At 43.0% G+C, this 128,155-nt stretch overlaps 2 protein-coding genes, 1 non-coding gene and 1 pseudogene across 3 annotated transcripts; 2 read left to right on the forward strand and 2 right to left on the reverse strand.

Annotated features, from left to right (window-relative positions):
• Nucleotides 1-4,423: 4,423 nt before the first annotated feature.
• LOC130029998 (U6 spliceosomal RNA) lies at nucleotides 4,424-4,530 on the reverse strand. The gene has a single exon (XR_008793430.1). It is a non-coding gene; the product is annotated as a U6 spliceosomal RNA (small nuclear RNA).
• Nucleotides 4,531-15,398: 10,868 nt separating this feature from the next.
• MAPK1 (mitogen-activated protein kinase 1) lies at nucleotides 15,399-106,206 on the forward strand. The gene is made up of 9 exons (XM_056120790.1): nucleotides 15,399-15,742; nucleotides 63,102-63,284; nucleotides 65,338-65,527; nucleotides 79,464-79,580; nucleotides 80,556-80,670; nucleotides 80,977-81,108; nucleotides 93,820-93,929; nucleotides 96,980-97,105; nucleotides 104,538-106,206. The coding sequence occupies exons 1-8, from the start codon at nucleotides 15,633-15,635 to the stop codon at nucleotides 97,094-97,096; spliced, it is 1,074 nt and encodes a 357-aa protein (XP_055976765.1). The 5' UTR covers nucleotides 15,399-15,632; the 3' UTR covers nucleotides 97,097-97,105; nucleotides 104,538-106,206.
• Nucleotides 71,093-71,204, reverse strand: LOC130029979 (uncharacterized; annotated as a pseudogene).
• An 8,141-nt stretch (nucleotides 106,207-114,347) lies between the features above and the next one.
• Nucleotides 114,348-115,946, forward strand: LOC130029779 (ATP synthase membrane subunit K, mitochondrial-like). The gene is made up of 2 exons (XM_056120806.1): nucleotides 114,348-114,358; nucleotides 115,685-115,946. Exons 1-2 carry the CDS (start codon nucleotides 114,348-114,350, stop codon nucleotides 115,902-115,904), a joined length of 231 nt encoding a protein of 76 aa, XP_055976781.1. The 3' UTR covers nucleotides 115,905-115,946.
• The last annotated feature ends 12,209 nt before the right edge of the window (nucleotides 115,947-128,155 follow it).

The following is a 128,155-nucleotide window of genomic DNA, read 5'->3' on the forward strand; positions in this document are numbered from 1 at the left end:
CATATAGCCTTAGGCTGAAAAATGCTATTTTATCCTATCAATAATATATAAGTTCCCAAATCTCTGCATCTTGCCAACAATTGTTATTATCTTTTTTTCTCCCCTTATTTTGCAGGAAGGAGCCTCTCAAAGCAGCACTTAGGGAATTTGGGGACTTCAGTGGTGATTCTCAGTCAATTGAGCCGCAATTTTGTCCAAGAGCCTCACATTGTGGTGCTGCTGGACCATCCCAGTGGTGCCAGGGAAACGTGGACAATTCTGGTCGTGCTGAGGCCTCCAGGGCTGCGCCCAGCAATAATTGGGGGTGGGGGGGACCATGTGTTGCAGGCAGTTGAGCAGCTGTATTCTCTCCTAGCTCCTCCTTCACTCCGCTTAATTATTTATTTTTGCTGGAGATCTGATCCAGGGCAGCAGACATGCAAATTGTGCGCTCGATCATCACAGCCCCAGTCCCTGTTTCTGTTAGTATTAGGTGGGAGATGCTATTTGATTGTGGCTTTGATTTGCATTTCCCTGTGATTCATTTTCAGAAATATCTATCAACCATGTGTATCCCTTTGAATAACTATCTCTCTGGTCTTTTGCCCATGTTTCAATAGAGTTTGGCTTTTTGCTGCTCAGTTGTATATACGGGATCCAGGTTCATCTTATACACCAACATCCTCATATCACAAAGGCCATCAGGGTAAGCTGCAGGTGCTGGCTTCCCTGTACTGAGCGAGATGCTCAGGTCAGGCTTGTGATTGTGTCTTAATTGTGCCTGTCATAGATGGAGGGGCATCATGTCCAGGGTTGGTTCCTGATTGACCCTGACCTACTAGGTTCGACTCTGGCCACCCATAGAACAAGCAGGTAGGAAAATGAATATGTACCAGTTACTGTTTAATGTAGTTAGAAGTTTTGTGACCAAAAATAAGCAGTAAGCAATAGTGGGGGCGGGAGAGATGGTACAGGGGTTAAAGCCCCTGCCTTGTACATAGCTGACTCAGGCTTAGTTCCTGAGCGCTGCCAGGAGTGATCCCTGAGCACAGAGCCAGGAGTAAGCCCTGAGCACCACCAGGTGTGACCAAGCACAACAGCAACAAAAATATGCTCTTAGCAACTTGTTATTTGTATTAATTAGCCTATGCTGACATTTTCTTCTCTCTGTTATTCTTAACGTTGCCATTTCCAAGGACTTGTCAATAATGTTAAGTCTGGAGAAAGGGATGGGGGAAGGGAAAAAAGGAGAGAGAGGCACTTTTTTTCTTTTTTAAATCTTCTTTTCTCCCCTTCCTGTACCTTGTTGGTGACTGTTGTTATGACCAGGACTTGCCCAGTCGGTTGTGTGTTGACACACTTGATTGTGCTGCACAGAGACTGCACTCTTTGTTGTGGGGATAAAGATCACAAATGACAGCACCCCAAGATCACACTCAGATTGGAGGTGGCTATTGAACTTTTGGCTTCACACCTGCAAGGCAGGAACTTTACCACGGAGCTGGCCCTGCCTCCCGGTCCATTATGGATGTTCCTATACTGCTCCTGCAACTTATTTTGGGGAGGGGGCCCTCCCAAGTCGAGTTCAGGGGCCCCAGGGCCACTCGTAGAGATTCAGCCCACCGGGTTCAGTGTGAGGGCAAAGGTTGTGGTGCTACTCAGGCCCTGCGGTGTCGGCCACTATATGGGCCCCCCCCGGGCCCTGCTTAGGGTCCTCTAGGGTTACACCTGGGGATGCTGCTCAGGGTACCAAGTGGAGCTGGGCATCAGACTGATTCAGTTGCATGCAACGCATGTGCCTTAGTCCCTGTGCTGTCTCCATGTTCTTCTTTTTTTTTTTCTTTTTGGGTCACACTCAGCAATGTTCAGGGATTACTCCTGCCTCTTCACTCAGGAGTCACTCCTGGCCATGCTCAAGGGATCATACGGGATGCTGGGAATTGAACCTGGGTCAGCCGTGTGCAAGGCACGCCCTACCTGCTGTATTATCCGCTCCAGACCCTCCATGTTCTTCTTACAAGGCTGATGTTATTTCAAAATCATTTAAAAATGTTAAAATTTCAAAATCACGTATAAAAACAAAATTAAAAATAAATATGCAAAAATTGAAAATAATTTTTCTGATACATTATCTGAAGAAGGTCTAACATGACTTCCCACTCTGTAAGTCAAAACCTAGAAACTGTACATAGTGACTTTCTGCCAAAGACTGTAATGTGCAAAGGGGTAAGAAGAATAATTTTTGTGTTTTGTTTTTTTGGGCCACACTTGGTTGTGCTTGGGGCTTACTTCTGGTTCTGTGCTCAAGGATCACTGCTGGCTGGGCTCAGGGGCTCATATGTGCTGTCAGGGATCAAACCTGGGCTGGCTGCATCTAAGGCAAACAGTCAACCAACAGTACTCTCTCTCCAGCCTCCAGTAGAAAAATTTTTAATGGAGGACCATGTGGTGGAAGGGATCAAAGGGGGTGGGCTCCATATGCAATTACCCCTACATTTAAAATTTTATTTCCTGTAATAATTTTTGGTGACATAAAGACTTTCACATTGAAAAATATATATGAAATGATACCATTTTTTTTCCTTTTTGGGTCACACCCAGCAATGCACAGGGGTTAGTCCTGGCTCTGTACTCAGGAATTACCCCTGGTGGTGCTCAGGGGACCTTATGGGATGCTGAGGATCAAACCTGGGTCGGCTGCATGCAAGGAAAGCACCCCACCCACTGTGCTATTGCTCCAGCCCCAAAATGATACCACTTTGAAAACTGAACTTTCTCCTTGTTAATCTAAAATAAGGACTTAGATCCTTGCTTTTTTCCATCATCTATTCTTCTATATTTTTGTTTGTTTAGGGGCCACACCTGGTGATGCTCAGGGGTTATTCCTGGCTCTGAATTCAAAAATCTCTCCTGGAGGGCTCTGGGGACTATCTGGGATGTTGGGGATCGAATCTGGGTTGGCCGCGTGCTAGGCAAATACTGTACCTTCTGTACTATCACTCTGGTCCCTCGTCTATGGTTTTCATTATATCAGTCTGAGGCCCAAATCCCTGGTTTAAAAATTCTTTTTCTACTTTTCTCTTTTGAATTTGTTGCCATAGCAAAGCAAGAACAATTATTTCAACTTAGCAGCATCAGTTTCAAGTGCTGTGTTTTATTGTAATCTCTCTATCTTTAGTTTCAAGGCTCTTTGCCAGTTCTTTTCTCTAATTTCATCATTCCTGGGTTTCTGATTCATTTCTTAATTATTTATTGTACAATTCTGAGCAATTTCTACAGAAAAGAGAGCTAACTAGAGGGAGGATACTAGTCAGAAACTCTTGTGGTTTCAAGTGACAGAAACCCAACCCAAATTGACTTCAGGAAACCAAAGATAGTGGCTCATCAAGCAGGAAAGTCCAGGCTTCAATTAATATGGTCTCAGACTATGTCATCAGGAAATTCTCTCCGTCTCTGAACTCGGCTTTCTGCCCCATCATTGTTTTCAGAAGACATTTTCTCACTTCATGGCATGTTTGGCCTTAGACTCATATTCATTGTCCTTATTCCAGCAGAATGGAAGGCACCCCAGCATCACATGGTCTCCCAGAATTTGTGGAATGTGGCTTGGAGGTCCCCTACTGACTGGTGTGGCCCTATCTTTCCCAGTTGTTTGTGCAGAAATTTGAACTGCCATTGGCCTGGATCACATTGCACACCCAACCTCTGAGCCAACACCGGAGACTCTGCAGACCCTACGGTCACAATCTTACTCTTGATTTAAGGGTGAGAGCAACACTCTAAACCACATCAGTGTGCAGAAGTTTTAGTTCGTGAAAGGAAAATTGGGTTGTAGCTAATAGGCAGAAGAGGTGATGTTGTGGGGGTGGGGGTGAGGCGGGGTGGTGTAACCATATGCAAAGCATGCAATCCATCACCAGATTACATTGTTTTCTAAGATTCTACAAGATGTCCCTTATTCTCTAAGAGTCTGAAGACATGTGAATTGTCACCACTTTCTTTTCTTTTTTTTTAATCTTTTTTTTTTCCATTTTTTTTTATTAGTGAAACACCAGAGGTACAGTTGTAGATTTACTATTTTTTGTGCTTGAGTTTCGATTATACAATGATCAGATACCCATCCCTCCACCAGTGCCCATTTTCCACCACCATGGATAATATCCCCCCCACCCCCATCCCCCCATCCTCCCCTGCCTCTGTGGCAGGGCAATCCCCTGTGTTCTCTCTCTCGTTTTGGGTGTTGTGGTCTGCAAAAGAGGCATTGAGTAGCAAACATGTTCAGTCCATAGTCTACTTTCGACATGCATCTCCCCTCCTGGGAGGATCCTCCAAACACCCTTTATTTTTTGCTCCCTTCTCTTTCCCCTAGAATACCCGGCTGGCCTCTAAATTATGGAGTAATCCTCCTGGTGCTGATCTCAGCTATTCTTGGGTATTAATCTCAAAAAATATGGAACGCTTCACGAATTTGCGTGTCATCCTTGCGCAGGGGCCATGCTAATCTTCTCTGTATCGTTCCAATTTTAGTATATGTGCTGCCGAAGCGAGCACGAATTGTCACCACTTTAGACAAGAAAAACCCAAGGACTGGAGAAACAGTGGAATAGCTAAGGCACTTTCCTTGCATACAGCTGACCCAGGTTCAATTCTCAGCACCACATATGGTTCCCTGAGCACCACCAGGTCTGAACCCTGAATACTGAGTCAGGAGTAAGTCCTGAACACCCTCAAAAAAGCAGAAAAATAGAAGAGGAGGACGAAGAAGAGGAGGAGAAGGAGGAAGGTGAAGAGGAGGAGGAGGAGGAGGAGGAGGAGGAGGAGGAGGAGGAGGAGGAGGAGGAGGAGGAAGAAAAATCCAGAATCTACCTGGCCATTCAAGGAGAGCTTTTTGACAGTGGTTTAAAATGGCCTCACTGTGTTCCTAGAGCCTAGTTCTCAGCTTTGTGCTTCTAAAAATTAGTTGTTATCAGTAGGCATAAATGATTATTCCCCCTGGGCCTGGCTTATGCTGACCTGTCTCAGCAGAGACTGATATATAACTTAAACCCATCTTTAAATAAGCCTTAATTGCCACAGGAACTGAATAGGGTTTATTGTCTAGTTAGTGTACTTTTCCTGTAAGGAAACAAGTGAAACCAACTCTAACCATACTACTTGGTGCCCACAAAAGGATTTTTCTCTCTGGAGAAAAGTCATGTTCTGATGTAGCATGCCACAGTTTTCAAATGTCCACATGTGCCGGAAGAATAGAGAAAGATTAGTATGTGCTGAGACAGAAAGAAGAAAGAATCAAGAGTAGTCTAGTGTGTCCAGAGTGTGGAAGAGCAGTGTAGGAGGAGTTGGGGTGGCAGGGGGTCAGTAAAGACCTCTGAGTGAAATGGGGAGCCCCTGACTTGCTTTAAAAAGAAGAGTGCCAGGGGGCCAGAGATTTAGGATTTAAGGTGCTGGTCTGGAGACACTTCCAATAGCAAAAATTTTAGAAATATTAAGGAATAGAATGTAAAGGAGTTTGTGATTGTTTTGATGTGGAGAGGGCTGGGGTGAGACAAAATGAGTTAAGGATCATACTCAAATTTCCAGCTTGAGTATTGAGGTGAAGGTGATGTTAGCCACAGATACATGGTGAGGAACAGGTTTGGGTGGGGTTGATAGTAATGACAGATAACATTTAGGACACTTACCATGTGCCAGGATCCTTATGTACATCATCTTATTTACTCCATACAGAAAACCTATGAGGTAAATTCTACTGTAATTTCTTCATTTTAAGGATGATGAAACTAAGGCCAAGGTCTTACATGACTGGAGCAGTCAAAATGCTAAACCTTCAGTAGTCTGAATGCAGATCTTGTGCAGCTAACCATTGGCCATGTGGCTATGTGGAAACACCTGTGATAGAGCATGTGGCACTCTCCAGCTTGACATGCTAACTTGGAGTTTGTTTTAGCCAAAGTTAAAAATGTAAGAGGAGGGGCTGGAGAGATAGTGTAGTGGGTAGGGTGTTTGTCTTGCACAAGCCTGACCCGAATTTGATTCCCCGAATCTCAAATGGTTCTTTGAGCACTGCCAGGTGTGCTTCCTGAGTGCAGAGCAAGGAGAAAACCCTGAGTACTGCAGAGTATGACCTTCCCTCCCAAAAAAAATGTAGGAGAAATTCAGCATCTGAGGGAATAAAGCTATTTAAGAAGGGCTGCATCCTTAGAGTACTGTCAGTCTTGCTTTTATTTTTTGGAGGAGTATAATCACCACAAAGCATGAATATAAAGAAAACAAGCTTAAGACTCTTTAATAATTCTTTTCTTGATTGGAAATTGTTAATGTTCATTCTTTTTTTTTTTTTCGCTTTTTGGGTCACACCTGGCGATGCACAGGGGTTACTCCTGGCTCTGCACTCAGGAATCATTCCTGGCGGTGCTCAGGGGACCATATGGGATGCTGGGAATCGAACCCGGGTCGGCCGCGTGCAAGGCAAACGCCCTACCCTCTGTGCTATCTCTCCAGCCCAGTGTTCATTCTTTATCCCAGAAATTTAAGAATCTTTCAGGATTATGCTTGAAAATGGGTTTTTAATTCTTTTTTTATTGTTGGGGGTTGGGGTTTAGACCACACTTAGATGTGTCCAGAGTTTACTACTGACCATGTTCAGGAGACCATATGCAGTGCCAGAGATTATACAGCAGACAGCTGTATGCAAAGCAAGTGCCTTAATCACTGCAATTCTCCAGCCTGCTTTCTCCTTTTCAGTTTTTCTGGATCCCAATGAGCTCATTCAATTTTTTACTATAGTTCATATTTCATATTTTTTCAGAGCACCGCAGAAGTAATTCCTAAGTATGCTAGGTGTGGCCCCAAAACAAAAAAAGAAAAAGAAAAAAAATCAAATGAGAAAAGAAGCTAAACTATCATTCACAAATTATATAATAATACATAAATGATGCTAAACACTCTGTCAAGACATTCTTACATACAATAAACCAACAGAGTTAAATTCAATAGCATTTCTCTATGCAAACAATGAACTAGAAGTTAAAGAAATGAAAAGGAAAGATCCATTTAACGTAGTTTTCAGGATGGTTAGAGGGATCGCTCGGGATGGGAGATGTCTGCTGAAAGTAGATAAAGGACCAAACAGGAGGGCCTCTCAGCATCTGTATTGCAAAGCATAAGACCCAAAAGTAGAGAGAAAGAATAAGAAGGAAATTGTCTGCCATAGAGGCAGGGGATGGGATGGCATGGGAGTGGTGGAAGGGATACTGGGGACATTGGTGGTGGAAAATCTACGCTGGTGGAGGGATGGGTTTTCTATCATTGTAAGACTGAAACTCAATCACAAAAGCTTTGTAACTGTATCTCATGGTGATTAAATTGAAAAATAAATAAAGTAGTTTTCAGGGTCCAGAGATAGTAAAGGGGTTAAAGTGCCTGCCTTGCATGTGACTGACCCAGTTTGACTCCTGGCACTACATGTGGACCCCCAAACATTTCCAGGAGTTATCCCTGAGCACAGCATCAGGAATAGTCCCTGAGTATCAGTGAGTATAGCCCCATACCTGTTTCAAACAATAAAATTAAGTAAAATAGGGTCCATAGAACATCAAGTACTTAGGACTCAACAAAGGAGATGAAAGAGTTATACACTGAAAACTGCAAGTCACTTTTGAAAGAAAACAGAAGAGAATAGCAGGAAATAGGAAAATATTCCACGTTCATGGATTGCAAGAGTTAACATTATTGGGGGTGGAGCCATAGAACAGCAGGTAGGGTGGTTGCCTTAGATGCAGCCAAACCCAGGATGATCCCCAGTACCCTATATGGTCCCATGAGCTGCCAGAAGTAATCCTTGAACACTGCTGGTTGTGCTTGAAAAACAAAACAGAAACAAAAACCTTTAACATTGTCAATATATTGTACTCATTGTCAAGAGCGATAGCACAGCGGGTAGGGCGTTCGCCTTACAAGCGGCCAACATGGCCGACCCGAGTTCGATTCCTCCGCCCCTCTCGGAGAGCCCGGCAAGCTACCGAGAGTATTCGATATGCCAGACACAGTAACAACAAAGTCTCCAATGGAGACGTTACTGGGCCCGCTCGAGCAAATCGACGATCAACGGGAGGGCCTTTACCTTTATCATTGTCAATATTGTACTCAAATTATTATGCAGATTTAATGCAATCCCCATCAAAAACACTGGTGGCATTTTTCAAGGACTTAGAATAAACACTACTAAAACTTGAATGAAATTATAAGACTCCCCAAATAATCAAAGCAATTCTTAGAAAAAAAGATAAGCAGTATTGCATTTCTTGAATTTAAGTCATTCTATAAATCTATGGTAATCAAAACTGCACGGTACTTGAATAAAAACAACCGAATAAAATTGAGAGCCCAGTTTAATTCCGTAGACATATGGACAATTAATCTATGACAAAGGAGCTGAGTACCTGAAATGGAGCGAATAAATCCTCTTCACCAAATGTTGCTATCCGGTTTTGGATAGCCACACGTCAAAAAAAAAAAAGAAGAAATAAAAAGAAAAAAAAAACTGGGTTCATCTCTCACACCGAAAAGTTCGTTCTTTTTATTGTTTTGTTGTTTTTTATTTCTGGATTTTGGACCACACTTGGCTATATTCTGGACTCATTCCCGGTGGTGTTCAGGGGACCATGTGAGGAATCAAACTCGGGTTAGCTGCTGTGTGCAAAGCAAGTGCCTTACCTGCTGGACTATCTCTCCTGCTCCCAGGAAAGTTTATCCAGGGGCCAGAGTGATAGCACAGCAGGCAGGGTATTTGCCTTGCACACATTTGACCTGGGTTCGATCCCTGGCATTGAACACAGATTTAGGAGTAATCCCTGACCATTGCCAGGTGTGACCTGAAAAAGCAAAAAAGAAAAGAAAAGCTCATCTAAAGTGGTTTAAAGATCTTGAGATTAGACCAATCCCAGGAACACAAAGCATTAATTTGAGAAGATATATGCATGCCTATACTGCCGTGCTACATATACTAGCCAAGATATGGAAACAATACAAATGCCCAACAACAGATAGCTGGTGTATATAAATGACAAAATGCTCTGTAACCATAAGGAAAGATGAAGTCTTGCAGGTTTTTGCAACTTGGATGGAACTAGAGGGCATCATGTTAAGTAAAATAAGTCAGAGGAAGGACAGATACCAGAAGGTCTCGCTTATCTGTGGTATATAAAGAAATAAAACAGGAGCTGACGACATAGTACAGTGGGTAGGGCACTTACCTTGCACAATCCTCCCATCCCATATGATCACCCGAAAAGTGCCAGGAGTGATTCCTGAGCACAAAGTCAGGAGTAACCCCTGAGCACTTCCAGGTATGGCCCCCAAACCAAACCAAACCAAAACAAGACATAAAAGGGAAGTGACCATATCGAATGAGCACAAACTCTTGGCCTTGATGATAAAACCTGGATTACCAAGCAGTGGGGTTTGGAAGAGGGGAGGAAGAAAGAGGTGAACTGGATGGGACATAAGGACAGAGATAGAGGGTCTGGGGCATTTTGGTGGTGGTAAAGGTGCAGGAACTTTGTTTATCAGAGCCATACAAGTTACAATAAATTGATAAGATCAAAAAATGAATTTGATTGGAAGCCCCCTATTTTCATTAAAGCATACAAAAAATGTACATTGCAACATTTCCTCTCCAGTCTGTCATGTTGTAAGGCAGAAGAATAATCAGTAAATATTCTAAGTGGGTGTGGAGTCAGAACATTGTATGCCTGAAATTATTATTAACAGTATTGTAAATTTGCCTAAAAAGATTGGAAAGAGGAGCTGGAGAGATAAGGTGCTTGCCTTGCACAGGGCAGATCCCAGTTCACTCCCCAGCACTGCTTATAATCTCCTGAGCACTGCCAAAACTGATGGCTGAGCACAAAGCCAGGAATAAGCCCTGAACATTTCTGGGTGTGCTCCCCCTCACTGTAGCACTGTCCTCTTGTTGTTCATTGATTTGCTCGAGCGGGCACCAGTAATATCTCACAACAAATTGTGAGACTTGTTACTGTTTTTGGCATATCGAATATGTCACGGGCCGCTTGCCAGGCTTTGCAGTGCGGGCGAGATACTCTCGTTAGCTTGCTGGGCTCTCTGAGAGGGGCAGAAGAATTGAACCTGGGTCGGCCATGTCGGCCGCGTGCAAGGCAAACGCCCTACCTGCTGTGCTATCACTCCAGCCTGCTCCCCATCAAACAAATGAACATTTTTTTGGTGGGGGGGTACACCTGGCAATGGTCACAGGTTACCCCTGGCTCAGTGTTCAGGGATCACTTCTAGCAGTGCTCGGGGGACCATGTGGGATGCCGGGGATTGAACTCGAGTGGGCTATGTGCAAAGCAAATACCTCACCTATTGTCCTATTGCTCCAACATTTTTAAACATTGGAAAGAAAAGGTAAACAAACATTTTGCTTCTAAGAGTTCAGGAGGAAGCAATGGCCGCTATCCTAGAGCTCCAGGTCTCCAATAATAGTAGTTGTTCTCCTCCTTCCCTTCCAGCTGCTATTGTTTCACTGTGATATCTGGGGGTGTTGCACTCACTTGGTTGCTATGTGACACAGAATGCTTGCTGAAGGTCCTCACACCTTGGCTGCAGTATTTCCTATAAGTAGAATTTGCACGAAGGAGACAGTGGTCAGATCCCGTTTGGAATTTTGGGACAACAGCAACATCAGTGAGGCAAGACCGTTGACTGAATATGATGTGGTCAATTTCATTGTGGAACCGTCCACTGGGAGATTCCCATGTCCAACGTTTAGATTTGGCCTTCTGGAACTGTGAGTTACCATGGATGGTCTTGGTCGACATGATGAACTCAGATAGTCTCTCACCCTGTTTGTTCCATTCTAGGCCATGGGTCCCAATGTAGAGTTCTTTGGCTTATCTTCTCAGTCCTATGTTGGCATTAAAATCACTGACAATGATCTTGTAGAAGGTGTGGTCGAGAAGTCAACATGACGAATGACCTGGCACCTGAGTTGCGCAGGAGGAAGAGAGCAGCTTGGAACGCCTTCAAGAGCATCGAAGAAATAGCTAAGAGGATGAAGAACCTCCAGCTCAGCTTCAATTCCACTGTTCTTCCTGCATTAACATATGCCTCAGAGACCTGGACCCAATGAAAACAGGATGAGAACGCTATTCGGGTCTCCCAAAGAGGAATTGAAAGAGCTATGCTTGGAGTATCACGCTTCACTCAAATGAGAGGAAGAATCTGGAGTTCTGACCTTCGTTGACAGTGAAGAATCAGGGACGCTGTCTCGTTTGCCAAAGTGTAGAAAATCAGATGGGCTGGACACATTATGAGATTTAGAGACGACCGCTGGACTAGAGCCATTACTGACTGGATTCCATGGGACGTCAAAAGATCACGTGGCTGCCCAGCTATGAGACGGTCAGACTTCTTCTTCAAGACCCTGAACAATCGGTTTGAGGCTCTTCGTGTTCCTAGAATGAACAGATGCCATTGGGCCACATTAGCACGCAACAAGGGATGAACGGAGACATTACTGGAACCCGCTTGAGCAAATTGATGAGTAATGGGATGTCAAGTGATCAAGTGATTTCCTAGAAGATGGCATCTTTTTTGCAGTACTCCAGAGTATTTTGTATTTATTTGGTTCATAGTTATTTTGGTCAATTTTTTTTTTGCTTTTTTTTGGGTCACACCCAGTGATACACAGGGGTTACTCCTAACTCTGCACTCAGCAATTACTCCTGGTGGTGCTTAGGGGACCATATGGGATGCTGGGAATCGAACCTGAGTTGGCCAGGTGCAAGGCAAATGCCCTACGTGCTGTGCTATCACTCCAGCCCCTAATTTTTTTAGTTGGGCCACACCCACTGGTGCTCAGGAATCACTCCTGGCAGTGCTTGGGAGGTCATATGTGGTGTCAGGGATCAGATCCAGGTCACATGTGTGCAAGGCAAGCACCTTTACTCCTGTACTATCTCTCCAGCCTCTAAATAAATTTTTATTGAGGTAACGTCGAGTTGTGATATTATTTTTATGGGCACCACACCCAGCAGTGCACATCCCAGTAGTGAAAGCCTGACAGTTTGTGCTCAGAGGTCAGGACAATCACCCTGGCAGTGCTCAGGGAATCTTTTTCTCTCTTTCTCGCTTTCCTATTGTTGTAGTGGTTGGGGATCACACAAGCGTGGTTGTATTGTTCACCTAAGGATCACACACGTTAGCCATAGTGTTTGCATCTGTGCTCCCCGGGGATACACTTATTTAGGTGTGATGCTCATGGGGGTTGCACATCTTTTGACTGTGGTGTTCTCCAGGGGTTACACACATGTTGCTTGCAGTTCTGGCACACACTAGGCTGTGTGCTAAGATAACACTCTGTTGGAGCATCCAGACTATACTTGGTGCATGAAGGTGAGACTGGGGACCCAAGTGGGGACCCAACTCATTTTCTTTGGTTTGTTTTTGGGCTATACCTGTGAGACTAAAGGGTTACTCCTGGCCCTGCACTCAGGAATTACTTCTGGTGATGCTCAAGAGATCATCCAGGATGCTGGGGATTGACCCCACATCAGCCGTTTGCAAAGCAAGCACCCTACCTTCTGTACTACCTCTCCAGTCCCCCAACTCACTTTCAAGGCACTTTACTTTTTGCCACGGTCACTCCTAGACTCCTGGTTTGTAACATTATCTACATTGCAGGTGATAGCATTCCAATTCCTCATCTGTATACTGCATAGCATGATCTGTTTTGGTTCTTTTGTTTGGCAGAGAGGTTGGGCCACACCTGGCAGTACTTTGGGGACCTGTACTATCTCTCTAGTCCCAACATGATCTGTCTTTTTTGTTTTATGGGTGGGTCTTTTTTTTTCCTTTTTGGTTCACACCTACGATTCTGCTCAGGGGTAACTCCTGGCTCTGCACTCAGGAAATACTCCTGGCAGTGCTCAGGGGACCATAAAGGGTGCTGGGGATCGAACTTGAAGTCGGCCATGTGCAAGGCAACTGCCCTACCTGCTGTACTATCGCTCCGGCTCCCATCACGATAGGCTTCATCTCTTTTTGGAGATGCTTTTAATTTATGTCTCCATGATATTCTTCTTTATTTTCTCTTAAGAACTCTATCACTGGGACCAGGGAGAAAGTTCCAAAGACATCCGGAACACATGCCTTGCATGCTCTAGCTCAGAACTTCCCAAACTTACTTAACCTATCATCACCTTTTCAGAAAAAAATCTTAACTCTGTGCTCCGTGGAGCCCTGGAAATCTACCTTCTTAACACATACAGAAATAATCTCCAACTACAACTAAATTTACTGCCTCCCCAACCCTGACCCCCACTTGGGCAGTCCCACTTTCCTCCACCAGGGGACAGTATTGTTCTTTTGGGAAATACTGCTATAGGCCCTGAGTTTGATCCCTTCAAGTGCATGGCCCCAGGGCATTGTTGTGCCAGGGAAGCACCACTTTGTTAACTCAAACACTGAATTAAGCCCACACAGTCAGGCCAGTAATCTTGGGGAGTGGCCTTCTGAGCCCCTAAATACTGATTGGGAAGGTCCCTCTGCAAAAACGTTACATCATCTCAAATTCTTCTTATATTTATGTTCTGTATTGCTGATTTACTCTCTCACATCATCAACTCTGCTTTTTATTGCTCTGGTCATTGCTTCTACTTTGGTTATTATGGTTTTAATGCTATTGATGCTATCCATTTATCTTGACCACTTTATTTTCAACCGGGGGGTGCTCTGGGTCCTACCTGGAGGTACTTAGGATTCACTCCCAGCAGTACTCAGGGAACCATGCAGTGCTTAGAATCAAACCTGTGTCTCCTGAATGAAAAGTAGGGCTCAGCCCTTTGAGTTATCTTTCCAACCCTTTTCACTTTTTTTTGCTGGGTATATTTTGAGTTAAGCCCAGCATGCTGAGGGGTTACTCCTGGTTCTGCGCACAGAAATTACTCCTGGTGGTGCTTCGGGAATCATAATGGAATGCCAGGGATTAAAACTGGGTTGGCCTTGTGCAGGCAAGCACTTTACCTGCTATACTACATTTCCTGTAATGTCCTTTTATTGATAGAATAACTAATGGTCCTAGTGGTTAGACCCATGACCATAATGTCTTTAAAATCTGGAACTAGGGGCCAGAGTGATAGTACAGTGGATAGGTTGCCTAGCATGTGAAGACCTGGGTTCAATCCCTTGTATCCCATATGGTTCCCTGAGCCTGTCAGGAGCTACCCCTGAGCTCAGAGTCAGAAGTAAACCCTGAGCACTACTGGTGTGGCCCTAGGTATACCATGTGCCCTGTCCACTATATCTCTAGCCCTATTTTTCCAGGATTAAAATAAAAGACTTTTGTTTACTTCCCCTTAAGACTGCCTGTGTTTGGGCATCTAGGATGGAAAGGTAAAGGTAAAGGCCCTTCCGTTGATCCTCGATTTGCTCGAGCGGGCCCAGTAATGTCTCCATTGGAGACTTTGTTGTTACTGTGTCTGGCATATCGAATACTCTTGGTAGCTTGCCAGGCTCTCCGAGAAGGGCGGAGGAATCGAACTCGGGTCGGCCATGTTGGCTGCGTGCAAGGCAAACGCCCTACCGCTGTGCTATCGCTCCAGCCCTCAGAATACTTGATATACACGTGTAAATATCCCACCATCTCCTACCCTAGAATGCAGCTTCGAGGAAATACTTGTTCAAGAAACCTCGACCCCATGGAGGTCACTCCTGGGGAACCATGAGTCCCTGGAAGGAAAAGCGGCCAACTGGGGTCACCTGCATGCCTGAGAATTGCCCGAACCCGGTAATCTCTCTCCTCTCCTCCCCCAGTTTGGTTTTAAGGGTCACGCCCCGCGGGGCTGGGAGACAGTGCTACTTAATGGGGATGGAACCTGGGCCTCTCTCGTGCAAAGCAAGCCTTGACCCGTTGAACTGTGGCTCTGAGTCCTCTTCCTGGTTTTCCGCTTTCTCAGTATGCAAATGTCTTTCGAGGGTTCGGGCAAGCCGGTGGTTTTCAGGTCGTTTGGGGGGTTAACTCTGCGTTGTGGGGCGCGGTACGTCGGGGAAGCGGCCTGTGTGCGGGACACTGCCGCTCTTCACACGCAGTCCCCCTCTGGCTGAATCGGCTCCGTGTTCCGCCCGCTCCCGACAGCCTCCCAGGCCCACTCGGGAGGGTTCTGCCCAAACGCCGCCTCCGTGTCCCTCGGCGTCTCCACCGCCGCCTCCCGCGCCGCCTCCTCCGCAAGCGCACGTGACCGCGCAGGGCGCCGCCTCGGCCGCCCGCCGCAGTGCTCCGCCCCGAGCGGGCCGCTTCCGCCGGCCCGAGGCCCCGCCCACAAGTAGCGGCGAGCCAATCCGCGCGCACGCTGCTCGGCCCCGCCCCGGCGCCTTCCTAAGCCGCGCCCCTCCCTCCGCCAGCCGGCCCGCCCGCCCGCCCGTCAGTCAGTCAGTCAGTCCGGCGGGCGGTCGGTCCAGGCGACGCGGGTTGCTCCTGCTCTCCGAAGCGGCGTTTTCCTGGCGCCTTGCTGGTCCCCGGCCGCGGCGGCAGCAGCGGCGGCGCGGCCCCTGCGGGAGGCGCGGGGTGGGCCGAGCAGCGGCCGCGGAGCGCCGAGCTCGGCGGCGGCGGAGGCGGCGGCGGCCCGTCAGCCAACATGGCGTCGGCGGGCGCGGGCCCCGAGATGGTCCGTGGGCAGGTGTTCGATGTGGGCCCGCGCTACACCAACCTCTCGTACATCGGCGAGGGCGCCTACGGCATGGTGTGGTGAGTGTCGTCCGCCCCGGCCCGCGCGCCGGGCCGCGCCTCCCTGCCCCGGGGCCGCCGCGGGCGCTGCCTCCCGCGCGGCGCCGGCCGGGACCCCGACCCCGAGAGGGGGTGGGGGAGGGGGCGGGGAGTCGGCGCGGGGCCTGTGGCGACCCGGCCGGAGGTGGCGCGAGTCGCTCCCGGGCTCGGCGCTGGCGGGCGGGGTGGAGGCGGAGGCCGAGGCGGGGACCCTCCCTGCCCCCCGCACGCCGGGCCCGCGCGAGCGGTCGGCCTCGGGCCACCGGGAGGCGGCGGGGGCCTCCCCACCCCCACCCCGCCGGGTGCCGGTGTCGCGTCCCCCCTTTGACGTCTGGGTCGGAGCCCGGCGGCGTCGCCCGGGGCCTGCCCTCCTCGCGGACCCCCCGCCCCCCGCGCCGGCAGCGCCGCCCTTTGCTCCCCGCGCCCGAGTCTTGACGCCAGCGGCTTCCACGCAGCGGCGTCGGCCGTGGCGTGAACGGGGCCGCTCCCGCGCAGGCTTTGTGGGACGCATCCGGGACCCCGGTGCGCGCCGCGGGCGCTTCGCGTCTCGAGGTGGCTCCCGGCCGCGCGCTTGGGGTGCCGGGCCGTCGGCCTTCCCGGAAGGACAGGCCAGCGCGGCCGACGGGGGCCGTTACCGAGCCGGCGGCGGCGGCGGTCGGGCCCGAGAGGCGTTCCTCGGCGCGCGTCGCCACGGGGCGCGCGGTCGCTGTCAGCGGGCCGCCGGGCTCCCGCCCCCCGCCCCTCCCCCGCGCGGCCATCCGGGCCCCTGGGAAAGTCGCGGAGCCCCGGATCGCGCTCTTGGGAGGGACTGGCCCCGGGTGTGCAGCGCGCGCTCACACCGGCCTCGCCCGGGTCTTCTGCGAGGAAGACGGCTGAGGACTTCCTGGACACCCGTGACAGGCATCACCTTGCTTGATTCGGGCAACGGCCCTGCAGGAGGAAAAATGCCGCCTTCCTTCTTCTGAGAAGAGTGTTGCTGAGTGAAACCAGTTCCTGAAGTCTCACTCCGGAAGGGTCAGGCTGGAGATTGTAGACTGATACGATCTCCAGTCTTGCAGCTCTTTCCACTTAACGCTCTTCTTCTCGAGGGGGAGGGGGAGGGGGAGGGCCACACCCCGCGGTGCCCGGGGCTTACTCCTGTCAGTTCTCAGGAGACCGGCTGCCGTGTCGGGGGATCTCACCCGTGTCAGCCGTGTGCAAGCCAGGCGCCTTCACTTCTGTACTGGTCTCGCCAGCCCTCTGCTTTTAAGGACGGTGACTGATCATTTTAGAATTGTACTTTACTTTATGATCACTAGCAAATTATTTCAAAAGCGTTCAGAACTTGAATGATCATAATTTTAGAAATGCCAGTAGAAAGCATGTTTTATTATGTATTTTAGGTAGAAATACTAGTTAAAATAATAAAATAAATACTGCTCGAATGTTGATTGCTTTCGTTTTCTTTCTTTTTTTTTTTTTAATCGCTCAGGCCCTGCTTTCCTTTTCTTTAGGAGCAAAATGTTTCACAATATACAGCTTTAGATTCACAGGCTTAGGAGTATAAATTAAGTAAATTAGGTCAGGTTTAAAAGAAGTAAGACTCTACAAAATATCAGAGTACTTCCCCCAGCATTATTTCTGTTACACCTGTGATTGTTGTTGCACCTGCTGGTAAGTCAACAATTGCCTATCACATTCTTTAGCATTAAATTAAAAAAAGAACTTTTAAAATTCGTTCTGAGAAAATCTTTTTTTTTTCCCTTTCTTTTTCTTTGCTTTTTGGGTAACACCTGGCAAAGCACAGGAGTTACTCCTGGCTCTGCACTTGGGAATGACTCCTGTGGTGCTCAGGGGACCATATGGGATGCTGGGAATCGAACCCAGGTTGGCCATGTGCAAGGCAAACGCCCTACCCGCTGTGCTGTCACTCCAGCCCTGAGAAAATCTTTAGATTTAAGGATACATCAAGTCAAAGGATTTCTTGCCCCCAAAGATTTTTACTAGTTTGAAGAAAGGATAATTATTTCTATCACTGTGGTAGACTTGTCAGTATTAGACCTAAGTTTCTCAGATGAAATGCTGAGTCCTTTTATATGTTTTTTTCTTTTCTAAGTAAAATACAAGTATGATCGAATTGAAGTTGTGGGTTCAGGTGATAACTTTTGTCAGTTGGCTGGCGTACTTACTCTCCATAGTGCATTATTAGCATTTAACAAATAATGAAGAATAATGCTGGTTCTATGGGGGGCTTCTTTAGTTGAAATATTAATATTTGGGTGTTGACATTAAAAGCTTAATATTTTTACCTTTCCAGAAGTTTTTAAGACCTTCCAGACACTAAACTTTTTTTTTTTTCCCTGAATCAAATCATTAGGAATTTTGGCTTTTTTTTTTAACATTTTAATTTTAGGGATCATGGTTTAAAATACTGTTAATAGGGTTTCATAAATGAAACTTTCCAGCACCACACCCTCAATTAGAGTGTACCCTTCCCTCCACCATTGTCTGAATAACCCTCCTTTTAGCCTCTCGTCCCTGTGGTAAGCTTCCTACAAGAAACTAGTTATCAGTTTCTGTTGCCTTTGGGCATTTGTTATTACCTTAGTATGCTTCTTTATATCCCACATATGAGAGAGATCTTTCTGTATCTGTCTCTCTCCTTTTGAAGAACTTTACTCAGCATGATACTTCTCCAGATCCAGATCCATCCACATAGCAGCAAATTATAGAATTTAATTTTCTCTCAGATCTGATTATTTCGTTGTTGTACCATAGTTTCTTTATCTGGTCATCTGTTCTTGGACACTGGGTTGTGTCCAGGGTAGAGTTTTGGGACCTTCAGGGTAGATGCCAACAAATGAAATTGCAAGGACATATGGAAGCTCAATTCTTAGCTTTCTGAGGAGTGTCCATACTGTTTTCCAAAAAAGTTGGACCAGTGACATTCCCACCAGCAGTGCATGACCATCCCTTCCCCCTCCTCCCCCCATCCACTCCGTTAGTTGTTTTTATTCTTTTTGATTTGTGCTTGGGTAGATGCAAGTGTTCTCATCCAAGAGAAGCAATATTGTAGGTAGAACAGGTTTGTTAGGAAGTAGTCGTGTGTTCTGGTTTGGACTGGTTAAGTTTGTTATGTTCATTTAGGCTATATCTAGTGGTCATTTTGAAATTTATAAGTGAAATAGAAGCTGGAGATAAAAATTAATGTAAATGATGTCTTGCTGGATGAATATTCAGATTCTTTTTTGTTCATTTTTTTCTTTATTTTTATTTAATTTATTTTTTTGGGTCACACCTGGCGATGATCAGGAGTTACTCCTGGCTCTGCACTCAGGAATTACTCCTGGCGGTGCTCGGGGGACCGTATGGGATTCTGGGAATTGAACCTGGATCGGTCACTTGCAAGGCAAACGCCCTACCGCCTGTACTACCGCTACAGCCCCTGTTCATTTGTTTTTTTTTGTGTCACACCTGGTGATGGTCAGGGGTTAGTTACTCCTGGCTCTGCTCTCAGGTGCTTGGGGGACCATATGGGATGCTGGGGTTTGAACCCAGGTCAGCTGTGTGCAAGGCAAGTGCCCTACCTACTGGACTATCGCTCCAACCCCAATGTACAGATTCTTTTTTTAAATTTTATTTCATTTTTATAAAGTTGTTATAGTATTTGATTACATTTAATATTCAAACACCAATCCCACCACCATTACACCTTCTTACCACCATATTTTAGATGTTTCCATCCCTAACCTCAACCCCTGCCCCCAAAGCAGAACCGAAATAATTATTTTGTACTGCTTGTTATGAATAATCAGCTAAAAATGATCCAAAAAAGGTTTCTTGGAAGAAAGTGTGTGAAGGTTGTATTTCACCCAAGAGCCATTAAGGCCTTCTATAAGAGATTACTAATATGTTGTTGATAGTTGAGCCTTGTATGCATCTATGTGTGTGTGTGTGTGTATATATATATAAACCAAATATATATAAAAACCAAAATGCCCATTTCTAATGATATAAATCATTAGAAATTTATTGATTGTGGGGAACCTTTAGTGATTGTGGCAAACTAGTAGAATTGCCATTCTCCATTTTGTTTTCCTTGATTTAGATATATCAATTAATCCTAATCACCACATTATAAAGATGGTTGGTTATCTTGTGAGGAAACTTCACGACCATCCTGTTGTTTGTCGATTGCCTCGAGCAGGCCCCAGTAATGTCTCCTTCGTCCTAGCCCTGAGATTTTTTAAAAAGTGCCATGTTCAAGGCTCTTTCAGGGTTAGAAGAATGAGACCCATCATTGTTACTGGTATTTGGCATATTGGGTACGCCACAGGGAGTTTGCCAGATGTGGGCAGGTTACATTCGGTAGCCTGCCAGTTTGTCCAAAGGAATGAGCTAATAAGGAGCTGGGTTTTATAGTCTCTGAGTCTTGGCCGTTGATGGGATTACAGGGCGACAGGGGGCCAGTTGGTGGGTGTGACCCCTGCCTACTGGAATTTGGAGGATCTGGGTGGAGGAAACTTAAGATAGGTAAATTGCCTAAGGACAGTAACTAGAGGTGTCATATAGGAAGTGATAGAATATTAGTTTTGTTTGGTTCTTAAGTAGTACTTAATGGAGAAATCTGAATTGAGAAAAATATGTTTTCAATAACAAAATACATTATCTTCTGCTTATCACGTTTTAGTTATTTTGCAGGGGTGTGGCAGAAGGGGTATCATATACTTAGATTGGTGCTCACGGACTGCTTCCAACTTTGTGTTCAGGGTGTTTGGATATGCCATGACCACCTGATTAACATTAGTTGTAAACTTGCCTTGTTTTAGGTGCTTTGGTTTTGTAATTTATTATCTTCTTTGGGGTACTGTTTTCACTTTACTGATAAGGAAAACAGGTCTTAGATAACTTATATAGAACAACTGAGATTGTCTAGATACCAAAACTGGTTATTTTAAAAACTATTCTAGGCTCTCTTCTCCACAAGTACACTTTTGTCACTGTCACTGGCCTCCCGTTGTTCATTGATTTGCTCGAGCGGGCCTAGTAGCATCTCCATTGTGACACTTGTTATTGTGTTTGGCATATCGTCACAGGTAGCTTGCCAGGCTTTGCTGTACTTTTGTACTACATAAAATAATCACTTTTAGTTCATGACCTGTTGAGATAGCAGGAGGAAAAATGGGCTACTTGGGCGGGGTGTGGTGAGGGATGTAGGGTCAAAATAACTCATTTTTTATCAGGAAGATACCAGTGGTAATTTGATCGATATTGATTGATTTCCCCCCCCCTCCAATTTCTGTGGTTTATTCATTTAAGAAATTTAGTGTATTCTTGATCTGTGTTCTAGAATGTAGACTCAGAGTCATAAAATACATGGTTTATACTTTCTGGTGTTTATAGCCTAGTAGGAAGATAATATTTACTGAGCATGATGAGGTGCAAAGTGCTACCAGAAGTTCTTAAATGTGGAAATAAAATAGTTTGGGAAAGTGTACAGGAGGATTTCATAGAGCGGTATATAAACTGATACTTAAAAAGAAGTGAAAGGGAGCATGGGATTCAGATTATAGAAATTAAGAAGTTCATAATTAAGATCCAAGATCCAGTCCTTCTCAGAGATACCATAGGGACAGGAAATAGTTAAAGCGTTAGATATTGTTGGAACTAGGAACTAGAAAATAGACCAAGGCAACTACTTTCCTCCAACTTTACATTTACAAAATCATCTTGCATCTTTGTCTTTGCACAACTCCCCCCCACCCCACTTTTACCACTTCCTCATGTACTTTGCAGAAGAGAACTGTTGTTAGCTTCCAGAAAGTATGTTTCTGTTCATTGACAGAGACTGAGAACACTCTATAACAATTTCTGGGGAAGAAAATAGGATTTTACCTAGGGTACTGTCCACCTGTGGTACAGCTGAAATTCAGGTGGAGCCATTTATTGTTGTTTTTGCTGTTTGAGTCACACGGGGCAATACTCAGGTGTTACTCTGGGTCTGCACTCAGGAATTACTCCAGGTGGTGCTTGGGGTACCAAATGGGATGCCAGGAATCAAACCTGGGTCGGCTATGTGGCAAGGCAAACATCTTAATTGCTGTACTATTGCTCCAGCCCCTGGGGGCCATTTATTAAGGTTGGACTACTCTCAGGTGTTTAGAGCCAGGCAGAGATGATCAGAATATTTCCTGTTGACAGTTGATTTGCCAGTTTATTATTTGGGCTGCTTCTCTTTGTCAGGTTGATATTGGAGCATATAAGGAAGGGAGGGCAGGAAAAGAGAGGGAAAGAAGTATTTATTTTTTGTATTTTGTTTATTTTGCTCCACTATGCTCAGGACTTACGACTGGCTTTACACTTAGAGGTCGGTCATTCCTGGCAGGGCTTGGAGGACCATATATGGTGCTGATGAGTAAACCAGGTCAGCTTTGTGCAAGGCAAGTGTTATACCCAGTGTACTATCTTTATGATCCTATACATTTTATTTTAACATTTATGTGGATGAAATGTTATGTTACCTAACAAATTAAGTACTATTCAGTGAGTGATTTTTTTGACCAGTTTGTCTGGGAGCATGTTCTGCTCCCTGGTTACAACCTTTAGCCCCAGACTTTATTTTTCTTAGCGTCTATATGATGGAGTTGGTCATGTGCATTAACTGTGACTGTAGTAGCTTGCCCAACGTACTTGGTTTCCTTGCCCTTTTTCCCTCATGTGTAGAAAGGGAATTTTGAGGTACACGAGTGTTGTGAGAATTAAATGAATTATGTAGATGAAATGCTGAGCATTCACTATCTGATTAAATGGTCTAATGTTTGTTAGTTTCTGGAAACACAATTCTCCACATCTCTCAGAATATTCTTTACAGGTATATGCAGAAATAAAAAATTTCATTATTGGGATCATACAAGTTGTTTAATTTCTAGTTATATAATTTGGGGCAATTTGCTCTTCCATTCTTTATATCAGAGAATATCTTTTGAGCCATATCCTTACCCTCCCTCCAAAGTGTTGAAGGAGTCAAACAATAGTTTAGGGTACATATAGTATGCTCTTGCCTGGGTACAGCTCTTGGCACCACCAGGCAATATTGCATCCTTGGACTGTTGCATTAAACCACTGTTGGGATTGGCCAGGAACCACTGGTGGTTCCCCCGGGTGTCCTTTAGCACTGCTTGGGAGATCTTTCCTTATCTCCCAGCCCCCGCAAGAGTTTGTAGTGTTGGGGACAGATAAATAAACTACTGTGTAACCAAATAGTGTGTAATCACTATTCTGACCTCACTTAGGACTGAACAGCAAACTCCATCCGGGCATCCCAGTTAGAATTCAATACCAATGCTGTATTGGGTATGTTCTAGTTCTGCAGGTACATTACTGGCTATCTAATTCTCTTGGAGTTTACCAGGGATGCCTGACTGAGTTAGAGAGAAGAGAAGGGCATGGCCCTGTTAGGATGTATTCAGCAGCAAAACTCATTCCTTGCAAGTATGAGACCTGGGTTTCCTCCTTCTTGACACTACCATCAAAAATTAAGAAAAGGTCTTCTAATGAGTTTCTTCATTTCTTTTTATAGCGCTTTATTACAAATGCAGGTCTAAAACACTCGTTTTTTCAAATGTCTGTTGATTTTAATTTTAAAGCACCCTCCCTGTATTTCTGCATTATTGTATTACTGCATCTGGGAACCTGATCAAAGGTGACTTTTGAAAAATTTAAGGATTTTTTGGGGTTTTGATCCTTTTGGGTCACACCCGGTGGTGCTCAGGGGTTATTCCTGGCTCTGCACTCAGGAATTACTCCTAGTGGTGCTTGGGGTACCATATGGGAATGCCTGGGATCGAACTCGGGTCGGCTACATGCAAGGCAGATACACTACCCACTGTACTGTCTATCGCTCCAGCCCCCCAATTTAAGGATTTTATTCTTTCCGTTTCTAAATGAACAGAAAGCGCCTTTGAACAGTCCATAGTATGCACATACTTTAAAAGGAAAAAAGCGCTCCTATTTTTTTTTAGAATTTGAAGCTATAATTATCCTCTCCAAGTTAAGAATAATAATAATCTAATGTGAAAAATAAAACTGGTTGATTAAAAAATTGGTGACACATTCTAAGAAAGTGAATACTTTTGAATGCTAGAGAGGTAGTACATAAGGTGCATGTCGTGTGTGCAACTGACCCAGGTTTGATCCTGGGCCCCTAACATAACTAGGCATGAATCCTGAATGTAGAGGCAGGAGTAAGCCCTGAGCCTGGTAAGCTGTGATTCCAATATCGCCCCCCCCCATAAGGTTAAAAAAAAAAAAGACCTTTTCTTCAGCCACTTATGATTCTCTGTACAAATCAGACTTTGTTACTCTACTTTGTGTAGTTATTTTGCTTTTCAGTATTTATGACAACTATCCCACATCCTTGAGCCTCCCTATCATATGTTCAATATGTGAATGACCCCTTAGATCTAGTAGGTTTTATTATTATTCATTATTGTTCCTGTGATGGCTAAACCACCAATGGCTAAACCCATTCCTGATTGTGGAGCTCACCCATTTTCAGTTGTGCTTGACAGGTCACATATCACATTGTCCTTACACAAATGCTCCCTGGGGATCACTCTCTTTGTTGAGGCATACAAGTTATGGTTGTGATGCTTACCAGGGGTCACACTTGCTCTTGACTATGGCACTAGCACGTACTAAATCAGGGATTGCCAACAACAGAGCTACCAGGGGTGTGATTTGTACATATGGGACTCTGAGGATTTGAATTCATGATTGTATATACGCTTGCAAGGTAGGTGCTCTATGCTACTTCACTATTCCTCCAGACCCTTAGGTTTTTAGCTTATGATTGAAATTGTTTGGCTAGTTATATCTTTTGTCGATTAAAAAAAAATCCTCGGGGATTCAAGATATAACTCAAGTAGTAGAGCATACACTTTGCATATATGAGATCCTGAACTTGATCCCTAGCATTGCTTGAACACCACCAGTAGTGACCCCCACGACAATTGAAAAGTGGACAAACCTCCTTTGTTTTTATTTCTGTAGAGTTGGAATGATTGATTTCTTTCACACTTGCTATAAAATTATGTGTCTTTTTTTTTTTTGTTTGTTTCTGATTTTGGTGCCACACCCTGAGATGCCCTAGCTCTGCGCTCAATTCCTGACTCCTGCCATTTGGGATACCAGATCTTTCTGGGTTTGATTGAGAACTTGTTATAATACTGATTCAAATTTCATTTTTTTCCCCTCAGTTAGTTGCCTAGGGTGGGTACCCAAGAAATTCTCATGGGGCCTGGAGATTTACTCTTGAAATTAATTGTCCAGTTATGCTGGTCACGCTAATGCTCAGGTCTGGTAATGTGTTGCTGATCAGGTCTAGCAGTGCTAGGGGCCACCAGAGTTATACCCGCATTGTTCAGAGAACCACGGTATGCTAAGGTTTGAACTACGGGCCTCTATATGCCAGAAATGTGCTCTTTACCTTTAAAAAATTTTTAAAACCTGTGTAAAACATGTACTATTTGAAGATTCACTGTATCACTGTCATCCGTTGTTTGTAGATTTACTTAGCGGGTGCCAGTAGCGTCTCAATTCGTCCCAGCTCTGAGATTTTAGCAGCCTCTCCTTACTCGTCTTTCCCAACGATTGGAGGCTCTTTCAGGGTTAGGGGAATGAGACCTGTTATAGTTACTGGTTTTGGCATATCGAATACGCCACGAGGAGATTCCCAGACTCTGCCTGTACAGGCAGGATACTCTCAGTAGCTTGCCAGGCTCTTCGAGAGGCATATATGTGTGTGTGTGTGTGTATGTGTGTATGTGTATATTTCTCTCTATGATTTGTTGCTTACTGTCTGAACACCATCAAACATGGTGTGGTAATTATTGAAAATGGGTAGGAAGTGTGGCCAGGCTGTCGGGAAAGCTGCCTGTAGCATGGCAGCGGTTGGGTAGTGGAGATTGGGTCGTGGAGGTCGGCTGCCAGGGCTGGGTCCCTTGGGGTGGGGAGGGCTCTCTCCTGCCCCCCTCTGGAGCGCCCTGAGTGAAAACAGCCTGGTGTGGAGTCCGGTGGCATGGTTATGGGGGCCTCATTTTATATTCCCGTCTGGGAGGAGTAGCCTTGAGTTCTGGAGGGTGGTCAATGAGTAGATTGTCTGGTGCTGGTAGGGTGTGGCTTATGGGTGTGACCCCTGGGTCACTGGAGAGTGGGGGAAGCAGGCAGAGGAGCTGGAACTCCACACCCGGCTGTTTTCAGGGTGCCCTAGAGGGGGGCGGGCGAGAGCCCTCCCTTGCACCGAGGGACCCAGCCCCGGCAGCCAACCTCCACTACCCAATCACCACCATGCTGCAGGCCGCTTTCCAGACACTTGAGCCTCACCTCATATATGAGTGAAGTCCCACAGAACCCAGGTAATGCGGAACTTTGTGACCTTGGACTCTGGATTTGAAGATTTAAGTTAAATATTGTGATTTTAACTTAAAGATTTAAGTTAAATATCATTGATCATTGTGCAAATTACAAAACAGAACAATGACACCATGTACCTAACTAGTGTTTAGAAGAATAATCAAAACTTGTATTAATTCAGAAGCTCTCCTCCCAATTTTTCAACTTCTCAAGGTCATCTTTATAGTGATATATATCACAGAATAGATCTTTACTTCATATGAATATAATCATAAATATATTTGTGCCCTCTTGTATCTGGCTTTTTGTTTTTGTTATTTACTTATTTTGTATTCAGCTTTTTAAATTCAGTATCATGTTTATGTGATGGAAAATTGTTTCTTTTCATTGTAGTATTTTTTAAAAATATAGCAGATAGGGGCTGGAGTGATAGCACAGCGGGTGGGCATTTGCCTTGAATGCGGCCAACCCGGATTTGATTCCCAGCATCCCGTATGGTCCCCTGAGCACCGCCAGGAGTAATTCCTGAGTGCAGAGCCAGGAGTAACCCCCAGAGCATTGCCAGGTGTGACCCAAAAAGCAAAAATAAATAAATAAAAAAAATATATAGCAGGTAAAAGACAGAACCTATTTTTGTTTGTTTGTTTGTTTGTTTTTGCTTTTTGGGTGATACTCAGCAATGCTCAGGAGTTATTCCTGGCTCTGCACTCAGGAATTACTCCTAGCTGTGCTTGGGGGCCCATATGGGATGCTGGGGAATTGAACCCGGGTTGGCTGGGTGCAAGGCAGACACCCTACCCACTGTACTATCGCTCCAGTCCTAAAGTTGATTCTTTTTTTTTTTTCTTTTTTGGGTCACACCCGGGCGTTGCACAGGGGTTACTCCTGGCTCTGCACTCAGGAGTTACTCCTGGCGGTGCTCGGGGTATGCTATTGGATGCTGGGAATTGAACTCTGGTTGGCCGCGTGCAAGGCAAATGCCCTACCTGCTGTGCTATTGCTCCAGCCCCTATTTTTTGGTTTTGGGGCCATACCCAGCAATGCTCAGGGATTCCTCCTAGTTTTGCAGTCAGGAATTACTCCTGGTGGTGCTTAGGGCACCATATGGTTGCATGAGATTGAACCTGGGTCATCTGTATGCAAGACAACATGCCCTACCTGCTGTACTATCTCTCGGAGGAGTGGAGGGGGCGGGCATTGTAGCATTTGTATCCCATGTCATGACTAGTCTACTGTCTGTCCATGCTACTGTTACTATGTGTTTGGAAGAAAAATGTATTTGGATTATTCCCAATTTATGATCATTAATAATCTAATACTGTGATGAACATTCTCATTCATGTCTTAGACAACATGCATGCACATTTCTATTAGGTATATATACCTATAAACACAAACATCATGGGGTATGTACTGGGTTCTACTTTACTGCATGTTGTTTTGGTTTACAAAGTGATTACTTCATATTCATGCTCACTTGCAGTATATTTGTTAGTGTTCAGACTGCTCTATAGGGGCAGAGAGGTAGTACAGGGAGTAATCTGCATGGAGCAGATCCTGGTTCGACCCTCAGCACTGAAAAACCTATGGGCTCCTGACCACTGCCAGGTGTGGCCGTGCCCAAAACCAAACAACCCAACAAGCTGCTCTATATCTTCAATAACATTCTATGTCCTCAACACTGTATCTTCAACATTCTCTACCTTAGTTTGGCAATTCTGGTGAATATGAAGTGGTATGCATTGAGGGCTTTGCTTTTACTTGTCAGTTTTAGCTCTTTATCATATCCTTATGAAAGACAGGTTTTGGCTCTCATTTATGCAGTGTTTAGTTTGGTAAATTTTAATATTGATATTTCTTTTTTTAAATTGATTGTAGATCCTGGTACATATGAGTCTTGTTAGATTAATTATTATAAATCTTGTTATATTGCAAGGCCTTTTGCACTTTTCATGGTCTCCTTGATTTGCTTTGCAAATTTTGGCTCTCTGCTACTGTTCATCTTATTTATTTATTTGCTTTTTTGGGTCACACCCGGCAACGCACAGAGGTTACTCCTGGGTCATGCACTCAGGAATTACTCCTGGCAGTGTTTGGGGGACCATATGGGATGCTGGAAATCAAACCCGGGTTGGCCGCATGTAAGGCAAACACCCTACCCACTATGCTATCACTCCAGCCCCTCATCTTATTTTCTAATGATTAGATTGGCAATATTAGAGGGGTATTTGTGGGAGGAAGGCCCCAGGGCAAGAAGAAGGAACATGCTTTGGGTCTGTATTGAACCTTGATTGTCTCTGGGACAGTTGTACATATCCTGAGATCACAGATGGGAAGAATAGAGAAGGTCTTCTGTCTTAATTCAAGAGCAGAAAATACAAGGGTACTATAGGAACAGTCATTATTATAAAACCATGACAAACTGAGGGTTTTTTTTTTCTTTTTGGATTACACCTGGCTGGCAATGCACAGGGGTTATTCCTGGCTCTGCACTCAGAAATTACCCCTGGTGGTGCTCAGGGGACCATATGGGATGCTGGGAATCAAACCTGGGTCGGCCGCGTGCAAGGCAAACGCCCTACCCGCTGTGCTATCTCTCCAGCCCCGACAAACTGAGTTTTTGTAGGGAATTTTTGCCAAGTGGCTTTGGCTTCTAAGTTAAGTAGGAGATAAGGTCAGACTTCTGCCAAGAATGCATTGCATGAAGAATCAGAAACTTTGTAAGTGTTAATAAAGTCTGAAACAGCTGTTACATGTTTGGAAGTCAAGTAAAAATGAGTCAAAGGATAGATCTCATTCCTTTTTTTTGGCTAGTGGGGCCAGTAGCGGAGGCAGGAGAACATGCGTGGTAGTGCTCAGGGCTTACTCCTGGCTCTGCACTCAGGGATCACTCAGGTGCTCAGGGGACCATATGTTGTACTGGGGGGTTCTATGTAGGCTTGCTGTTTGCAAAGCAAGCACCCTACTTACTATACTATTGCTCCTACTCCCTGGTACTCTTTCAGTATTTGTTAAATCAGTACACTATTGACTGAGAGTGTATTAGAACAAAAATATGAATAAGATACAACCCTTACCTAGAAGCAGACTTTAAGCAATTGAGTGCTTACAGCTCAGAAGCCACTGTATTTTGTGTATGTGTTTTCTCAAGTATGTGCTTTTGTTCCCAGATAATTATAAGTGTTTGGTTTTTGGGACCCACACCTGGCAATGCTCAGGGACCACTCTTGGCTCTGCACTGAGAAATCATTCCTGGCAGTGCTCAAGGGTCCATATAGGATGCCAGGGATTGAACCTTGGTCATCTAAATGCAAGGCAAGAGCCTTACCTGCTATACTCTGTCCAACCCCCATAAGTGTACTTCTTAAACAGATGATCATATCGCATTATCCTGTCCTGTCCTCCCGTTGTTCATCGATTTGCTCGAGCGGGCCCAGTAACGTCTCCATTGGAGACTTTGTTGTTACTGTGTTTGGCATATCGAATACGTCACGGGGAGCTTGCCAGGCTCTGCCGTGCGGGCGAGATACTCTCGGTAGCTTGCCGGGTTCTCCGAGAGGGGCGGAGGAATCGAACTCGGGTCGGCCATGTTGGCTGCATGCAAAGCAAACGCCCTACCACTGTGCTATCGCTCCAGCCATCACATTATCAGAAATCACTCCTGGCAGTGTTTAGAGGGCCATATAGGATGCCAGAGATTGAACTCAAGTTGGCTACAAGCAAGACAAGCACCCTACCCTCTATTATTGTTCTGGCTCCATTATTCTCTAGTTTTTTAACAGAATTTTGAAAGTCCTCATGATAAATTTTACCATTTCTCAGGCTAGACTTCATAGATATTCTTGATACTCATACTCCAATATGTGAGTTTGGGAGAGTATCAGCATAGTGATGGTGCTCTCTAATAGTTCTAATCTCACGTATAAGCATCACAGATGACAGGGTTCGCATCTTCTTAAGGGTAGGGGAAGGTGGACATTGCATTTAAGTTTTACACTCAATGGAGCGGAGGGAAAGAATATAATATACAAAAGTAGTTTCTACTGAAAGGATAGGGGAAAGTCCAATCTGCTTTATTTTTGAAAGGATGAAAGGTGAAGAGTCACTTGCATTAGGAATCTCGAAATTTTCTGCATAGAAGCATTCATTCCAGGCTGGAGTGATAGTACGGTGGCTAGGGCATTTGCCTTGCACTCAGCTGACCCAGGTTCAATCCCTGGCATCCCATATGGTCCCCAAGCACTCCCAGGAGTAATTCCTGATCACAGAGCCAGGAGTAATCCCTGAGCATCGCTGGGTGTGACTCAAAGAGCAAATTAAAAAAAAAAAAAGCATTCATTCCTGGAATTAGTAGGAACTTGGTCATTTAAAAAATCCTTTAAGTGAATATAATAGAACTATCAACTTGCTTTATGATTTATTTTTATGGTAGCTGAAGAAAAGCATTAATTATGGTTCAGTTTTCAGTTACTATTTTTTGCTTTTGGTTTTGGGCTACATCCTGTTGTGCCCAGGGCTTACTCCTAGTTCTGTGCTCAGGAGTCATTCCAGTTAGTGGTCAGGGGTCATATATAGTGCTAGGATTGAACCCTTGGTCAGCTGTATTTACTGTCTCTCTTACTCCTCATTTTTTTTTTCCCACAGAGCTTTTGGGTTTACGTCTCGGTCACACAATCATGAAACACCTGTCCTTTCATCAGTGCCCATTTTCCACTACCAAAAACCCCAGTATACCCCCCATCCCACACCCTCCCCCTACCTGTGGGGCAGATGATTTCCACATTACTCTCGACACCAGACCCACCCTTATTATTTGGGATTTTACTCCAACACTCAGATCTGCCGAAAAGGCAACCGTAGACAATTTGTTTTCTGTTGCTGGTTCAGAAAAACATGTCGCAAGGCTGCAGTAGTAGCCACACGATTTTGGAATTCCGAAATTTTAACAACTAAGTCTGGAAGGATTTCTGCCAAAACCTGCTGGATTCTGAGATTTGTTCCTGAGTCTCTAGGATCTTGGCCATTAAGCAGCTTGATCAGGAACCAGAGAGTCCGTTCATGGGTGGCGACCTGGGTCTCATTGGGGCAGGGAAGGAAAGGGCTGGCTCCAACCCTATCCTGTGAGACCCCGAGTGTCTCTCACTGTGGGCCCAAACCTGACTGTCCAGTGGCCTCTGGAGGATGGCGGCCACTGAGCTGCCAGAGGGAACAGGCCAAGGCATGAGCCGCTGGATTCCGAGATTTGTTTCTGAGTTTCTTGGATCATGGCTGTTAAGCAGCTTGATCAAGAGCCAGAGAGGCCGTTAGTGGCAGCAACTTGGGGTCTCATTGGGGTGGGGAGGAAAGGGCCGGCTCTACCCCCATCCCATGAGACCCTGCGTGTCTCCTGACTGTGAGCCCAAACCTGACTGTCCAATGGTCTCTGGAGGATGGTAGCCAAGGAGCCGCCAGGGGGAACAGGCCAAGGCACAAAACCTATTCCCACCTGGGGTGGCCTGGTGCCGGTAACCTACTGCGGGGACCAGATGTATTTCTGCCAAAAGCCACTGGGTTCCGTCGCTCCTCAGTTATTGTTCTTAATAGTAATACTAAAATATTGTATGTTAAAATGTTTTGGGGCCAGAGAGATGGTACAGTGGATAAGGCGTTTGCCGTGCATGTGGCCCACCTTGGCACCCCATGTGGTCCCTTGGGCCCATTAAGAGAAACCCCCAAGCACTGCCGGGTGTGTCCCACCCTAAAATAAAATGTTTCATTAAAATATAAGTAAGTACAAGTGCACTTTTTTTTTTGCCTTTTTGGATCACACCCGGCAATGCACAGGGGTTACTCCTGGTTCTGCACTCAGGAATTAGCCCTGGCAGTGCTCAGGGGACCATATGGGATGCTGGGAATCGAATCCGGGTCAGCCGGGTGCAAGGCAAACGCCCTACCCACTATGCTATTGCTCCAGCCCCAAGTGCACATTTCTTAATCGTTCAGCCTAATGTTTTTGCATACTGAACACACCTGGGTGATATACCCAGATCAAGAAACAGAACATGTTTTGTTTTATAAAAGCCTGCCTCTGGTTTCCTTTCCATTACCCTACCCCAGTATATTGTCTTGATTTCTAGCATGCAGGTGAGTTTTTTTGTGGTTTTAGACTTATATATGGATGGAATTGTACAGTATTTTGTATCTAAATCTTTTATTTAGCATTTTGGTAATCATCCTTAGTGTGTATATTTGTAGTTTAAACATTTTGTTATGACTTTCGGGCCACATCCGGTAGTGCAGGCTCTGTACTCAGGAGTGGTCCATGGTGGTGCTTGGAGGATCGTAGGCATGCCCTGGGATCAAAACAAGATCTGTCTGCCACATGCAGAGCAAGAAAGTGTCTTGCCCCTAAAATTCAATCACAATCACAAATCATCCTGTTATTCGTCGATTGCCTCGAGCAGGCCCCAGTAACGTCTCTTTCATCCTAGCCCTGAGATTATATTCAAGGCTCTTTAGGAGAATGAGACCCATCATTGTTACTGGTATTTGGCATATTGGGTATGCCATGGGGAGTTTCCCAGACTCTGCCGTGTGGGCAGGCTACATTCGATAGCCTGCCAGTTTGTCCAAAGTAGGAATGAGATAATAAGATGTTATAATAAGATGTCGCACGGCCGCGAATGCAGCCCTAAAATTAAAATTTGACCCTAAAATTACTTTTCAAAACATTCAAGTAACAACTTAGGAAGACTTTTCTTAATTTTTCTGTAAATGGTTTTAGGGTTTGCATTTTAATAGTAATGCAAGCCTTTTCTTAATTTTTCTGTAAATGGTTTTAGGTTTGCATGTGTGCACATGTGTGTGTGTGTGTGTGTGTGTGTGTGTGTGTGTTTATGTGTGTGTGTTGGGGAACCCACTCCCAGCCGTACTCAGAGAACTTACTTCTGACTCTGCTCTAACTCCTAGCAGGCTCAAGGGATCATATGGGCTGCCAGGGATCAAACCAGGGTTGGCCTCAAGGCAAGTGCCCTACTCCCTGTACTATTGCTCCAGCCCCTGCAGTGCTGTGTTAGAAGAAAGAATTTTTAGGTAGTCTCTGCAGTCTGTCTTTCCCAGACTTAAGTGACATGTACATTTTTTTTCCATTATCTTGATTTTCTTCAGTTTCACTGCTTTATTACAAATTTTTTTTTTCTTTTTGGGTCACACCGATGCACAGGGGTTACTCCTGGCTCTTCACTCAGGAATCACTCCTGGTGGTGCTTGGGTGACCATATGGGATGCTGGGAACCGAACCCAGGTCGACCTCATGCAAGGCAAACGCCCTACTCACTGTGCTATCACTCCAGCCCCAATTACAAAATTTTTGCTGCATAATTATGATTTCAGTTGCAACTTCAAACAATATACATTGTTATTTCACATTTTCTATGGGTCAGAAGTTGAAGAGTAGCCTGTCTAGGCAGTTCTGACTAAGGATCTCAAGATTTACACTAGAAGAACTGGAGTTATGGTGAAGTGGGTCAGGCATTTACTTTGCACATGGTTGATCCGGGCTTGGATCCTGGCACCTCATATAGTCCCCTGAGCTTGTCAGGAGTTCCTGAGCACCACCAGGTGTGGTCCAAAAAGAAAGAAAGAAAAAAAGATTTCCACCAGAGCCAAGACATTTGAAAGCTTTATTGGGACTGGAGGATCTGCCTCTAAGGCAGCTCTGACTTGACTGGCAGGTTGGTGCTGGTTGCTGATGGTAGGAAAATGAATGTGGAGATCTTTCCATAGACTGTTGGACTGTTGCTGGGGGGTGGGGGGGGGAGTTTTTTTATGACCTAGTTTTACAAGAAATATAGCATTACTTATGTCCATTTTATTTGTTAGAAGCAAAGCAAGTGGTCTTCTCTTCCAGGGGGAGGGGAAGTGGTGTATCTTTTTGGTTTGGTCCCACACTTGATCATGCTCAGGGCTTATTCCTAGGTCTGCACTCAGGGATTGCTTCCAGTGGGCACCAGGGACCATATAGGGTGCCAGGAATCAAACTTGAGTCAGCCATATGCAAGGCAAATGTCCTACCTGCTGTGCTATCACTCTGGCCCCTCTTATCAAATATTGTCAGCAGAGTTTAACACTGTTGATGTTAACCTCACTTAACTGAGTTAAGAGTTTATCCAGTGTTTTTGATATATGTAATTTATGTAATTTCCCCCTCTTTCCATAATATATACTCACGGGAAGCAAGTCACTAAGTGCATTCCATACCTAATGGGGAGTATCTAAAGAAATTGTTTGGAATTATACTTGGGACATTTGTCTTTCCATTTATGTACATTTTAGTATGGACTCATTCATGGAAATTAGCTTTACCATTTAGATTACACTACTTTATTTTGCTCACAAATTATTGCAGATTCAATTTGAAATCTGTTGAAATTGGAGCTTTTTAAGTTGTTTGTATTTCTTTCACATGCATCTCTTTTAAAGCACTTAAAAGTTTGCAGCTATTAGATGCTGCAGAGCCATCTAGTAGAGATTTGATTTAAGAAATAACTGAGATCAGTATTACAAACCACAATGGGGAGGGAGAGAGGGAGAGGGAGAGGGAGAGAGGAGAGGCTTGCTATAGAGGCTGGCAGGGGGTGGGGCTTGGGGGTGATGGGAGGGAACCAGGGGACACTGGTGCTGGGAAATGTTCACTGGTAGAGGGATGGGTATTGGAATACTGGATGACTGAAATCCAATCATGAATAGCTTTGTAATGGTCTGTCTCTCACAGTGATTCAATAAAATAAGTAAATAGCTGAGAAATAATTGGCATACTGTACAATTTTCCTAACCCATTCTAGGTTATAATTAGAATGTTTAAAGTATTCACAGTTATGTACAATTATCAAAGTGAAATCTAGAGCATTTTAAAATTACCACAAAAAGAACTATACCTTTGAACTATCATCTGTCTCTAGGCCCCTTGCCCCAGACCTAAGCAATTACTAATCTGTCTTCCATCTCTAAATTTACCTATTCTGTAGGTTTCATATAAATGGCATCATATAATATGTGGACTTTTCTGATTGGTTTCTTTTCACTTGTCATGTTTCAGGATTCGTATTGTAGCATTTTTCAGTACTTTATTCCATTTCAGTTTACATAATATTCCATTATATGACATTTTGCTTATGCATTTGTAAGTTAATGGATAATGGAATTGTTCCTACATTTTGGCTATCATGCATACTGCTGCAGTGAACATTTGTGTACAAGTTTTATTTAGATAACATTTTCATTGGATGAGTTGTATGGTAACACCATATTTAACCATCTGGCAGGTCATATGGAACTGCCAGACTGTTTTCTAAGTGACTGAACCATTTTGCATTCTCACCAGCAGTAGTATAGCAATGTGTATGTAGGGTTCCAATAGTGCCATATCCTCCCTAACACTTGGCATTTTCCTTTAACTTTAAAAAAAAATAGTCGTATAGTCATTCTAGTAAAGTGTTTTATCTTTCCCTAATGACTAAGGGTGTTTAGCACTTTTTCACTTTCTATCAGCCATTCATTTCCCCTATTTTGTAGGAATTTCTTTTCAGATTTTTTTGGGGGAGAGCTGCGAGGGGGTGGGGATTTGGGTCATACCTGAATGTAATCAGGGTCTACTCCTGGTTCTGTGCTCAGGAATCACTACTGGCTGTGATCAGGAGATCATATGCAGTACTGGTTATCGAACCTGGGTCATAGCATGCAAGGCAAGTGCCTTACCTGCTATACTCTCTTTACAATCCCTCTTGCTGGCCTGGTACCATTTGTTGATAACTCTCCTTCTGCAAATTATGAAAGTAATATCCAAAGACAGTAGAAATGAGGGTCAGGAGGACTGGCCCATCATAGGCTTGCCACATAAGTAAGGGTGCTGGGGAGTACAGTTAGGACAGAGAAGGGACCACTCTGACAGTGATAGTTGGAAATGATCACTGTAGACAAGAACTGAGTGCTGAAAGGAGGTAAAGTAACATACATGATACCCTGTCAGTAACAGTATTGCAAACCATAGTGCCTAAAAGGAAAAGTAGGCTCAGGGAGGGGGGAAAGAAGAAAAGTTTCTGCGGTAGAAGCTGTTCAGCACAGGAGGGCAGGAGGGAAACTGGGGTCATTGGTAGCAGGAAATGTACACTGGTGAAGGGATAGTTGTTGGAACTAAAACCCAATCATGAACAACTTTGTAACTGTATCTCACCATGATTTCATTCAAATAAATAACAAATGAGATTGAACCACTCCCCTCCCCCCAAGAAAAAGAAAGAAAAGAAAACTCTCCCTGTGAAGTGAACTCTCCGCTTTGTTGAAAATTAGTTTGACCTGGGGCTGGAGAGAGAGAGCAGGGCAAGGGCCCTTGCCTTGTTCCACCAACCTGTTCAATCCCAGCCTCCTACCTAGTCTCCCAGCACTGCCAGGAGTAATTCCTGAGTGCAGTGCTAGGAGTAATCCCTGAGCATTGCTGGATATGGTCCAGAAACCAAAAAGAAGAAAATTAGTTGACTTTGAGTGTAGTTTTGTCTGAATGTTCTCTTCCTTTTGTTTCATTCTTTATATCTTCATCTTTGTATCAGTATCACACTAGTTTTTGCAGTGTCTTTTAATTGACAGTATAAATTCCGCAATTTTATACTTCTTGAGGCAAGATTTGATTATTCGAATACACTTGTTTCTATATTAATTTTAGGATCAGTTCCTCAACTTATACAGGAAGCTAGCTGAGATTCTGACCATAATTATATCTACATTGGCTTCTGTATTACTATCCTAATATTGTCTTCTGAGATATGAGTATATTTTTTCCTTAAAATGATCTTTAGGGGCTGGAATGATAGCACAGCGGGTAGGGCATTTGCCTTGTACGCGGCCGACCCGGGTTTGATTCCCAGCATTCCATATGGTCCCCTGAGCACCACCAGGAGTAATTCCTGAGTGGGTTGCATGAGCCAGGAGTAACCCCTGTGCATTGCCAGGTGTGACCCAAAAAGCAAAAAAAAATAAAAATCTTTAATTCTTTTGGCAATTTTTTGTGCTTTGTTAAATTTTATCCTTTAATACTTTATTTATTATGATTGGTTTGGTTTCTTAATTTTGTTTTTGGATTGTTCATTGCAAATGTACACAATTAAATTTTGTAGTTTGTATATATTTTGAACCAATCTTGCATTCTATAAACTTGCTTAATTTTGGTCACATCCAGCAGTGCTTAGGGATTACTCCTGGCTCAGCACTCTGGCAGTGCTCAGGGAATGCCAGGGATTAAATCTGTGTTGGTTTCGTGCGAGGCAAATGCCCTTCGTGCAGTACTGTCGCTCCAGCCCCTCAGTTTGTTAATTGTAATAGTTCCTTGATTGGATACCTTAGGATTTTTTGTATACAAGATTGTGTTGTCTACAAATGGAGATAATTTTGCTTCTTTTCACTGTGTGTTTTTTTTCTTTTCTAATTGTTCTGACTAGAATCTCAAGTGTAATGTTGAAAAATGATGAGATAAGAAATTTATAAATTTATAAACTCATTCTTTCACTAATAAGTGTGCTAATTGTTTTTTTTTAAAAATTTTTATTAAAAACATTGTGATTTACAAAGTTGTTCATTATACAGTTGTTTGAAGCATTTAGTGTTCCAGTACCACCAGTATGACCTTCCCTCCCAATTCCAACCTGCCGTCCTAGGCACATAACAAATTTACTTTATTTTGCTTTATTTTATTTATTTAGGGCTGGAGCGATAGCACAGCGGGTTGGGCGTCTGCCTTGCACGCAGCCAACATGGCCGACCCGAGTTCGATTCCTCCGCCCCTCTCGGAGAGCCCGGCAAGCTACCGAGAGTATTCGATATGCCAGACACAGTAACAACAAAGTCTCCAATGGAGACGTTACTGGGCCCGCTCGAGCAAATCGATGATCAACGGGAGGGCCTTTCCTTCCTTTCCTTTACTTTGCTTATTTCAGCAAAACTAGGAAATGACAAATGGATTGGAAAATAAGTCAGTAAGAGCCAATTTTTGATTACTATATGGTTTGACCTATGTAAATAAGAAAATTAAAACCATTTAATACAATATGATAAAATGTCCGTTCTCATTTACACATATGTTTTCAACTCTGGAATCTAAAATATGTTACATTCTATTTTATACTTAGATTTCATTATGGTAATAATCATGTCTTACCTGTCATTAATAAAACTTTAAAACAATTTTAAATTAATATATTTTGGAATATACGTATAATAGGTAAAGCCTACATATGTAAAATTTCCCCCTACACTTTATATAAACACTGTGGTTTTACAAAGTAGTATTCCAACACAGATCTCACCATAATACCTTCCCTCTCCTTTGTCTCCAATTTTCCCAACTGCCCCTTAAGACTGCCCCCATAGCAGGCCCTCAATAATTTATTTTATATTGCTTGTTAACAATTTTGCAGGCAGAATAATTTATAAAAAAAGTTTCCTTAGAATAAAATTGGTGTAAATTGTTTTATCTCACCATGGAGGCATTAAATTTTTGAAAGAGATTGTAAAGATGTTGTTACAGGTTAAGCCTTTGGTGTTTTATGTTTTGTTAATCAAGATTGGTTGGTTGTCTTCTACTTCACATCCAATCTGGTGTGCTACTACTGGTTTATTAGTGTTGTAGAGATTGAGATGTTGCGCAATGTGCACTTCAGGAAGTCCAGAATTTTTATAGGGGGTGGTACATCTGGATTTAAATTTATAGCTGGGTGATGGCTTTGGGGTGTGGGCATGACTGCCAGAGATTCCAGAAGTCTGGGAAGTGGGGGCAGTTAGCCTATCCTGATTCGGACATTTCAGTCACGAAACCCTCATACCTGACTTTTTTCAAAGGATTAATTAATTAAAGAGCCTTGAATATAATCTCAGGGCTAGGATGAAGGAGACATTACTGGGGCCTCCTCGAGGCAATCAAGGAATAACAGGATGATTTGTGATTTGTGAATTTCTGGGTGGGGCTTGCTCCCAGACAGTGGAGTCTGGCGGGGGTCAGGGCAATGCTGTTTTTTTTTTTTTTTAATGCTTTTTCCTTGCCTCTTGACATGATCTGGGATTAGCTGACAGATGGCTCCTAAATTAGTAGGAATTTGTATTTTTTTATTTTAATTTTGCTTCGAGGCCACACCCGGCATTGATCAGGGCTTATTCCTGGCTCTGCACTTAGGGATCACTCCTGGCATGGCTCAGGGACCGTATGGGGTGCTGAGGATTGAACCTGATTAGCTCATGCTGCTATGCTATTGCTCTGACCCTTGTACTTTTTTAAAATTTAATTACTAGGGCTAGAGAGATAATATAGGAATTAAGGCATAGGCCTTGAATTCAAAGAGTTCCATCCCTGGCATTGCATGCTCCCAAGCACCTCTACTGTTGACCCTGGGCTCAGTGGCTCAGTGCTTGGAGATTGTTCCCAGCAGTGTTTGGGGAAGTAGAAGGAGGGGGACCACATGTTGCTAGGATCACATCTGGTGGCCTGTAATTATAGCATTTAGTCCAGTCCTTTGAGCTATCTCCCCACTTTTGAAGTTGTTATATAGTGGAAGATTTTAAATTTCAACTAAACAGGCTCTTCTTTATTAAATACGTATTGTGATAACACCTGTTTTTGTTTATTCAGAAGGGCTTTATTTATTTATTTATTTATTTTGCTTTTTGGGTCACTCTGGCGATGCACAGGGGTTACTCCTGGTTCACATACTCAGGTATTGCTCCTGGCAGTGCTTGGAGGACCATATGGGATGCTGGGAATCAACCCAGGTTGGCCACGTGCAAGGCAAACGCCCTACCCACTGTTATCACTCCAGCCCCTGTTCAGAAGGTTTTTTTTTTTTTTTTGGCTTTTTTTGGGCGGGGGATCACACTTGGCAGTGCATAGGGGTTACTCCTGGCTCTGCACTCAGGAATTACCCCTGGTGATGCTAAGGGGACCATATGGGATGCTGGGGGCCATGTGCAAGGCAAATGCCCTACCCTGCCCGCTGTGCTATTGCTCCAGCCCCTGTTCAGAAGTTTTTTGTTGCTGCTTTTGTTCCCGGGATTTCATCTGTGCAAAATCACACACTCTAGTATTGAGCTACAATCACTAGCCTGCTTTTCTGTGGCTTAGTCTAGCCCTGAACTTTCTTATGCTCTGGTAGAATCTGAAAGAGGTAGCAATAGAACCTTTTGCTCTGTACTGCTCACTCACCTTTCTGATGCTCCTGAGCTTGCCGCTTGCCTCCTGTGCTCACTGCAACCACACTTTACGCCTAATATTTACTCAAACTAATTAATATGCCTAGTCTTTCTCCAGTTTTATTTCTCTAAAATGGAGACATTTTCCTGAAGGCTTCCAGCTTCTCTCCTTCTATCAAAGATTTTGATCTCTCTGGAATACTGGAAATCTGGTTTTCCCAAGTTTGTTTGGCCTTCTGAATAGTTCTAGATCTAGAACTAGGAATAGTTCTTGGGCTTGCTCATCTTGCTTACAATCTCTTTTGGTATCATCATCCAATTCTCTCCTCTCCTTTAAAAAAATAAATTTGGGGCAAGAGACATAGTACACTGGGTAGGGCATTTTCCTATATAGCCGACTCAGGATTAGATCCCTGGTGTCCCATATGGTCCCCCAAGCATTACTGGGTGTGTCTCGTTTCTGCCCCCCCCCCAAAAAAAAAGGGGGAAAAGCCATCTTCCCAATTACCTTCCAGGCACTTCCAGATTCTGTTCACTCCTCCACGCCCTTACTTGCTGAGCTTTGACCTCCCCTTCACAGGCTTCAGCTGAACTATTGCTCTGTATACCTGTTCTCAGCAAAATCTACCCCCACCTTTTTTGGATCTACTTAATACTTATACTCTATTATTATGTCCTGTTTTTTCCCTTTCTTGTATCTGAATTCAGCATGGAATAGCAACATGAAATTGGTTTTATTAAAAAGTTTATATAACTTCCATTTGTTGGGCGTTTGGATTCCGTCAGTTTAACACCAGGCTTTTTTTTTTTTTTTTTTAGTGAAGCACCATGGGGTACAGTTGTAGATTTACAAATCTTTGTGCTTGGGTTTCGGTCATACAATGATCAAATACCCATACCTCCACCAGTGCCCATTTTCCACCACCGTGGATAATATCCCCCCCATTCCTCCCCACCCTCCCGCCTCTATGGCAGGACATTCCCTTTTGTTCTCTTTCCTTTTGGGTGTTGTGGTCTGCAAAAGAGGCATTGAGTGGCAAACATGTTCAGTCCATAGTCTACTTTCAACATGCATCTCCCCTCCTGGGAGGATCCTCCAAACACCCTTTATTTGGTGCTCCCTTCTCTATCTGAACTGCCTTTTCCCCTAGAATACCCGGCTGGCCTCTAAGCTATGGAGTAATCCTCCTGGATTAACACCAGTTTAAATGATGCAGCTAAAAATGTTTTTACCACAGACTCCTCCCACTCACTTTGAGTAATTTTCCTGAAACTTATGAAAATTTTCCTGAAAATGAGATGACCATATCAAAAATAACCACTTTTGTAGTAAAATGGTTGATTACTCTCCAGAAACAGCATTTAAACTTATGCTGCTATTATTAATTTTTCAAAGTGCTCTTCATATTGCACACTCTATTCTGTGACAATATAGTATTATTTCATTTTCCCCCCATTAGGCAAGACTTGTTTATTTACATTTCCCATGATAATGCAATATTTCCTTCTTTGAACAAATTTCATTTCATTTCATCATCCTGTTATTCGTCAATTGCCTCGAGCAGGCCCCAGTAACGTCTCTTTCATCCTTGCCCTGAGATTATATTCAAGGCTCTTTAGGAGAATGAGACCCATCATTGTTACTGGTATTTGGCATATTTGGTACGCCACAGGGAGTTTGCCAGACTCTGCCCTGTGGGCAGGCTACATTCGATAGCCTGCAAGTTTGTCCAAAGTAGGAATGATATAATAAGATGTCATAAAAAGATGTCCTGATAAGATGCGGCCGCGCGGTTCCGGGAGCTCCAGCTTTGAACAAAACTAGGTACTATTGTAACCATCCTTGGAGGAAGTATTTAATAAGCATATTATTTGAACAAACTCTTCAGTAGGAAAGGTAGAACTCATTGCTTTTATGTATTGGTGCAGCTCAGCAACTTTATAGTTTGCAAAATTTGGACTTTTAGGGTTTCCTACAACCAGGGTTTTGTCTTGACCAGAATAAAATTGATAGTTTTAATGTCAGTTGTTCAAGTAAATGCCACTCTGTCACATAAGTAGGGTTTCCTGAATGAATAAAGTTAGGAGTCTCAGACTTACTCTAGAGGTAATTTTTACCAGAAATTGTCATGGAATGGGCCAGAGCAATATTACAGCGGGTAGGTCATTTGCCTTGCACTTGGCCAAACCAGGTTTGAACCCCGTCATCCCCTATGGTCCCCTGAGTACTGCTAAGAGTAATGCCTGAGCGCAAAGTTAGAAGTAACCCCTAAGCATGGCCAGGTGTAACCCAAAAAGACACAAAAAAAGTTGTCGTGGATTATTAGTATGGTGAGTTACCTGAAAACAGTTACCTGTCCCTGACTATATTTCTCTTTGTCTAGGTCTTTGATTGTGTTTGGGAATAGATGTATTTCCACTTGCTGGCTAAAGTGAGGAAATGACATGGAGAGAAAGGTTTCAGAAGTTACTTCTACAGTTGTGTTTATACTTTTGATTTTGTAAATACCCATTCTTTTTTATTAGTATTGCCTGACCCTTGATTTTGTAGTCCCCATCAATTGTTGCACAGTTGCTTGTATGCCAAGTGTCAGAGGTCACATATATATTATTTTAATATATCTTCTGTCCCTCTCGGAGAGCCCGGCAAGCTACCGAGAATATCTTGACCACACGGCAGAGCCTGGCAAGCTACCTGTGACGTATTTGATATGCCAAAAACAGTAAAACAAGTCTCACAGTTTGTTGTGAGATGTTACTGGTGTCGGCTCGAGCAAAATTGATGAACAATGGGAGGACAGTCAGAGTTGATGAGGTAACAGCGCAAGTGGAATTCATTCAAAGAATGGATTATATACATTAGTTATATATTATATAAAGATAAAAACATATGTATTTAGTGTATGTATTCCACTGATTATGGGGTTAAGTTCTGATAAACACATACACCTATCTGAAGTTGAAAGTCAGAAATGCATTTAGTGTTATATTCTTTTACTGCTTATAAAAACAAAACCTTTATTAATAGTGGTTGTTGATCAGTGTTCCCATAATGAGTGATGTTATCATCATTACTTCCCCCCATTCCCATTCCATCCCCCAGGAGTGCTAAAATGGTATAGAGGGTAGTGGTGGTAGCCTTGAGTGCATTTAAGAGGCAATTTTTGTTCTACAAAAGATTTCAGAAGATGAAGAGATAATGTAGCAAGTAGTACCTATTATTTTCTAGATACAGGTCTTCGTCCCCAACCACTGTTTTCCTACTGTCTTTTTTGCCCCCGAAGTATTCCATATTGCAGTTAATTGAAGTCTCCATACTTCCTACATGTTGCAGTCAATTGAAGTCTCCATACTTCCAACTGTATTTCTCCTAATTCTTTCTGTTTTTCTTGATTATGATGCTTTAGAAGAGTACTGGATTATTATTTTGTAGACTTCTTCAATTCGTGTTAGTCATTTTCTTTCTTTCTTTCTTTTTTTTTTTACAGTACACAACAATGGTCTTTATTGGCTGCCATGCTAGGCACGGCGGGGATGGGGTGGGGGAAGGACACACAACAGCTCTGGCTCCTGGGGCCAAGCAGCCGCTCCGGAAAGCTGTGTTAGTCAGTTTCTTATGAAAGAAATCAATATACATTTTTGACAGGACTTTCACAGAAATCATCCTATGCTTTTTTTGGTGCATAATCTCAGTATTTGTGATGCATTTGTTACATTATTTGTTGCATTACAAATATGTAAGGCATATTTCCAGAGGAAATGTTAATTGGTTAAATGTTAAATGTTAATTGGTTAAACTTGGTTTTGGTTTTTTTTTTTTGCTTTTTGCTTTTTGCTTTTTGGGTCACACGCAGCAATGCACAGGGTCTTACTCCTGGCTCTGTACTCAGGAATTACTACAGGTGGTGTTTGGGGGAGCATATGGGATACTGGGAAATTGAACCCATGTTGACCGTGTGCAAGGTAAATGCCCTACCCACTGTGCTACCACTCCAGCCCCCTCCATCTATTTATTCTTTTGTATAAATAGGTATCTTGGAGGATATACCTGGAGATTGTGCAGATAACTTCAGGTTTTCACTCTCTAGTATCCATTCATAGATCTTGTCTGAAAAAAATTCTTGTATTTTCTCATGACAATTTTTTATTACTTTTATTCTGTATTGTTTGGAGTACATCTACAGGAAGGCACTTCTTTCCAATCCAGTTATTTATATCACTATGAATACATGAATATTTGTGTTATGAACAGCTATTTTTATTAAAATCATTAGAACTTCAGACTTTGCCTCTTCACATTGACTGCAATGTACCCTCAAAAAACCTCACCTGGGCCGAAGTGATAGTACAGTGGGTAGGAGTTTTGTCTTGCCCTCAGCCAACCCTGGTTTGATCTTCATCATCCCATATGGTCCCCTGAGCACTGCTAAGAGTAGTTCCTGAAAACAGCCTGGTATAACCCTTGAGAATCCCAAGCTTTTTTTTTTTTTCTGGGAACGGGGTGTTAATAGCATCTTCCAGGCATTGTTCAGAATACCCAGAGGCCACTCCCAGTAGTACTCAATTGATAGGGCCAGGTGGTTCAGTGCCTAGGCCTGAGATGTGGAGCTACTCAAGCCCTGAAATGTGAGGGCTTTCCAAGATTACACTAGGGATACTCAGAAACCTAAGTGGTGCTCAAGTTTGAACTGCTGAGCTATTTCTTTTGTCCCAAACCCTACTTTTTTTTTTTTTTAATCTTTTTAGGTGCAAATTGTATTTATTGCTTGCTACTGGAGTGTTCTTGCTTTTAGGTCTTATTGGCTGAAAAAAATAGATCTGTGAACACCAATCAACAATTTTATACATACCCATGTTTATTTCTGTGTCTGAAAATATGTCAGAAACTAGGAGTTAATGCTGCTATCTCAGCTTTTCTGTAGTACCGTGTGGTTTATTTTAGCTTCCTCTTAGAATTCTTTAATCAACTTGACTTTCACTATCTTTCATTTGTAAATTTAGTTGTTATTCTGTTTAAGCAATTGGAATACTTTCAAAATTGCTAACCCATGTATTTGTGAGAAACAAATTTTGTAAATTCTGACAGAATTTGTATGTTTCTGCTTGATTTTAACTTTGCACTATTCAGTTAAAATAGTTTCCTAAAGCTTCTTTGGAAACTGTAGTTTCTTCTTTGTGCCATTCATTGTGTTTTGTTAGCCATTTGTAATAGGTTCGTTTGCCCTTTTTTTTTTTTCATTTGCATTCTGGATTTTTGTTTGCTTATTTGGGGGGTCACACACAATAATGCTTAGGGCTTACTCCCGGCACTGTGTTTAGAGATCACTGATCACTCCTATGCTCAGGGACCATATGGAGTTCTGGGAACTGAACCTGTCTCAGTTGCATGCAAGGAAAACACCCTTGCCTTTGTACTATCTCTCTGATCCCATATATTTGATTTTTTCCCTAGAGTTTTATACAATAGTATTAATCAGTTGAGATGTCACTCTCCTCACCTGTACCATGCTATATACCCTTTCTTCTTCACACCTTCCCAATCACTTCTGTAATTGCCCAAACCCTTTAGTTTCTTGTTTATCCCATAAATATGTGGATTTTTGAAATTAATTTTTTCCCCTTTCCTGTTGTAGTGACTGGGGTTGTGTACACACTTGGATGTGGTCCTTGCTAGGAATCACACACTTGCTTTTGATGTTCATTCACTTCACAGTGGTTTGTGGGAGGAGAGAATTGAATATTTAATTATGATACTCCCCCACTTAGGGATGCTTGCACACATTTGTGGTGTACCAGGGATGATATATGTTGTTGTGGCACCAGTGATCACAATGTCAGTACTACCAGGATAGCACTTGGCATGTAGGGTTGTAACAGTATCAAACTCACAGCCTCAGATGTTTGCCTTGCACGTGGCCAACCTGGGTTTGATTCCCAGCATTCTTTATGGTCCCCCCCCCCCGCACCACCAGGAGTAATTCCTGAGTGCAGAGACAGGAATAACCCCTGAGCATTGCTGGATGTGACCCAGAAAGCAAAAACAAACTCACAGCCTCAAACTTTCTTTTTTTTTTTTTTTTTATAATTTATTTATTTATTGAATCACTGTGGGAAAAGTTACAGAGCTTTCGGGTTTAGGTCTCAGTCATGTAGATACCGAACACATTTCCCTTTACCAATACTCATTTTTAACCCCGAATCCCAATAGACCCCCACCTCCCACCCCTCCCAATTCTTGTGAGGCAGATGAGTTCTAGTTAATACTCTATCTACTTTGACTAGATAGATTATTTCGATAGAAGATGCACAATTATTGTTTAGAGTTTATGACCCCCCCCCAATCAGACATGCTGAAACAGCGTTGTGAAATGATTTGCTTTCTACAACTTGGTTTAAGAATAAAATGATGTCGCGCGGCCGCTATTGCGGCCGCGCGGTTTTGAATTTCTGCTATTTTACTTATTGACCCTGGAAGAATTTCTATTAAAAGTTAGCTAGTTAAGAGATTGATTTCTGTGCCCTGGAGTCGTGGCCGTGCCGGAGAGCCGCTCGTGGGGGGCAGCTGGCGACCTCGGTGGGGCGTGGGGGACGGCCCACAAAGCCCCCCTTCCCATGAGGTCCCCGCCGCTCCCCCGAGCCCGGCTCAAACCCGCTTTCCACAAGGCTCCCGTGCGGCCGCCATCTTTCTTTCCAGAGAGGAGCGGGCGGACAGCCTCAAACTTTCAAAGCTGCTTACCACTAGCAGCTCAACTATAACTACTCATCTCCGTTTATATTTTGTTACTTTTTTCTTATATGAAAGATAGCATAATTTTTTAAAAAATTTTTACCTAAAAGTATATATTTGAAATCATTCTGAATCAGTTCTTAGTTATCTTATTTATTTTTATGACTGCATAGTACTCCATCATGGGAATGCATTATGATTTATTCAACCTCTCTCAAATGTATGGACATAAAGGTGTTCCAGTGTTTTGTAGTTAAAAGTAATGTTACTGGGGCAGGAGAGATGTCCAGGAAGTAAGGCGTTTGCCTTGCATATGACTGACCCCATTTTGATCCTGGCACCAAATCTGGTTTTTGTTATCATTGTCAGGAGTGTGCCTCAGCACAGAGCCAGAATTAATCCCTAAGCACCACTGGTATGGCTCCAAAACCCTCACCCCACCCCTAGAAAATAATCATGGTCACGGTCCTCCCATTATTCATCCATTTGCTCTAGCGGACCCAGTAGCATTTCCATCGTGAGACTTGTTGTTACTGTGTTTGGCACATTGAATATGTCACGGGGAGCTTGCCAGGCTTTGCCTTGCTGGGAGATACTCTCCGTAGCTTGCCGGGCTCTCTGAGAGGGGGCGGAGGAATCGAACTCGGGTCAGCCATATTGGCCGCTTGCAAGGCAAACGCCTTACCCGCTGTGCTATCGCTCCAGCCCAGAAAATAGTAATGCCGCAGTGAATAACCTTTTACTTTTGTTGAAGGAGTCTCTTCCGGGTAGTTTTAAGAGTGGGATTGCTGGATCAGAAGATAGACCAGAGGCCAGAGAAATTGCTCAGTAGTCAGAGGTGCGTTACTGACATGCACAGGGGCCCATTTTTCAACTCTGGCACCACATATCCCCTCTACCCCAAGCACCTTCTGGTATAGCCCTGGAGGCCTTCTGTGCAGCACAGGCCTGAGCATTGAACTGCCCAGTCTAATTGACTAGTCAAAACTTTTTTTATGTGTGGGGAACATCTAGCACTGCTCAGGGATTAAACCACATACAGAGCATGCTCTCCAGCCCTTTGAGCTATCTTCCAGGCCCTAGCACCAGAAACTTTAAATGGAAAGAACTAAAATTAGTTTCACAGACCTTACTGGAGAGTTTTTTGATGGCATTTCAGAGTTATAATCATATGTTGTATTTTTCTACTTTACCTAGTTTAGCATGTGTTATATAACATCTCACCACCTGCTTAGTAGTGCAGACAGCTCTTTTCAGTTTCAGATAATAATATTCTGCATTACATGTTTAAACATTTTCCCCAGCTTAAAAAGTCACTTTTCACATATCTGAGTAGGTGGGTTTTTTTTTGTTGTTGTTGTTTCTTGGTTTTGGGCCACACCCCCGCGCCCCCCCCCCCCCAACTCTGTGCTCAGAGATCTCTCCTGTGGGGCTTGAGGGACCGTATGGGATACAGAGGATCAAACCCAGGTCAGCTATATGCAAGGCAAACATTCTACCCACTGTACTATCCATCCCTGAATAGGTGTTTTAGTATTTCTGACAATGAGGCAGTTCATAAGACATTTGTGTTTTTCATTACTTTATGTTTCTGTATTGGGAAAAATATCTGCGTATCTTGTGTTCTCCCATCCCTACTCTCTTTGGCTGATGTTAGAAATACAGCTTATAAAGGTGTGCCGTGATTGCCATTATAAAGTAGGTCATCCTGTTTTCAGTCTGTAACTCCCTTTCTCCTCTTTTCCCTGTGATTTGAGACTAGTGATAATGTTCCTGTGTAGCCTCCATCTGGATTGTCTTTACTGACCTCTGACCAGATCTCAATTATTTTTGTGTTTGCTCCCACTTTTTATTATGTACCCAGCAGTTTTTTTAATTGATTCACTGTGAGTTACAGTAACAAAGCTTTCATGTTTGAGCTTTGATCATACAGTCATCAAACACCCATCCCTTCACCAGTGCACATTTTCCACCACCAAAATCCCCAGGATCCCCCCCCACCCACCCATTCCATACCTCCCCCTGCCTGTGTGACAGACAATTTGCACAATACTCTCTTTCTTTACTTTAGTTACTTTCGATATTTCGAGACCAGTCTTACCACCACTCATACCTGCCAAAAAGGCATTGCTAGACAATGTGTTTTGTATTGCTTGTTATGGATACAATATAATGTTGCATGGTCGCTCTGCACCCTAGAAATTCTAAAATTTTAATAATTAGGGTCTGAACAGATTGCTGCAGCAAGTTGATTGGGTCCGAGGTTCATTTGTGTGTCTGGATCATGGCTGTGTGGGAGCTTAAGTGGATGGTGGCCAGATGTGGCGTCATCTCAGAGTCCCATGGGGGCGGGGGGCAGAATTTTGTTAAGTTTTTCTTTGTTTTTCAGCTTTGGGCCACACCTGCTATGCTCACTGCTTACTCCCGACTCTACTCCGGGATCACTCCTGTAAGGGCTAGGCTACTGGGGGTTGAACCCAGGCCTTCAAATCTTTTGTACTCCCACAACCCAGCTGTATATAAGGCAAAGCGCCTTACCTGTTTTACTATCTCTCCCATTCCCAACTTAATTACTTTATTGGCACCACTAAAAGTTGTATTCTGAGGCTGAAGCAATAGTACAACGGGTACGGCATTTGCCTTGCACGCGGCCGACCCAGTTTTGTTCCCCAGAATCCCATATGGTCTCCCAGCACCACCAGGAGTAATTCCTGAGTACAGAGCCAGGAGGAATCCCTGAGCACTGCTGGATGTGACCAAAAAAGAAAAAAAAAATGTATTCTAAATTTCCCTGTGGTCTTCAACTTGATCTTTTCATTTATCCTACTTCAGGAACAGAGATAGATAGCTTAACAGGTTGAGCATATGCTTTGTATGCTGAAGGTTTGGATTCCATCCTCATCATCACATGGTCTCCTAAGCACAATCAGAAGTTACTCTCAAGTACTCTGCCAAGAATAACCTGTTAGCTTCTCTGGGGTTGGCTGTAAAAATAAAAACAAAAAGCTAACAGACATACTTTGTTTTTAAATCATTTTTAAGGCCTGTCTCACTCCTCTCCATACCCCCATCACCTTTTTCTCTTTGGCCTTCAAATCTTTTGTACTCCCACAACTCATTTATAACACATATTTGCCTCTTGCTTCAGAGGAGACAGGTTTTGGGCTCATCATGAGGAAGATCTAAATAGCCAGAATTTTCAAAACAGGAAGACTGCATTGGGAAGCAGAACATTTTCTGTATCATGCATGATCCTTACAGTTATATTTTTATCGTTATTGTGTTTCTTCAGTATCTTTTCAGTTAAACTATCAGGATCTGGCTCCATTGATCTTGGTTTTATTACTACTAAGATGGTATGACCTGTGGAGGATCACTGGCCCTTCTATAGTTCAGTGACTAAGAACATGGGTTGTGGAGACTGCATGCCTGAGTTTGAATCCTAGGTCTGTTAGCTAGTAGTTACATAATCTTAAATGAGTGAATTAAGAACCCATCTCCGCTTGAATTTTTTCTGTTGTAAAACTGGCGTTGTATTTCATAAGAAGCCAGTGAAAGACAACATTTAAGAAATTTATCCGTACATTTAATTGTTACTTCTTATTTTCATACTTTGTTTCTGAATAAGAAAGATCCAGGGCTGGAGAGCTATAATACAGCAGTAGGACTCTTGCCTTGCACTCGGCCAATCTGGGTTCGATCTCTGGCATCCCATTCGGTTTCCTGAGCACTGCCAGGAATAATTCCAGAGCATAGATCCAGGAGTAACCTCTTGAGCATCACCAGGTATCACCCAAAAGCCATACACACACACACACACACACACACACACACACACGTACACACACGTGCACCACAAAAAAAGATACCAAGGCACTTGAAATTAAATTTTATTTCCCTTTATTTAAACATTATGATTTACAAAGTTGTTCATGATGCATTTGTTAGTCATTCCCTATTCCAGCATCAATCCCACCACCAATGTGGGCTTCCTCCACCATTTGTTCTCATTTTCCCAACCATACCCAGCCTGCCTCTTTCACTGTCAGAAAATAATAATTTTTGTTAATGCTTATTACAATGAGAGACATTTGGAATTGCTCTGGAGGAGATTTGATGCTCTAATCTTTGTTGATCACTTTTTTGTTTGTTTTTGAGCCACGCTCAACTATGTTGGGGCTGGAGCGATAGCACAGCGGTAGGGCGTTCGCCTTACAAGCGGCCAACATGGCCGACCCAAGTTCGATTCCTCCGCCCCTCTCGGAGAGCCCGGCAAGCTACTGAGAGTATTCGCTATGCCAAACACAGTAACAACAAAGTCTCCAATGAAGACGTTACTGGGCCCGCTCGAGCAAATCGACGATCAACGGGAGGGCCTTTACCTTTACCTTTACCTCAACTGTGTTAAGAGCTTACTCCTGGCTTTGCACTAAGAACCATTCCCGATTGCTAGGAGAACCATATTTGTGGTGTTGGGGACCAAGCCTGGATCTGCTATATGCAAGGCAAACAAACACGTACTAGTCAGTCTATCCTAGACCATTATAGTCTTTGCTCCATACAAAAAAAGTAAGAAAAATTAAGAAGGAACAAATTAAAACAATTTTGCTCAGTAAAGGTATAAGGGAATAACTAAGAAAGGATGAATGATCAAAAAGTAAGTAGCCACTTGGGGTTGAGGATATGAGAGAATGTATGTCTCACATGTGAAACTGTGGGTTTGGTCCCTGGCACTACCAGAAAGTCAGTAATCCTGGTATTAGAGTACTTGCCTAGTCCTGCAAGTACTATGATCTCAGTACTATCCCTGTATGGGATTCGAATTCCTGAATTCAATCCCCAGCACTGTATAAATGTCTATGTACATTAACCACATAATTGAATATTTTTCTCATTTTCTTGTGTGTATGTGTACTATATATACACGTATACACATGTATGTGTAGGTATACATGTACATATATACATATACACTGATGCATATGTGTATATATATAATTTTGCACTTCTATTTGGAAAAAATCTGAACAGAATAATGGAATCTTTCTGTTCCAGCACAAGCAGAACGATATGTGGGTTTAGCCCTCTGACTTAGTTAAATTCTGGTGATCTTTTCTGATATTTCTTTTGAGGGGTCTTAAGCAATAAATGGAAGAATAATAAGGCAGTGAAAGACTACTAAGACCCTGTATTATGATTTTTTTTTATCCTCATGTCGTTCATGTTTTGTATTTGCTATTTCTTCTCAGGCTCCTGTTTTATGACTGAGGAGATTCAAGAATGCATAGTTAGAGCTAGAAAGATCGTACTATGCTCAGGGCTTACTCTTGGCTCTGTGCTCAGGAATTACTCCTGTTGGTCTTGGGGAATCATATGCAGTTCCTAGGATCAAACCAAGGTCAGCTGCATGCCGGACAAGAATGTTAACCCCTATTCTTATATCTCTGAGATAATTACACCAGATATTAAGCTGTGATACTACTGAATACTGGAGCAGTGATTTATTACGCAGATTTTTATAGTTAAAAAATGACTATGACTTTAATTCTTTTTTGCTCATTTTATGGTTAGTACTTTGCAAAGAGAAACATTTGCACTGACTTTCTTAGTTGGTAAATTATGAGAGTATAAGCTAAAGTCCGGAATACATTCTCTTTTAAAGCAGTCACTTGTATTATGTACCTACTTATTTTTGGAGCACTAATTTGGATCAGTCTAACTTACTTAGCATCTGAAGACAAGATAATTTTTATCTGTGAAGCAAAGTACTGTAGTTTTGTGTTCAGATAATTAAAGTTCACCAAAATGGGTAGCTTAGAGAACAACTTAATAGCTTTCTCTAAAAATAACCCATTCACAGTTGATAGGTAGCATTTTAGTTGCTTAACAATGTGTACAGTATATGGTGCTTGTGCATAAGATATATACTTTATTACCCACAAATATTATTTAGCCTTTGCTATGAAAATGTAATGACAGGACTGGGGTAGATGAGAAGAGAACCTAAATATACCAGGTTTTTTTTTTTTTTTTTTTGCTTTTTGGATCACACCTGGCGATGCACAGGGGTTACTCTTGGCTCCTGCACTCAGGAATTACTCCTGGTGGTGCTCAGAGGACCAGATGGGGTGCTGGGAATCGAACCCGGGTTGGCTGCGTGCAAGGTTTTGCCACTCTGTGTCCCTCAATTAGACATTATGCATTTAGACCATTGACATTGAGAGAGATTATCGTCATGGAGTTTTGTGCCATCTTTCTCTAAGGGTTTGTTGTGCTTGTAGGGTTTTTCTTATTTTACAGTAGCCCCTTTGGTCCTTCTTTTAGGGTTGGTTTTGAGTCTGTGAAGTTCCTGAGCTGTTGTTTATCCATAAAAGTGTATCGTTTCTTTGAGTTTGAATGAGAGTTTAGCTGGATAAAGTATTCTCGGTTAAGCGTTCATTTCATTGAGGTGTTTTTTGTTTTTTGTTTTTTTTACTATATCTCACCATTGTCTTCCTCCAGTAGGTTTGCTGTAAATCTAAGGGGTACTCCTTGTATGTGATATTCTTCTTTGACCTTGCTGCTTGCAGTATTGTGTCTCTATCTGTGACATCCATCATTCTGACTATGATATGCCTTCTTATTAGGGTCTCTTTTAGATGGCACCCTTCAGGCTCCTTGAATCTGAATGCCTGCGTTCTCTAGCTCTGGGAACTTTTCAGTTAATGATTAATCCACAGTTAATGATTTCTTTAACTGTGGCTTTTTCATTGGGGTTTTCTCACTGTCCTTCTGGTACTCGATGATTCTAATGTTGTTCCTCTTGAAATCATCCCCAAGGACTCTGATTCGCCTTAGAGCTATTTTGAGGTCTTTTCCCATTGTATGCTGTTGCCTGTAAGCTTCCGGAAGCTCATCTTCAAGCTCACTGATTCTGTCTTCGGCTGTAGTCATTCTACTGTTGAGGGCACCCGCTGGGTTTTTTTATTTCATCTACCGAATCCTTTATTTGTGACATTTCTATGCGTAGCTTTCCAATTTCTGCTCTCATTTCTTCCTGTATGTTCTTGGCTGTCCATTCCATCGTTTCTTCCATGTCCTCCTTTAATTTACTGCATGTCTGTTCCACTGTTTCTTTGAGTTCATTGAACAACATCAGCATTTCATCTCTGAATTCTTTGTTGGAAAGCTCATATTTGTGGGTAACGCCTATTGAGGCTTCTGGACTCTTTTTGTCATCCTCTCCTCGTGGTGGGGTTTTGTGCTGTTTCTTCATATTGTTGTGGTTGTATGGAGGTGTGACCTTTCAGTTCACTATCACTGTTCCCTCTTGTAGCAAGAAAGGAGTCTGGATGAGCTCAATCAATAGTGGTTGCCTTTATTTTTTTTCCCTCTATGTTCCTCTGTGGAGCCTCTAATGAAGCTTTCAGAGGATATGATCTTTTATATTCGGCTTGTACAGTCTTTTGTGTACACTAGTATTTTCGTGCAATTGTAATAGACTAGTGGACTATTGGCCTGTTGTGTTTGAGATAGCTTGGTAGTTACTTACAGATTTAGGTGATGAAGATTGAAAAGTGATTCCAGATTGCTGGGAATGGGGAAAATAACTCTGACCCAGCTGAGGCTACGCTCATTACTGTAGAAGCCACGCCCCTGCTGTGGAGACTCGCCCCCTGCCTGCTGTAATGGGGGGGTCACAGACCTGTCGTGGGGGAGGCTAGGCAGCGGCGTTGGTGAACAGCTGTGCATGCCAGTGGGCAGGATGGTGGTCTGGGTGGTCTGAGGGGCGCAAGAGGGCAATACTCATGATTTTATTTTGCATTCCTTTAAATATTTTGGTCTGTGTATCCTTGAATGCATTTATGTCAACTAGAATAGTTTGATTCTTTTCAGATTTGCTTTTAAGCATTTTAAAGCAGTTCCAGAATAGCCTTTAGTTAAATATTAATTTGGTCTATCATTTTGAGGATTCAACTTGATGTCGATCGTAAATCTTTCTACTCCTAATGATGAGCTAGGAACTAATTTGACCTTGGAGTTTCATTATGTAGTGTTCTTATTACTCAGCTGAAGATTAAAAGAGAAACCTTTTCAGATCTCTCCAACCTTCTCTGAAATTTTCTCTCCTTTAGTAAGTAATTTGCCTCTCAATTTCTAACTCACCTGGACTCTCCAAACCGCAGTTCTGTCTTCAGCCCAGGGAGACTACCATATTACATTTGATTTTCCTTTGCTTTGCACTGCTGTCTGGAACATCCTGGCATCAATGAGTTGGGGCAGTCATAGGACCTATCTTATTGTGCTAGTGTATTGTTGGAGGTGAGTTAACTCTAGTTTTATATATTTCATCTGGTTAATTTTAGTTGTTTAAGTAGGAGAGTGAATCAGTTCCTTTTCTTTTATCATGACTGGAAGCAAAAAAACCTGTCATGGTATTTAGAACTTTAGGAACTCATTAAAAAAACCTTGAGTTATTCCCTTATTTTAAGTAGTCTTACATTATGTAACCTACACTTTATTCATCCCCTCACCCCCACCCCCCTACCAGTGGAATAGGCAGGAATGGTTAGACAAAAGACAGCTTAATCTTTGGTTTGATTTGGTTTTGGGCCTATACCCAGCAGTGCTCAGAGATTACTCAGTGCTGGAGGTGGGGGTTGGGGGTGGTTCTGTAAGTGCTTAGGGAACTGTGTTGAGCTGGCAATCTAATAACCCAGACCTGCTTGCAAAGCATGCACTCCATCCTGTTGAACTATCTGGCCCTGAAATTATAGGTAAAATCACTCATGATTCCATCATCATGACCTGTTTATAAATTGCTTTCTGGGTTTATTTTGAAACCTACATGTAGTTATTGTAATGTTCATACTAGTTGAATGGCTGCACAATAGCCTGTTACAGTAATATTCCATTAGTTATTTTGTTTGCCAGCATAGGATTTGTTCTTTTAGGTAGTGTAAACTTTTGTAATTGCATATTGATTAAATATAGTTCAGTATCAGAGTAGGGTTGACAGCCCCAGCTGGTCTCTGTTGTACCTTTTTTGGCTTTGAAAATGAGTTCAAGACTATATATTAAAAAATTGCTTGAACTACTAGTAGGAAGGATGTGTAGTCTGTACTTTTGGCATTTGAAGTATTTTAGAGTTAAGAGATTAAGATGGATTGGATCTAAGTTGCCAAGTTATGATTGGAAGATGGCTCAGTGACTTAAGACACTTGGTCAGCGAATACAATATCGTGATTCAGACCCCAATGCCCCCAGTGAGCTGAAGTGATCAGGACAGACCTACTGTTGGTAATCCCTGCTAGGAGGCTCAGAAAATGAGTCAGTGGTTTAAAGCACTTTCCCAGTAAGTGCAAGGCCTCTGCCTTAAGCCAGATGCCATTCAGTCAAGCTATGGCATTGACTGTATTGCCATTTATGATCCTCAGTGAAAATGGGCCCAGAATATAGATCAGTGGCTTAGTTCCCAGGACATGTATGAGATTGTGCACTTAAGAGCCCATGAATCCTAAACTTCAGATCCCAACCTGTTTTTGCATTGAGGTGATTTCTGACCATCCAATGTTCTGCGCTCTCCTCTGCAGTTTTTGATGGGGAGATCTGAAGTACTGTAGCTAAAAGCTGTATCACAATTTCCAGCTGTAATTCATGGATTGTGTTTTATTTATCTACAGAATTTGTTAGCTGAGGCAGGAGTGATAGTACAGTGGCTAGGGTGTTTGCCTTGTACGTAACTGACCTGAGTTCTATTCCTGGCGTCCCATATGGTCCCCGGTCCCCTGAGCACTGCCAGGAGTAATTCCTGAGTACAGAGCCAGGGGTAACCTCTGAGCATTGCTTGGTATTACCCAAAAAGAAAAAAAAAATCTGTTAGCAGGTCTTCTAACTTGATAAAACTAAGAGATATCAGGTAGACCTAATATTTTTTCCCTTGACATTTTTATTGTCTATTATCTTGCTTTTTTTCCATTCTATATATGAGTGAGATTATCTGATATTTGTCTTTCTTCTTATGATTTTCTTTACATAACCCCCTCTAGTTCATCCAATTTATAGTGAAGTGCAAGATTTCATCTTATGATTGAGTGGTATTTCATTGTATACATATGTATATACTACAGTTACTACAGTTTTTAATCCATTCATCTGTTGTGTGACCCAAAACTTTTGATCTGTATTTATGTATAATGTCATCTACAGACAGTAACAAGAAGTTTCACAGCTAGTGATAGTTTTGAGTTCTTTCCCATCATGATTTTTTGGATTACTTCTTTTTTCTTATGTGGCTGGGATTTCCAATACTATGTTGAATATAACAGTGATGTGTGTGGAAATCCTTGTGTCATGTCTGATCTTGAACTTTTCATTTTTCACCATTGTGTATGTTGGCTGTGGATATAGGCTTCATCTTTTTTTTTTTTAGTGTTTTTTTTTTTAAGGAGTTTAGGCCACACCCACTGATCCTCAAGGGTTACTCCTGGCTCTTAGCTCAGGATTCACTCCTGGCAGCGCTAGGGGAACTGTATGGGATGCCAGGGATCAAACCTGGGTCACCTGCATGCAAGGCAAATGTCCTATCTGCTGTAATTCTGCTCTGGCCCCTTATCTTTTTTGGCACCAGAGCAATAGCACAGCAGTAGGACGTTTGCCTTCCCTGCAGCCCTCCCGGTTGAGCCAGGTTCAATTCTTACTCCCCTCTCCGAGAGCCCCGCAAGCTACCGAGAGTATCTCGCCCACACGGCAAAGCCTGGCAAGCTCCCTGTGGCTTATTCAATATGCCAAACACAGTAACAAGTCTCAAAATGGAGACATTACCAGGCCTGCTCGAGTAAATAGATGAACAACAGGAGAACAGTGCTACAGTGCTACACTCTGTTCTATAGCTTCAGGCCATAGACTTCATCTTTTAATCATCTCCTTATACTCTTTTTTAGTCTTAATCTACTCTGGTCGTCCTTGTGTTTTGAAAGTGCTTTACAATAATAGAGGCATTTTATGTTATTTTTTTCCTCCTTCCCTTTTTAAGTTTCAGGCTTTGTAAGAGCAAGATCATTATTTGATTTTACCACCAATTCTAACAAGAAGCCTCCAAATGGGAAGTGCTTATTAACAAATGCAGCCTGAAGCCACTACAATTCTGGCGGCAACTCTTACTCTCAGGTTGTTTTGGTAACTATCAAAACAGGAAATGAAGTCAATTTAGCATGACTTGTTCATAATTGACTCATGTTAGTTCCCGTTCCTTCCCCTAAGTGATTCAAAACATTTTTTCAGTCATCTACTCCAAGATTTTGTGGATTTCTAATATCACATTTCTTGATAAAATGTTTTTGAAATTTATTCCTACCCAGACAGTCCTGGCATCAGTCATGTAGACAAGGAGCACTGTTCCCTTTTTGTTTTGTTTTTAAACTGCCTTTGTATTTGCACATGTGCACACCAGGACTCGAACCAGGACTACATGCATATAAAACATGTGGTCTGTCACTGAGTTTCATCCCATCCCAGCCGCTTAACTGCTTCTTGAGAAAAAATTAATATGCATATAGTGCACAGTTTGGACAGTTTTGACGTATACACAGAGAATAGGGCACTTGCCTTTGCATGTGGCTGCCCTGGAACTCTGAGTGCAGATCCAGAAGTAAGCCCTGAGTACTGCCAGGTGTGGCCCAACCTGCACCCTCTCTGACCTCCCCCAATAGAAAAAAGAATGCAAATTGTAGAGAGTATAAAGAAAATTAGATGCTTCACAATTCAACTTAATCAACTTATATAGGTAACCCAGCTATCCTGTTTTGCTATGTGATTGATAATGAAGAAATGAAAGAACTTTTATTGCCTTGACTTACCTAAAAGGATCATTAGTTCAGAAATATTTATTACTCTTGATACATATTTTTCAAACACAAGACTTAGACTGGGTCAAATAGGAGTGTGTGTATGTAGGATGCTTCGCACGTGACTGTGTATTGCTCAGGACTAATTGCATAAATAAAAGGATATTACACCCACAAGTCTTGTCCACTCTATGATCTGTCCAGAGCACGTAGCTACAAAGAAGCTTTTTACTGAACTAATTAATTAATGAATGATGTGGTGAAGTTCATTAATGAAATTCATAGTTGAGTATTAAACTCTAAGCTGTTCACAACACTGTGAAAATATGTACTCACACCACCATCTCTTTCTCCATGCAGAAGTGAGGTGGGTAATAAGAGGAGGGGCTCTTGTACATCTTTACAAAATGAGGAAAGAAAGAAAGCAGTTTCTGTTAGAATGAAAATCTGACCTAGTAGCACCTTTCACCAAGGAGTAGGTATTAAGCTAGTTTACAGGGCAGACATATTGAACCTTCTTAATGAACTTGCTATTTCTCTTCAAGGATCTTGTACAAATAGATTTATACTGAGAAGATAGATGTATTTAAAAAGAAACTGTTTGGAATAATCACAGATAGGAGGAAGATACAGAAATGTTTTCACAAATTTGGAGAATTTTTTATTGTTGCTTAAAACCAGAAAGTCACATTCAACATAATCAGTTTTTAGAGACAGCTGAGAACTTTAATAATTTGGTGTAGATAAGGATACTCATAAAGGTAACCTCTAGATTAATAATCCCTTCTTGGAAGGTATAAAATCATATGTACTTGATTCTAAAGAAAAAGAAAAACTAGGGACCAGATAGTAGAGAAATTAAGAGACTTGCCTTGTATGCTTCACCCAGAAAAGAATATCTCTCAGTGATAAAGCTATCAAATAGTAGGTCATTTTTTGATTATTTGTGCGAAAACACATTCATTTCAGTAATTTTAAAAAAGAAAAATCAGGGCTGGAGTGATAGTACAGCGGATAGGGCGTTTGCCTTGTACGCGGCCGACCTGGGTTCAATTCCCAGCATCCCTTATGGTCCCCTGAGCACTGCCAGGAGTGATTCCTGAGTGCAGAGCCAGGAATAACCCCTGTGCATTGCCGGGTGTGACCGAAAAAGCAAAATAATAATAATAGTAATAAATAAAAATAAAAAAGAAATCAAATGGGTATTATTGCTGCACCTTTATCTCAGAAACACTTTCAGCCATATATATCAAATTTTCTGGTCTCTAAATAGCAGATGGTGTGCTAGCTACAAATTGTAATTTTATAACATTGGATTTAATAGAAATACTGTCTACATTAGTCTTTTTCTGTCTTAGCAATCAGCTGGTCCATGAAATATTTCCCCAGTTCACTGGGATAAAAAGGTAGAGGAATTCTGATTTTTCAAAGCTGGGATGTTTGCTTTGTAATTGAGGCACTTGTTTTGATCCCCTCTACCACATTGTTTCCTAAGCACTGTGCTAAGAGTAGTCCCTGAGCATCTTCAGGTGCTTTTTCCCCCATAAAAGAGAAAAAGTGGAAAAACCAAGATGAGTAATGCCATAGTCCCTGTGTTGTTGTTGTTGTTTTTAAACACCAAAAGGTCCAAGAAGAAAGGTATATTAATAAAATATGTTTGCTTATAAAATATGAGAAGTTCAAGGAGAAATGGAACAAATGTAGGTGTAGGGGGTGAGGGATCATCATATTCAGCAGTGCTCAGGGCTTACTGCTGGTTCTGTGCTCAGAATCACTCCTGGCAGACTCAAGGTACCATGTAGATGCTGGGAATCGAACCCAGGGTGGCCACATGCAAGGCAAGTGCCCTACCCAATGTGCTATCACCTTGGCCCTTAAAAATATTTATTTTTAATATTAAACACATTTACTCACACTGTAAAACAGTAGGGGGGGGGGCCCTGGTAGATAATACAGTGAAGAGGATGCTTGCCTTGCATGTAACCAATGCAGATTTGATCACTGGCACTGATATGGTTCCCCAAGCCCAACAGGAGAGATCCCTGAGTTCAGTCAGCCAGTAGTAAGCCCTGAGCACTGCCAGCTCTTGGGGTCCCCCACTCACAAAAGAAAGAAAGAAAGAAAAGAAAGAAAGAAAGAAAGAAAGAAAGAAAGAAAGAAAGAAAGAAAGAAAGAAAGAAAGATTTAGGCTTTTATACAGAAAATGGCTGGAGCAATAGCACAGTGGATAGGGCGTTTGCCTTGCTTGTGGCCGATATGGCCGAACCAATTACTCCTTCCCTCTCAGAGAGCCCAGCAAGCTACCAAGAGTATCTTGCCCGCACAGCAAAGCCTGGCAAGCTACCCATGACGTATTTGATATGCCAAACACAGTAACAAGTCTCACAATGTTAGTGGGCCCACTCGAGCAAATCGATGAACCAATGGGAGGACAGTGACAGCCCAGAGCAAAATGAGATTTGAGGTGTAATTCTTTGATTTCAAAGAATATATTCTGTTTGAAAGTACAGCATGTTTCAACATCATTTAATTAAATTAGTTTTATTATAACACTGATGAAGGAAAAAAATTGAGTTTGGGCCAGGGCCACTGACTGTGTGGAGTTTGCCTGTTCTCATTGTTTGCTTGGATTTTTTCTTAATTTTTTTCAACATCATAAATGTTTGTGCATGTAATCCCTGGCATGTGCCTTAGTTATCCCAGTCAGAGTGTGAGAGAGTTGGAGTGGGCCCTAGAGTGAAAAAGGAGTTCTGCCCACAATTAAGTTCCACCTTGTATCCTGAGTTGTCAGGATAGTCTGTGACCACCTGCAACCCTGAACTAGGATAAGTGGGATGGAAAAAATAGCTAAATGAAAAATGAGTAGTGAGTGAATGAATATAAGTGAATGTTTAATATGAAAAATCCTTTTGGTGGGCTGGAGAGATAATACAGTGGGTAGGGCATAAGTGCCCTACCCACAGCAGACCCAGGTTCAATCCCTGGCATCCCATATAGTTTCCCGAGTTCCACCAGGAATAATTCCTGACTGCAGAACCAGGTGTGGCCCCAAAACAAACAACATTTAAATATTAGGGGCAGGAATTGGTAGTATGCACACCGCCAACCTGGATTCAGTCCCTGGCATTCTAGATGGTCTCCTGAGCACTTTCCAATGTAGCCTAAAACCAAATTAACAATGTCCCACCAAAAGAAAAAAAGAAATAAAAATGGTCTTGGGTCTTTAAAAGTTTGGTGATGTTTTTGTGACCAAAAATATGCTATTGGACTTTAAAGTTTTGTTATGGTCAATTAGTCTGTGGTAGAATTTGTTTCATTATACTTTGTTTTGCTTATACTCATACTTTATAAGAACCTGTTGATGGTGAGTGATGCCTCGCTATTTTGTGAGCACCTGTGTACAAAATATTTATTGTGACAAAATTGAAACTGATTGAAGACAAGGATTGTGTCAGAAAGATGAGTTAGTCATTGTCAGAGTAAGTAGACTGATGAATTAGGTAAAGTCTCCCAAACCTGAGAATAAACTTATTTTAGTATTTTATATTTTTAGCAATTTTCTTCAGGAAATAAAAAATAACCTATGTTTTTCATTGCTTTAGCCATTGCTGATATTTATTATGAGCTCATAAAAAAGAATGAATATTGGTCATAAAGATATAATTGTTGCTTTTGCTTGGAAATCTCTAAAAACAATACTTAAAAGAAGAACTGGATCATCTGTTACTACTATAAACATTCTTATTTTGATTTTTAAGTAGGTGATTTTACAGATTTTGTTCTAAGACTGCCAAAACATCTTCGTTAAATTTAAGTAAAGGATCATTTTTGCAAGTAGAACAAGTTAACTTGAGCAATCAAGGTGTCTGTCTGCTTTGGTCTATTTTTTGTTAAAGATGAAGATGTGTCTGGTGGTCATTTGAATATTTCACCTGAGTTCAACAGTAAAAGTTTTGTGAAGTTACCAGGTTAGGCCTTTGTTACTTTTGGTGTTCAATATAGTATATATTGTACTAGCTATAGTCTCTTTAGTTTTAGGGCCTTTTTGTTGAAAATATGCATGTAGCTTTCATTTGTGTTAAACAACTATTTACCCAGTGTGCTAAATATTAAATGCTTCACCAATGTGTATTCTATTCATTTTGTTCCAGGACCTGTTCTTAATGCAATGTCTCCCGCCCTTTTTTTTTAGCTCTGCTTATGACAATGTCAACAAAGTTCGAGTAGCTATCAAGAAAATAAGTCCTTTTGAGCACCAGACCTACTGCCAGAGAACCCTGAGGGAAATCAAAATTTTACTGCGCTTCAGACATGAGAACATCATTGGAATCAATGATATTATTCGAGCACCAACCATTGAGCAAATGAAAGATGTGTATCCTTTTCAGGCCACTTACATTACTGATGGTAACCTTATTGAGCAAATGTAACTTGAAATTTCCTGTACTCTAGAGTAAAGGAAAAGTATATAAAGTATATTTAAGGAGAAATTATGACGTGCTTACCAGTACTATAATACTTTTTCGCAGGTTTATCAGTTGTCAGTAACTATATTTAGTGTCTTTCTGGCAAATCCAACATCCTCTGTCAGGATCAGTAAAGACTTTTTTTCCCTTGTCCCTTTGTTATTATTGTGGCTCTGCCAAGGGTGATACACACTTGGTTGCAAAGCTCTGGCAGCAGGGCACACATTTGATTTCAGTACTCTTGAGTGTAGCACACTGGTTTGATTGCTTTGGTCACATTTGGAGGTGATGTGGGGGTGGTACAAGAGACTGAATTCACACCCCACACACAAGGCTGATACTTTACAATTTATTCATATCCCCAAGCCCAGTGTGCTATGGAAAAATCTTGGTTAACATCATTTGTGTTAAGAAGTAGGATTTATTGTGATAGGAAAAAGGAAAGAGCATAGACTGAAAGGGCCACTGAATAATAATACCTAGTCGGATCAATACTGAGGGAACTCGTATGGCCTTTTAAATGTTTTCTCATCATTTAAATTAGGCATAGTCCCTCATGACTTAACCCTGAAATTGTATGTCATCATTAACTATGACAACATTGCAGATAAGATGATGCTACATGGGTAAAGATAGATATAGGCATTTGAAAGATATGGGCAGTAAGTTATAGAAGAGAATGTCATCAGAAGAAAGTCTAGTTAATATAGCACTCCAACCATAAGAATTTTTTATCTTTCCAGAGAAAAGCAGCTCACTGTCTCTAGGTAGCCCTTTCCATTTTAAATTAGTTGTTACTAAGTTGTAGTGTTACTTTCATATTTGTTTGGGGATCACACTAAGCAGTGCTTAGAGAGTACGCCTGGCATTGTGCTTGGGGGAAGAGGGTATGGGGGGCCAGGCTCTTGCATATTTCTTTTGTCGAGAATAAAGTCTTTCAAATGTCATGTTTTCTTTTAATCCCATACTTGGATGAATCTAAAGGAGAAATGCAGTATTTTTGCAGAAGTGAATAAAGGAAATGCAAAACCACTGCTAATGAAGTATTATAGTAGTAAGGTTAAAAGCTAAAATTTTTATAATTTAATTTAAGAAGTTTAATTTAAACTTCTATATAGTTACATTAGCATATAGGTAAGAAAGGAAGAAGAGAAAAACTAGTATAAGCCCTCCTTAACACAACTTCCCAGTAGTCTTACTTTCTCAGGATCTTTACATTAACTGAAGAGTCAAAAAAATACTTAGAGGATTGAATTTCTAAGCATGTGTTCTAGGCTGTATTTCCAGTTTCGGAGGGAAATGGGGGGTAAGGGGGTTAAAGACAAGAAGGAAGTAAAAAAAAAGTTCACTGATACTACACTTTGTTGTTACACCAAGTAGGAGAAAAAGGTTTTTCTGCCATTCTCTCCTATTCCCTTCTAACAAGCCTTGGAGCAACTTTGTTAATGGTGGAGTGCTTAGAGGCCAAGGAAGTTGAGATTTAAGATTGACCAGATCTATAACAATATTTATTTTAGGTCTCAGTCATAACTCCTAATCAACACAAGACAGGTACATTACCTATTGTCTCACAATTGTAAGAGTTAACTACTTCAGAATCTTCCTAAGGCCTGAGAGATAGTATAGGGTAGGGCACTTGCCTTGCATGTGGCCAGACCAGGTTCAATCCCCAGCATCCCGTGTGGTCTCCCAAGCACCACCAGGAGTAATTCATGAGTTCAGAGCCAGGAGTAACTCCTGAGCTGATCAGATGTGGCCCTCAAAACAAAACAGAACAGTAGAACAGTATGCAAATTTTCATCATTCCCCGTCCCGTCCCGTCCCGTCCCGTCCCGTCCCCCCCCCCATTCGCCTCTTTAGTAATGGACTATTTGGAAGTTATGGACGCAAGTTTCATTTGATTTTCAGTGTTTTGCCAAAATGAACAACTTTTTGTTTGTTAACCTTAACCTGTCTAACCAGATATATAGTACAGGACCTCATGGAAACAGATCTCTACAAGCTCTTGAAGACACAACACCTCAGCAATGACCATATCTGCTATTTTCTTTACCAGATCCTCAGAGGATTAAAATATATTCATTCAGCTAATGTTCTGCACCGTGACCTCAAACCTTCAAATCTGCTGCTCAACACCACTTGCGATCTCAAGGTTAGCCGGTTTTTTACTCTCTGGGATATATCAAAACTCCCTCAATGTTTGTTTGTTTGTTGGTTTGTTTTTTTAACTGAATCACTGTGAGATAGACCCTTACAAAGCTGTTCATGATTAGATTTCACTCATGCGGTATTCCAACACCCATCCCTCCACCAGTGTACATTTCCTAGCACCCAATATCCCCAGGTTCCCTCCCATCACTCCCACCCACTGCCTGCCTCTATGGCAGGCAATTTTCTTCTCTCTCTTTCCCACTCTCCCTCCCTCTTACCATCCCTTCCTCCCCCCACCACCCCACCCCTGTCTTTTGGGCATTGTGGTTTGCAATATTGATGTTGAAAGGTTATGAAAAATATCTCTTTACCTACTTTTAGCACTCAGATCTTGTCCAGTGTGATCATTTCCTGCTCTTATTGTTATACTGGTCTCTTCTCTGTCTTACCTATCCTCAGCCCCACACACACTTGTGGTTAGTTCCAGCCATTGACCAGTCCTCCTAGATCCCCCTGTTTTCCCTGGCCATGGATATTGCTACTATATATATATATATTTTATATACCACATATGAATGCAGTCATTCTATATCTGTTCCTCTCCTTTTGACTCATTTCACTTATCCTGATACTCTTCGTATCCATCCATTTATAGGCAAATTTCATGACTTCATTTTTCCTAACAGCTGCATAATATTGTAAAGATGTGCCATAGTTTCTTTATCCATTCTTCTGTTCTTGAGCTCTCAGGTTGTTTCTAGACTCTGCCTATGGTGAATAGTGCTGCAGTGAACGCAGGAGCGCAAATAGTGTTTCTGATGTGTGTTTTTGGGCCTCCAGGGTATATTCCTAGAAGTAGTATTGCTAGGTCAAATGTAATCTCAATTTCTATTTTTTTGAGAACTGTTCTCAATGGTATTTTTTAAATGAGGCATTCACAATGAGGAAAAAATTCTGCTGGGGCATTTTTGTATTTACTATTACTTGTATTTTAAACCACATAAGGCTGGAGAGATAGCTCAAGGACTGAGTACTTTGCATGTGAAAGGCCCACATTTGATTCCTGGCACTGCATGTTCCCTTGAGCACCTTTAGGAGCTACCCCCAAATATAGAGCCAAGAATGTTCCCCCAGGCACCTCTGAGTGTAAATGAATACATGATAGCCCGAAAATAAATGATACTCTGACAGAAACACATGAAACATTTTTATGGGAAAAAAAAAAGAACTAGTAAATAGTCCTAGGCCTAAAAAGATAGCTCAAAGGATTAGAGCACATGCTTTGCATTCAGGAGACCCAGGTTTGATCCCTGGCACTCTATGGTTCCCTACAGGCTGGGTGTAACATAAAAAATATAATTCTAGTGTTCCTCGTCCATCCTGTTGCTACTATTTCTCCAGAGGTAATCACTAAAATAAATTGGTATCATTTCTTTCAAACGTTTGTCTCTGCTCTTACATGCATGTGTAGTTTTGTACCTTTTCATATGTGTGGTCTCAAGGGTCAAACCCAGGACCTCACACTACATGGCGTGTGCTCAATAACTGGGCCATACCACTGACCATATGTATGTATGTATGTTTATATATTAACACCAGTGACTTTATTTTTTAATTTCTTAATTTTTGTTTTGTTTTGAGGGCCATATCCAGCAGTGTGCAGTGTATACTCCCAGCTTAATACTTAGAGATCCAGATGGTACCAAGGATCCAGGTGGTACCAGCAATCCTGGACCTCCCTCATGCAAAGCATGTGCTCAGCCTGTTTTGAGTTAGCTCTCTGACCTTCAGCAATTTTTAATTTATTTTTTCAGAGGTTTAGGAGGATTTGTGGCACACCCAGTATTACTCCAGGGCTATTTCTGGAGCTCTGATTAGGGTGTTTGTTGTTTTTAATTTTTTATTTATTTAATTTTTGGGGGGAGGGGGTTACACCTGTCGATGCTCAGGAGTTACACCTCCTACCTCAGCACTCAATCATTCCTGGCGGTGCTTAGAGAACCATATGGGATGCTGGGGATCAAACCGGGGTTGGCTGTGTGCAAGGCAAACATCTACTGTACTATCACTCCAGCCCTCTGATCCGGATTGCCCTCTGGGAAAGCTTGGGGACTATATGCAATGTCAGGGATTGAACTCAGGCCAGCTGCATTATGGGCAAGTGCCTTCTTTACCTCCGTACTATCTCTCCGACCTCCCTCAATAGTATGTTTAAAATAAAGCATTCACATTAGAGAACCCTTAAGTCCCTTATATGCTAGAGATCTCTTTAAAACAGACAACATTTTTATATAATTTTATATTAGTAGAAAGTAGAGCTAAATACAGAAGTCTGTAAATATCTTAAAGAACTCCATAGATTAGAAGACTTAATGTTAAAATGAAAATATTTTACAAGTTGATATATTGATTCAGTGCAATCCCTATCAGAACCTTATATGACATTTTGATGAACTGATACTTACAATGCTCATAGAAATTCAAGAGACCCAAATAAATCAACCCCAAGAAAAACAAAACTGAAAGATCTATACTTTATTGATTTTAAATGTACTACAAAGCTATGACAATTTAAAAAACCAACCAGTGTTAACTGGCATAAATATAAACATAAAGATCTGTAATCAGTGTTTCCTAAAGTGCATGATACTGCCTCCTAGGGAACTCTGTAATGATCCAGGGGGATAGTAGTAGTAGCTCAAATACAATAGCAGGATGCTTTCTGTTTGTTTGCGTAAAAAAGGTAGATTTCTTAGGGGATACTGAATGATTTTATTCCTGAAAAGGGGGCAGTAGTCCAAATAACTTTGAGAACCTCTGACTCTCAATGAATAGACTGGAGGACAGAATGTAAGTTAGAGGTTGATTGGGTCTAATGGGATCAGGGAGGAAAGTGAAGTGGGTACTAAGGGACACAGGTTTCTTTTTTGCAATTAGAAAGTGTTGTAAAATTAATTAATAATAATAACAACACAGGTTTCTTTTTTGCAATTATAAAGTGTTGTAAAATTAAATAGTAATAATGATTATATAATCTGTGACTCTAAAACTATTGCATTATATATATTTAAAACTTATAATATAGGGTACATGTTTACAATAGTATTAAACATTTATGGTTTCAATATATTTACCTCACCTCTCAGTTACCTCATGAACCTTCACCATAAACCTCTAACAATTACTTAACCTACCTCATCATTCTACCCACCCACTCCCCGTTATGTGGTATCATGTAGTATATTTTAAGCAGGTAAGTTATATTGGCATGTAAATTATATCAGTAAAATCTGACTCAAAAGTACATATATATGTATAGTGGTGATCGTTTCTTGAATTTCGGTTCAACAGACATTCCTGTGAAAAGCCCGTTTAGGTATATGTGGCAAAGATGAATGACCATGAAATCTGAAAAGAGGCAGTCAGAAATCTGTTAAAAGACTATTTCATCTGGGGCCAAAGCAATAATACAGTGGGTAGGGCCTTTGCCATGCACCAGGAGTAATCCCTGAGCACAGAGCCAGGAGTAGGCTCTGAGTACCACCAGGTGTGGGTTCCCCCCCACCCTCCTCTAGAAAAGAGAATTATATCTGCTGTAACTGATACTAAGAAAGAACAGTACACATGCAAAGGAGAGTGGTAGATTCTGGTTGCAACTTTGAGAGGCATCAAGAAAAGATTGAATCTGTGCTCGCCCTCCTAAGGATAGGATTTCAGTGGACATGGCCCCTCCCGTTGATCATCGATTTGCTCGAGCGGGCCCAGTAACGTCTCCATTGGAGACTTTGTTGTTACTGTGTTTGGCATATCGAATACGTCACAGGGAGCTTGCCAGGCTCTGCGAGATACTCTTGGTAGCTTGGTAGCTTGGTAGCTCTGCGAGATACTCTTGGTAGCTTGCCGGGCTCTCCGAGAGGGGCGGAGGAATCGAACTCGGGTCGGCCATGTTGGCTGCGTGCAAGACAAACGCCCTACCGCTGTGCTATCGCTCCAGCCCTACAGTGGACAAGTAGTGATCATGATATAGGACCCAGTAGGCAGACAGAACAACAAATGAGTTAAAAGTAAAGAACAAATGCACAAACCCTGAGGCCTACTTTAGTGCCTAAAGATTTGGGTAAGTAAGTCATTGACTTTGAGGTGGAGAGGTTGATTGGAAGTAGATCAAGAAAAACCTTCTAGGACTATCTTTAAAAGATATTAGGTTCTGTCATCAGGTTATTAAATTATCTGGTGTCATTGTTTATTTGAAACAGGTTGGTGGCAAAAGTCTTGTGAAGTTTTGTGGAGGACAGATCCCTGCATCAGATGTAGCTGGGTTGAGCTCTGTTCTTTTGAGTCATATGACATGGATACTTTCCCATAAATCTGTGCAGCCCAGATCTGGCCTACCATTCCCTTTTAGAGAAAAAAAATTTACTCAGCAACTCCCAGTAATACCCTGGAGTATTTTTATTATTACCTTCCCCCTGGATTATTCGAACACTTGGCGGGAAAGTGCAGCAGTGTGCAGTGTTACTCATTTTAGAAAACACTGGTATAACCAAAAGTCTGGGGTGGGGAGGGGGGCACCAAAGGAATGAAGCTGCTCTTAGGAATGACTGACTACTCTTCTTAGGCATTTAGTGATTTTCTTGAAAAATCACATTCATATATTTGCATCACCTAGTACTTTTTTTATTCCATTGTTTTTTGAGCCACAGCTGATTGCTCAGGGCTTACTCCTGGCTCTGTGTTCCGAGACTTCTTCTGGCAGGGATCAGAAACCATATGGGATGCTGGGGATCAAATCCAGGGTAGCTGTGTATGACAAGTATATTACCTGTTGTATTGTCTTTCCAACTCCTCCTGGTGCTTGTCTTTTTTTCATGTTTCTTACCATTGTGATTCTATAATGACAGATTGCTTTTGCTTGTCTTTGGAGAAACAGTTTTATTAAATTTGTCAATTTGTTTGATTTTGGGGCCACATCAGTTGGTTGGTGCTCAGGGCTTAGGGATTATTCCTGGTTGTGCTTGGGGGACCATATGTGTTACCAAAGATTTAACCAGGTCGGCCACATTCAAAGCAAACTTCCTACTCTCTGTGCCCAAGAGAAACAATATTTTGAAGTGCTTAATATTTATGAGAAAGATTGATTCTTACTGTTGTTTGGAAAAAAAAGATAACCATATTTTATTGTCATTTCTGTTTGTGAATTTTATTTTACCTATTCACTCACCAAAAGGTACACCCACAGAGGTAGATGTGTATTGTTAGTCATCTGCATATGGATAACTCAAGCATATGATACTTTAGTTTTTACAGCCACATAGTTTCCCACATTTAACAATGTACATATGGGATGCATGTAACTTACATGTATGTAAATATTGAGATAATCTGATTCTAAAGATGAGGATATCATAAGTCACTGATTAGTCATGGATTTGCACTGATTGAGCATGTCTGAAAGACAAGACAGTATGGTGGTAGCCTAGGTACATACATGTAGCATAAAAGAGTGACAGTGAGGCTTAAGTTTTGCTTTAGTTCTAGAGTCATTGTTACCCATCACATTTTTTCATGTCACATGGGTAATGTGCCAAATATGCACAAGATTGAAGGGTGGCACATATCACACAAATGTGTGAAGACCCAATCTTTTTTTTTTTTCTTTTTGTGTCACACCCAGCGATGCACAGGGGTTACTCCTGGTTCATGCACTCGGGTTACTCCTGGCCGTGCTCAGGGGACCATATGCCATGTTGGGAATCGAACCTGGGTCAGCCGCTTGCAAGGCAAACGCCCTACCCGCTGTGCTATCACTCCAGCCCCATCAATCATCATGTTTATGAACCAGAGAAGGATCCTCACATTTTCAGTACCTGGGGTGATGTGATACAGAAATGATGGTGAAAAAAGATTTAGATCAGGAGGGTAGATAGGCAACAGTTTATGAATGTTCTTGAAGATCATACTTAAAGAATTTGTTCTTATGTAAGCAGAGGGAATTATTAAAAGTTTGGTTGGTTTTTGTTTTTCTAATTTTAGACCATGTGGTTTAGTGTTTTTGGGTTTTGTGGGTTTTTTGGTTTTGTTTGTTTGTTTTTGCTTTTTGGGTCACATCCAGCGATGATCAGGGGTTACTCCTACTTCGCACTCAGGAATTACTCCTAGCAGAGCTCAGGGGACTATATAGGATTCTGGGAATCAAACCCAGGTTGGCCATGTGCAAGGCAAATGCCCTACCCGCTGTGCTGTAGCTCCGGTCCCATGTGGTTTAGTTTTGAGCCAGAGAAATTACTTATGTTTTAGAAATAACACCTGGAAATTTAAATTAGATTTTAGGCATGTAAAAGATAATTTTCTTAATCTGTAAGGATTAAAAATACTAAATCAGTAATTTAATAAACTAAACTAAGTCTAAACTTGCCAGTGGCTGATGAATTGTAGAAGCAGCTAATTCTAAAGCTTTTGGGGAAGTTTCAGCCATTGTGTTTCATCTGCCTCTTACCAACACCCAGCTACTTTCTCTAGATTATTACTCTTGACTTTCCAGGTTCTTTTCATATTTCTGTCTCTTTAATGTTCAGGTACCTCTTCAAATAGATTCTCCACAGAGAAGACCTATCTCATCATAAGCGCTCTGTCTATTACCACTGTATCGGTGTCTCTTGCTCTGTAACAAGTCACCTGAGAGTGTGGTAGCCAAGAACAACAAACATTAGAGCATGTTAGATCACAATTTCAGTCAGAAATTCAGTCCAGGTGCAGCAAGATGACTGGTCCCAGCTACAGTTTCTGATCCTTGCCTCAAAGACATGAAGGGGAAATACTGAAATCATGCCTTACACGCCTGCAGTTGTTTCTGTCAGTTGAAACATCTTTATGTAATTCATGTATACTGGGCTTCCACAAACATGCCTGATGGTTCCAAATACCCTAGAAGACAGAGCCAGGTGGAACTGGCAGCTTCATGAAAGGAATATAGTTACACAGCCTCATTTCTACTACTTCCTGTTGGGTTAGTTATAGGAGTAACGATACCAGTTCTGCCTTCCAGCTGCAACTCGAACCAAAATATTTGTAAGAAGAGCATGGGGAATGGGTTATATTGGTGAGTTCCTTTTTAAAAAATAGTCTTTCCACAGCTGTGTTTAAAATGATTTATAGGGGCTGGAGTGATAGCACAGCGAGTAGGGCGTTTGCCTTGCATGCGACTGACCCGGTTTGATTCCCAGCATCCCCCGAGCACTGCCAGGAGTAATTCCTGAGTGCATAAGCCAGGAGTAACCCCTGAGCATCGCTGGGTGTGACCCAAAAAGCAGAAATAAATAAAAATAAAATTATTTATAACTTTTATCTCTGTCTTTTTAGATATTTAAGTTTCTAATCAAGCTTTTTATAATGTAGTTCCCATTTTTTTGTCCACTCTTCCAGAGGAATGTAGAAATGAAGTCCTAGTATTTGGCCTAATTGACCTGTGAATTTCATATGTTGTGTTTTTTGCTTGCTTTTTTTTGTGTGTGTGTGTGTTTGTTGTTGTTGTTTTTAGTTTGAGGTTTGTTGCTCAAACTCTGACCCAGAGGAGCTTTTGTATCAAAACTGGACCGGTACAGTTTATGTAAATTCTGGGCATAGAAGGCTGTGAGAATCTGTGATCAGGGATGAACCTGGGTGAAGGGATAAGGGACTAATGAGATCATGGTGGAGGAATGTTGAAACACTGTTTGAGGGATTGGTGTAGTAGTTCTACAACTATAAAATAATGACTTCAGTAATTGTAAACTATGATACCTCAAAAGATTTTAAAAATCAATATTGAAATGAAAAAGGCTCTAATCATGAATATGTATCCTTCCCTAACAATGGAGACGTTACTGGGCCCGCTCGAGCAAATTGATGGACCATGGGAGGACAGTGACAGTGACAGACAAGATGCATATTCTCTAATTGCACAATTAAAAATACGACTTTTTGTGTCCATTTACACTACAGAAGGCTGACTGAGTAATAAGATTTGATTGAACTTAAATCAGAAGGAGAAGTGTTAAATCTCAAGAGAAGAAACTGTGGGTCATGGATATATTGAAACGGTGTGGTGGAGTCCAACATGGTAAATTTTGGCTGAGAATGGTTGAGAGCATTGTTTCCTAATGTCGGGAATATTTCATCCTGGGTAGTGGGTCTGGAGTGAAGTAGGGGCAGCAGTAACCCTGGGTACAGCTGGGAAGTACTTGGTATTTGTTTACTTTTGCTCGAGCAGGCCCAGTAACGTCTCCATTGGAGATTTTGTTGTTACTGTGTTTGGCATATCGAATACGTCACGGGTGGCTTGCCAGGCTCTGCCGTGTAGGCGAGATACTCTCGGTAGCTTGCTGGACTCTGCGAGAGGGGTGGAGGAATCGAACTCGGGTCGACCATGTTGGCTGCGTGCAAGGCAAACGCCCTACCGCTGTGCTATCGCATTTGTTTACTTAAAGAAGGTAAATTCCCAGGAGGAGGTGGTGAGTTTTTTTCCCCCTGAAAAGGGGGTAGTAGCCACATGGGTGGAAGCCTCTGGCTGATTTGTCTTCTTCAGATATAAGAAGAAATCTGTTATTTATTGCTACCTGAGTAGAAATCATGTGAGATAAGATTGTGTTGCTGATCTCTTGGGCATGAGTATTAGGAGATCTTTTCGCAGTTTTCTTCACAAAAATTGGTAGAAAGGGCTCCTAAGAAACAAGGTACATACTGGTACATTGATAGATCAGTCAAGCTAAAGTTAACATTACGATCCTTAGTAAAAGTTGATGGACACAAAAAAGGCAGAGGAATGAATGTATGTAGCTCAGTAATAGAACACTTGGATGTTTGATACCCAGAGTTCAATCCCCAGCATCAGGCACACAAAATGAAAAGTTTAGGGGCAGGAAAAGGCACTTGATTTGCACATGACTGATTTGGATTTAATTCCTGACACTGCCTTTATTACCCTGAACACAACAATGAGGTGTGATTCCTGAGTACAGAGCTAAGAATAAGCCCTGAGCACTGCCAGTGTGGCCCCAAAACAAAAAATTTACAGCCACATATCAGTACCAGTTGATAGGCTAACAGAACCATAATCACAACAGAGTTGCAGTGGCATTGACAAGCCAACTTTCTTTTGGAGGGAAGTCCAGAGGACATTAGGCCTATACCTATTGGTACTCAGGACTTAATCTTGACTCTGTGTTCAAGGATCACTCCTGCCCTGGCTCAGGGAACTATATGCAGTACCAGGAATGGAATTAGGGTAGGCTGTGTGCAAGGAAAGCACCTAAACCACTATACTAAATCTCTGGCCAACAATAAAGGTGAGGCCTGATATATATGGTGAAGCTTATGTAGACAGGAAAGTAAGCTGTCAGAACTATGAAGTAGAATCCAGAATTTTTCTCACTATGTAACTCTGAGAGTAAGTAAAGAAAAAACATTGAAATTATCTCCTTTTGAAAATTAGTGACTGCATCAGAATATGGAAATTGCAGAACCCCAGTATGTAACTTTGAGGGGGAGGCACACCTGACTATGCTTATAGATGTTACCAGCTCTGTGTACTGGGACCATGCAGTGCTGGGGGTTAAACCAGGACTCCCTCATGAAAATATCCATTGCATGTAGATAGCCCTTTGAGCTATCTACAGATAGTAGCCTTTTTTTGTCTGTTTATTTTTGTTTTGGGGTCACACCTGTCAATGCTTAGGTATTATTCCTGGCTCTGCACTCATGAATTACTACTGGCAGTGCTGGGGCACTATTTAGGATGCAGGGCTGGGGTGGGGGGACAGATCATCAAACCTGGGTTAGCTGTTAGCTGTACAATGCAAACACTATGCTCTGGCCTCTAGGTATGGAACTTTTTTACTTTTTGGGGGGAGGGGTCACTCCCAGTGATGCACAGGGTTTACTCCTGGCTCTGCACTCAGGAATTATTCCTGGCGGTGTTCAGGGGACCATATGGGATACTGGGAATCAAACCGGGGTTGGCCGCGTGTGAAGCAAGCGCCTTACCTGCTGTGCTGTCGCTCCAGCCCCATGTGTAACTTTTTTTCAATAATTTTATTTATTTATTCTTCTTATATTTATTGAATCACTGTGGGAAAAGTTACAAAGCTTTCAGGTTTAAGTCTCAGTCATATAATGATCAAACACCTTTCCCTTCACCAGTACTCATTTTTCACCACCAAGAACCCCAATATACCCCACTCCCAATGCCTGTGAGGCAGATTATTTCTACTTAACTCTTCTTTACATTGATTACATTCATTATTTCGACAAAAGGTGCGCCATTATTGCCCCCCCCCCCAAACAATCAGAATTACTGAAAAGGCATTGTGAAATACTTTGTTTTCTATAGCTGGTTATGAGAATCATATAATGATTTTGGAGCAACACCCTTTTCCTCCCAGGGAGGCATGGCGCCGTAGATTAGTAGTTTAACGCATGGTCCATTCACTTTTCTGCTGCAAGCTGCCGGGCTATGGATTAAATAATCTTGCTTCTGGAGCCATGGCTGTGCCAGAGAGCCGCTCCGTGGGGGCAGCTCGTGACCTCGGTAGGGCGTGAAGGATGAGCCGGTACCGTCCCCCTTCCAATGAGACTGCAGTTGCCCCATCACCGCCGGCTCATATCTGGCTTTCCAATAAGGTCTGAGGTGGCGACCACCTTGTATGCAGTCTGGATGCATTTCTGCCAAAAGCCGCTGGGTTTTGAGGCCGTTAATCAGCTTGATCAGGAGCCAGAGAGGCCGTTTGTAGGCGGCGACTCAGGGTCTCGTTGGGATGGGGAGGAAGGGGCTGGTTCCACCTCCATCTGGTGAGGCCCCGCGTGTCTCGTCACTGCAGACCCAAACCTGACTGTCCAGTGGCCTCTGGAGGATGGCGGTTACCAGGCCGCCAAGGGGAACAGGCAAAGGCACGAAACCTATCCCCACCTGGAGTGGCCCAGCCCGAGTAACCTACTGCAGGAACAGGACGCATTTCTGCTAAAAGCCTTTGAGTTCCAAGATTTGTTTCTGAGTCTCTAGGATAATGGCCGTTAAGCAGTTCGATCAGGAACCAGAGAGGCCATGCCTCCAATTATATAGCTGAGCCGGAGGTGATTTGTGGGTGTGTCTCCCACATACCTAACTTTTGACCGTTTACTTTCTTGGAAAACTTTGCCCCAAGTTTTTGGGGTCTGGCCAGAGGCACAGCAGCAATTTTGGGGTATCTGGAAGTCTGAAGGCGCCATCAGGCTGCTGATGCACTGGCTTCACAGGTACAGATTGACCTACTGGCGGCACCATACCCCCCCACCCCCCAATATGTAACTTTTTTAAATGCTACAGTTTCAACAAGTGGCATGGTGATTGTAATCAAGACTAGAGGAAGACATTTGTGAATGGATAGGAATTTTCTAAGTTCTGTGGCACCAAATAGGGGGCGTTTAAACAGCTGCTGTTACCTGTTTTAAGCCCTATAAATATCTTAAGCATTTTCCCTCCTTCTTGGCTTATCTCTTAGCTAGTTTTATGTCTTATCTCTTAGCTAAATTAAAACAGTAGGATCCAAAAGAAACTATTAAAGCCTGGCTTATGCCATTATCTGGCCTGTCTTGGTTAACATTATCTTTCTTTCAGACAGCCCCTATCCCCTGCAAAAGCATTAAAATGACTGATACGAAAAAGAATTACTGCTAAGTTATCCCCACCACCATGAGGGTATGTTCACATATTGGGACTATCCTGTCAAGTGATATCTGTCCCTGTTGTGCAGTTTCAGTTGGGATCGGGAAAAATAAACTCTTGCTTGGTGCAAAAATAAGTATTAAAATGTTCACAATTGGGAGCCAGAGAGAGAGAGTACAGTGAGGGCACTTGTGTTGCCTTGCATGTGGCTGACTCTGGTTCGATCCCTGATGTCCCAACCTGCAGGGAATAATCCCTGAGTGCAGAGCCAGGAGTAAGCCCTAAGCACTGCTGGATGTGGCCAAAAAAACATTTTCATCATCATCTGCCCTGCAATTATTTGAGACTAAAGATTTTGTTAGATTTTATATACATTGGAGACTGAATTACTACTATAGTATTGAATAGCCAGATGATGAAAGGCCAGCAGATATTTCTGTCACAGAAAAAAATTAGAAATTAGACTTTGCAGCACTATTCACAAGCCAAAGTCTGAAAACAACTTAAGTGTCCAAGAACAAGTGACTGGATAAAGAAATTATAGTGCATGTGCACAGTGAAATATTACTCAGCTTTAAGAAAATAGGAAATCATGTAATTCACTGCTACATGAAAAGATCTAGAGAGTATCCTGTTGAGTGAAGTTAATCAGAAGGACACATGCAGAATGATTTCTCCCATATGAAGGATATTAAGAAATATAGTAGGAGAATAACAAATGTCTAAAAAGTCAGAAACTATTACTGGTTTTCAGTAGGAAGATTACCACTGGGGGAACATTGTGGGCAGGAGAGTCATTGGGATAATAGTGGAGGGAAGCAGACAATCTTGTGAGGGTGTGGTGCTAAGAGTGTTTTGTGCATGAAAACCTATCATTGACAGATTTTTAAACCATGGTGCCTAGAATGAAACTGAAAATAATCACGACGATCACGACCATCCTGTTGTTCGTCGATTGCCTCGAGCAGGCCCCAGTAACGTCTCCTTCGTCCTAGCCCTGAGATTTTTTTTTTAAAGTGCTATATTCAAGGCTCTTTCAGGGTTAGGAGAATGAGACCCATCATTGTTACTGGTATTTGGCATATTGGGTACGTCACAGGGAGTTTGCCAGACTCTGCCGTGTGGGCAGGTTACATTCGGTAGCCTGCCAGTTTGTCCAAAGTAGGAATGAGATGATAAGATATCATCTATATATACCTGCCAGTAGCTAGACAGTTACACCCACCAACTGCCGTGTAACCCCAACAAGGGCCAGAATCCAGAGATTATCACACTCAGCTCCCGGAAGCGCGCGGCTTATATATCTATATATATAACTTATAAGTTATATATCTATATAACTGAAAATAATAGATAACAAAAAATTAAAAACTAGGATTCTTGGGGCTGGAGCGATAGCATAGCGGGTAAGGCCTTTGCCTTGAACGCAGCTGACCTCAGTTCGATTCCCAGCATCCCATTAGGTCCACTGAGCACTGCCAGGAGTAATTCCTGAGTGAAGAACCAGGAGTAGATCCTGTGCATCACCGGGTGTGACCCAAAAAGAAAAAAAAACCCCTAGGGTTCTTAAAAAGTCTTTAATATAGAAGCATCTTCAGAAAGTTTGGGAGTACATTTTATTCACAGAAGATGGAGGAAGGGGAAGAATCTTTTGAAATTACTATATTCATGGCACATGTGGAAGAATAACAACAGGAAGTCTGAGGATTAGATGGCAAATGTAGGTTGCATAGCTGACCCTAGGAGTGATGATGCTTGGAACATCAGCTGACAGCCTGAGAAATGAGTTTGATGGCTTTTGGTGGCTTTATTTTAACACAGATCAGTTTTTACAAGTGATGTGAGATTGCTGTAGTAAGCTAAGCAGATAATGAAATATGTCCTGTTAAGCACCAGAAAGATTGCCCAGTCAATTGAGTGCATGCTTTCCACACAGGGGGTCCGGTTCAATCCCTAAAACTTCATGGACCCAGAGCACTACAAGGGATAGCCCCTGAGCATCAAAGACCATGGCTCCAAAACAAAATAAAATAGGTATCCTATTGAAGACTTCTCAAAGCCTTTTTTTTTTTTTGGTTGACATCATTAGATTATTTGAAAGATTAAATAATAATTTGTAAAATTTCCAGCAAAGTATCCACCACATAGCCGTGGTAGCAGCTACTTATTAACATCATTACTGCTGTTGTCTTTTTAACTTTTATGTTTTGATATTAAATTAGCAACTTGATTAAAAAGTGTATTCTTTTTTCTCTCTCAGATCTGTGACTTTGGTTTGGCTCGTGTTGCAGATCCGGACCATGATCACACAGGATTTCTGACAGAGTATGTAGCCACACGTTGGTACAGGGCTCCAGAAATTATGTTGAATTCCAAGGTAAGGATTAAGGTTGCATGAAAAGAAAAACCAGGAGTTCAAAAATGTGATCATAAGTGGCAATAGGCATGTCTCTCAAGTCTGTGGTCAGCCCATATCTAGTCATACTAAGTAGCTACTTTAATCTCCTATTTACCATTGATCCTTTGGGTTCTGGGTTTTGGTCTTTTATTCTCAGCTGGCGTAGTGCTGAGTTGAAGGGCATGCTTTTCTAATTACTATGAAATAAATGATGTATAAAAAATAAATGATTGTTTCCCACCTATTGATTGAACCCTCTGAAGTCCTACCTAGAGTAGCTTTTACTCCTACTTCAGCCACTGAAGTTGGCTTGGACTGATATTATATTGTATATTTGTGTGTATATTTATGAGTATGTCCCAGAGTTTGTCAGAAAGGTCAGAATTTACCTAAAAATTTACCATGTACGAAATTATATTTGAAGAAAATAAGCGGTCTTGCAGAAGGTTTACGTTCTGGAATTACCATACTAGTTTCTCATGGTAAAGTTTTTGTTGTATTTTTCTGGCACTTAGAAATTAGTCCTGATGGTGCTGAGAGAACCATGTGAGATCCTGCAGATTAAACCCAGGTTGGCCATGTGCAAGGCAAACTCCCTACCGACTGCACTGTCTCTCAGGTCCCCTCCAGCCCATTTGTAAAAATTTTTATTTGGAGCAGCTCGGCAATGCTCAGGGACTAGTCCTGGCTCTGTGCAGGGATGCAGGGATCACACCCAGATCTCCATCATGTAAAGAATGTACTCCACCCTACTGAGCTACTTCTTTAGCCTCTCAATATCTTAGTTAAAAGCCAAATAATTGTTTCTTCATTTTCTTTCTTTATTTCAGAATTATATAGCCGTGAGGGCTAGGGGGACTACTGAAACTCCTGTTAAACATGCACCTGTGATACAGGAAGATCTGTTGTTATATCACACAAAATAACATTCATCTTTTTCCTTTTCTATGACAGGGCTATACCAAGTCCATTGATATTTGGTCTGTAGGCTGCATTCTGGCAGAGATGCTGTCCAACAGACCCATCTTCCCAGGAAAGCATTATCTTGACCAACTGAATCACATTCTGGGTAAGGTTCCCAAGCATTCTGGGAGCTAGATTTACTCAGTTTACTGTCTCAGTTTACATCAGAGACTCTTGGATAATAAGAATTCTGACAATTCTTTAACCTATATTAGATGTGTTTTTATCTTCCTTGATTTAAAACATTAAGGACCCTTGTATACCCTTGTATAAACTTCTTTATACAAAGATAAACATTGGGAGGTGATGGAAAAAGTATTTTTTACTAGGGTCCTTTCTGCTTCACTGCTAATAATATGTGGCTGGTTTACCCTGATGATGGCTATTAATAGCTGATTATTTTATCTGATAGGTATTCTTGGATCTCCATCACAGGAAGACCTGAATTGTATAATAAATTTAAAAGCTAGAAACTATTTGCTTTCTCTTCCACACAAAAATAAGGTGCCATGGAACAGGCTGTTCCCAAATGCTGACTCCAAAGGTAAATAATATTTCATTGATTGTTTTTCTTTAACTTAGCTTTATGTTGATTTGTTTTGCTTGTTAGGTTAACTTTTCAGGTTGCTATGGCTATAGGATAGTGCCTTTATTTAATGTTCACTTTATTGCTCCTGTCCCTTTTTATTTGGGAGCAGTGATGGTAGTGTCAGAGAGTTGGGGTCTATAATTCTTACCTTTTTTTTTAAATATTGTCATCTCTTTGTTTCTTCTATTTGATTGATTTTGGGGCCACACCTGGCTGTACTTAGGAGGCGTTAGTTCTGGTAGTGCTCAGGGGACCATTTAGTGTTAGGGATCCAACATGGTGTCTCCCACATGCAAAGCATATGCTCCAGCCCTTAGAGCTATTCTTCCCAGCCCTCACTTTTAATTTCTTTGTTATTGTATAACTTGAACCAAGTTCGCCTTTTTAGGATTCAAAAAGTCAAGGAGTGCATAAAATAAAGTATACCTTCATCTTGTCATTATATCATTTATAGTCATGCTTATTAAAGAATAATTTCTGTAGTGAAATCCATCCACTTTTAATATGCAGCTAATTTTTTAAAAAATTTTTTTTTATTTATTGAATCACTGTGAGAACAGCCACAAAGCCTTTCAGTTTAAGTCTCGGTCAGTCGTACAATGATCAAACACCCATCCTTTCACCAGTGCACATTTTCTATCACCAAGAACCCCAGTATACCCCCCATCCCACCCCTCCCCGTGCCTGTGTGACAGATTTCCACTTTACTCTCTCTACGTTGATCACATTCAATTATTACGTCAAAAGGCCCACCATTATTATTTGGAATTTTCTCCAACAATCAGGCTGCCAAAAAGACATCATTAGATAATTTGTTTTCTGTTGCTGATTATGAAGAGCATATGATGTCGCACGGCCACTATCACGGCCACGCGATTTTGATTTCCAATATTTTAGTAATAAGTCTGAAGGGATTACTGCCAAAAGTCACTGGGTTCTGAGATTGGTTTGTGTGCCTCTAGGTTCATGGTCGTTCAGGAGCCAGAGGAGGCGTTCGTGGGCGGCAGCTCATCAGGGCAGGGAGTTGGGCCGGTTCTACCCCCCATCCCATGAGGCCCCGCTTGCCTCGTCACTGCAGTCTCACACCTGGCTGTCTGTTAGGCTCTGAAAGATGGTGACCACCAGGCCGCTGCCGCCAGGGGGGAAAGGCGGAGGGACAAACACTCTTCCCCTCCCAGGGTGGCACAGCACCATAATTTAATGCACAGTCCAGATGCATTTCTGCCAGAAGTTAGTGGTATCCGAGATTGGTTTGTGTGGCTCTGGGATCATGGCCGTTCAGGAGCTGGAGGAGGTGTTTGTGGGCGGCAACTCAGGGCCTCATCAGGTCAGGGAGAAGATTTATGCAGCTAAATTTTTTTTAAAAAGCATGTAGTCCTATAGCTACCACTAGAATCTTAGTAATGTATTATTTTTATCACCCCAGAAGTTGTCTCATGCCCTCTTGTAATCAGTTTCTTCCCTTGTTCCTAGCCATCTAGCCATCTCTTCCTATACTTTCACTTTTCATAAATGCCATGTAAATACAGTTTTGCAGTATGTAGCTTTTTGTGTCTGGATCTCCTCCTTGGAGTAATGCATTTGAGATACATTGATGATGTTACTTATTAATCTTTTCAAGAATGGTGCTGGAATAATTACATATCAGTATTTGGTGGTGGAGGGAACCCTGAAAATACAGTGTTGGCCTAAAATTCTTAAATTTTGTGAAGAAAACAGTGTATTTTTTTTGTGCACTGTAGCACTGTCCTCCCATTGTTCATCGATTTGCTCAAGTGGGCCCAGTAACTTCTCCATTGTGAGACTTGTTGTTTGGCATATCGAATACACCACGGGGAGCTTGCCAGGCTCTCTGAGAGGGGTGGAGGAGCGGCTGGAGCGATGGCACAACAGGTAGGGTGTTTGCCTTGCACGCAGCCGACCTGGGTTCGATTCCCAGCATTTCCAGTGGTCCCCTGAGCACTGAGTAATTCCTGAGTGCAGAGCCAGGAGTAACCCCTGTGCATTGCCAGGTGTGACCCAAAAAGCAAAAAAAAAAAAAAGAGGGGGTGGAAGAATTGAACTCGGGTCAGCCTGGTCGGCTACATGCAAGGCAAATGCCCTACCCGCTGTGCTATCGCTCCAGCCCTTTTTTGTTGTTGTTGTTACCTCAGATTAAATAAAGATTCCTTACTTATAACATCTACAGCATTGTCCATAAAAGAAAAAGGTGATTCATTAAATTTTATTGATTTAATAGTTGACAATATTTTTCTTTCTCTTTTTCTTTTTTTCAATTTTTGCTTTTTGGACCACACCCTAATAATGCTAGGGCCTACCTCCCAGCTTGGAGGTTGTTCCCAGGGGTGCTTGGAACCAAACCTGGCCTCCTGTATGCAAAGTATTTGCTCAGCCTGTTAGGCTATTTCTGGCTTTATTCACATTTAACATGTATCTGTTAAATATGTATTAGACAGCTTGTATTCCTGGTTCACTGCTCAGGGGACCATGTGAAGTACTGCGAATCAAACCAGGGCCATCCACATGCAAAGCAAACACCTTAACCTTTGTACTATATGTCCAGCTATTTATTTTTTAATCCAGCTATTTTTAAAAACTTTATACGAGGAGCTGTAACGATACAAAGAGTGAGGCTCTTGCCTTGCATGTAGCTAACCTGAGTTTGATTCATGGTACTCCATAGAATCCCGAGTACCACCAGGAGTGTTCCCTGAGCACAGAGTCAGAAGTAAGTCCCTTGCACTGCTGGATATGGCCCCCAAATCAACAATAAGTAAATATGTGTGTATATATGTGTGTGTATGACATATAAACATACATATTTACACACACATAAATTTTATGTGTGTGTGAGAGAGAGAGATTTTTACTTGTTTGGGGGATGTGCTAAAGTGGCCCAGCATTTACCTTGCTCTTGCATGTGTAAGGCCTTAGATTTGATCCCTGACTCTGTGCAGTCCTTCTTCCCACTCCAGTACTACTAGGCATAACCCTCACAAAATTTTTGTTGACTTTTGGGCCAAACCCCATGGTGCTCAGGGCTAACTCCTAGCTCTTCATTCAGGGATCACCCCTGGTGGTGCTCGAAGGAGCACAAGGGGTGTGACAGTTGAACCCCGGTCTACAAGGCAAACACCCTACCCACTGTACTGTCACCCCAGAAATCTTTTTCAATAATGACAGTAAGGTAATGATGTTGATGAAAATTGCCATTTACGATTTTTTTAATTGTAGGAATATTTTATTAAGGAGGTAAAACTAATATTCCCTAGAGGTCATGCAAATAGAATTGTGTTGCATGTTTTCCCATGTGTATATGTAGATCTACTTTAGGCTTATCTTTAATCTTCTAAGTTCTCTGTTGAAATTTTGCTTCTAATTGCTTATTTTATGTGTATATGTATAATTTTTAAAAATTACTGTCAAATCTTTAAAAAATGTAATATATCAACATAAGATTCAGAAATACTTGGTTATGGGTCCAAGTCGATAGTACAGCATATAGGTGCTTGCCTTACACAAAGCCAATCCAGGTTGGATCCCGTTACTCCATATGGTCCCCCACGCCTCCCAGTAGTGAGCCCTGAGCACAAAACCAGGATTAAGCCCTGAGGATCATTGGTGTGGCTCAAACCTTACTCCCCCCCTCCCCAAGAAAAATACTTGGTTTTTAAAAACTGAATTTTTTTTTTCTTTTTGGGTCACACTTAGCAATGCACAGGGGTTACTCCTGGCTCTGCACTCAGGAGTTACTCCTGGCAGTGCTCAGGGGACCATATGGGATGCTGGGAATCGAACCTGGGTTGGCTGCATGCAAGACAAACACCCTACCCGCTGTGCTATCTCTCCAGCCCCAGAAACTGAATTCTTGATGTAGGGAGATGATCCTGAGGGCTGGAACAACGTGCTTTTGCGTGCTGCAGCCCTGGATTCAGTCCCTGGAACCACATAGTCCCCTTTCCCCCACCCCACCAGGAGTGACTCCTGAGCACCAACAGTTACAGTGTGCACCCCCTGCTTACATTTTGAGGGTTTGGGGAGCCCCCTCTGGCTGTGCTCAGAGCTTACTGCTGGCTCTGCACTCAGGGATCTCTCCCAGCAGGGCTCAGGGTACCAGGGATCGAACCTAGTCTGTCTCTTGCAAGGCAAGCACCATACCCACTGTACTATTGCTTCAGGCCCCCCAAATTTTTGTAATTCTTTTAACTATATAAGAAAGTACATTTAGGGGCTGGAGCGATAGCACAGTGGAGAGGGCATTTGCCTTGCATACAGCCAACCTGGGTTTGATCTCTGGCGTCCCATATGGTCCCTGAGCACCGCCAGGAGTAACTCCTGAGTGCAGAGCCAGGAGTAACCCCTGTGCATCGCCGGGTGTGACCCAAAAGGCAAAAAGAAAAGAAAATGTGCCCTGGTGGAGAGATGGATGTTCCATAATTATATGGCTGAATCTCAAACATTAAAGCTTTGTAACTCATGGTGATACAATTTAAAAAAAAAACAACAACCCGCATTTCATGCCCAGTTCAATCAGCTTAATCCTTGGCTGAACAAATAGCAGTACTCCTACATTACTGTAGCACTGTCTTTCCGTTGTTCATCAATTAGCTCCAGCAGGCAACAGTAATGTCTCCATTGTGAGACTTTGTTACTGTTTTTGGCATATTGAATAAGACTCGCTCTGCTGTGCAGCGGGATACTCTCGGTAGCTTGCCAGGCTTTCCGAGAGGGACGGAGAAATCAAACCGGAGTCGGCCGCGTGCAAGGCAAACGCCCTACCCACGAGAATGTCCACTGTTTTACTTGTGCCTTTTAAATTTTGAAAGATGTAAATGTACCTACTCCTTGTTAAAAATAAATTTAATTCTGAAGATACCATTAGATAAAATGCAATGTCAGGGAAAGTTTACAATTAGTCTGATCAACTTACTTTTCTTCTTCCAGCTAATCTGAGAGCTAAATTTAGTGGACAACTTCCCATTTTGGAAGAGTTCCCTCTAAGTACTTCCAGGAGTGATCTATGAGCACAGAGCCAATAGTAAGCTCTGAGCACGGCTGGCTGAGCTGCCAAAAACCTAGGAAGGAGGGAGGGAGTTGACATCAGTTATCCAATGCTGTATAACTGACCACTCCATAACTTAGGCTTTAAAATGGCCTTTTGTTCATCAGTCCATTAGACGGGTGTTCAACAAGATGGCTGTGCGCAATTTATCTAGAGTTGTGCTGCCTAAGGTTGGTCTTGAAACGTTCTGCAGTTGATTCTCCTTGGAATTGCCCTGCTCATGATGGTACAGCTGACTTGGTCAGAACAAATCATAAGCTTAGGCAGTTTTAAGGAGAGGTAAAGAAATTAAATCCATCCACTGATGGGAGAGTGCCAAAGAATCTGACCAATATTTATATGCATCCAGCCTTTTAGTTTTTTCTGTAATACAAATTATAGATTCATTTATTTAATAATTCTATTTGAATATCTGTTCTGTGTCATTTAGGATCTAAGATCCTGGATACAGTCCAGCAATTATATAAAGAACATGCATATAGACCTAGAAGAATAGTGCACTGATTAAGAATTCCTTCTTGCCTTACAAGCATATAGTCACAAGTTCAGATTTCCAGTGTACTGCATGTACTAAACACAATCATAGCACCTCTGCTCTCTCTAAGCCTGTGTGCTATAAATGATTTCTGGGCACACCACAGCCAGATGTTCTATAAACATCACAAAAGGTTGAACTTCCTCTTGTGAATTTCTCCTAGTGAACACCACAACCTAAAAAGAGGGCAGTTCATAAATTTGTGTGCCTCATCTAAGAGTGAAGCCTTTGTTAAGCACCACGTGTGAGCACCACATCCAGGTTTGTGTAGAATCCCTAGTCATCACACCATCAGCAACGAGGGCAGGGGATGTGCAGGAAAAGATTTTTTTTTTCCTTTAAATTTTAGCCACTATAATTTACAGTACTGATAATGATACAATTTTATGCATACAGCATTCCAATGGGGGAAGGGATTTTTCCAAAAGAACCTACCTAAGGTTTGAATCAAAGAGGTTGTGGCATTTTTGCCTTGCATGTGCCAACCCCACTTCAATTCCTAACGCCACATATGTTCCCCCAACATTACCAGAAATAAGCCTTTGGGCACTGCTAGATATGACTCATACCACCCCCCATCTAAATTTATATGAAAATGGCATAAATGAATGGAAGATCTCAACTAGAGATGAAAACTTGGAAGCTCAAACAGTAGCATTTTGGGGAGGGGTCTCACAATGGCAGACCATCTAGTTCCTAAGGTCAAACCCAGTGCTCCATATAAGTACTTGTTCATGGAAAAGGAACATAATATACCTCTCTTCCTTCCCCCCACATCCATTTGTTGTTGAATGACCAGGGTCTCACACTTAGTTGCAGTGCTCACACTTTGCAGTGCACTGATACCACAAGCATTTTTGTCAGGCTTCCAAAATCCTATTGAATTGGGGTCCCATTCAGTATGTTGAGTGATACCAGAGATCAAACTTACTGTTTCATGCCTATAAAGTAGGTGCTTTACTCCTGAGTATCCCAACCCAGTTGTCTCTTAAACAAGAAAGTACTCGTTTTTATTCATTAAATGAGAAGTAAACGTGAAATGTCAGTAATTCCACTTTTTCCCATTCATCATAATAGCAAGTTTGTACTGACTACATAGTCAGTACTGTGGGAAAACCGATGTTCCCAGAAGCAGCTAGTGCAGTATAAATTGAGTTTTTCTGAAAGACAGGGAACATTATCCTGTCTTTTGTTCCAACGGTTCGGAGTATTGAACTTCTAGGTCTGCCCATTAGAGGCGGGGGCTAAAAGGCATTTTCATTTGAGATTAAGGGACAGAGAGATAGTAGTAGAGCAGATAAGGTCACTTGTCTTGCATGCAGCTAACTTGGGTTCGATCTCTGGTACTCCATATCCTCCAAGACCCTCCAAGAGTGATCAATTAGTGCAGACCCAGGAGTAAGCTCTGAGTACTCTGGGGTGTGACACCCCCAAAGAAAGTGAGATTTTTTTTTTATAATTTCTTATTGCTGAGTTCCCTGAATCAGTAGTACTGTGGATTTTTCTTCAAAACATATTCTAATTTAGGATTTGTTCCAAAATTACTGCACTGAGGGGAAAGAAATGGCTGTTCCTCAACAGATGGTGCTGACTAGTTGAATAACTATTTGGAAGAAAATCAATTTATATCATTACTCACATATCAAAAAGAATTCCAAAAGAATTGATGAGGGGCCAGAGCAATATTGCAATGGCATTTGCCTTGCACATGGTTGATCCAGATTGGATGCCTGGTATCCCATATGATACCCAAACGCCACCAGGAGAGATCCTTTAACACAGAGCCAGGAGTAATGAGCATTGTCAGTTGTGGCCCAAAGCAATTTTTTTTGATGATTTCTTGGGGGGAAAAGAACGTGCTGGAGAGATAGTATGGCAGGTTAGGCGCACCCAATTTAGGTTCGATTGCTAGCACTACATGTGGTCTCCCAACCACTGCGGGAAGTGAGCCCTCTCTCCCCACAAAAAGCATATGGCTCTTTCTTCTCAAAAACTGTTAAAGAGCTAGTACTCATCTTTCGCACATAGAATGCCTGGGTTCAGTTCCCAGCACCACATGGTCCCCCAGAACCACCAGATACGACCCAAAATCCAAAAATTGAGTTTTATAACAAGTAATTTTTTGGTTTGTTTTTAGTCACTATGAATTACAGGGTTACAGTTTATTTGTGATTGGGTCTCAGGCATACAGTGTTAACACCAGTGTCCACTTTCCTCCACAAATGTTCCCAGTTTCCCATCCAGTCCCTGGCTTGCCTCTTGGCAGACACTGTTTTGTTTTGTTTTTTTCTCTTTTTTTCCTTCTCCCCCGCCCCCACCCCCGCAGCCCCACCTCCATACCTCCACACACACATTAGGCACTGTGTTTTACTTTACTGCTTACTGATAGGGTACTGTACATGTGACTTTACCTCCTTTCAGCATCTCGTGCTAGTCCAAAATGACTGGTTCCCTCTATCATTGTCATAATGGTCCCTTCTCTTCCCCCACTCCTACCCCAGTGGTAGGCTTCTTACTAAGGACAAGTTTCTCCTCTTCCCTTTCATTTCCATAGGGTGTTAGTTAATCCCTTTACTATGTTTCTTCATATTCCTCATCACATGAAATGAGATCATTATGTATCTTTCTTTCCGTCTGACTCATTTCACTCAACGTATTTTCCAGATCCATCCATGGACCAGCAAACTGCACCAATTTCATTCATATTTCCTTGTAGCGAGTGTATTCCATTGTATATATGTTGTGTATATGTACCATAACTTCTTTACTATTCTTGGGCACTTTGGCTGTTGTGAATAGGGCTTCAGCGAACGAAGGGATGCAGATGTCTTTCCTGCATTGTATTTTTGGGCCCTTGTGGTATATTCCCAGGAGTGGAATTGTGGGTTATATAGAAGCTCAATACCTAATTTTTTAAAAAGAATGTCCATATTTGGGGCTGGAGTGGTAACACAGCAGATAGGGCATTTGTCGTACATGCAGCTGACCCAGGTTCAATTCTCAGCATTCCATATGGTCCTCCGAGCACTACCAGGAGTAGTTCCTGAGTGCAGAGCCAGGGGTAAACTCCTGTGTATTGCCGGGTATGACCCAAAAAGCAAAAAAAAAAAAAAAAAAGTCTATATTGTCTTCCCAAAAGTCTGGACCAGTTGGCATTCCCACCAGGAGTGAATGACGGTCCCTTTTGCCCTGTATCCATGCCAACACTGATTGTTGTCTTTTTGATTATTGTCAGTCTCACTGGTGTGGTGATATCGCATTATTGTTTTGATTTGCATTTCTATGATGGTTAGTGATATAGAGCATTTATTTTATATGCCTTATGGCCATTTGGTTGGGGGTGGGGGGTCATTGTTTGATTTTGGTACCCCACCTAGTGATGTTCAGGACTTAATCCTGGCTCTGCATTCAGGTAATCAGGCTCTGATTATCACTCTTGGTGGTAACCAGAGGGCCATGTGGGATGCCAGAAATCAAACTTGGGTTGGCCACGTGCAAGACAAATGTCCTACCCACTGTACTACGTTTTGTCCTTCACCTTCTGGTCATTTGTATTTCTTCTTTGAGGAAGTTTCTGTTCATGTCTTCTCCCCATTTTTTGATCAGGTTGAATGTTGGGGGGATAGATACATCCAGCAGTAGTCAATGGTTACTCCTGGCTGTGTACTCAGTGATTACTCCAGGCTATACTCTGGGAAATTGTATGGGATACTAAGGATCAGACCCATGTTAGTCACATGCAAGGCAAAGCACCCTATCCTCTGCTGTACCATCCGGCCCCTAGATTTTTTTTTTATGAAGTTCTACAGTGCTTTATATATCTTGGATATTAACCCTTTATTGGATGAGGAGACATGTAAGTTTTCCCAGTCTGTGGGCAGTCTTTATTCTGTTCATCATTTCTTTTGGGGTATAAAGTTTCTTAATTTAATGTAGTCTCATTTGTTTATCTTTGCTTCCACTTACCATGTCAGTGGCATTTAATCCTAAAAGATGCCTCTAATTTCAATATCATGGAGAGTTCTACCTAGTTTTCCTCTGTGTACCTTATGGATTCAGTTCTGATATCGAGATCTTTAATTTGTTTTGATTTACTCTGTGTGTGTGTGCGCACACGCATGTGTGTGCACATGGCATTAGAAAGAGGTCTGAGTTTATAATTTGATTTTGTTACGGTGTTCTATATAACAAAATGCAAAGTATACATGAAGCATATCTATTACATATTGAATACAGTGCAGTGATTTTTCTCACAGTAAAGCATTTGTGGCAGTTGTGGATTGTGAATTGAATTAACTGCTTTCTACAATCAATCCTCAATCCTTTTTCAGAGAAGAGGGCTTTAAGTTCAGAAAGTTGGAGCCACTGTTGCAGTGGCACAATTAGCACAGCTAGTCTTTGTCTCTGCTTATAAATTAAAGTTGAGAATGCAAACAACAGACTGCAACCATTTTTAGGATCATCATTCTGCTGGGTTGGTTAGATGAATCCACAATAATGCTGGGGAGAGTCAATTACATGAGTGAGATGAACACTCTCAGAGGCTAGGCCAGGCCCGGCCAGGAGAAAAACATGGTGAGTAAATCAGAATGTAGGATCATATTCCTCAGCGACCCATGAAGATAAGGAGAAGGATAAGGCTCTAAGAAGGCACTGGGAGAGCCGCTGATTGTGGTCAGATGTAGCTCTGTAACCTCAAAGGGACTTCCAGTCTTTTAGGGGAAATCAAACCTGTATCCAAGGAAACATACTCAGAGACAGCATGATTCATGCTATCTCAGTGGTGCCAGTGGATTGCTGTGTGGCGTGGGAGGAGGGAGGCCAGGCACTTTGATTGTGGGATCAGCACCTGCCAGCTGCTTCCCGCTTCTCTCCTTTTCCCCTTCTGTAGCTGTGAATAATGCAGAAATAGCATTTGCAATAACTAGCATTTGCAATAACAAGAAGCTTGAGATCCAGTTATTTTTTAAAATAGCTAAAAAAGCTGTCTTGCTTTGAAATTTTTGTCTGAAGGTTTAAGGACCTAGAATTTAATTTGAAGAAACTAAAAAGACCTGTTTTAGAAATGTTTAAGTTGTAAAACATCTGGTTACCTTAAAATGCTTTTCTCTGGAATTCCAACAAGATTCGAATGAAGAAAGTCCACACCAGCACCACCACTGGCTTAGAAATTAGAACCTTACCTTAGCCAGGCCCTCTTCCTGCCACATTGTCTAATTAGGCAAAAGGCCAAATGACCTATAGTCTCTTAGGAAAGTCACTCGGGGGATTGTTGTGAGTCCATAAGGGGAAGGTTGGGAGCAGGGAAGGAGGTAAGTTTTATTGCCTTGGTTATAGATAATAAGACCAAAGCTCGGCAAAGAGTGCGTCATGTGTTCATGTATCTCACAAACAAGTGTCTATGTTTCAAGGATTCGAGCTGGAGATGCCAGAATCGTGACCATTGTGCTGCATTGCCCTAGCCTCTTTGAGAGAGCCACCTTTGAATGTCTGTGAGCCCCAAGATCCAATTCTATGACTAGAGGAATTTGACTGCAGTCCTTCTGTTCAGATTATTTTTATTAAGGCCAAACTTTGGCTAGTTACTAAGGACCTTCTCCACTCCAACATCTTCTCTAAGCCTACAAAGAAAAATATTATATTACACACACACACACACACACACACACACTTTCCCAGTGTATATATGTATTGGTAAAATTATGTGGAAGCAAAAATTAAATGTAAGAATATACTCTTCAAAAATTTTTTTTAAAAAAGAATACACTCTTTATAGGATTGGAGCAGTGGTACAGTGAGTAGGACATTTGTCTTGCGCATGCTGCCTGGATTCGATCTCTGGGATCCCATACAGTTCCCCAAGCACTGCCACAAGTAATTCCTGAGTTCAAAGCCAGAAGTAACCCCAGAGCACCTCTGGGTATTGCCCAACCCCCGGAGAAAAGGACCATATTGGACCAGAAGACCATTTGGACCAAATGGACCAAAAGGACCATTTCTTTGTAGAAATTAACATATTAATTTGTTAATTTACTGTAAATTGATGTTTTGTATACTAAATTACTATGTAATGTATTGATTTAATATGTCAATATATGCTTTTGGATACTAGAGAGAAAGCTTAAGAAGTTGGAGCACACACTTTGCTTATGGACAGCTTAGGTTGATCCCTGACACCACGTGGTCATTCCCACTCAGCACTGGCGGGGAGCTCCATCCAAGGAACTGGGAGTAGCTCTTAAACAATGTTTGGTGTATCTCAATCACCATCACCCCCAAGAAAACCTATTTTCTAACACTTCATTTTATAAACATGAAAAAGGGTTTTGATGCAAAATACCTCATTATCTCCAATATTTGTATAATGGAATTTATTATCTGCCAATTATCTTAAGGCTTGAGAAACAAAGCCTCTAAGTGGGAGCCAGAGCAAATGTACATGTAAGCACAGAGATAACAGTTTTGCCCTTTCAGTCATCTCAGGCCAGGCGAGAATGTAGCAGGGTGCCTACCAGTATCCAGCTGCTATCTTGAGACTGACTTCTGGCACACTGTATGGGATGTCAGGGGTCGATTGAACCTCAGTTGGCTGTGTGCAAGGCTAACGCTCTACCCACTGTACTATCGCCCTGGCCCCATAGTCCGGGTTTTTAGAACCCACATATAAGTGAGATCATATGGTATTTCTCTGATTTGTTTCATATAGCAGAATTCTTTCAAAATCCACCTATATTGTTGGGGGCCAGAGCAGTACAGCAGGTAAGACATTTGCCTTGCACAAAACCAGGCGAGGTTTAATTCCGGCATCCCATATGGTCCTCTACGTATCACAAGGAGTAATTCCCGAGTGCAGAGCCAGAAGTGACCCCTGAGCATAGCTGGTTATGACTCAAAAAAATAACACCAAAACTCAGGGATAAAGTAGGCACTAAATATAATGGCCGTTCTCCCTATGACAATGCTTAGCTCAATCATTTTGTCAGTAAGATTGCTTAAGCAGGAAATGGAAAATGTTTTCAGTGACTACTCCATCTGCTTCTCACCACTGCAAAAATCTTTTTCTTTTTAGCTCTGGACTTACTGGACAAAATGTTGACATTCAACCCTCACAAGAGGATTGAAGTAGAACAGGCTTTGGCTCACCCGTATCTGGAGCAGTATTATGATCCAAGTGATGAGGTAAGAGCTTTTAGCTGCTGCTTTAAGGATGTCTCAGCCAACAACAAGCACCCGCTCCAGGGCCAGGGTGGGGGTGGAGTGGGCATATTATGCTTAGATTGTCCAAAGAAATAACATTGTACCTCTACTCTGAACAAGTCCACATCTTCCATATCAAGGACTGGTGCTTTCAGCATTGCTTAAGCTTTGCAGGGATAGCTGGGGAAGGGCCAATAAAATGGATGGAAGAAGTAGAACACAGAGGGGCCGGAACAATAGTATAATGAGTAGGGCACTTGCCTTGCATGCAGCTGACTGGTGTTCGATCCCTGGTACCACGTATGATCCCCTAGCACCATCAGGTGTGACTCAAGCCATCACACCCCCCAAAGGGAAGAAGAACATTGATAGGGAAGGAGTCTAGGGCTAGAGACCTTGTCATGATTTGTTGCAAAAGACCCATGAACCAAAATATCTGCCTTAAAGGTGGAGAGATGATTATTTCCTGAGGGTGGGGTGATAAGATGTAGAACAAGAGGGAAGATACTCCTGGACATTTCTCACCAAGTTTAGTTACTTTACTCTGGTGTGCCTCTTTGGGGATGAGGGCACAGAAGCCTACTGTGGTTAGAAATAAGCCCATAGAGGGGCTGGAGCAATAGCACAGCGGGTAGGGCATTTGCCTTGCACGCGGCCAACCCGGGTTCAATTCCCAGCGTCCCATATGGTCCCCTGAGCACCAACAGGGGTGATTCCTGAGTGCAGAGCCAGAAGTAACCCCTGGGCATCGCCGGGCGTGACCCAAAAAGAAGACAAAAAAGAAATAAGCCCATAGAAGGATTGTGGCAAGTCACCAGAGCATGTGGGCCTTCAAGTAAAAGATACCATATTAATATTCACTATAGGAATATCCCAGTTTCTTGACTTGGATTCTCTGGGGGCTAAATTTTAACTTTATTCTAGAGAATAACAAAAATGTAATGTAAAGCAAAATTTGGATCTATTCTGGTCTTTGTTTTTGGGCTACACCTGGCAATGCACAGGAATTTCTCCCGACTCCATGCTCAGGAATCACTCCTGGCAATGCTGAGGGACCATGTAGAATGCTGGGGATTGAACCCAGGTTAGCCACATGCAAGGCAAGCACCTTACCCACTATACTATCACTTGGGTCCCAGAATTTTGGATCTTTCTAGTTGAGACTTACGTATAGGCAAAACCTCTCACACACTCTTATTTTGACACAGACAGAGACTAAAATTACAGTAAGAGGAAAGGAGAAAGTAACTGCAGAAGCTAAAATCTGATAAATGGAAGAGAAAAAAGAGATAAAGAAGAAGAATTATTCATTAATCAGCATCTCCTTCATCTCTTTCGTCTTCTAAGAAACAATTCAGACAGCTTGGGGAGATACCTATAACACAAGAAATTTCAGGCAAATAGGTGACCATATTAGGTCCTTTTAGTCCTATGAATTAGTCCTAAGTATATAAGATACCTTGTGTGAATCCACACAGTTATCTTTCAGAAAGGTTTAACTAACATTTTTCTCATGGCCATGAATCCTTTCAAGTGACCAAAACTTAGTACAGAATTTGGAAGCCCTGTTTCTTCTCTTAAATTAGTTCTAATAAGAGGATTACATGAATAAGTTCTAGAAATGCCTGGTAACTATTAGGGATTCACTAATTGAAAGCTAGTATCAACAAGTTCTATATCATTGCATAGTTTAGAGGTACTTAAAAATCAAAATAGAGGACTTCGTCTCAGGTGGCTCAAAGGGCTAGAGTACACGCTTTGCCTGCTGGAACCCCAGCCTTGCTCTCCAGTACCACATCATCTCCGGAGCATTGCTGGGTATGGCACCAGCAACCCCCCCCCCAAAAAAAAATTAAAATCAAAATAGAAGTTATATTGGCATGTATTTTCATCAGTGAGTCATATGGGAGTTCTTTGACATAAATAGGAGGTTAAAATATATCCTTAGTAACTTCCTTGGTTTTGTGTATTTGCTTGAAAGAGCAAGAGAGGTAGTACAAGAGTTAAGGGGCTTGCCTCCATGCAACTATATTTGATCCCAGACACTGATGGTCCCCCAGACACTACCAGGAGTGATCCTTGAGCAGAGAGCCAGCTCAAGCCCTAGAAGTAAGGAAACTTGTTCCAAAAAGTACTTTGTACTCTCATTACACAATTATTAAAGATTGGAGTATGTTCCTTTTTGTCTCAAATTTTTATTTTGGGGGAGCTGGAGCGAGAGCACAACAGGTAGGGCATTGCACACGGCCGACCCAAGTTCGATTCCGAGCATCCCATATGGTCCCCTGAGCACCGCCAGGAGTAAGTAATTCCTGAGTGCAGAGCCAGGAGTAGCACCTGTGCATTGCCAGGTGTGACCCAAAAAGAAAAAAATCAAAATTACATTTCTATTTTTTAAATAAAATAGGGTTCAGGACCTAGAGATAGTCCAGGAGTTAAGGCACTTCCCTTGTATGTGACCGCCCCCGTTCAACCCTTGGCACCAAATATGGTCTCTTGAACCCTGCCAGGAGTGATCCATGAGCATCACCTAGTATAATAAATAAATAAGGCTTATTCAGTTTAACACAAACATGGACATTATCCAATGTATCTTTAGTTTGGGGGTTTTTTAGTAGATTGTTTTTGGGTTTGGCTTTTGGGCCATATATGGCAGTGCTCAGGGGTTACTCCTGGTTCTGCACTTACTCCTGGTGGGCTGGGGGTCAAACTTAGGTCAACTCCTCATAAGGCAAGCATCCTACCCGCTGTACTATGTCTCTGGCCCCCGGTGTAGTCTTTAAAGTTTTCATTATAACTTCATGCTTAATGATTCCTTTAGTATTTATTTATAATGAAATAGATTTAGCTTCTCCTTATTTATTAAGTACTTACTAGAAGTATGCTTTTAAGAGTGTGGCACACAGTGCTTATCTGCTTATCTGTGTTTGTCATTATGAAGTTCATAATCTAAGCCAGTCATTTTATATGTCAGTAAATGATAGTCTTAATTTTAGCAACTTTTCTCTCCATTATTTTCTTTTCTCTAAAAGCCCATTGCTGAGGCACCATTCAAGTTTGACATGGAACTAGATGATTTGCCCAAGGAGAAACTCAAAGAGCTCATTTTTGAAGAGACTGCAAGATTCCAACCAGGATACAGATCTTAAATTTATCAGGTACTTAGCTTTTATTTTTTTCCTTCAAGTGTGGGGGATTGAATCTAGCAATATTCCAAGGAAGCAATTAACCAAGCTGAAGCAATTGCTGAAAAACTGCTTGGTCCATAGATGTAGAGAAGTTGAGGAAAATCATTGCTTTAGACAGTACAATGGAAGAGCTGGAAGTTTCCTTTAAACAACAACTATTTGGAGCAGAGTACAAACAAGTGACCAAGTATGCTGTGCTTCTATTGAAACATTAGGTCACCAGGGCCGAGTTAAGAGGAATGAATGGCTTTTACAGTGGACTTGGTAGGGGGTTTCTATCAACTGGATCTCTTTTTATTTTGTTTTTCATTTTTTATGCATTGGGTCTGGAAACAGTGACTCTGAGATTTGGTAGCATCCAGGTTTGAAAGCAAAAGTTGTTCAAGGTCTTTCGAACAAAAGGTTACGTGTTCACTCAGAAGGTATTCAAGGAGAGATAGTATAGCAGACCAGGGCACTTGCCTTGCAAATGACTGACTGTGGTATTTCCCAGGCACTGTATATGTTTCTCCAAGCTCAGAGTGATCCCTGAGCTCAGAGCCAGAAATAAGCCCTGAGCACAGCCAGGTGTGGCCCAAAAAATAAAAAGAAGTTTGTTTTGGTTTTGGGCCACACATGGCTATGCTATACTCAGGGGTTCTTCCTAGCTCTTTACTGAGGAAAGCTGCTTGTAGGGCAGCCTTACCTGCTGTACTATCTCTCCGGCCCCAAAATAAAACAAAAGAAGTGAAAGATTGAGAGCACTTGTTTGTGCCACATGAATTGCTTTCATGACAAGCCCTTTGGGAAATGTCTGAGAACTAGGGATATGTTAGCAGGGGACTGTGGAGGTAGTGAATTGGGATCATTTATCCATTCAAACTTTGTGGGCATTACTTGGGCATCAGCACAATCTGCAGTGCCAGAGAGATAGCTCAATGAATTGGACTACATGCCTGCCATGTGGAGGTTTCTTGGTCCCCAAACTCTACCACAGTGGTCCTTTCTGATGGAACTGAGCAGCTCTGGACCAAGTGGCATTGGGAGTCACTAAAAGGACCCCTGGGAATTCAAAAAAAATAAGTGAATCTCCAGGACCTAACTATTATCATTCTCCTTTTCCCTCCCTCTCTCCTTCCCTCTTCTTTCCGTCGTTCTTTCTCCCTCTCCTTTCCCTTCCCCTCTCATGCTCACAGTGAGGATACTCTTGTTCTGTCTCTCTCTCCCCCCCTCCCCTTTTCTCCCTCCCTCCTTCCCTTTCTCCTTACCCCACCCCAGTCTTCTTTTTCTTCCTTCTACCCTCTCTCCTTCCCACTCCCTGGCTTAGAAGATTGAGCTCAGCAGATTGTTGCTTTTTTCTGTTAGGTGTTTTTTCTAAAGTCAGTACCTATTTTGTAACTTTAATTGCATATTTGCTCTAGACCAGCATCAGGGGACAAAACACAGAAGACCTGAAAGTGACCTCAAAAATAGTACACAATCTAGGAGGGAACCTTTGTCCACACAGAATATTGTGTACTGTAGTGTAAAAAGTACCTAGGGTTGGCATACCAATTTTTGATCATGGAGTCGGTCACTATTGAGCACTTTTAGTGCCAGGTGGAAGAGAAAGAAAAGTGAATTAGACCCAGACTTTACAGCAGCAGTTTGATGGGTAGACAGTAGGAAGTAATGTTAAGTGTGCTAAGAAGTGGTTGCCATAGTGGGGCCTCACTAGCCAGGACATAGAAGCAGGAAGTTTTGGAACCCTGGGAGAGTTGGGCAGTGTGGAGACCAAGCCTCAAGGTTTCAGGATGTCAGGAGACCCTTGAAAGCAAAGAACACCTCACCAACCTGCCAGAAGAGGAGGGCGTGAAGCAAGCCCAGGTGAGAAGTGAAACAAAGGTGACGGTGCTCCTAGGACCATGGGATATAGCTACTGGCTACATACTTCCTAAAGTTCTTGTTAAAAGAAAGAAACTGATGCCTTTTCCAGAGCCCACCCCAGTTTTGAGGCTCTAGTCTGGGAGAGATATGACAGATAGTCACTCTGTTTAGTTAATTTCCTCCAGGGACACCAAAGGTCCACAAAACGTGCTTACAACCTGATTCGTTCTCTCTCCCTTTCCCCTTCTCTCCCTTCCTCCCCTCCCTCTGTTGTTGTTTAGACGCTTGATTTATTGTGGTAGGGTGGGAGAATATGGTGAGGGCTGGGCAATAGGGACTAGGGGCAGCAGCTCCGAGGCTCTCGGGAGTTCAGTGCGCCACCATTCCAGAGGCCCACGATTCAGGATGTATCTCACCCCAGAGCCATCTGAATATGCCTCTGTTCAGCCACATGTCTTCAAACTCATCCTTATTATACTTAGCAATGCCCTTTTCTTATATATGCAGCTCTCAATGGCAGAAGGGAACTTGAACTTAACCTGGTGCAGAACCTCAGTCACATGCTCCTTACTTGATGACTTGGCCAATGTGAACCATGCCCTCTGTGCTTAGGGCTTTCCAGAGGCTCCTTGAAGACTGTTTGGAGTCTGAGATTGGGGCAAACATGAGAGCAGATAGGAATGTCCACAGAAAGTCCTTTGCAGACAGTCTCCATAAAAGCCACTGGCTATGTACGCTACGGAGAAGGTTGCTTGCTGCCTGCCATCTTTGCACACTAGACCCCACACAGCAGAGATATGCTGGCCAGTTTAGTTAGCAGCACCATTATCATTTTCTCTAAGTACAATTTTCAAATGCTCTGAAAAGCTGTTAAAAATGTAGTTGACATTCATATTTCTACCAACCAGAACCAGATTCTGTCTAAAATGTTTTGCCATCTTTTCTTATCTGACCATTTCTCCATGTACTTAACAGTTTTGGTTTTTTATTTCTTTTTAATGCATTTCAAAGGAAATTACCAATACTGAGGTTGATGTAGTTTAGTTATCTAGAACATTTAGATAATAGTTATCTAGATAACTAAACTAACAGTTTCTCAACTGTCTTCCTTAGGCCCATAGGATATTCCAAAGGGGTCACAGGTGACAGTCACATAAATGGTGACATAAGTAAGAATATAATAAAAGCAAATCAAGAATATGAGAGTGAATTTAGAGAAAGGTGGAACGGGGGCAGAACATTTTACAGCAAAGTTCTCTGAAGTAAATTTGAAACCCATATATATAAATGAGGAAACTGAAGATGTGCATTTAAGCATTTTGCTCAAGATTTTAAAGTATTTGGGCCAGAACTTTAGTAGAGAGGGTAAGGAACTTACTTGTCTTGAACATAGCAACCCAAATTTGATCCACAGCACCCAGTGGTTCCCCAAGCCTACCATAAATGATCCGAGTGAAGAGCCAGGAGTAAACCCTGAGCACAGCCAGGTGTAGTCCAAAGATACACAGACAAATAATATTGTACAGCAATGACAAAACTTGGTAGAGGTTCTGGGTCCTTTAAGAATCAGAATTTGGGGGCTGGAGCAATATAGCACAGCGGGTAGGGCATTTGCCTTGCATGCGGCCAACCTGGGTTCGATTCCCAGCATCCCATATGGTCCCCTGAGCACCACCAGGGGTGATTCCTGAATGCAGAACCAGGAGTAACCCCTGTGCATCGCTGGATGTGACCCAAAAAGCAAAAATAATAATAATAATATAATAAAGAACGTTAAAGAAAAGAATCAGAATTTGGGGGGTAGGTGGGAAGCAGAAGGGTAACTGGGGACATTGGTGGTGGGAGATGTACACTGGTGAAAGAACAGGTGTTAGAACTTTGTATGGCTGAATCATGAACAACTTTGTAACTGTGTATCTCCTGGGATTCAGTTAAAAACAAAATCAGAATTTTTGGGCCAGAGTGATAGATAGTATAGGGGTTAAGGCACTTACTTGCCTTATATGTAACCCATCCTATTTTGATCCTGGGCACTGCATATGGTTCCCTGAACACTGTCAGAAGTGACCCTGGAGCACTATTGAATACCCCCGCTGAAAAAAAAATCAATTTCTTTTTTATGTGTGGTCTTTCCATACTACTGCCTAAGACTAGATTATATACCTTGGGAAAAGTCTAGGGATTCATTCACAGTACTATAGAACGTTGTACTGCATGTCTAGATTACAGTAAATAGAGAAAGATTATGGCTATCAACCTAGCTACTGTGGGAAAGAACTGGAAAACATGCACACCATGAACCCAGAGAGTACTGCCATGGGTTGTGTCCCTTTAGGAGAGAGGATGGCAGAAATTACTCCAGAGGTATTCCCAAGTGACTGGGACACTTGCCCAGACACAGACATTACACTGATATCCACAGTGGTGATTAAAGTGACCTTAAAGGATAGAAGATGATCATTATCTTTTTGGGAGCTCACTTTTAGAAATGTTTTCATTAGGAACTTAAAAAGGATATACTTGTTATACTTTGTGAAAATACTCCTATTCCTTGGGGTTCAGAGCCTTCCCCCACTCCCTTTATTTTGGCTACTCCTGGCTGTGTTTGGGGGCTACCGGCATTACATTGGCAGTGCTGGGGGCAGAAACCAGGAACTCAAATATAATCAGTATGTGCTACACCATTTTGGCTACATCCACCCACCCCTCAGAATCTTATTACCCTAAGAGTTGTGCTTTTGTCTTTCCAATAGGGCTGGTATGGGTATAAAGTAGGTTCTTAGGGTTTGTTTGTTTGCTTACTTGCTTGCTTTTTTTTCCATCTGCCTATCGGTGAATTTTTCTCAAGTGGATAGATAGGAGCATTAACTTTCTGTTACTCCTTGATTGAAGACTAAAGCATTTGGTTAGGGGACTCAGATTGAACCCAGTCCTCCCACATGCAAAGAATGTACTTGGGCCATTGAGCTACCTCTCCAGAAGATAAAAGCATTTTAAAGCAGTTTTAATCTTTTGCCAGCCAATAGGTTTGCAGTTCAAAACAGTGTTCCTGTAATTCTAGATGGAGTCATTTCCTATATCTGAGCTCATTGTCATACGGTTGGGTCTTAGCACCCCTGCTTCCTCCTTTACACTTGAGCGGTAAATGAAAACCATTCATCTGAAAATGCTTTGTAGAATACTGAAGTGATACTCTGCTAGATCATCATACTAGCAAATATTTCACACCAGTAAGAGTCTCCAGTGGCCAGAGACATAATAGGTAGGGTGCTTGTATTGTGACCCATTTTCCATTCCCTGTACCCCTTATGATTCCCACAAGGGAGTAATCCCTGAGCGTTGAACCAGGAATAAGCCCTGAATACTACCAGGTGTGGCCCAGAAAACAAAAATGTCTCCAAAGACGGGCCTAGAGAGATAGTACAGGAGGTAAAGCACCCAATTTATATGGGGTCACTTTGGCTGACTCTAGTTTGATCCCCAGAACTGCATTTGGTCCCTCAAGCTTTGCCAGGTGTCACTCCTAAGCACTGTTGGATATGGCCCAAACTATACCTTAGTACCTACCTCCCCACACAAAAAATCAATGAAGGGAAAAGTCTTAATTTGTTTGTATTTGATATGCTTCATTACCCTACTGTCCATCTCAGCTAAGCTTCCTCAGGACCAGAAATAAAAAACACAGACTGGCAGTGTTTTTCCTTTTCCTAGAGATGGAACAAAAACTCACAGATACCTAGGAGTGAAGTTAATTTATCATATCCAGCAATGGCTTGTGTAATAATTTAAATAGGATAATCCATCTGTGCCCCTACTCCTAGCAATCTGAATAAACAGTTTCTCTACAGGATTCTGATGCTCACATTTAAGAATTAATAACGTCTAGTTAGAATCTGATTGGGAGTATGTTTTCTCCAGGTAAAATATATTAAATAATAAAGGAGTGGAGAATGTGTTCTCTTGAACTTGTATAGTAGAACACATTGTGAAACTCATGTAAGGGCCATGTGCGAGGTGTTTAGAGAGCAAGGTATGGTTTTTGTCAAGTGTAGAAAATGGGTGAAGGCATATGGACAGGTTTCCATCTGCTGATTTTCAGGGTATTGTCTTAGAGATCTGGTAGGAAAATAGGGTCAGGTTACCTCTAACCTCACTGATCAGCACTGTCTCTTGTTTGTGGATGCTGTTCTCCCTGCCTCTCCAGAATCTCTGGGGCAAACAAATTCATACTTCAACCTGCATTTTATTTTGTTCTGTTTCATCTCAGAAAATTTGAGCATTGTGAGCTAGAGTGATAGTACAGCAGATAAGGTGCTTGCCTTGCACACAGCCAACTCGGGTTCGATTCCCAGCATCTATATGGTCTCCTGAGCCCACCAGGAGTAACTGCTGAGTGCAGGAACCAGGAATAACTCCTGAGCGAAAAAAGAAAACGAGTATTATTAATACAAAAACTGTGTATTGCAGCCAGAGTGGTAGTACAGTGGGTAGAGTGTTTGCCTCGCACGTGACCAGCCTGGGTTTGATCCCTGGTATTCCATATGGCTCTGAACCCTGCCAGGAGTAATTCTTGAGTGCTGAGCCAGGAGTAACCCCTGAGCATCACTGGGTGTGACCCAAAAAGCAAAACAAAAACCTGTGTATTCATCAGTGCAGTTGATATTTTCCTACCTAATCCATAGAGAAAGAAAGTTGTTAAAAGGGGCCCGGGGCTTACCTTGCATGTAACTGGCCTGAGTTCAATTTCTATCACCCCATGTGGTCCCCCTGAACCCGCCAAGAATGATCCCTGAGAGTAAAACCAGGAGTAGGTCCGTGAGCACCACTGGGTATGGCTTACAGTCAAAAAAAAAAAAAGGAAAACTTGCTAAGAATAGGACACAGAAAGATTTCTGTGTAAGTATGGATTATTTTATAAAGACCCACCACCTCTGTTTGGATCACTGGGAGTGGTCAGTATCATTCTGGTAATGAAAAGGCATCCTGGGAACTAAAACAGCCCAACTGTGCATGAGCGCATTTGTATATCTCTCCTACCTGAGTGGTCAAAGCATTCTCTGAGATGAGGTGCCTGTGCAGAGGACCGTTCTCTTTGCAACTGCCTGAGGGGTTCCACGTGCAAAGACCTTTTGGGGGTTCTTTGTCCTTTGCTTTTTCTCTCTCACATTTTTCTTTTTACGGGGGGTAGGGAGCTGGGGGTGGATCATACCAGTGATGTTCAGGAGTGACTCCTGGCTCCATGCTCAGGAATGACCCTGATGGTGCTCAGGAAACCATTTGTGGTGTTGGGGATTGGAACAAAGTCATGACTGACACAAACTCATGCAGAGCAAATTTCAAACTATATATTCTCTCTGGCCCCAGCTTTTCCATTGTTTATTATGTTGCTATTGGTAAGGTTTTAATGTGATTTATACTTTTTACTTTTCCATTTCTCTAAAGTTGATACAGAACATTCAGTCTGATCAGCCCTGTTTTTTTTTTTTAACTTGATTGTTTTGTTTTGTTTCTTAACTTGGTTGTTTTGTTTTTAACTCATACCTTTGTTTTTCCATAGGATTAGGGCTCAGAGGACTGGACGCATTCAGACATCGGTGTTCTTCCCAGTTCTTGACCCTGATCCTGTCTGCAGCCCATCTCGGCTAATTCACCTTGACTTCTTTGAGCCGTTTGGAGGGGCAATTTCTGGTAGTTGTGGCTTTTATGCTTTCAAAGAATTCCTTCAGTCCAGAGAACTGTTCCTGACACCCTTGTGTATGTCACCCACTGGTGACCTATGGCAGTATGTACTTTCAGTGCATCTACTGCTTACCGTTGCTTTTGTCACTAATCAATCGCTTTCTGGTTTGAAAGATGCAGTGGTTCCTCCCTTTCCTAAATCCTTCCTATATGACGCCTGCTAACCCATGCAGTCCACACCAGAGAGAGTTCTTTCTAAATCGGCTCTTGTCACTGGCCTCTTATGATAGGGAAGGCTACTGCCTAGGGCACTTTAAGTCAGTGACAACCCCTTATTTGCACTTCACCTTTTCACCATAGCTGTTTCCCTAGAGCAGGAGCTCTGGAAACATGTGGGATGACTTTGTGACCTGCAGAGCAAGTGCCCTATCTCAAGAATCTGTGAAGGCACTTGTTAGTGTCTTTTCTCATATCATGTTAGTCACTAGCATATTTAAGGTATGTGCTACTTGCCCAGCTTTTAGAAAACTCAAAAGTCGTTTTCTTAAAGGAAGACTTTTGCTGCACCCAGCAATTTTGCTCTGTAAATTTGCTATGGTTACTTGTACCATTTATAGACGTGTAACACTTGCCAAAATGTGTTATATACAGTACTGAGTATTTACAAGACATAAGTGAAAAATTAAACTGGCAGCATCACTCAGTATGCAAAGGTTACAGCAGGGTGCTGAGAAAAAATATCTGAAGAAGTAGCCAGCAGGCTGACCAGATGGTATGGGGTGGGACTTCACACCCTCAGGTCTCTGTACCCTCCACCCCCCAGGCTACTTCTTAGAGTGCCACCTTCAGTGCAACCATAGTCAGTACCTAAGGATTTAATAGAGGAATACTGCGTCTTTAAATGAGAAAGTGTACAATTCTTTTTCCTCCTACAGCATGTCAGCATCTCAAGTTCATTTTTCAACCTATGATATAACAATTTGTAATAAAGCCTTCATGAACTCATGACATGAAGCACTGTTCTGTTGTCAAGTACTCTCAAATGTTTCTAATACTGCTGATTTAATACCATAAGAAAAAGCTAGTACAAGTCATGTTTGGAGCTCTATCCCATATTTTCCTGATCTCTTTAAGTATTTGTTCTTGCCACTGTACACTGTGGCGTTGACTCGGTGTTCTGTCCCAGTGCGGTGCCTCTTCCTAACTCCCCCACTGCTCTCTGTGGTGAGAAATTTGCCTTGTTCAATAATTACTGTACCCTCGCATGACTGTTACAGCTTTCTGTGCAGAGATGACTGTCCAAGTGCCACATGCCTATGACTGAAACGAAAAATCTATTGTTACCTCTGAGTTGTGTTCCACGGAAAATGCTATCCAGCAGCTCACTTAGGAAAAATAATTCTATTTTTAGCTTTCATTTCTCAGCTGTCCTTTTTTTGTTTGATTTTTGACAGCAGTGGAGAATGGGTTATATAAAGACTGCCTGCTTAATATGAACAGAAATGCACTTGTAATTCATGGAAATAAATGTACATCCTTTATCTTCATATTCATGTTAAGATTCAGTGTTGATTTCCTCTGGATCAGCGTGTCCAAATGGACAGTTAGTTTGTGCTTAGAAATGCCTGTGGGCCCCACCTTTCCACCTGGGCACTATCCCAACACTTTGGTTTACATAGGTAATTTACAAACATTTTTTCAGGTCCTTTTCTCCCCCCCTGCACTGCAGAGCATCAATTCCTATATATTCTTGTTATTCAAATCATAGGTTTAAAATATTTTATTTGATTCTGATGAAGTAGCCCAGATGCCTCAGGTTGGATTCTCTGGTTCTTTCTAAAGAAGACCTGGTCTTGTCTCCAAAGCTACTACTGGGCAAGGCCAACAGTGGGGAAGGACTTCCCACACTGCCCAACCCAGGGTGCTGATACTCAGACCTCACGGGCTAAGGGATGACTGACTGACTCATCCGCAGAAATCAGAACTACATAGGGATTCTTGCCTGAAATACATGATTTTCACCTCCATGCACAGAGCATCCATGTGACAGTCCATACAGCATTGATGATAGAGATTTGACTATTCCTTGGTAAGCAATGATAAGTTAGTTTTCATTTTAAAAGGAGCATTGGCAATTTGATTATTCTTGTTTCTTTGTACTTTTAAAATGGAATGTTAGGGTTATGATGAGACTTGTCTGCAATTCTCTAAATAGAAAGCCATAGCCTTGGTTACTAACACTTAGGGGCTGTGGGCTCTTTCCCAGCCCCTTTGCTGGTACAGTGGAGTCTGGTTGGCATGAAACCACTAATTGCATTCTAGAATCACTATAGCCATAAGTTGTGTGCTTTTTTATTAATCATGCCAAACTTGCTTTAACAGATCAGAGAATTGTCATATTCAAGGTATCTGGAATGTGCTAGCCATTAGGTATGATAGAATCATTATTTGGATCTTCTTGTATTCAGGTGTACAGATGAGGTCATCTGAATTTTTATTGGTGAAACAAACACCTCCATCTACTAGTATGATCAGATTAGTTTTCAGACTAATATGGTGGTGTTTGGGGGCAGGGTTGGTTGTCTAAAATACAAGCAAAAAAATTCCTGTTAAACATTCCAATTTCATTTAGTATGAAACAAAGTACCTAGCAAGCTGATGAGGTGGATTTGAGAGAATCATGACTCTGTGCTGACACCAATCTGCAAAGCTGATAGAGACACGCAGACCCTTTTGATGCATGGGTAGAATATCATTGTATTTTGTGTGCGGTACACAGTGTTTGGTGTGTTCACAGTAATTCCTTCTGCTGCAGGCATAGGTGATGGGTATAGACATACCTGTTAACTCCCAGGAGCCACACCTGGCTCATCGGTGGATAATTATCTCTAAGAAATCACAGGTATGCTGCCCACATCATGTGCCACATAATTTCCAGACCATTCAGAGGAGACTGTTTTACCCTTATTTGCTTATATGTTAATACGGTTTTTAAATTGGTAACTTTTATATAGTATGGTAACAGTATGTTAATACACACATACATATGCACACATGCTTTGGGTCCTTCCATAATACTTTTATATTTGTAAATCAATGTTTTGAAGCAATCCCAAGTTTAAGGGAATATTTTTGTAAATGTAGTGGTTTTGAAATCTGAGCAATCCTTTTGCTTATACATTTTTAAAGCTTTTGTGCTTTAAAATTGTTATGCTGGTATTTGAAATATAGTGCAGATGAGAAGCTTGTAGTAGTATATATGTGGTTTCTCTCACTGTAATCCAGCTTGGCATAATTGATCAAATGTGACTGGGAATCCAGAAAGAATTATCTAGGGTTGCACCAGGTTCACCTAAAGCTCGTTGCCTTTTTTGTGCTGTTTATCCATGTAGAGCACTCAAGAAAGTTCTGAAACTGCTTTGTATCTGCTTTGTACTGTTGGTGCCTTCTTGGTATTGTACCCCAAAACTCTGCATAGATTATTTAGTATAATGGTAAGTTAAAAAAAATGTTAAAGGAAGATTTTATTAAGAATCTGAATGTTTATTCATTATATTGTTACAATATAACATTTATTTGTGGTATTTGTGATTTGGTTAATCTGTATAAAAATTGTAAGTAGAAAGGTTTATATTTCATCTTAATTCTTTTGATGTTGTAAACGTACTTTTTAAAAGATGGATTATTTGAATGTTTATGGCACCTGACTTGTAAAAAAAAAAACTACCAAAAAAAAACTTAGAATCATTAAATTGTGTCCCTGTGTTACCAAAATGAAATAGTGCTGTGCATGTATAGTTCAATTGGAATTTAATATGTGAAAATATGAAATCATCTAATTCTTTATTATATTCCCCAAATAACTGTGTCCTCCTAATTTGACTTTGCTTGTAATTGGTAATAGAACCATAAACTTGCACTTTCGAGTTCAGCAGGATTTTAATGATCCATTGGGTTTTCCAGGCTGTCTTCATATCTTTCACCTTAGAATGTAAAAAGGTCATGCTGAGTCCTAATGCAGTGCTCATGTGCAAATCTCATCATCTTCATGAACTTTAGCAATTCTGCTGCCAGGACAGTTTCATTGGCAGCCATTTTTTTTTCCCAGACTTAGAAGTCGTTAGGGACATTTGATTTTTGTCGATAGTGAGTATCATGCAATGACCTGTTTACAAAACTAAAATAGTACAAGGGTTTTTAACTGGCATAAAAAAGAACACAGCTCAGGCTTTCAGCCCTTTGACTGCTGCTGGCTTTGATCCATTCATTGCACTGCTCTGTCCTTTAGTGTGTGTGCTCCAAACCCTCAGCTGGTAAGTGGACCATACCTGGCTTGTGTAAGGATTCTGAAAACAGCTTTCCAGTGCTTAGCCTGTGCCTCAAAACAAGTATTTAGTAAACAACAAATCTTTCTAAATGCTTTTATTTAAACTTTGTTATAAGATGCTACTAAAATTTGCTGACCAGACCGTTTCATTTTAGTTAGAGAAGAAGATTTGAAATTATTTTCAGGGAAATGATCTGATCCTGCCTAAGTTGTGAATTTCTGGTGTTGTTTGCCCCTCTTCTGGTAATACCATATTGCTTCCCGTTAAGAAATTAGTGCTCACTAGTTTTCCAAATCCTAAAGAAAGTAACTAAAAGAATCTTCACTGTTAAACACAGGAATCTAATTTTTATTTTTTTCCTACTTTAATTATCGCATGTTCCGAGGAACAATTCTTCTCTACTTCAATTGTGAGACTTGCTTTGCTTTCGTAGCAGTGTAGCTGTTCTGGTTCTCTCTGATTGAAAGATGTTGACCAGTATCTTCACTGGACTGGTTTACAGAGGAACCGTGAAAGTCAGATTTTGCCTCCTTTGGGTTAAGTGAGGAGCTAAAGAGACTTCATAGGGATGGAGCAAAGACTCTGCTGAGAATGAGGAATTTAAGGGAGGTTATTCCCTGCACCCAGGATGGAATTCAGAAATAGAGCATAGGCCTCACTTGTGTGCACACCCGGGTTCCGATCCCAGCACCACAGAAAGGAGAATTCCCCAACTAGGACAGCTGAATTGAGGTGTTACCAATAAGTCTGTAAGTGACCTGTGAAGTACAAAGTAAAGGCTCAAGGGTGAAGAAGCAGTGAGATGACAAAAAGATGGCCGCATGTAGTCATCAGCTACTGCTAAATGGGTGACTGGATTGATTGGGTTTTTAGCCCTCAGTGGATTGGGTTTTGCCCACATGCATTTGTCAGGGTGCTCTTTTTTCCCCTTCAGTTTTGGTTGAGGGCCATACCCAGCAGGGCTCAGAGTTTACTCCTGGTTCTGTCCTTGAAGGTCACTTCTGAGAGTACTCTGGGCACCATATGGGGTGCTGGGGATTTAACCTGGGTCAGCTTCATGAAGGCAGGTGTCCTACCCACTGTACTTTCTAACCTTGCAACAGTGCTTTTTTTAAACATAACATTGGCTTAAATGTTTATATGCTTTGGTCCTATACTGTGTGACCATACCAAATCTTCACCACCAAAGTGCCCCATTATAGATCTACCGCAGTATATTAGATTCTTTCAGCCCACTCTTCAATGCCATTTTCTCAATTCTTTGAGCAGCTGAGTCTAAGACAGTCATTAGGCATTGTTAATTCCCTTGTTGTGTTTCTTTTTCATTGTTGTTTTGTTTTTGGGCCACGCCTAGTGATGTTCAGGGTTTACTCCTGGCTCTGCACTCAGAAATTACTCCTGGCAATACTCAGGGACCATCTGAGATGCTGGGATTGAACCCAGATCCACTATGTTCAAAGCAAATGCCCTACCCACTGTACTATCACTCCGTCCTTGCTTTGTTTCTATACATGTAAATATGAGCCACAAGTGTATTTTGTGGGAGATACAAATGAACAGGAAAAGACTACAGTGAGGTCAATGCTCAGCCTTGACACCTTTGGGTAGTATTAAAATGACCTGAGGGTGGTGGCAATAGCACACATGGACAAGTCCTTGTCCATTTGCAGTTGCAAGTCACCAGTCATAAGGGTTTCCTCTTCTGTAACTCTACTGATTTAGTAATCTTATTTCAGATTAGTTCAACAAACTGACAACTGAATGTATTTCTTTGTCTTTTGGACACACCTGGCAGGGCTCACGCTATACTCCTAGCTCTGTGCTCAGGGATACTCCTGGTGGTTCTTAAGGAGTCAAATGTGTCAGGGATCAAACCCGGGGTAGGCCACATGCAAGGAAAGCATTTTAAAATCCTTACACTACCTCTCCAGCCCTCAAATATGTTTTATCGGTGATTTCCACAATGATAGTAAGGCAGGTAGGATACTTGCCTTGCATGCAACCAACCCAGATCCAGGTGGTCCTCAGCACTAAGAGGTGTAGCCGATAAAATAAACTCCCAAAAATTGAATTGGTCACAGTTCACCTGTAGATAAACAAGGGTGGGTCACCTCTCTCACTCCCACAGAATAATACATTTATGCCCTAGAGAGGAAAACAGAAGACTGGGAATGATGTCACAGAGACAGCAATTGACACAATAACACCACAGATCACTTTGTGGTCTGGGAGGGCCCCCAGCATGGCAGTCACCATCAGGAGGGCATTACAAGTAGGTCTGGTTCTAAACTGCAGAGAGAATTAAGGCCACTGAAGAAGTACAGATAAGGAGTGGCAGTGGCAGATGTTAAAGAAAGATGAAACCTTGGGGCTAGTGAGATAGTACAGCTGGTAAGGGGCTCACCTTACATACAGTCCACCCAGGATCTACCTTAGCATCCCATGTGGTCTTCCAGCACCACCAGGAGTGCTCCCTGAGTGCAAAGTCAGGAGTAACCTCTGAGCATTGCTGGGTGTACCTCCCCCCCCCCAAAAAATGAACCTTGCATAAAACAATACTATTGCAGCCAGAGAGCATACAGGAAGTAAAGCTTTTTCCTTGCTTACAACTTACTCTATTTGTTCCTCTGACTCAAATGCCTTCTCCTACATAGGGTCCCCAGACACAGAGACAGGAATAGCCTCTGAACACTGCCAGGTGCCCAAATATATACATAAACTATAGTAATTTTTGATAGCTTAATTAAAAAGCCAAAAGTAAGCCCTGAGCACCATTTGTTGAAGGTTGGGAGGGCCAGAGAGATTGAATATAGGGGTTAAAATGCCTTGCATCCTGCCACCCCCTGTCCTAATCTCCACTACCACATATGGTTCCCCAAGCACAGCCAGGGATCTCTCCTGAACACCACAAAGTGTGGTACTTCCACCCTCAAAAAATAATAATAAGGCCCAGGGATGTGGTTCAGTAATAAAGTACATGCCTTGCATGCATGAAACTTCAGTTTGATCTCTGACACTGCAAGAAAAAAAAAATTTTAAATAAAATGAGACAACTATTCATTGTCAAGATTCAGTAGCATTTGATTAGAAAAGAAAGATGAACTTGGGGCTGGGAAGATAGCTCAAAGGTTTGACGGCAACTTCAGATATCTTCCTGGTATTCCCCTTGTCTCCCACCAAAAAGGATAAACTAAGGCAACAGGGAGCAATCCTTTCTTTTTCCTGTTTTTTGGGGGTCACACCCAGTGATGCTCAAGAGTTATTCCTGGCTTTGCACTTAGGAATTACTCCAGGTGGTGCTTGGGGGAATCCTGAGAATCGAACCTGGGTCAGCCATATGCAAGGAAAACGCCCCACCCACTGTACTATAATTTTGGCCCCAAACAACAGGGAGCATTCTTGATGCTAGTCTCCAGTGACGCCAGGCACCCACTGTACACTAAGAGTGTTAACAGTAGACAAACAGCTGCCCTTCGGGCAGTCATTACCTGGCAGGAAAGACAGGCATTAAATAAATACAAAAAGTGAGTTAGGAATGTACTGAATGCTTAAGAGAAATGTAGAAATGAGAAGGGGGCTGGAAACTAAAGTGTTGGTAACAGACATTCTCACTGCCAGGTTGACTAATCCTTGAATCTGCAAAGCCAGCTGCATTGTCTCTGTCTTGGTTGAGAAGGAAATTCTCACCAAAGCAGGTTGCAAGAAAAAGTGCCGTCCATTGAAGGCCTTCATTTCCTAGCAGCTGGGGTGAGGGGCTTGCACCTGTGGACATCTATCCAGGGGGGCCAAAAGCAAAATAAGTCTTTCAGAACTGCTGCTGGCTGAAATGTAAAGAGAAGACAAAGTGACTTCATGAAAATCAGAAAGACAAAAGAATTTTGGAAGAAAAGAAAACAGAATGCCTTACCACCTGTCTTTTCTCAGAAATAAAGGCTGGAAACCGTGAGCAAATAGCCCATGCAGGTGCTTTCAGTTCTGGAATTCCTCCCAGGATTGGTGACCAGATGCAGGGCTGAGGGGGAAAGGTGGACATTGTTCAGTTCTGTCCAGCTTCTCTCCAAAGAGAAATGAGGTCCTAAAAAAGACACTTGGAGGATTGTGTGAGGACTCGTGAAACGGCTTGCCTTCTGGCTTCCAGATTCTGTGAGGTGGACTGACTGCTTTTCCTAGAGGGACATGGAGCACACGAAGCAGGTACTCTTCTCCCACCCCCACCCCCCTTGGTTCCTCACATCTCCCACATTGACCAGCGGCAGACACAAGCTGGCACTTCTGTGTGACCTTCCATCTTGACTCGAGGTTGGATCAGGCAAGACACACCCTGTGAGATCAGAGACCGCAAGTTTCCCTGGGCAAGAGGAATTTCAGGAGGAAGACACCCAAATATGCACCATCTGCTGTCCTGAGTGGCTGTTGTCTGGCCATATAGTTGGTGCCCAGGCTCCATTTGGGTGCAGGTGTTTGGAAATTCATCTCATCCTCTGTTCTGGTCTGAACAACCAGATCAAATCAGCCCTAATTTGACCCTACTCCTAAGTCGCTGAGAACCATCCAACAAAAGCACCTTTGCCCTTGGTAACATTGGGTTGACAGCACTTGCCTGTCAGGGGTTCCCAACATTTGATAGAGTTGGTCCTGCACTTAAATGCTTCCCACCATGGTCCTTCCCCTGTCGGCTTCATTTGTGTTTTGCCATTGCCCTTGGTGGTTTGTTTTTCCTTGGAAGAAGAAGTTGTACATTTTTATTTCTGGAAGTTGTGTCAGGCCCCTCCAAGGACACCTCCTCCACTCCAGACCTTGGCACCCCATCACAGCTTCTGTTCTTCAACAGCAGCCACGGGCCTTGAGAATGAGATCACAGTTTGAAACCCCTTGTGTGGAAGGCCTGGCAGGCCCACAGAGCTCCTTGTCTGTTGTGCCATGCCCTTCTGGGTTCTACACGCAACCCTGAGTGAGAGTTTGCTCAGAGCTTCTCTGTGAGAGGGTAAAGAAAAGGCCCAAAACCACAAGTCCCTCTCATCGCAGCCCTGCTCAGGTTGAGCCAATGAGGACTGCTTTAAAGTGTCCATCCCAACTTCAAGTAACGTTCCTGGGGAATTTTTGTTTTTGTCACACGTGGTAATGCTCAGGGGTTACTCCTGGCTCTTAACTCAGAAATCACTCCTGGCAGTGCTTGGGGAACCATATGGGATGCTGAAGATTGAACCTGGGTAGGACACATACAAGGCAACCACTGTACTATCTCTCTGGCCCACGTTTCTGGGAATTTCTACAATGCGATTGACAGAAAGAGACCTTAGAGGTTTAGTGCTTTTTGTTATTTTGTACGGGAATCACTAAAACAAAACATTGCACGGAATATGCCATACCTGTAGGAAGCGGGGAAGCAGTTTTGCAGCCTAAGAAGGGCAAGACATGGCTCTGTTCACATCAATCTCTCATTTTACTTATTTCCATTCATGCTTTCTCTGTTTTACTCTGCAAACCTGGACCACATTTGCAACTACATCTGCTCCTTGTGGCTCTCATCTGTGCCGACAGTCTGAAAAGCTGGCAGTATTACTTTGTTGAGTTGCTTTTGACCCATGGCAAGCTTATCTCATTGTGGGTAGTTTTCAAGTCCTTTCTGATCCCTGTTCACCTCCAAATCTGACCCATCAGTCCCTTTTGCTCAGATCCTGATTTTTTTGCCTCCACAATTTTGGGTGCAGTTTTAGATTAACAGGTACATTGAACAGAGAGAACACAGTGCTTTATGCACCTGCCTCCCCTCAACACACTGTTTCCTCTGACAACTGTGTCACTTTTTACCAACCCCATAGTTTTGCCTTTTCCAGAATGACATTTGGTTGGAAAGAGAATGCAACCTTTAGGTCTGGTTTCCTGCACATAGCAGTGTGCATGTAAAGTCTGCCATTGTTCATAGTTTATCTCCCCCTCAGCCTTGCTGCAACAATTGTACATGTTTAAATAGACTGTGTATGTAGATATACTTTGTGAAATGATTACCGCTGTCAGGTTAACGAACACATCATCACTTCATATAGTCATCTTTTGTGTGTGTATAGTTTAAAAAAATGTGATATCTACTCAATGAACTACAGTGTTGAAAAATGATTAATGAAGCTACTTTAAATATTTGGAAGCAGGTTATTGTGTAGACATAAGTTTCGGTTCATTTACATACCAAGGAGCATAGATGTTTTAAGAAAGAAATACAAATTCTCTAAAATCTCGTTCAGAAAATAGAGGTAGAAGAAATGCACCAAACTTACTCTCTACGGCCATGTAGATAGTATCAAAACCAGGTAAAAACGTAAGAAAACTGCTGATGGGCCAGAGTGGTAGTACAGTGGGTAGCGCATTTGCCTTGCACGTGGCCAACCCAGGTTCAATCCTCGGCACCCAGTGTGCTCCCCTGAGCGCATCCAGCAGGGATTCCTGAGTTTAAAGCCAGGAGTAACCCTGAGCATCACCAGCTGTGGCCCTGCAAAGAAAATAAAACACTGCTGAACAGAATATTTTGAGTGGAGATGTAGATACTTCAACAAAATACTAAACAATTCCAGCAACATTTTTAAAGAGAATCGTATACATTGTGTGTACCAGGTGGGGTTTACTCTAGGCGATCAAGGCTGCTTCACATTCAAAAATAAGAGAATGTTACCGGACCTTGGGGTGTCGGTGGACGTTGAAGGACACCAACTGCGGGCTCTGGAACTTCTGCGCAGATTGCAGTCACGGCAGGTCCAGAAGCTGATGCCCAATTCCAGTTCACTGGTATTAAAAAATACTTCGACTCTTACACTCTGACAGGTAGAATGAATTGTGTGCTGGCCACGTATGGAGGAATCACTCTGTTGATTTTGTACTTCAGTTTGAAGCCTAAGAAAACCCCAGCTGTGAAGAAAACATAAAATGTATTTTAGACTGTACTTCATCTGTCTGGTTCTGATCCCTGAAGAGGATCTGAGAATGCCATTGATTTTTCAGTTCAGTGTTTTTCTTGTGAGGGCAAGAGGAATGGCTTCCAAGCTTTTTCCATGGGAAGCTAAATATGAAGATCTTTTTGTTTCTAAGCTGGTTTCCCATGCTTTTTCAAAGTATTATAGGAGCAGTGCACTCACTCACCATTTGTAGTTTGAGAAAACTTTTAACTCCATTTTAGAACCTAACTGGAGGACTGAAATTTTTGAAAAAATAAGAGCAGGTGTTAGAGATATGAGACTTGGGTTTAATCACACGCACACAGAACCACAAAAATGCCAACATCTTGCCTCATCCCAACTATGGGCAGCCAAAGATTGTTTATATGACATAACAACTGCATTCAGTGCTTCTAGTAATTAATAGAATGCAGTTTGCAGAATACAAATTAAAGATGTGGGCCCAATACTACAAAGGGTAGGGTGTTTGACTTGGATGCAACTGGCCCCCGTTTGATCTGTGGCATCCCATATGGTCCCCCAAGTACCACCAGGAGTAATTCCTGAGTGCAGAGCCAAGAGTAACCCCTGAACACTGACGAGTGTGGCAGGCAGGCAGGAAGGGAGGGAAGGAGAAAAGGAAAGGGGAGGGGAGAGGGGAGAAGAAGGGGCCTGGGTTGGCCTGTATAAGACCCTGAATTCCATCCCCCCTTTCATATGCCCTCCCCATGGAGCACCACTGACTGTTGCCCCAGTGACCCCCAAGCATCTCCATCAATCGCCACTAAACAGTTTGTTAAACTGGGCCAGAGTTAGTACAGGGCCTAAGGCTCTTTCCTTGCACCTGGCCAACTTGCACCAGTTCAATCCCTAGTACCACATATGGCCCTCCAAGCACCTCCAGGACTGATTCCTGAGCACAGAGCCAAGAATAAACCCTGAACACTGCTGGGTGTGGCCAAAAAAATTCGAAATCAGTAACGGGCTATGTAGTGAGACCTGGTTTTGATCACCCTACTTTGATCACTCAAACCCTGCTTGGCATTTTTTAAACAAAAGAGAAGTTATAAAGGCCAAATGTGAAGTTGTAAGGAAATATGTTCCCTTTGGCATTGCTTATAGTTCTATAAATGAAGACTGTGGAATCTGCCAGATGCTGACTGGAACCAATCAGATGAGTTTGACTCAGTAATTCCATTACTGGAATTTATTTCCCTTGATGGCAATTCAAGCAAGAACAGCCACGTATACAAAGATGTTTTCCAGCATTATTTGTAATTGCAAAAATAACCAAAAAAGGTGAGTGGACTCCACATCCGAATGTAGAAGTTCGGACCACAGCCCAGGGAGTGTGAAAGTTCTTACACTTCTTTGTTCTGAGCCTCCCTCTAGCCCACGGGCCCCAGCCACACTAGGAAATCAGTTTCCTGTTGACAACTCTGAGGTCGTGCTGCCCCTTCTCTTACGCACTTGCAGAAAGTCTGGGAAGTGCCCCGTGTAGCTTGCTCATTTGGGCAGGCCTGCTCTCAGGAACCCTATCCACAAGCCCAGTTGTTGGGGCAATAAGGGTTTAAAGTCTAGAGACTGGAGAGAGTACAGCAAAGAAGGTACTTGCCTTGTATGCAGCTGACCCAAGTTCAATCCCTGGCACTGCACTTGGGCCCCTGAGCACCAGGAGGAGTGATGCCGAGTACAAAATTGGATGAGCCCCGAACACCATAGGTATGGCCAATTCTAGGTCCAAGGAGATGACTCAAAGGGCTGTAGTGTGTGCTTCCCATGCCAGAGACCTGGATATGATTGCCAGCACTGCATGATTCCCCTAACATTGCCAGGAATAACCCGCAAGTATCACCAAGTTGACCCTGGTGATCCCCAGCATCACATCCTTGGGCCTAGCACTTAGTCCCTGGCCAGGTTGGCCAGATATTACTGGGAGTGGTCCCTGAATCTCTTGAGCACCTCCTTGGAAGCCCCCACAGAAAAATAAGATGTAAAACTTCAGACTCTGCCTCACACATACTGTACTTTCAGTGTCTGAGTTTTAATAAGATCCCAGGTGACTCATTTAAGTTTTGAGAGCGCCTGCAGGTTGCATGTGTAGTTCCTCTAAAAATAGAAATTTGCTTCATTAGTCACTATTTCTAATGAAAACAGACTTTCTTTTCTCCACTGTGAGAGGCTGGCCTTTGTCCTCTCCCAATTCTTTCACTGGCACCAAGCACTGAGGCATCCATGGCAGCTGGCACACGCCAAGGACAGGACGCTGCCATGGCAACCACTTTCGTCAGGAGCTTCATCTCGTCTCTGCATTTACAGCCTTCTCAGTCCTGAAGCTGGGACATTTTTAATTTCGAATGAACAGAAGATGGCTTGCGGTTGCTATGGCAACAGAGCAGCATACTTCCTGATGGGCCTGAATAGCATCAAGGGAATGAGCCAAACGTGGGATTTCAGCTCTTGGGGGCTTCTGTGCACGGGCACCTTCCCCCTCCCTGGCCCTCACTTGGCCTGGAGGGGAAGGTTGTGTATGCCAGTCACCCCTGCTCAGGCTGCCTGCCCCAGCCCTATCTTCTAAGGGTCTTTGGCAGGATTCCAGGATAGATGATGAATGACAAGCTCAAAGACCCTTCAGTAAAATTGCTTCCGAGTGCTAGCGGCCTCTGTATAAGTCTGCTCCAGGTACTGTAACAGAACATCCCTGATGGGGCGAGGGAGGAGGATTAACGAGTAGAACATCCTCATCTCACAGCTCAGGAAGCTGGTAGTCCAAGTTCAAGGTGGCTGAGGCCTCTCTCTCCAGCCTGAAGATGGTCCTCTTGTCCCTGTAGCCTCACGTGTTCTTCCCACGGGTGGGCATGCACCTGTCTGGATTGGCTTCCTCTTCCCTGTAAGTTCCCTAGTCAGCTTGGGTCAGGCGCCCCCTCATTGGCTCGTGTGAACCGAATCTCCTCCTCAAAGACCCTCTCTCCAAACAGTCTCACCAGCAGAAGCTGGTGTCTTGATTCAGCCCTCTGTGAACCCCTGTGCCCGCCAGCTCAGGCCTCAAGCTGTGCAGGGCTGAGGAGACACCAGTGAGTCACCTTCAGTGTCACCAAGGCTACACCTTGAAAATCAGTGGCCTGCCCCGCGTCCTCAGACATAACCCATGCTGGCAGCTGCTGGAGGCAGCACATGTGAGGCAATGCCGGGTGCCTGCCATGGTCCGAGGCTTTCACAGGCGTGTGCAGGGACATTAACCTCTGCCAGGCTCTGTGCCAGGCACCTCTGGACACATGAATCCATTCTGGTAGGGAAATTGTTTCTTCCACATAGGCTCTCATGGAAACATGCCGAAAATAAACATGTCCCTGCCCTGGGGGGGTGGGGGGGGGCTTCCATCCCCAGCCAGGAGAGATGGACAAGGAACAGAAGGGGAAGCAGGAGCCAGGGATGTCACTTGTGATAAAGTATTTTTCCTGGCATCCAACAAAGGAAAGAAACTCCTTGTGTACGGGCTGGGTTGTGTGTTAAGGAGGAAAACCAAAACCCAGTGAGGAGAGAGAGGCTTGGTGGGCTGGCAAGGACAACTGCACCCCAGAAGATGGAGGGGCCTTTTCCCTGAGAAGACATTGAGTCTAATCGTGAAGAAAGAGGGGCCCACCCCGGGGAAACACAGCAAGTGCAGGGTTCTTCAAAAGGAGGTGCTCGGAAGTGTGGTGTATCTAGGGAACAGTAAGGTTTGAGCCGGAAAGACTCTCTTAGGTCGGAGTGACAGTACCAGGGTTAAGGCACTTGCCTTGTTGGTGGCTGATCCGGCCTTAATCCCCAGCACCACCACATTTGGCCACCCAGCACCACCAGGAGTGATCCCCAGCACCACTGGTTGTGCCCCCCACCCAAAAAAAAAAAAAAAGTAAAAACCACTCTAACTTCGCCCAGAGAGCTCTGGTCTTTGCCAGGCTTTAAGGAGTCCTCTGCTTGCCCTGACATAGGTGTCTTTGTTCAGCTGGGGCCCTTGTGAAAAGCCAAACGATGTGATTTAAAGTGGGACACTACAAAAGAAGGTATTTAGGGCACAGATGGCTCATAGAATAGAGAAAACTGTGAGTAGCAATGGAGTGGTAGCCCTCTGGGTTATAGCTACCTGGTGGACCTGTGTCTTAGGCCCACTCCACCGCTGAGTGTCTTGTCTCTGGTGAGTTTCCTTCTGTTGACCTAAAGATTCAGGAAGTCATTTAAAAGGCAACCCACCTCCACCCCTGCAAAAAAAAGGGGGGGAGGGGGCAAACCCAGGAGCCAGACAGCTAGCACAGGATAGGGTGCTTGCCTTGGATGTGGCCAACCCAGATTCAATTGCCGGCATCTCATATGATTGAGCACTGCCAAGTGTAATTCCTGAGCTCAGAGCCAGAAATAACCCCTGAGCATCACCACGTGTGGCCCAAAAGTCTTTTTAAAAGGGGGGGGGGTGTGGAGAAAAGAAAGAAAGCAAAACCAGTTTATTTGGGATCAAGAACTAGCCATCCAGATGGCACAGGTTGGAGTAGAAAACCTAAAACATGGGTTGGAGAAAAAATACTGGCCTTGCATGCAGCTGACCTGGGTCCAATCCCCAGGATCCCATGTGGTCCCCTGAACCCTGCCTTGAGTGACCTCTGAACACAGAGCTGGGAGTGAGCCCTGAGTACTTGGATGTAGCACAAAAAGAAAAGAAAAGAAGCTGGAGCAATAGTACAGCGGGTAGGGCATTTGCCTTGCATGCAGCTGACCTGGGTTCGATCCCCAGCATCCCATATGGTCTCCCCAGCACTGCCAGGAGTAATTCCTGAGTGCAGAGCCAGGAGAAACCCTGAGCATTGCTGTATGTGACTCAAAAAGAAAAAAATAAAGGAGATGGAAAAGAAAACATAAAATATGCCCCAGTAAGAACAAAGTCAGAGGTCTGTTGGTTTTTCTGTTTTGTTTTGTTTTACTTTTTCATATGAAGAAAAAGAGGAAGATGAGGTAAGTGGTTAGAGGGTCACTTCTTGTTGACAAGTATAAACTATTCTTAGCCTATGCAATTGTTTCCTGATTCCCTAGAAAGGATGAAAAGGGAACTGAAGGATACTCTATCTAGATAAAAGTCCCTAATTATCCATTCTCAACCAAGTGTATGCCTAATAATTTCCTGAAATGATTGCTTTCAGTCCCGTCCAAAGACTCCTGGACCTGTCAAGAAGAGAGGTGGTCCAGTTCTCTGTTCTGGCTCCCAGGGCCCATTGCAGAAATGGCCCCACAGATGTCAACTCCTCATCTCTGGTTGGCAGCACTCTATTACCAGACCTCATTGTGGGGAGAGGTGGTCCCAAGGCTCCACAGGGAGGAAATGCCTGGGGGCTCCACGTAGGGGCATTCTCAGGGTACCCAGGTATGAACTTTCCTCCTGGGATGCTAATCAGTAGCCTTCCTCTGGTGTAAACTGTGAGTTTCACAGCTTTTTATGAATTCCACCCCAGGGTGGTCTTGAGACCCCCATATCTGCAGTGGCATCAGAAGTGACATACTTTGCAGAACCATAGCAGAGACAGTGATAGGAAATGAGGGTGGAGTGGGAGGGATGTGATGGGGCCATTAATGGGGGCTGGTCAAAGGACCCTGGCCAAGAAAGAGAGGGACAGGTATAAAAAGACTGCACTCATCTGGGAAATATAAAGTAACAGAATGGGAGACTAACACCCAAGAATAGTTGAGATAAGTACCAGGAGGTCTGCTCCACGGCTTGGAAGCCGGCAGCACATGCTGGGGGAAAACACAGCTCAGATAGAGAAGGAAACACCAAGTAAAGGATGTTTGGACGATTCGCTCAGCGAAATGTGTGCTGAAAGTAGACTATAGACCGAACATGATGGCCACTCAATACCTCTATGGCAAACCACAACACCCTAAAGGAAAGAGAGCAAAAGAAAATGCCCCCCAAAAAAGGAAATGCCCCGCCACAAAGGCAGGATGGGGTAGGGGGGATGGGGAGAGATGGGAGGGCTTCTGGGATCATTGGTGGTGGAGAATGGGCACTGGTGGAGGGATGGGTACTCGATCATTATATAACTGAAACCCAAGCACGAAAGTTTATAAGTCTGCAACTTGCACCTCATGGTGTTTCACTAATATATATATATATATATATATATATATATATAGAGAGAGAGAGAGAGAGAGAGAGAGAGAGAGAGAGAGCCAGGGTCCTTTTATATATATATATATATATATATATATAAAAGGACCCTGGCCAGTTTAAAAAGCAAACAAGGGACAAGGGGCTGGAGCGATAGCACAGCGAGTAGGGCGTTTGCCTTGCACACAGGGCAACCTGGGTTCGATTCCCAGCATCCCATATGGTCCCCCGAGCTGGTCCCCCGAGCATCACCAGGAGTAATTCCTGAGTGCATGAGCCAGGAGTAACCCCTGTGCATCGCCGGGTGTGACCCAAAAAGAAGAAAAAAAAAGCAAAAGAAAAAAAAAAACGCTTTTTTTTTTGAGGTGCTGTGATTTACAATACTGTTAATGATGGCTTTTAATGTATATAATTCCAACACCCCACCCACCACCAAGTACCCAGCCTTGCAATGCCCCTCCCTTTATTCCTGGCTTTGCACTCAGGAATTACTCCTGGTGGTGCTTGGTGGACCATATGGGATGCCGGGGATCGAACCCAGGTCGGCTGTGTGCAAGGCAAACGCCCTACCCGCTGTGCCGTTGTGCTATCCCTCTGGCCCTGCCCCTCCCTTTTAAACCCCCTTACAAATAGTTCAGTAGATCTGTTCTCCCATTGTGTTGCTTTGGCCATTTGTTACTACCTAGCTGTGTATTGCTTTGTTTTGGGGGGGTGCCACACCCAGAAGTTCTCAGAGCTTATTTCTGGCTCTGCCAGCTTGCAGGGCTCAGGGGACCATATGCTTCTGGGGACTGAGCTCAGGTCAGCCATGTGCACGGCAAGAGCCCTATGCACTATCCTGGAGCTCCAGCTACCTTGCTTCATATCTACCCCAGCACACTAGAGAGATCATTCAGTATCCCTTTCCTTCTGACTGACTTCTCTCAGCATGATGTCCTCTAGCTCCATGCAAGCTGTGGCAAATTGCACGATTTTGTTCTTTCTTACTGGAGCTTCACAGTATTCCATTGTGTACAGTATCACAACTTCTTGATTTCACTTACCCGTAGTTGGGCATTCGGGTTGATTTCATGTCTTGGGTACTATACTGAGCTCTGCAATGAACAGAACTGTGCATGTATTCTTTTAAATTGGGCTGGAGCGATAGCACAGCAGTAGGGCGTTTGCCTTGCGCATGGCCGATGGGCCGAGCCAGGTTCCATTCCTCCGAGATTCCTTCGCCCCTCTCAGAGAGCCGGCAAGCTACCGAGAGTATCTTGCCCCCAAGGCAAAGCCTGTCAAGCTACCTGTGAAGTATTCGATATGCCAAAACACAGCAACAGTGATTCTCACAATGGAGATGTTACTGGGCCCGCTTGAGCAAATCGATGAACAACGGGAGGACAGGACTGATTCTTTTAAATTATTATTTTTGTGTTTGAGGGTAGATGCCAGCTGTGTTTGGGGGTAGATGCCAAGAAGTTGTATCACTGGGTCACATAGTAGGGTTTTTTTGCAGGGGAAGGATTGGGGGGCCATACCCAGCAGTGCTCAGAACTGGCTTTGCACTCAGGAATCACTCCTGGTGGGCTCAGGGGATCATATGGGATGCCGGGGATCAGACCCAGGCCAGCTGCATGCAAGGCAAGTGTACCCATTGTACCTGTCTCTCTGTCCCTAGACAGTAATCCTATTCCTTTTTTTTTTTTTTTTTTTTTTTTTGCTTTTTGGGTCATACCCAGCTATGCTCAGGGATTATTCCTGGCTCTGCACTCAGGAATTACTCCTGGCGGTGCTTGGGGGACCATATGGGATGCCGGGGATCGAACCCAGGTCGGCCGCATGCAAGGCAAACGCCCTACCCGCTGTGCTATCGCTCTGGCCCTCTCTTCCTATTTTTGAGAGCTCTCTGTATTGCTTCCCACAGACATTGAACCAGAGGACATACCCATCAACCGTGCATGGGGGCTCCTTTCCCCCCACACCCCTCACCAACACTGGCTGTTTCCAGGCTTTTTGATATGTGCCATTCTCACTGGCATGAGATGATAGCTCAAGATTGTTTTTTGTTTTTTAATTTTCTTTTGAGGTCACACCCATTACTGATGGCTCTGCACTTAGGAATTACTTCTGGTGGTGCTCGTGGACCATATGGGGTGCTGGGGATTGAACCCTGGTCATCCATGTGCAAGGCAAGTGCCCTCCCTACTGTACTATCACTCCAGCTCCATCACGGTGTTGTTTTTAATTTGCATTTCCCCAATTCTGTGACAATGAGTACTTTTTCATATTTGTAAAGTATCTTTTCATCTCCTCCCATTTTTGGATGGGGTTGTTGAACTTCTTATTGTTGAATTTTGCGAGTACTTTATAGATCTTGGATGTTAGCCCTTTCTCTGATGTACTGTGTGCAAATATTTTCTCCCCTTCAGTAGGGCGTCTTTTTTTTATAGCTTAAGTTTCATTTGCTGTGCATAAGGTTTTTAATTTGTTGTCCCATTTGTTAATTTTTGTTTTTGTTGTCTCTGCCTCTGTGGTCAAGGATCCTGCCTTTCAGTCTGAGCAATGGCAGGCTTCCGGAGGCTTCTGAGGAGTGAGTGGGTGGTTGGTTTGGCTCGTTTTCTAGAAAGTGAGTCTGTGAATAGAATTAAGGAGGCAAAGTGTGCCGCTGAGAGGCCACTTTAGCGATGGCTACAATCGAGGGAAGAGATGTGAGCGGTCCAGGCTCAGTGTGAGGCTGTGGAACAGGAGCCAGCAGCACTCAGGCCTGGGCCCGGAGCTGGTTGGAAGGGGCTGCCTTCAGCTCTGGTCCATGGCAGAAGGAGACAATGCCTCTCTGGCAGAGGTAGCAAGACTACAGCTCAAGGGGCCTGAGAGGCAGTTCACGGGTAAGGCCTTTGTCTTGCACGAAGCTGACTAGGTTCGAGCCTTGGCACCACATAAGATCCCCTGAGCACCAACCAGGAGTGATCCCTGAGTACTGCTGGGTGTGGCTTAAGACCACCCCTGCCCCATCACTACACACACAAACTGACTCTCTCTCTCTCTCTCTCTCTCTCTCTCTCTCTCTCTCTCTCTCACACACACACACACACACCACAAATCTAATGGCTATGCCTGGAGGTTGGGCATGTTGAGTTTGGGGCGTGACATAGTCCTGTGAGGGAGATTCACAGTGGGCAGTAGGTGAGATTCCTGGAACTTCTGGGAAGGGTCTGTCTCACTAAGATCACACAGGGAGAATCAGGCTTCAGTGATATCAGCAGCAGGGCCTTGGTGGGGAGGGAAAAGGTGGGGGGGGGGGGGAGAGAAGAGACTTAAGGACAGAGCCCCGGAGCCATCTCTATGCAGAGACTGAGGAGAGTTGCTCAGGGGTGTGGTCAATAATGAAGGAAGAGTGGAATCTCCAGAAGTGAAAAAACTGCACGGGTGGGCTGGAGCGATAGTCCAGTGTGGTGAGCACTTGCTCTGTATGTGACCAACCCAGGTTTGATCCCTGGAGCCCCATATGGTCCCCTAAGTACACCAGTATTGATCCATGAGCAAAGAGCCAGGAGTAGGCCCTGAGCACTGCTGAGTGTGGCCCAAAACCAAATAAGCAGAAGCATGCGGGCAACCAGCTCTGTGAAACGTGACTTGGACAGCGACACATACATGACTGGCTCGTGCAGTCTGGCCCTACGCAGTGTGGACACCTGGGAAGGAGGAGTCTAGGCAGTCTACTCTTGAGCTGTCTTGCTCCAAAGCAATGCAGGGAGGCCGGGGCACAGCCACAGATACGTGGAGATGACAACGTGTCCAGAGGGACACCCCAGTAAAGACATTACGGAGGCAGGACCAAAAGTCTGAAACGAGCCTGCTGCATGTGTGGGGGTCGACACACAGGGGGCTCGCGGTGCCATGGGGAACACGTTCCTGGTGGTGGGGCTGCTGGAACACTGCAGGTGGGAGCAGGAGGAATGTCCGTGCGTTCAGGAGAGTAGAACAGGGGGCTAGCTGAGGGGAGGCGGGGAGGAGGCAGGGGATGACCTTTCAAGACGGGGGAGCGGAAACAGACAGGAGAGGTAGAGCCAGAGAGGGCTGCCAGGAGGACCCCACTGTCCAAGAAGGTGGAGCCAAGCTGAGTGACCGTGTGGACTTGGGAGGGAGGGAGGGAGGGAGGGAGGAGGAGTATACAGGAAGCAAGGGACTTCCCTCAGTGGGATGGCGCGGACAGGCTGTTGCGGTTTCCAGCACAGTGAAAGCGGCTGATACTGGATACTCATGAAGGAGGGAGACAAAAGAGGAGAGTCTAGGGATTCCCAGAGTTGCTTGAGATTGGAGGTGGGCGGACGTGGACGGGAATGGGGTGGTAATGGGGGTCAATGCTGGTGGCAGACTGCAGGCCACAACTTACAGGGGCCTGCTATGGTCTCTGAGCTTTGTACAAGATGTCACTCACAAAGTTAAAATAGAGGAGCCAGAGAGATGGCACAAAGGGTCAGGGCCTAGGCTTTGCATCTGTCCCCACCACGTGGTACCCAGGGCACTTCTGGGAGTGGCTCCTGATCACTTGTGGGGTGTGGGGCAGGGAGGAGATGGCAAAAAAGAACAGAAATCTTAGGACATTGAACATAATGAGTATGCTTTTTCTTTGTTTGGGGGCCATATCTGGGAATGCTCATGGCTCTGAGCTCAGGAACCTGAACTCACCACTCCTGGGGGGCTCAGGAAATCATATAGGATGCTGGGGGATCTCACCCAGTCAGCCACATGCAAGGTGAATGCCCTACCCACTATACTATCACTCTGGCCCAAAAGTATGCATTATTAAGACACTTTTCTCTCACATGCATGATAATATAAATGTATTTTTTTAACACAGGGGCCTCTCCCCAGCGGCTCTTGGCAAACCTGGGTCCCCTCACAGCAATACCCTGCTGGTGGTGTGGGCATGAGGGTTCAGTGGCGTGGGATATTCCAAGCCAGGGATTTAATTCACAGCCTTGCACATGTCACCAAAGCTATTTCACAGCCTTATATAGAAGTATTATTTTGGAATTTTTCACTGTGACCAAATATGTTACAAAAAAAATTTCCATTCTAAGTGTAGAATTCAATAGTATCAATTACAAGCATATCATTGTAAAATTACAACCACTATTCCCAATTTTTTTTTACCTCAAACAGAAATAGTATTGGGGCTGGAGAGATAGCACAGCAGGGGCATTTGCCTTGCACGTGGCCGACCCGGGTTCGATTCCCAGCATCCCATATGGTCCCCTGAGCACCGCCAGGAGTAACTCCTGAGTGCAGAACCAGGAGAAACCCCTGTGCATCGCCAGGTGTGACCCCAAAAGAAAAAAAAAACAGAAATAGTATTTTCAATGTGTAAAACATTTAAAAACAACACTTTAAATGTGTGTTTTAGGGCTGGAGAGATAGTACAGGTGTTAAGACATTTGCTTTGCATTCAGCAGACCCCACTTTGATCCAAGGCACATATATGGACCTCTGCATTGCTACGAGTGACCCCCAAGCACAGAACCCTGTGCACTATTGGGTATGGCCAACCCTCCTTCCTGCTGCCCCCCCCCCCGCACGCACACACAAAGGAAATAGAGCAAAAACCAAGTGTTAAACACAGCTACTGAGGATGTTGCTGAATATTATGCAGCTACTTAAGATATTTACTAAAAATCACAGAAACAAAAAAATACCCTGTCAAAACTCGGATTTTTTTTTAACAAAGGAGACTGAGGAAAGATCTTCACAATAGCAAAAGAAGCAAATTTAAGATAAAGGAACCTTGAAAAATCACAAGAAAAAATAGCCATGTGGATCTTGGAGACCTGATTGTCAGTAACCCCGACCCAAAAATAAGAATCTTCACAGCCACTTGGTAACAAGGTCTATGAAAGCTGGGAATTGGAGACATGAAGTAAAGAGAGAGAAAGTTTTGAGAATCTTTGCACCTAAGAAATAGAGATGTGGGGCTGGAGCGATAGTACAGCGGGTAGGGTGTTTGCCTTGCACGCGGCCAACCTGGGTACGATTCCCAGCATCCCATATCATCCCCTGAGCACCACCACCAGGACTAATTCCTGAGTGCAAAGCCAGAAGTAACCCCAGAGCTTCGCTGGGTGTG

This window comes from Sorex fumeus, unplaced genomic scaffold (assembly GCF_029834395.1).
Source record: "Sorex fumeus unplaced genomic scaffold, SorFum_2.1 ptg000043l, whole genome shotgun sequence".
Lineage (NCBI taxonomy): Eukaryota > Metazoa > Chordata > Mammalia > Eulipotyphla > Soricidae > Sorex > Sorex fumeus.

Bases quoted from the DNA above. Each gene is read 5' to 3' on its own strand.
- MAPK1 (XM_056120790.1), top strand. From the start codon at position 15,633: ATGGCGTCGGCGGGCGCGGGCCCCGAGATGGTCCGTGGGCAGGTGTTC. The intron at 65,528-79,463 runs GTTAGCCGGTTT...TTTCTCTCTCAG, and splicing joins ACACCACTTGCGATCTCAAG to ATCTGTGACTTTGGTTTGGC. The intron at 80,671-80,976 runs GTAAGGTTCCCA...TTTATCTGATAG, and splicing joins CCAACTGAATCACATTCTGG to GTATTCTTGGATCTCCATCA.